The 142380-nt window shown below is 46.8% G+C and overlaps 4 protein-coding genes across 6 annotated transcripts; 1 reads left to right on the top strand and 3 right to left on the bottom strand.

Annotated features, from left to right (window-relative positions):
* Window positions 1-2367: 2367 nt before the first annotated feature.
* Rac1 (Rac family small GTPase 1) lies at window positions 2368-23772 on the top strand. Of its 2 annotated transcripts, XM_051205426.1 has the most exons (7): window positions 2368-2650; window positions 12002-12073; window positions 13754-13871; window positions 19566-19622; window positions 20940-21002; window positions 21676-21835; window positions 22101-23772. In XM_051205426.1, the coding sequence occupies exons 1-7, from the start codon at window positions 2616-2618 to the stop codon at window positions 22229-22231; spliced, it is 636 nt and encodes a 211-aa protein (XP_051061383.1). In that variant the 5' UTR covers window positions 2368-2615; the 3' UTR covers window positions 22232-23772. The 2 variants fall into 2 exon arrangements, with proteins under 2 accessions (XP_051061383.1, XP_051061384.1); XM_051205427.1 differs by lacking the exon at window positions 19566-19622 and having other exon boundaries at window positions 2373-2650.
* A 2770-nt stretch (window positions 23773-26542) lies between these two features.
* Daglb (diacylglycerol lipase beta) lies at window positions 26543-61361 on the bottom strand. 2 transcript variants are annotated; one of them, XM_051205219.1, is made up of 15 exons: window positions 61212-61356; window positions 58999-59150; window positions 51842-52013; window positions 50527-50785; window positions 46898-47020; window positions 44411-44538; window positions 41044-41170; window positions 40141-40224; window positions 37371-37448; window positions 32659-32739; window positions 32444-32571; window positions 29424-29492; window positions 29267-29339; window positions 27531-27778; window positions 26543-27435 (listed from the first exon to the last, which is right to left on the bottom strand). In XM_051205219.1, the coding sequence occupies exons 1-15, from the start codon at window positions 61304-61306 to the stop codon at window positions 27237-27239; spliced, it is 2016 nt and encodes a 671-aa protein (XP_051061176.1). In that variant the 5' UTR covers window positions 61307-61356; the 3' UTR covers window positions 26543-27236. The 2 variants fall into 2 exon arrangements, with proteins under 2 accessions (XP_051061176.1, XP_051061177.1); XM_051205220.1 differs by lacking the exon at window positions 51842-52013 and having other exon boundaries at window positions 61212-61361.
* Window positions 61362-71467: 10106 nt separating this feature from the next.
* On the bottom strand, window positions 71468-86585 carry Kdelr2 (KDEL endoplasmic reticulum protein retention receptor 2). The gene is made up of 5 exons (XM_051205153.1): window positions 86352-86585; window positions 78110-78210; window positions 73757-73915; window positions 72097-72349; window positions 71468-71769 (listed from the first exon to the last, which is right to left on the bottom strand). The coding sequence occupies exons 1-5, from the start codon at window positions 86440-86442 to the stop codon at window positions 71735-71737; spliced, it is 639 nt and encodes a 212-aa protein (XP_051061110.1). The 5' UTR covers window positions 86443-86585; the 3' UTR covers window positions 71468-71734.
* A 12645-nt stretch (window positions 86586-99230) lies between these two features.
* On the bottom strand, window positions 99231-134786 carry Grid2ip (Grid2 interacting protein). Its single transcript, XM_051205317.1, has 22 exons — window positions 134391-134786; window positions 129899-130053; window positions 119651-119899; window positions 119411-119496; window positions 118075-118144; window positions 117070-117164; window positions 116646-116829; window positions 114856-115010; window positions 112412-112552; window positions 111645-111742; window positions 111342-111459; window positions 108256-108611; window positions 107281-107697; window positions 104596-104683; window positions 103871-103948; window positions 103214-103410; window positions 102658-102813; window positions 102437-102523; window positions 101800-101929; window positions 101584-101702; window positions 99665-99829; window positions 99231-99461 (listed from the first exon to the last, which is right to left on the bottom strand). Exons 1-22 carry the CDS (start codon window positions 134784-134786, stop codon window positions 99390-99392), a joined length of 3612 nt encoding a protein of 1203 aa, XP_051061274.1. The 3' UTR covers window positions 99231-99389.
* Between the last annotated feature and the right edge of the window lie 7594 nt (window positions 134787-142380).

Here is a 142380-nt window from a genome sequence, read left to right as displayed (position 1 = left end):
TGTTTGAGACAAGGGCTCACTATGTAGACCAGACTGGCCTTGAACTCATAGAGATTTGCCTGGCTCTGCCTCTCAAGTGCTGGAATTAAAAGTGTAAACCACCACATCCAGCCTAAGAATTTTTCTTTTAAAAAATTGCATTTTATGATGGTCAGTGGTGGTGTTTGCCTTTAATCCCAGTGCTCAGGAGGCAGAGATTAGCAGAGCTCTGTGAGTTTGAGACCAGCTTGGTTTATAGTGTGAATTCCAGAACAGCCAAGGCAACACAGAGAAACCCTGTCTCAAAAACAAAACAAACAAAAACAATAAAATTATTTTACTTTCTGAATATGTCTATATGTGTGGGCATGTGCCACAGTATGCATGTGTGCCTGAGTGTGTGTGTGTGTGTGTGTGTGTGTGTGTGTTTACCCACAAAGGTCAGAGGGCAACTGTGTGGAATCAGTTCTCTCCTTCTACCTTTACTTGGGCTCCAGGGATGGAACTCATGCCACCAAACTTGCATCATTAGACGACACATCTTTACCTACTGAGCCATCTTGCTGGTCTTTCCCGAGGAATTTTGAAGGCATTGTCCCTCAAGTGTAACTGCTGAGAAACTCAAAGCCATCCTGATTTCCTGTTTCCCTAAGACTTTGTTTTCTCTTGGGAAACCAAAAGGATCTTATCTGTTCACATTGTTCTGAAGTTTTACAAGTATTTATCGTGAGCTCTTTCCCTGTGGGCTCTTTCCATCTGTAAATGGCTTATCCTCCAGGTCTGGGAAGTCCCCTGGAATAGTTCCATAGATGCTTTCCTTATTTGTTTTCCCTTTGTTCTTTACTTTCTATTGTTAGGATATGAGGATGGTGGGACTCCCTGGTCTGGTTTTCTTTTTTTAAAAAAAGAGAAAGAAAAAGATTTTTAGATCATGTGTATGTGCTCACATGCACACCCACGTGAGTGCAGGTGTCTGAGGAGGCCAAAGGTGTTGGATTAACCTGGAGCTGGATTTACAGGTGGCTGTAAGCCATGTGACATAAGTGCTGGGAACAGTTTGTGCTCTTAGGCTCAGTGAGTAGGGCACTTCCCATGTAAGTGTGGAGAACAGAATGTGTGAGGACCAGAGTTCTAATCCAGAACCTCTGTGTATATCGGGAGGGCATGGTGACTCATGTGTAATTCCAGTGCACAGGTGGTAAAGATGGGATCTCCACAGGATGCTGGTTGGCCAAACTAACAGGAGCTGGAGAGTTTCAGGTTCCGTGAGAGATCCTGCTTCAACATATAAGGTGCAGAGCAATTGACAATACATTTGATGTCAACCTTGGCCCTCTATACACATCTGTACCCACAAGTATGACTATTCACACACACATGCCCACACATGAAAATGTGCACACTCACACCCCCTACATACATACACCAAAATTATCTTTAATGTTTCTGTCTTCTAATAGGCTACCTTATTTTGAATGACTTATAGTCTTACCCTGTTATATCCTGTTTACTATTTTATTTTAATAACATGGTACATGGGTCTTTTCTTCCCCCTTCCTTTTAGTTTTATGTTTATTTAGTGCCCCCCTCCCACATTAAGACAGAGTCTCACTGTAGCTCAGGTTGGCTTTGGTCTCTCTGTGTAGCCAGAGGATGAACTTCGGATCCTTCTGCTGCCACCTGTCCAGAGCTATGACTGCAGGGTATGCTTTATCACATCTGTTTCACATTATGGTGGGGATCAAACCCATGGGTTTGTGCATGCTAGGCATACACTACCCAGTGAACGACATATCCCGCTTCTCGTTGACACATGTAGCCCAGACTGGGTCTTAAACTCCACAAGTACTTGAGGTTGATTACCACTTCAGGATTCTACTGCGCCCACCTCGAAAGTGCTGGGATTACAGGTGTGCTACCAGAGGTTTGTGATGTGCTAGGGATGGAACCCCAGGTTGTACGTGCTGGCAGGCATTCTAACTGGGGTATATCTCACAGGATCTCATTGTAGCGCAAGCTATATAGACTTTTCTAGAAGGATCTTATGCCGCAGCATATTGTAGTTATCGCATAACAAGGGGGAGGGGGATCTCAAGAATCTTCCCATGGCGTTGGCGGGAGTGGAGGCGAGAGAATGGGCTCTACCAGGGACCCGAACTGCTAACTCGAGAATCCAAACACCTTACTAAACTTGGTCACGCCCGGGATGCATTAGCGTGCCAAGATGGCGGACGCCCCGCCTCGCGGCTCTTCGAGGCGCGTTCGCGGACTGGAGCCGAGTGCTTCCGAGCTTTCCCGAGCGTTCCCGAAAGCCAGTGGAACCCAGGAACGGCGCGGGCGGGAGCGGCCCCGCCCGGAGCCTGGGAGCTGCGTCGACGGCACCGAGGGGGAGGGGAGGCCGGATGTGAGTGGAGCGGCCATTTCCTGTTTCTCTGCAGTTTTCCTCTGCTTTGGGTGGTGGCTGCTGCTGTGCTTCGCCTTCCAGTCCGCTGAGGGCCAGGCGGCGTGGACAGCGGTCCCGGCACTCGGCGCCCGGCCGCCCGCAGCCTCGCACCCTCTCGCCCCGCGCTCCCCGAGCCCGCCGCTTCCCGCCTCAGTGACCGGCCGCCGCCGCTGCGGCCCACAGAGCGGCCCAGATGCAGGCCATCAAGTGTGTGGTGGTGGGAGACGGGTGAGTGCGCGACCGTGGCTACGGGGCTACGGAGGGGGTGTCGTACGCGGCGCCATCGGGGGCGGGCGGCACTCGGGTTCCCCAGGCCTGAAAAGCCTCGGGCTGGCGTAGAGCGCGCGCCCGTCTTTCTGGGGGCGCGGACCTCCCACCCTCCCAGGCCTGGTTCCGGCTTCTGGTTGGGGGAGGGCCTGGGCGAGCGGGCCGGAGGGAAAAGTGAACTCCACCCTCCTGCTTTCTTCCTGGGCCGGACACCGCCCGTCGCCCTGCTCTCGTTGGCACGTAGACGAGACTGGTTTGAAAATTTTGCTTTTTTTTTTGTGTGTGTGTATTGTTTTTGGCAAAAGGAAGTCTAGTTTCTTCATTAACTCAGGATTCTCCCGAGAACTGGGATAGGTAACGGCCTCCAAGTCGGTCTTACTCGATGCATGTTTGCACCGGTCACTTGGGTGACCTGGAAGTTAGGAACGGACTCGGTTGCTTCGACTTTGCAGGGTTTTATAAAAAATACTAATTTTCACACTTTTCGCCAAGAAAGTTAGTGGAATGCTAGCTGAAGGAGTGAGTGATGAAGACAGTCCATTGAACGTTGTTTAAAACTGAGCCCCTTGGAAGGCATTAGATATGGACGTAGCAGATCCAGCTCCCTGTTACTCGAGGCAATTCTTTTCATGACTGTTGGTGATGGTTTCAGGCCCTTGAGGGAGACAAGACTGGTCTTATGCAGTTCTCCCCCAACCCCCCTTCGGTAGAAACAAGAATCTCAGTGTAATCGGAGCAAAATCGCGTCTCAGCGTTGCTTGTGTAGGTTCGTGTTAACGAGGAAGCTCGGAGATTTGCTACTACCAGTTTCCTCAAACGCAAAATGCAACTGGTACATTTTCAAGTTCAGTATAATGCATTGCAAACTTAGTTAATGTCTTCCTCGAATGCAGCGAACACCGATTTTCCAAAATCTCAGTCCCTGGATTCATGATCGATTTTCTAGATCGTTTTTTGCATTAACTCTACATTAGACATTTGGGATTGTTCCTGTAACTCATTCAGCCAAACGGTCAGACAACCTTTTTTTTGGGGGGGGGGAGTTACATGTCTGTGGGATTTTTCACAAACAGGAAGTCTTAGGGACATGGTTCAGTGTATATAATATGCAACTACACATTGGGATAGGACTGTGTATGCTGCTTTTCTCTTGCCTCTTAAAGGAAAGTTTTGTTTAGTCACTTGGGATAGTTTGATAATGGCAGAGTTGAAGCGAAGTTTGGAGCCAGGGTCTTTCTGTGTCTTGGTCCTCGATGATGATGCTCCTGCGACAGCCTTGGAAGTGTTGGGTTTACAGGTGTGAGCCATGAGGTCTGCTTTAAGTGAAGGTTTGGTTTTTATTTTTTGGTTTTTGTTGTTTTGTATTGTGAATGGACTAAACATAGTACTTTTCCTGGGGAATGTTTGAAAGTTATCTGAACTTGTAAAAGTTAAAAATGCTTTTGCAAACTGGGAAGTCCTACCACATTTACTAGCTTTTCATAAGTTAAATTGTCACCAGAATCCTTGGTCATCCAAAGCTTGGGGACCATAGAGGAAAAAGGGAGATTTAAAAAACCAGAGGTCAGGGACACTAGACGGAAACAGTATTTTCAGGACTACACTTGTGAACTCAACAGCAGCTGTACAGAATCCTAGCCCAGGGCGGAGAGGGCCTAAGCTGTGTAGGAATGGACCCTTGATGGCTTCTGGGGGTGGGAGAGTTGGTTTTCTTTATGGGTGTGGCTCTTGGTAGATCCACCTAGCTCCAGTGGATGGCCCCACACTCATGAATATATAGACATCACAAATTGGACTAGGTGTGTTTTTAAGAGGGGGATGTGAAGCTGGGAGGAGGGAGAAGGAGGAGTGGGGACAAATATGATCAAAATATATTGGAAGACATTCTCAAAGAAGCTACTTTTAAGACTGAAATACACATTCAACAGGTATGCTGATGATTAAGTTTATTTGATACTAACAGATATGTTGTAGGTCTGCTTTCTCTCCTGTGCTAGAGTTGGAATTTAGGGCCTTATGCTCCTTGGCAAGTGCTGGACAGCTGAGATGCATCTTGGCCAGTTACTGGCTTTAGAAACAAAGTCAAATACTTGCAGAATGCCTGCTGTGGGACTGGTTCTTCCTTGCATTCCCACTACTTTCTTTTGCTTATTTTTAATTTTTTTATGTGTATGGATGTCTTGTCTGCGTGTACATCTGTGCCATCTGTTTGTGCCAACAGAGGACCCCCTGAAACTGGAGATACTGACAGTTGTGAACCTCTGTGGGGTGCTAGGAATCTAACCCAGATCATCTTGAAGAACAGCCAGTGCACTTAACTGCTGAGTCTCTCCAGACCCCCATTAATTTAACTTCTGGAATAACCCTCAGCCTGTCATTCTTCTATCAAGAGAGATGTCTGTAGGGAAAGTTAAGCAAGACTAAACAAGATGCTGAATATTAAGAGGCTCTTGAGTCCCTGGTCCTTGTGGAGTGCTTGGAACTGCTGGTTACCATTGTTGCTGTGTCTGTGTGTGTATGTTCCAGTGCCTAATTTCTTGTGTGTTAGACAAGTACTCACTGATCTACTCTCACTAGCCCCATTCTTAATACCATTGTTTTAGGGTTGTTGTGTTAGTTTTTACTATAAGGGTCAGTGAAGAATGTTAGAAATGTAGTTCCTGGTCTTGAATTTTTCAGTCTACTTTAAAAAAAAAAAAAAGCCTTCATTGTTTTTATATTTACTTGTATGTGTGTAGAAGGCAGCTTGTTGCCATGGCGAGCAAGCTAATGAAGGTCATAGAAAAACCTGAAGGAATTGGCACTCTCCTGCCCTTGTGGGTCCCAGGGATTGAACTCAGGTAGTCAGGCTTACCTTTACCTGTTGAGACATCTTCCTACCCCCAGTATACTTTTTTAAAAATAGAGTTTCTCAATGTTTATCTGAATGCTGGATTAAAGTTGTGTATTACTACAGGTAACTGTACTTTAAAAATAGTAAATATGTATGATTGTTTTGCTTGCATGTATGTGTCTGGTGTCCAAGGAGGCCAGAAAGAGGGTGTTGGATCCCCTGGAACTGGAGTGACAGATTGTTGAGTCGACATGTGGGTGCTGGGGAATTGAATTTGAGTTCTCTGCTGCAAGAGCAGCCAGTGCGCCTAACCATTGAGTGTCTCTTCAAACCTTCTTGGGATAGAGGTGTGTGTGTGTGTGTGTGTGTGTGTGTGTGTGTGTGTGTGTGTGTGTGTGTGTGTGTTCGTGCATGTATTGTTGTGTTTTGTTTTTTTGAGACAGGGTTTCTCTGTAGCTTTGGAGCCTACCCTGGAACTCACTTTGTAGACCAGGGCCTCAGACTCAAAGACATCTGCCTGCCTCTGCCTCCTGAGTGCTGGAATTAAAGGTGTGCACCACCGTTGCCTGGCTTTCTCAGTGTGCTTTTATATACTGTATTTGACAGAGATATTGTTGGGGCTAAGTGACAGAAGGGAAATGTACATTTACCAGAAGATTGAAATTTACACTTTTAATGTATAGCAAACATTGGTTTAGAACATTGGTTCTCAGCCTGTGGGTTGTGACTCCCTTGGAGTTACATACCAAGATATTTACATTACAATTCAAACTAGCAAAATTACAATTATGAAGTAGCAACAAAATAATTGTATGGTTACCATAACATGAGGAACTGGATTAAAAGGTTAGGAAGGTTGAAAAGCACTGGTTTAGAAGTATAAATACATAGCTTTTCATGACAGTAATTTTTTTTTTTTGCTTTTCATCAAATAAGCTATGCTTGAGATATAGTTGGAATGCCTTTTATTCTGAAAAATTTAAAGCAGTCAAGCCTAATGACATATATAGTATAATAAATTTTACAGGGCTAAAAATCTCTTAATGTGCCTTTTAATATAAGGAGTGATGACAAACTGGGGTCATACAAATTGGGGACTTTCTTACTTAAAAGTTCTTTTGAGGAATTACATTTACAAATTCTGTTATGACCATATATGCTCCTGGTGGGTTAGTCTCTGTTCGGTAGTTAATTGGCAGTGGATATTAAAATGTGAGAGATTTAAAGCTTATTATCAGGTGGTTTCTGAAAACAACTTGTGTGTTTCTCTTGGTGTTAGTGTGGCATGTGCTGAGCCCTACTGAGCCAGCCTAGGTTCTTACTCTTTCGCATGCACCCACCTTTTTTCTGTGCTCTGGTGCTGTGAACTAAACCCAGGGCCTCACATTTGGTGGGTGAGTGTTCTACTCCATTAAATCCTCACCCACCCCTAGCCTCTAGCTTTGTTCTGCCTTCACCTCTTAAGTGTGGGGCTTGCAGAGATGTGCCATCACAACTACCTCAGTGGTTTTTAATAGCACTGGTTTAGTTGTGGCTGACCGAAAGCTGACACTCGAATGTCTTGAAGTTTCCTTCTTATCTACATCTGGACTTGGGTCCAGTTCAGTGTCTAACTTAGCCATTGCTGTCCAGGAACTTTGCTAGTTCAGCCTCCTATGATGTCATCCTTACAGGAATGGACACATTTTACTCTGCTTCCATTGAACAGTGATGGTGTGACTGTGAATTTGCTTAAGCTTCTCTTGAGTTTTTGTTTTCTTGTGATGTGGACTTCTGTGTTTATTTTGGCCTATTATGAAGGTACTTGAATTCCACACTGGCTTCCAAATTTTTGTTTTATTATTATTTTATATACATGAGTGTTTTGCCTACATGTATGTTTATGTACCGAGTCCTTAGTGTCCTTGGAAGCCAGAAGAGTGCTTTGGGTCCCCTGGAACTGGAGTTAAAGACTGTTGAGAGCCACCATATGGGTGCTGTCAATTGAACCTGAGCTCTGCTCTTAATCTCTGAAGCATCTCTAGCCTTTCATAAAAATAACTTTTAAAAAAACTTTGTTCTTCTCTTCACTGCACTCTCATTTGCTACTCCCTTGATTGGATGATTTCAGAATTGAGAGGGGTGTTCTAGAGTAAAGCCTCCTGGAAGCCTCATCTCTAGTATGTGTAGTACCTTCAGTCTTCAGTGTTTGAGAAACTTTGTACAGTCTTAATTTGTAGTCTTTACTGGTGTTAATGACTATCTTTATACCCATTGGTTATGATGTTTCTGGCTCATAAACTTGAGAGTTCTGAATTGGAGAACTCTTTTCCTGGTACTGAACTATTCTTACTGATTCATCTATTTTTCTGAACATAGACTTGTTGTTCTTCACGTGTATTTGTGGAAGGAATATTGTTAAAGAGTCACTGTTCCTTCTCAGAGAAGTTTCGGACCTTAGTTGAAGATCTTTGAGTCACTTGGGAAATATGAGAGAGGAGATCATGTGCATATTTTGGCTATGCACATACACACGTCTACATGGAGGGAGAGACATCGTTCTCAATCATCTGCCATTTCATTTTTTACTTTAAAACGTGTGTGTGTGTGTGTGTGTGTCCGTGTGTCCACAGAGGCCAGGGGATGGTATTGAATACTCTGAAGGCAGAGTTACGGAGGTTGTGAGCTGCCTGATCTGGGACCTGGGTCCTGAAGTTGAGACCTCTGGAATAGCAACAAGCTCTCTTAATCTCAGAGCCATCTCTCCAGCTCCTATCTTAGTTTTGAAACAGGGTCTCATACAGCCCAGAGTAGCCTCCAAACTCCTCTGTACCCAAGGCTAGACAAAACTATGGATCCTCCTGCCCCCTTTCTAAGAGTTAGACAAGTATTCATCACCATACCCTGCCTGCCCTTAAGATTGACTTTTTGGTCCACCCTATCTCTGTGCTTTTAGACAGTGTAACCTGGTCTGCATTTGATTTACAGTTGTTACTGGATGAGTCTAGTTTTTTGGTCTTAGGAATATTCTGTCATACAAGGCCATGCAAAAAGTTCTTTATTCTTTTTAGATCTACACCCCATTCCTCGGTGCTGGGCATGGTATTCAGGGAATTGTGTATGCTAGGTAAGCCTCTACCACTGTGCAACAGCCAATGGAGATTTCTTGTTTTTTCTCTTGGACAGGGTTTTGCTAAGTAATCCATGCAGGATTTGAACTTGAAGCAACCCTTCTCTTTAAGACTCCCAAGTGCCACGATACACAGCCAGTTTTCTTACATACTTTTAAAGGTTTTTTGTGTAGTAAGAGTGTCGGGGTGTATGCATGCATACATGCAGATGCCTGCAGAAGAGTTATAAGTGTTGAGAGCTCTCTGTGTATGTTGGAAATCCAACTCAAGCAGCAAGTGCTCTTAAACACCAGCCCAGCCATCTTGCCAACCTCTCTATGTTCCCCCCACCCCCCGGGTTTTCTAGGCAGGGATTCTCTGTGTAGCCTTAGTTGTCCTGGAACTCATTCTGTAGACCCGGTCTAGAACTCACAAGAGTTCACCTGCCTCCTGAGTGCTGGGATTAAAGGCATGCGCCACTACAGCCCAGCTACATGCTTTCCAATCTGAGGAAGTTGTAAATGCTTTCAGGTTATTGATTTGTGCTTTAAGGTTTGGTTTGTAGGTTTCAGAAAATAACAATAAAGCTGATCAAAGCAGAGGGGGCATGAAATACAAAGTTCTCTTGACAGGAAAATGAAGACTTGAATAGGAACGGAAATCATGTGTGGACTTCACTCTTAGCCCTTTCTGCAGGATGGGACAGGAAGTACAGATAGTTAAAGAAATAGTAATGTCATGTACATGGAAGAGCTAATATAGAATGGACAGGAGTTTCTTACAGTAGATCAAGGCTCATTTCCTAGAGTTTAAAGACTAAAGGAAGTTAAATATACAAATGTAGAAAATTCCAAAGCAGATAGAAACTTCCAGAAATTCTGCTGCAGTGTCAGTCATGGCTGTGACCAAATACGGCTTCCATTCTCCGTGTGAACATATTCTTGACGTTCCTTCCTGTAGTTCAGATGCATGCTAGGCCAACTGAGCTGCAGTACCAACCCTATAGTCAAGTTTTTATAGAACATAAAGTGTAGTTAGTAATGATTAATAATTACATTTCCAGCCCTGTATGGTGGCACACAACTGTAACCCCAGCACCGAGGAGGCAGAGGTAAATGGGTCAAAGGATCATGTTGGACACAAATTCAAAACTAACCTGGTATAGTTAGTTCAAAGCCATCAGGGTTGTGTAGTGAGACCACTTCAGAAGGTACTTGCTGACAAGCTTGACAACCTGAGCTCCATCCCTGGGGTACACATGGTAGGAGGGGAGGACCTATTTATTCCCTTAAAGCAGTGGTTCTCAACCTTCCTAATGCTGTGACACTTTAATATAGTTCCTTGTGTTTGGTGACCCCCCCAACAATAAAATTAATTTCCTTGCTACTTCATAACTGTAATTTTGCCACTGTTGTACTTTGTAATGTAAATGTTTTCTGATGATCTTAGGCAACCCCTGTAAAAGGGTCATTCGACCCCTAGGTTGAGGACGACTACAATAACTTTTTTTTATCTCCTGCATGCTGTGACATGTGCCACACACACACATTCTTATAAACAACAACAACAAAATTCTCAATACCAGATATTGCAGTCTCTTCCAGTTGGGCCTTTCAAAGATGAAGGATTCTCTAGATGGAGTGTACAGATCGGGTATAAGGCTTGCCTAGAATGCTGGGGAAGGATGGTGGTATGAGGAAGGTGAAGTGTTGGGGAATGAATACAGAATTTCTGTGTACTAGGTAAGCATTCTACTGCTGAGATTTTAATTATTACATATATTATTTGTACTAAGAGCCTTCATTGACACTTCATGTATGTGTGGAATGCACTTTGATCATCTTCTACCCTCTTCCACCATCCTGTTTTTGTTGGTTTGTTTGAAGTAGGTTCTCACTAAGTAGCCCTAGCTAGAGTGGAACTCATTTTGTTTGAGCCCCCCCTCTCCTGGCTGTCCCATGAGTCTTATTTCCTGCAGTATCTCAGCACCTAGGATCTTCCTTTGTTGCCGTACATTGGTATTGAATTAATGCTCACTGTAGTTGAGTGCATCTGCTTATGAGCAAGAGCAGAGGCAGAAAGGGAAGTTGGAATGTGCCAGAAACTTCACCTGAATCTCTGCTCTAGGCCTTTCCACATCTTAGGCTCTTGCTCATACAGGTTTGTTTTGACATTCTAAGACTTTCACAAGATAAATGATGAATCATTTCTGTTTAGAAAGCCGTTAGGGATTGGAAGTTACCTGCTGGTGATGTAATGTTTGACAGTAAGGTCTTTAGGGTGGGGAGTTCCAACTTCATTAAGGCCCTTATAATGTTACAAGTCAAGCAAGTATTGGCAAGACTGAGTGGTTGAGCTTCTGTCCTTGTGGAGCCTTTATCCTCAAAGAATGGAAGGCAAGTGCAAAGCTTGCCTTCTGGATAGTGAACTGCAGTTTACAGTGGCCTGCATTGAGCTGCAGACTCTTCCAAATCAACATCAGTATGTTTATCACCCTGACCTTAGTAAACCATCAGAAGACAGCAGCCAGCTTGGCTCATTACAGAGCTGTTTGGACTGAGCCTTCAAGATGTTCTTGGAGTTGATTGTGGACTATGGTGAAACGTAGGAATTTTATCTTATTTATTTTTTTGTAAATGGTGCGGCAACCTTCATTTTTAGTAATAGTCTCAAAAAATATTTCAGGTGGTTGGGAGCTTTTCAGACAGTACCATAACGTCTGCCTGAGGGTTCACTAGTGATAGCAGTAGCTGTCTATCCCCTTACTGTTACTTACTTCTGCATGTTTCTCTTTTGCTCTCTCTTTGCAGCTGTTTGAGAAGTTTGTGTCCTTCATTAACATGTTTAGGATATATGATGTTAGCTCCTTTCAGAGCTTGTGAAGATTGAGGGTGAGAGGTGATGTGCATATATGAGTGAGAGCCCTGTGGCTGCTTAACTGGCTGTGCTGTTAGGGACAGGCTCTGGGGGGGGGAGGGGCATGGGAGTTGGAGAGCTTTGCCACTTAGAGGCAGCCTTAGTCAGTACTTGAGAAATAACAGTGCAGGTTACAAAGGCAGCCATGTTCACATATTAGTAATCGACTGTGAGTGGAAGATGTTCCTGGGGGGGGGGGTGGAGGGAACTTTATGTCAAGTGCTTCTCTGAGTCTTGTCCTTAATACAGACTTCCTGACTGCTTCTCCAGATGCCACATAGAAAGGGAGGTTGCTCAGTCAATTTTTCTGAGAAATACAAAGATTTGGTTTTGTTTTTAAGATAAAACATATATACAAAGTGTTAAATGATAGAAAACTCATTTGTTTATGCTTATGGATGTGGTGTAGCTATTTTCTAGATTATAGCAGGATTGTGTTCACATTGACTAAACAGCACTTTTCTCTCCCTTCAGAGCTGTTGGTAAAACCTGCCTGCTGATCAGTTACACAACCAATGCATTTCCTGGAGAGTACATCCCCACTGTGTGAGTATCCTCCTCAGATTGGGAACCAATCTGATATCTTTTTCTATTAATCTATAAAGCCCTTGTCAGTACATACATGAATGAATAGTGTTTCTTCTCAAATGTTGACTAGAATCTGATTGTTAAGTATTTAGAGCTTCAAAAAAAAAAAAAAAATGAGTTGTTTAATGTATGATTTCTTTATATGAGGCTCATGAGGGAATGTATAGTTTCCTGATTGATTTTTTTTTTAGACATTTAGAAGACAGAATTACACTATGAAGTGCATGGGCTGAGGGATGTAAAGAAAGCCAGAGCCTGTCCATAGCAGTTCGGTTTCTGATAACCTGGCTCTGTGGGAACTGGAGCATGGAGTATTATAGGTTTAATTGGCCTTTCTGGCAAGTCATCATTTGGTTCCATGTCACTGTTACAGGGCTGTAGAGGTGAAACGTGGGGGTGGGGAAGAGTTGGATTCTAGGGAGCCAAGTCTTTATGGGTAGCCCAGTTGAGTGGGAAGAAAAAGTGCTTTTCTCATGATAGTTCTGATGCTTCAGAGCTCTGTCCTCTCATTTGTATCCAGTGCAGCCCTGAAGGCTCAGACCCTATGGGAACCACTAGGGTTTTACTGTATGACCCAGGCTGGCTTTGAACTCTTGATTATCTTGTTTCCCCTGTGTACTTTATAAAGGCAGCTTTGGTCAGTACAGTCTGTAAATCACATTAGTTTAAACTTTGCTTTTATACTTAACAGTCCCTGTTTTTAAGTACTACATGTAATAAGAATAAGCCCCTTTAGCCTTAAAATTGATGCATTAAGATATTTGTCTTGGTGCTGGAGAAAAGACTCGGTGGCTAAGAGCACTGGCTGTTCTCTTAGGATCTGGATTTGATTCCCAGTATCCACATGGCAGCTCCAGTTTTAGGGGGTATGAATTCTGAATTCCATGGGTACCAGTCATACATGTGCTGTACATACATACATACATGCCAGCAAAACTAATAAAGACTGTCTTGTTTTAAATTGCAATTGTAAAGTTGTTTTTGTTTTTTAGATGGGGTATTATATAGCTCAGGTTGACCTTAAACTCCTGACCTGATCCTGCTCCAGGCTCTTGAGTTTTTGGGTTTGTTTTGTTTCTGAGTAGTAGTAATCTCCTGCCTTGGTGGATAGACTTCTGGGGTGCCACTTACTGTAATTAACTAATTTGTATGTAGCAATTTCAGGCTAATTTACACACTTAATGTGGTCAGGTGTGCACTCGGCATAGGTGACACTTTAACTGAGGATACTGGTTGAAAGTGAACAAAATATGTCCACAAAAAACTTGACAAGTGGCATTTGGAAGAGGAACTCTTTCATGTTGTCTTTTTTCTCTGCAGAGAAAACCCTTCTGTTTATTAAAGGCAGAGTTCATTTTGAGTTTGTATTTGTTTCCTTGTTAAGTCACTAATCTGTCCTTTGGTTTTTTTTTTTTTTTTTTTTTTTCTCTCTCATCTTTCTGGTTGTGTTTATGATTGATTCCCTGTGTCCTGTTTTTCAACCCACCTCTCCAGGCAGTTTCTCATGCCTCAGGGATGTTTTTGGACTAGTAGCCTCCAGGCCTGCCTCTTCCCTATAGCATACCTCCTTTGGGAAGCCTAGGGACTGTGACTTAGTCTCCGTGTCTGTGACTAACCTTTTCTTGTCCTGTTCTACAGCTTTGACAACTATTCTGCCAATGTTATGGTAGATGGAAAGCCAGTGAATCTGGGCTTATGGGATACAGCTGGACAAGAAGATTATGACAGATTGCGTCCCCTCTCCTATCCACAAACAGTAAGGCTTACAATTGATTTTTACTATGTTTCAGACTGTATAATTCTTCAGTGTTCACCTAATGGGCAGTGCACACAGACCTGCTTGTGTTGCTGTGACTGGGTTCTGTGATCATGTAAGTGAAGGTAAATTAATTAGTTCAGTAGTAAATACCTCCTTAGATGCAAGCCAGAATTTGGGTTTTTGAATATTACCAGTTATTCAGCCTTTTTTACTTTGCAATCTTTTGGTTTTTCGAGATAGGGTTTCTCTGTGGCTTTGGAGCCTGTCCTGGAACTTGCTCTGTAGACCAGGCTGGCCTCCAACTCAGAGATCCACCTGCCTCTGCCTCCCAAGTGCTGTGATTAAAGTCAGGCTTCACCACTCCCCGACAACCACACAGTACAGGTACTGTCTTATATTTGGTTTTGCAGAGTTGTTCCTAACAGCAGTTACTTTGAAAGACGCTTGTTTTGTGATGGTTTTGTTCTGTAAAATGAAATTGAGCAATTAGGTTGGGCATGATGGCTCATACCTGTCACCTTGCACTTGGGAAACTAAGGCAACTTTTGCTACAAGTTTGAGGCCACCTTGACCTATACTTTGAGATTTTTGTCTCCAAAAAAAACAAATTAAGGAGTTATTATTAAGGTTTCTTAAGCTGGGGGTGTTGCTCAGTTGGTAGAATGATTGCCTGGCATTCACAGCCTTGGGTTCCATCCCTGGCACCATATAACTAGACTTAGTGGCTTGTGCCTATAATCTGAAGTAATGATCAAGGTTATTCTTGGTTACATAGTAAGTTCCAGACTGTACTACATGAGACCCTGTCTCAAAAAAAGTATTTCTTTCAACTGAATTAATGAATTTATCTTAGGGTTAATATTTTCCCGCATAAGCACATAGTTCTTGACTTCAGTGCTAAGTCTTTAGTGTAGATGGAGGCTTCAGTTTTGCAAAGTATACCTTTGTGTATAGCCAGGAAAAAGATTTTTTAGGTTAGGTTATCTTCTTTATGAGGTAGCCAAATGACTGATCTTTTACCTGAAGCTAATTAGAGCAGTGGTTGGCAAGAACAGTGGCTACTTGGAAGACAGTGTTATAATGCAGCATTCGTCATTTGCTTATCTTGATGCGTGCTCTTCATTTTAGACTGTGTATCTTAGGGCCAGGGTAGAGCATTTGCCTGTCTGCAAACCAGCTCAGGGAGGTAAGGAAAGAAGAGTGTATCTTAGAACAGTTTTGGTGATAAAGTGACAAGCCTTAAAGTCAGCAGAAGGACTGTGTTAGATTCAGGGCCTGTACTTTGTACCTACCTGTGCATTCTCAGCAATTTCTTCATCTCTGGCCTCTGCCTGCTTGTCACCAGTATAAGATGAGTTAGTGTCTCAGACCAGGTGTGTTGGTTCAAGCTTATAATCTCAGGACTTTGGAGACAAGGCAGACAGATGTCTGTGAGTTCGAGGATAGCCTATATTGTACAACCTTGTTTCAGAAAAAAACAACAAAATAATACATGTTGTGTGCACACCGGTTCTGGCACAGGCCATACCCACTAGTGCCCACTTGCTCCTCCCACATTACAGATTTGATAAGCAGAGGCTCCTCTAACTAGACTTTGTTTGGATGAGCATTCCTTGTGTTCTCTTTATGCCCCTCATTGTTTACTGGGGAGGTGGGGGGGGGTCTGGCCTGGGATTGGAGGCATCTTAGAGAAAGGTAGTCTTTGAAACCTGCCTGGGCAGCTGTAACCTACTTAGCCCTTACTTTGGAGTGTCATGAATTAGTTCCAGTCTACACCTTTGTGTTTTTAAATGAACTTCCTGTTTAGTTGGTGATCGTTTTATGTGTCAGAGGATACTTTTTTCTCAGTGGAAGTGTTGTCCAGATACTGTAGTTTTGAACTGTAGGCTTCTGTTAATTGGGTTGTAGATGAATTTTAGTTAATAGTGCTAAATAAAGACCAAAATGTAAGAAGGAATTGGGTGGGTTTGGTGTGTGTGTGTTTTTTTTTTTTTTTTTTTTTTTTTTTCAGTTAATCCTGTGCTAAAAATTAACTGTGATTAAGTATTTAAAATCAGTTCACAATCATGAGATGATTGCAGTCTTCAGTCTTGAGAAATGCTTTACATCTAATGGATGCTGAATAATTCCAGATTTTAAGTGGATTTGAAAACACAGAAATTGGTATATATTCAGCCCAGTGGATGTGTCTGGAAGGGTGTGGCATCATTTCTGAGAAATGAGAGCCACCCTGTTGTGACTCAATGGGTACAGAATAGGGTGAGGCCTTTCTGTCTAAGGGAGTCATTCTTAGCAAGTCAAAGGTGACTTGGCAAGAATCAGACTGTGTGCTGAGTATCACAGATGAGTGAGGTGGTCTCTTTCCAGAGTGAATGAGCCATAACGGTGTGTGTGAGGCCTGACTCAAAGTGGGTATTATAAACTTACTGTGTCTTATCTGTGAAGAACAGGTGGACGGTTTCCTTCTATAAGGACTGAGTAGCAAGAAAGGAGCAAGACAAGAGTCTGCTGATGTGCCATGTTCCAGTGTAGGTGGTGAGGTGGGGGTCCATAGGAGCAAAGAGGAAAGAGCACTTTCTTTAGCTGAACACTTCCTGCTAGGGCTCTCTGTGATGGGGAAGTTATGCTCAAATGCCAGTGCCCAGAAGTCCACCTTGCTGTGGGCTACACTGTCATACTATGAGCAGACGTGGGATTTCCTGGCTGGTTTTTACTCCATCTCTGCTGACTAGTACAAGGTCCTGGCTCTTTGAACTATAAGCCATTTATGTGACTCATGAAAAAACTTCTCACATATTCTTCTCAAGAGCCAAGGAGAAGACTCTTGTTTGGAGCACACCAAAAAAGAGATGTTAGCACTTCCTGTGGCCATTGATATTTTGAGACAGTATGTAGCCTAGTATGTGTCCTAGGGTGGTCTGCAACTTAGAGTGATATTTTAAAATTTGTTTGTTTTTGTGTGTATGAATATTTGCTTACATGTTTGGATGTGTACCATGTGCATGCCTGATGTCTACAGGGGCCAGATCAAATCCTTTTGAACTGGAGTTAGGGATAGTTATAAACTGCCACATGGGTGCTGGGAATCAAACCTGGGTCCTATAGAAGAGCAGCCAGTTTTTGCATTCACAGAACAAAGCCATCATCTCTAGTCCCTGGGATTACAGTTCTGAGTGCCCACACCTGGTTGCAGCTTTGATTTGCTTTCTTATTTTCATTATCACCACCATCATCATCATTAGCTTTGTTTTTCTAGATAGGGTTTCTCTCTGTAGCTCTGACTACCCCAGAACTTGCTTTATAGGCCAAGCTGGCCTTGAACTCAGAAATCCACCTGCCCCTACCTCCTGAGCTGAGTGTTATATACCACCACTGCCTGATGCAGTTTTGATTTTCAAAGGGTTGGTTTAGCCTTTGTTAAGATGACTATTAGATGTCTAGTTCTCCAGCCAGAGGTCACTAGAAACTACTTGCAATTAGCCAGAATAGGGTGTGCTGCTCTTTGCCGTGAGGGAAACACATTGGGGGTATGTAGGACTCAGTGAAAGGGGTTTGCTCTGGCTGAGTGTGACAGCCTTGTGTTTTAGGAAGTTCTGTCCAGAGGGTGGCAAGATGCAGTGGGGCTGACACTGCTACTGTTCTGTGCCTCTCAAAGTTGGTGACCTCAGCATGCTCACAGGGAGGCCTGGGCGCTTGTGAGAATTTTTAGGGACACCTCCACCCAAGTGAAGCTGTCAGCATCTGGCCAGCTTCTAGGTGTGAGGGGCTGCAGACTTTTTCCAGGGTCTATTTTCTTGGGAATGCCTGTCCAACTTTTTTTTAGATTTGCTTTTTCTCCGCTGTGTATGTAAGCCTTGGTTATTTTCCCTGTGTGTGAAATCCCTATATTAAATAGGAAAAGAACAGAAAGAAAAATGCAGATATGAACTTGAACTACAGAGAGAAAGTGTTTGGGGGAGAGTAGAATAAAAACCACCATAGTTCTGTGGTGGGGAGGTTTCAGCCACCTTTTACTCTGCCCTGTCTCATTCTAAAAGCTGGCTCATACTAGGGACGGTATAACTGTCAGGCAAAGGTGTGGCAAGTAGGACCACTCTAGCTGTAGTTGGTGTGTGTGTCTGTGTCTTTTGTGTTGCAGAGGTTAACCTCAGGTCTTGTCCCTTAAGAACCACCCTGTGCTTTTTGAGACATGGTCTCACTGGGTGCTGGGCTTACCCCAGGTGTCCTCATCCTATGCAGCAAGCATGTTACTAACTGAACTGTCTCTTTCAGCTCTGGCTGTACTTTTGACTGGTGCTGGAGAAGCAGTTGGTGACATGGGAGACTCACATTTACTAAAGGCATGCTAGGAACCTGGTGCAATTAACAAGTATCCTGGTGATCTGAGGAAAGTTGTAAAGTCCCCAGGAAAGATGGGTCAGTGACCATGAAAAAGGAGAGATGGGTGCTGTCACAGGGATGGGGAGGAGGGCCAGGGACACCACCAGTAAGTAGCGTAACCCATTGTGCCCCGTTACCAGGAAAGCAAGGCTGGAAGGGATGATGGTAGGAGAAAAGTGTTGGACAATGATGACCTTAATGAAAGCTGTGATTAGGCCAAGGGGAGGGGCCAAAAGAACAAGAACTGGAAGAGGCAGATGGCATAATGCATGCAATTGGAAGTGTGGTTGGTCCACTTGTGTGTGCTTCCCCACTATCTGGAAGGTGCTGAAGCGCCAAGGAGGGTGGAGGGAATGAGGCCAGAGGTGCTCCAGCTGTTTTCTGACCTGTCCTGATGACTGTCATGGCCACAATGAAACAATATGTGTTTTTGTTTTGTTCTGTTTTGTGTGGGGCACATTGTGTCAGTTTCTTAAGGGCACCTTTGGAAATAGCCCACAGATGGAAACCTGGAGTCCATGGAAATTATACTCTTTGAATTGTAAATACAAAGCTTGAGTGAGGTGAAATGAAAATAATTGCCTTGCTTGTCTTTATAAGAATTTTTGGGATTTTCAATATTGGGAGAGTAAGTGGGTCCATTTTTACTGAGGATAAAAACAAATGGAAAATATTATGATGGAAATGGAAAAGATTGTCACTTATAAAATTGCCTTCAAGCGGTGGTCTCTTTGATTCTGATGCAAAGGGACCTGAGTTTGAATAACACTTCATTTGAGTAAGTAACTGAAGTCTGAATCCACACTGCTCCAGAACTGGGGCAGGTGGCTGATGTCCCAGGTTGGCTCCTCTGGCTCTGTCTGGAAAGCCTCACTGTGCCTATAGCAAGTGCATCATCAATCTTTGAGGGTTCCTTTGGCCTTTCTCTGGGAACTGCGGCAGAGTTCTTGAAGATCTTGTCACTAATGGGTGCCATCAACAGGCCTTTTTATGTTAAGGGACACCTGAACACTTTGAGCTCTGTGGGATGTGTTAAATTCTGGCAAGTATACCACAGTGGGAGTGCTTTGGTGGCAGGCCCAGTGTTCCCTTGACTTCCTTGTTGATCTGTGGAGGGGACAGCCCTTTGGCTCCAGGCTTCATGGAGTAAAGATTTTGTGGCTCTTGGTTTCTAAGAGGTATTAAGTCCTTGTACACCTTTGGATTCCTCAGGAGGGCTGAGACAACTTCTGATGAAGATTAACAGGTTATATTGACTTTTATATTTCTTAGTTTATACTGAACTCAAGCAAAGTTCTCCTGCATTACTAGGTTGGAGACACAAGTGGTAAAGATAGGACCTCCAGGGGCAGAGACAAGCCGATTGCCGTATGTAAGACTTTCAGTCGACTTCAGCCTCAAGCTTTGTCTCTTCTCTCATCTCCCTTAGTCTCCCAAGACTACTGTTGAGCCTCGAGTTCCTTGAGTGTTTTCTATCCAATTCACTCAAGGAAAGGTTTCACTTGATGAAATAAGCCTTCACTGGAGCCTGACTGTTGACTACCAGTTGATTGAAGTGGTCCATGAACTGCTTGCTTCCCTCCTCCCATGTGAAAGAAGGGGCTTCGGGAAGCCCCTGGGATGGTAGGAAGCGCAGGTGTGGAGGGTCCACTGGTGGTTTTGTGCTGAGCCAGACTAACCTCACTCCCAGGGCCTTTTCTCTTACTCTGGTGTTCTGTGTGGTGGGCTGCAGGAATGGCTGTGCAGTGCTGGTGAGCTAACCCAACTGTGCTTTGAGAGGGTTTGGAATCAACTTGGATGCTGGGAGGCCTTGGTGATTCTCTGATAGGCTTGTGCATGCGCCAGCATTGAAGTAAACAATGTCATTTATAAAAAAGCTGTTGTGTGGGATGTTTCTTTCCTTTTCAGGTAAGAGATAACAGCTGGATGGTTTAAGGTGCTAGGTTGGGAACCGTATGCATTTCACAAAATATCATAATTGCATTTTCTAGGACTGTGTACTGATAAGCCTAGCATTTTAGAAACTCTTGGCATTATTTTATACAGGCAAATATCTGAATTTTATTTCACGTGCAATACCAGATAGGAAGAAAAACTCAGGTTTTATAGGCAGCAGTTTCCTTTGCATTCTTTGGGGGGCACAGCTGCCCGGGGGCAAGTTTTCCAGAGGCCCCTGAGTGTGCTTGGAAGCTGTGACAGTGCTGGGATGTGGTTGATGCTTGTCATTGGCAGAAGTCACACTGAGTTTCCTCCCTGCTGGAGAGCTGGGAAGGTTTGTGTTTAATGTGCACTTAGTGAAAAGTGCATCTTGGTAGATGATGTATTTAAAACCAACTCTATATCCATGAGCCCGAGACACGGTTTTTCAGAAGAGTTTCTGTGTTGATAACGGTAATTCGGTTCCCAGTTGGGCATGATTGGAAAGTGGCCTTCTAGGAGTGTGATTTGATAACTCTTGAACCTCAAATGGCTTCCAGCAGTTTTCTCCAGAAGGCTGCTTATCTGGCTTGGTAATGGTTTGGGGGTCATCTGGCTAACTGGGGTGGGGTGTGGGTAAGTGGGCAGTAGTGAGGACCTAGCTGCCGGGTGCAGGAGGCGTGAAGTGCCTCTGACAGGTCATTGAAGCAGAGCTCTCGGGCAGTTTAAGGTTGTCCTCTACATGTTGCCTGTGTTTCCTTTCTGTAGGACGTGTTCTTAATTTGCTTTTCCCTTGTGAGTCCTGCATCATTTGAAAATGTCCGTGCAAAGGTAAGTGCCACTTACAGAGTGCTTGTTGCATAATGTCAGTCTCAGAAATATTAAAAAGTAAAATTAATGCCATTAGCTGCTGGGAACTTTTAAATTGTTTAACTTGACTTTAGTAACTGTACTGAAGGAGTGGGTCATTTTTAAGTTCATGGCTTTAGATTGTGGGTGTGTAGAACTTAATTTCTTTGGGAAGTAAGCTCTTGTCACAGTTGTGCCAAGCACTTCAGGATTGAGCTAGTGGCTATTTCTTTCTGCCCCAGCGTCTTGCACCAACTTAGTGAGAAGGGTGAGGGTTGATGTAGAGCTGGGGCCATGGTGGGAACAATGGAGCTGTCTGGCTTCTGTGTTCTCCCCCTTGAGCTGATGGTGGATTTTCTAGGATGATCCTATAAATTAGATTTCTTTTCCAAAAACAGAAGTGATTTCCTTTGGGGGTGCTTTTTCATACTGCCTTTTTGTCCTGGTTCTTGACAGGTGGGGTCTGTTGTATTGTCCTCTTTTGGGGGCCTTGGTTAGCCAGGGTACACATGGTTCTTTAAGGCTCAAGTAGAAGGCAGGAATCTCTGTGGGGGCAGCAGTGCCTAGAGGTTTGGTACTCACTGCATATAAGCTGGGTGAAGGAAGACTGTACAGGAGGGGAGTAGCATGGCCTTCTTTCTTTCTTCTCATCTAGTGGTATCCTGAAGTGCGACACCACTGTCCCAACACTCCCATCATCCTAGTGGGGACGAAGCTTGATCTCAGGGATGATAAGGATACGATTGAGAAGCTGAAGGAGAAGAAGCTGACTCCTATCACCTACCCGCAGGGGCTAGCCATGGCAAAAGAGATCGGTATGAAACCCTCATTTCTTGTTTCTGCTTTGCAGTCCTGAGGACAACCGGCTAGAGTCCGTCCGAGAAAGGAAAGTGCTCCTACTTAGGGGTCTCTTTGCTTCAGGCACTCAGCCAAGCCAGGCCTTTGCTGGCCTTTGTGTTGATGTGGGAGTTGGCTGCTGAGCCATGCTTAGTCCAGGGGAACTATTCTGATTTTAAGTCCCATGGCAAGTCATTGCCCCTGGAGTAGCTATCAATGCCTGTGGCTGTCTTTCTTTTCTAGGCGCTGTCAAATACCTGGAGTGCTCAGCACTCACACAGCGAGGCCTCAAGACAGTGTTTGATGAAGCTATCCGAGCAGTTCTCTGTCCACCTCCTGTCAAGAAGAGGAAGAGAAAATGCCTGTTGTTGTAAATGTCTGAGCCCCTCATTCTTGGTCCTGTCCCTGGAACCTTTGTACGCTTTGCTCAAAAACGGTGGAGCCTTCGCATTTGATGCCAAGTTTTTGTTACAGATTAATTTTTCCATAAAACCATTTTGAACCAATGAACCAGTCAATAATTTTAAGGTTCTGTTTTAAATGTAAGAATTCCAACTTATGGTCTATTAAAATTCAGCCCTAAATGACAAGCCTTCTTAAAGCCTTATTTTTCAAATCCCCTATTCTTGCTCAGATTAAGAATTGCCAAAATATCTTCTGAACTAAGTTGCGTTGTGCTGAGAACACTTACGCACTAAACTGTCGAGACTTTTGTTTTTAAGAAGACTGCAGCTTCTGGAGTCGGGGTGCAGACCCTTCTCTAGTTTCCAGACGGTGTGACGCAGCAGCACAGCCTCCTTAACGACACGTTGCCATGTAACGCACCTGTAACTTATCAGCCCATGTTCATTACGTAACTTTGTACTGTACGTCACAGTGAGTGAGTGTAACAGCTCAGCCCTTTGATTTCATAGTGAGTTTTCTGAAATTCCAGTTGACTAGCTTTTGCAGACTTTGAACAGAACTCTGGTTCCTGGGTTGCCTCTAATGAAGTATTCTGTTCCTAGTCTTGGGTGTGCTGGGTGGAGTGTGTGAAACACGACATGATCAAAGGATTAAGACAGTATTTTGACTAATATGAAGTAGAGGTTACTTTACACTACATTGTACATGGAGTAATTCAACTGAATAAAATTGTCACGGGTAAAGATTTTAACGGTTAATTTCTGTCAGATACAGTAGGTGACAAATGGCCGGTCTTATCAGTGTCTCTCGAGCCTTTCCTTTCCCCTACACTGCCGTCCCTCCCCAGATGGGGGAAATCCATATTTAAACTGGCCACCCCCACCCCATGGTTGCTAACTTAGCAAGTGCTTTTCTTTAGAACCCCCTTCTTAACGAGCAATATGTCTGACCTGTACTATAAGATCTTTCTGATAATGCATTTGAAGTTTTTTTTTTTTTTTTTTTTTTTTTTTTTTCCTTTTTGGTAGCTTAGTAGAAGTGTATTCCTGTTTTCACTTTACTTTATTCAAAGCTAATAAGTGCTTTCCTTAGTTTTCTAGTAACTAGGTGTAAAAATCATGTGTTGCAGCTTTACAGTTTTTAAACTATTTTAGATAATTCTAAAACTATGAATCTTCTAAACATCACTGTCTTGCCAGAGTACCAACACTGTCATGTGACTAATGCTGCCCCTCTAGACCTCACCCATGTGGACACACTTCCTGTGGTGGCTCTGCCTAGAGATGTTCCTTTGGGTCTGTGAGGTTCTGTCAACTGCTAGTGCTAACGTAACGCTGTTCTGTACAACCTGACTCACTGGCAAGAACAGTGTTGGGCCTTCCAACCACTAGAACAAACTTTTTTCAATTGACAGTTGCAGAATTGTGGAGTGTTTTTACATTGATCTTTTGCTAATGCGGTTAGCAGTATGTTTTGCATGTATGACTTAATAAATCCTTGAATCATACAACTGGTCATGCTTGTGTTTTTGGAACTTGACAAACAAGCTCTTGGCGTGTTTGCCTCACTTTAAAATCCTGAATTGTTGGAGATGTGCTTCTCACGCTGGAGGGGTAGAGGGAGGGAGTGCCACCTTCAGGGAAAAGGGTAGGTGAGGCCACAGCCACACAGGGCAGCAGGGTGGTGTTCGTGTTCAGTCTTGTTGAGGTGCTCATGTGAAGATGCCCACAGTGGGGTGTGTTTGCATAAGCACGTGCCAGAACTGAGTGCTAAAGATGGGGAAGCTGAGCTGCGGGCTTGGCAGGACAAGACCACATCTTGATCCTTGGGGAACCTGAATGTGCTTTGTTAATGCAGCCGGTTAGAATTGGTGTTCATTGATTATTCTTGCACTTTGAATCTTTAAAAGTTACATTACTTGTGTATGTGGGTGTGAATGTGGCACAACACATGAGATCGGAGGGTTGCCTTTAGGAGTTTGTGCTTTTTACAACCAGGGATTGAACGCAGGCTGTCAGGCTTGGGGGCCGGTGCCCTTACCTGTGCCCTTACCTACTAAGCCATGTCACTGACCCCAAACCAACCTATCTTCTTCTTGAGACAGGCTCATTATGAAGTGTTGGCTGCCCTCTAGCTCCTGCTGCCCCTGCCTTCCTGGTACTGCAACTATAAAGGAATGTGCCACCACACCCAGCTCCAATCTTTTCTTTTAACCATAAACAGCAGTAAAGACCTCTTATAAGAACACGAGCCCTGCCTGACCCATTCCAGAGGTAGTTCTTCCCGCCTCCTTTTGAAGATTTTGGAGTGTTTTGCTCAATGTATGTCTGTGTACAGTGCTCACAGAGGTCAGAAGAGGACTTTAGATATCCTGGGGCTGAAGATAAAAGTGGCTGTGAGCTACCATGTGGGTGCTGGGGAACCAGACCTGAGTGCCCTGTAAGAAAAGTGCTTTTAACTGATGAGCCAGTTCTCCAGGCCCCCAGTCTAAATTTTTTCTTCTTCCCTGAGACTGGGTTTTTCTGTTTAACAGCCCTGGCTGTTCTAGAACTTGCATTATGGACCAGGCTGGCCTAGAACTCAGAGATCTGCTTATCTCTATCCTCCTGAGTGCTGGGATTAAAGGTGTGTATCACCATGTCTGGCTGTTTCTCCAGTCTAAATTTTGATGTTCACCTTTACCACAATGTCCAGCCACAGCTCTTGATTCAACAAGGAAGGATGTGAGAGACGATGCCTTCCCAGTAGCACCCCAACACCCACCTCCATTCTCTCCACACATCTGGTGTCCAGCAGACACGATTTTATATGCACATAAGCTTCAAGTTGTAGCCAGTGATAATGGAACTTGGCTGCTCCTGTACTTCTGGTTTCCTTAGGATAATGCTTTAATTGTTCTTTGTATTTGAGAAGAGTTAACTAAACTTCTAGGCATACTGAAATCCAAAATTCAAAGTGTGCGAGCGTGCGTGTGCGCACATCTGTAGAAACCAGCCTCAGCAGTCTTAGTGATTCTCCAATTCTCTTTTTCTTCTTTTGGAAGACAGGCTCTCTCTCTCTCTCTCTCTCTCTCTCTCTCTCTCTCTCTCTCTCTCTCTCTCTCTCTCTTCCCCCTCTCTCCCCCTCTCCACCTCTCCCTCCTGTGCAGTTCACTGGTTGGCTAGACAAGCTGGTCAGTATGCTCTAGAACCTTCCTATCTACCTCTCCAGCACAATTTCAACTTTCGTCCTCACACCTACCTAACAAGATTTGACCAAGTCATCTCTAGCTAGCCCTCTTGTTGAATCTTAAGATACTCTGTTTTTTGATCAGATTGCAGGATCATCTGGCCATCAAATCTTTATGTCCTACACAACTCCACAGTTTACTTATCCTAATTTCATCTCTGAGGGCTTTCATTTTAACAGCCATTCTACTGGATACTTCACTGAGTCTAAAATTCCCTTCAGGGTTTTTTTTTTTTTTTTTTTTTTTTTTTTTTTTGTTTGTTTGTTTGTTTGTTTGTTTTTTGAGATGGGATATATATCTCTGGCTATCCTAGAATGCACACTGTTGACCAGGCTGGCCTCACATAGATCTGCCTGCCTGTGCCTTCCAAGTGCTGGGATTAAAAGTGTGTGCCACTATGCCCAGCCCCTTCAGATTTCTGACCCAAGTTACTTTTGGGTTTTTCTTCCTTTTTTTTTTTTTTTTTAATACTCTTACTTTTTGAGACAGAGTCTCACTATGGTCCTGGGTGATCTTGACCAGGCTATCCTTGAACTTGGAGAATGGTCTGCTTCTGCTCTGCAGTGCTGGGATTAAAGGCATGGTGCCACCATACCTGACATGTGTACTTATATTTTATACATCTTGTGAGTTTCCCCTTTTGTCTTTAGCCTCCTTTTGGGGTTTTGTTTAGAGATAGCATCTGGAGTTAGCACATGATAGCCTAGGTCTTTTTAAGTAGCTGAGTGTGACCTCCAGTTCCTGGTCCTTTGCCCCCATCTGAGTGCTGGGAATTTATCAGCTTCAAGTCACCACCACACTTTTGTCTTGTGCTTGGTGGACTCTTTGTATTTGGAATATGTGCAGTCCTCAGTAGCCAGAGTAACAAGACAACTTGGTTTTCAATAAAAAGGCAAAAATCCCTCATTGCCACCTGGGTTACAGTGGTGCATGCTTCTAATCCCAGCACCAAGAGGCTGGGCTGATGCAGGGAGGGGATTAGTACATTGGAGTAGCTACTTAGCAAGTTCTTGTCCCCCGGTAATACAGGCCTTCCCATACAATCAGTGACGGTGTATCAATTACTTTATTTTAAAAAATTCCCTCTGAGCCCAACACCTGGCTTCAGAGCTAGAATAATGTGAGAATTAAGCACACATCAAAGTTGAGCAATTGGTTCATGTTGTATAAATGAGGAGCTGTAATGCTGGGCTCAGAGGAAGCTCTCTGGCTGCCCTTAGTGCCACATGAAGAATGCTGGTAAGAATATAAAGTGCACACTTACTATCTTAAGTTCAGACTCACGTAAACAGCAGGATGGGATCCTAGTGAGGGTGGGGATGCTAGAGATCCACTGAGGGTCTTCAGATGTGGAGGGGCCAGAGGAGGCTTGCTCCACAAGCTGTCCCAGAAGTCCCAACACCCGCACAGTTCCAACTCCTGATCCTGTTAATACTATGGTTGAAAATGGTTCTATAGGCCGGTGGCAGTGGCGCACACCTTTAATCCCAGGCAGTTGGAGCTCTTGAATTAGAGGCCAGCCTGGTCTACATTGAATTCCAGGACAGCCAGTGCTACACAGAGAAAAACTGTCTCCGGAGGAGGAAAGTTTCTATAAATTGTACGGTCATATTGATGCCTGTTCTCCTTGGACCCATCAGCCTTCCCTTGATGGGTGCCACCACACCAGCCTCACAGAAGCCATTCACATTCAGGAAGAAAAAAGGCCTAAGCCCATTGTGACGGGCAGTGTCCAGTAGAGGGGGTTAAGACACAGCTGCATGAGAGCCACCTTGCCCTGGGCAGGAGACACAGGCTGTTCTGTCGGCAACCACTCTGTCCAGGGCCTGATTTAGGATGTCAGGTAAGTGGTCAGTCAGCATCTTTGGGCCTATCAGGATCTTGCCAAATTCTGCTTCATGTGCCCACCTAGCCCTGTACCGGGCAGCGGAACAGCAGCCAAACCTTGAACAGAAGAGAACATCAGCTAGTGAAGCTACAGGTGGGTCAGGCTCCTGGTCACCCTCCGGGGACGGGCACATGCCTCCCTCTGCACTTACCTCCCCGAGCCACTCTCTTCTTCCAGGTGGATGATCCTGCCAGGTGGGTACAGAGGTGGGTACTTGCTGGGAGAGTCTAGTAGGGAGTCGCTGGAGCTGTAGCCCGGGGAGCATCGTGTCAGCAGGCTCTGTTCCCCAAGAAGAGGCTGAGACAGGGCTCTCTGGTTGCCCTCATCCAGTTCAGTAGGGGAGTTGTCAGGGCTTCCTCCAAACAGTCCATACCAACAGCCGTGCAGCAAGATCTTGTACTGAAAGGTAAGACCCAAGGCCAAGATTGGTCCTGTGCTGGGTGGTAGCCCTCAGGGCTCAGCCTGCCATGGGTCATGAGTGGGGCTTGTGGTGCCATGAAGCCACCATAGATAAAAACCAAGTCATGTATGCGTTTTGGAAAAAAAAAAATTTTTTTTTTAATGCAGGAGATTAATTCCAGAACTAAGCCCTATATGTGGTAAACCCATACTCTACTACAGAGCTAGCCACACCCTTGGGTGCTACTTTCTAAAAAATGATTAGGAAGAAAGTCCTGGGCTGGGCAGTGGTGGAGCATGCCATTACTCCCAACGCTCGGGAGGCAGGAGGCTGTATGTGAGTTTGAGGCCAGCCTGGTCTACAGAGTGAGTTCCAGGACAGTCAGGACTGTTATACAGAAAAAACCCTGCCACAAAAAACCAAAAAGACAATACAACAAAACACAACAACAACAACAAAACTTGTCTGATAAGTGAGTATTTAAAAAGTTAACAAGTGAAAGCTCCTGCGGTCCCATACTCACAGTAGACCACACCTGGCATATATTTTTTTGAATATTGTCAAAATTCCCATTGATACATACCTATTCTTTAATATTGTTTTTTAATCATTTATTTTGTGTGTTCCCGTGGTGGTGTGTGTGTGCGTAGGACAAACTGGGAACTGGCTCTCTGCTCTACCCCCTGGGTTCCAGGGACTGTACTCAGACTGGGCTTGGTGCCACAGGGCACACCCCTGCTAAACAGTCTCGCTAGCTCTCCCTTCCTTTTTTAAACTTAACCCAATAGCAGGCAACAAAACGAGGGCCTCAAGCATCCTGGGGACTATTCTACCACTGGGCTCTGACCCCGCCCCCTTCCTTTTGGCCTCACATTTTTGGCAGTCACACCTCAGTCTCCCAGCTGCTGGATTATAGGCCAGCACCACTACACCCCCTCATAGAGATCAGCTCCTATTGGCTAATACACTTCCTCTTTTCCTGGGTGTGTTGGTTTCAACCTAGAGCCTCTTGAACACTAGGCATGTGCTCTACCACTGAGCTACACTCTCAAGTGGCTGCTATTAAAATTTCCCTATTCGCATTTAATTATTTGTGTGTGAAGACGAGGACTGACTGGAGGGAGATCCTTCCCTCCCACTGTGAGGACTGAATGCAGGTCAGAAAGTTTGGCAGCAAGCATCTTTCCCCACAGAGCCATCTTGCCAGCTCTCTAGAACCTCTTGGAGCATGGGTGGCTCAGCCTTCCTGGAAGCCTGGGAGCAATGGAACCAAAAGCTCGGGGAAGATAAAGTAACAGCAGCTCGGGCAGCAGCGCTTCCTAACTGGCACCCTGTGACTCTGCATCTCACACAGAATCCCAGAGTGTCCACAGGGCAGTAGGAGAAGATGCTAGCATAAATATGCTGGGCCTAGAGTCTGTGGCTGCAAGCCCCTCTGCCTGCCTCCACATGGACCCTCCTGCACTTGACCCAGGCTGAGAGGTTACCTTCGGCTTGTTGCAGTTAGCAATCACTCGAAGGATCCTTCTCTTCAGATCCTCCATGTTGGTCACGCTTAACCTGGTTTGTAAAAAGCACACTGATATCAGTACCTGGTGTTGCCAACTACCCAGACCCCATGGACCAACTTCGAGGGACACTGACCTGGGAATCACATCCATTCCTAGGATAAGGGACACAATGAAGTCCTTGGAGTATTCATAAAGGGATTTGCTGAAATTTCAAACAAGATGCAAGCTAAGTTAGTCTAGGTTCCGTTACTTTGGGAGGCTTCAGAGTGAGAAAAAAACAGCTGCCAGGGCAGACATTCTGCATCCTCTAAAGGACAGAAGTGACATGGGGACTCCAGGGCAAAGTCAAAGCCACAGGAGACATGCAGAAAGACACTACAGCTATACCATCATATGGCCCCTTTGATCCAGCAGACCCAGAAGGCACAATCTGGGAGGTGCCCTGGCAATGTATGAGCAGGCAGAAGCAAAAGTCTAGCCCCTGAACGGTTTACCTGCAAAGACAAACTGGCCTGTGCAGTGGCACAGACTGCAATTCCAGCCACTCGGGAGGATAAGGCAAGTAGACTGATCTACCAGGGACAGACTGAATTCAAGGCCAGCCTGCAATCCCATCTAGCACATAAGCAGGAGAGGGGGAAGGACTGAGAATTAGGGCTAGCCTGGGCTAGCTACACAGTTAAGACCTTATCTAGAAATCACTAAAAAGTAAATATGCAAATAAATCATAAAGATGAAAAATCGCCTAAATAAATGCCTACTTCTTGTGTGAAAGGACTTTTCCTTTTTTCTTTTTTTTTTTTTTTTGAACAGAAAATAGCACAAGTACTGGTTTAAGGAATTATCTTTAGAACTATGATGATGGCCTCTTAATAAATTAGAAAAGTTAAATAACAGCAAAAGCAGTCCCTAAGTGAAGCTCATAGTGTATTTTCCAAACTGAGCAGTATTCTGTTCTGGGGCACAGAACCCTGGGAGGCTGGGGCTAGCCTGGGCTACACAATGAAATCCAGGCCAGGCTCAGCTACACTGTGATGTGAGACTGTCTCAAAACCCACAGTATTTCTGTTTTTCTGGCATGAACTCTACCTGACCAGAGGCAATACTTGGCCAGTTCTTTGTGTTATTTTCAGCTAATTAGAGCAGGAGGAACGGAAACCCACTTTCCGTCCCCTCTCCTCTGATAAAGTCCATCCGAGGAAATGACTGTTACTGCTAACACTAAGGAAGGAGATGGTGACATAGGCTGGCTGTGAGTGTGGCCACTGTGAAGTATATACAGTGCTAACACCATCCTCTCAGAATCACACCTACTCCTCAGTGACCGTTTGCTAAGTGTGGTGGTGCTCACACACCTTTAATCCCAGCACTCAGGAGGCAGAGGCAGGCTGATGTCTATGAGTTCAAGTTCAAGCAAGGACTACACAGTGAGACCCTGTGTCAAAAACCCTGGTCTGTTTTCTCTATTTTTCAGATTTTCTGATGGATATATAGAGTTTTTGTTGTTGTTTTTACCTTTTATTTTTTAATCATTAATTGTAGTCTTTTTTTTGTTATAGCACAAATTTCTTTAATAATCAAGGCAACAGTTTACATAGCATAATTCAGTCAACATGCTCAACTAGCAATGTTTTCCAGCTCATAAAAGTAAATGTCCTTAGCTGGGCGTTGGTGGTGCATGCCTTTGAACCCAGCACTCAGGAGGCAGAGGCAGGTGGATCTCTGTGAATTCGAGGCCAGGCTGGGCTATAGAACTAGTTCCAGGACAAGATCCAAAGCAAAACAGAGAAACCCTGTCTCGAAAAACTAACCAACCAACCAAACAAACAAAAACCAAAGTCCTGTTTGTTCAACCCCAGAGAATGTGCACCGTCCAGGAGAAGCCCAGACACATGACGGATGCTAGGTGACAGTGACGTGTCACTGGAGGCTCATCAAGGACAGTGCACAGCTGGGGTCAGGTGAGGTGGCAGGCGGCGGGGGGCTCACATGGTGGGGACAGAGGATATGGGAACTCTGTTACAAAGGGACTCAAGCCTGATGATCTGATTTCAATCCCTGGGATTGATGCCTCCAAACTCCTCCATATGTGCTGTATCGTGGCACCAACAGGCCCACACATATACATACATGCATGCTCACACAGAAGAATGCAATTAAAACTAAAAAAAACCATTTGCAGTTAGAAAAATGCTCAGTAGTTAAAAGTGTTTACTGCTCTTCCAGAGGAGCCAGCAACCACTCTGGGTGGCTCACAAGCACCTATAGCTCCAGCTGCGGGGGAACAGATGCTCTTGTCTAGCTTCCATAGACACCTGCACATGTGTGGCAGACACTCACACAGACATACCAATACATAAAATGTAGTTTGAAGTTTTTTTTTTTTTTTTTTTAAGTGGTTTTGGGAATTGAACCCAGGGCTTCACACGTGGTAGACAAGTGCTCTTGGTAGATCAGTCCTAAAATAATTGTCTTTAAAAGCCAACTTTAGGGACTGAAGAGATGCCTCAACAGTTAAAAGCACAGGCTGCTACTCCAGCTCCAGGGTGTCCCAGTGCCTCTGTCCTCTAGGACAGACACATAGGTAATTATAGAAAGATATTTTAAAAACCAACTAAACAACAACAAACCCTTAGAATTCTATCATTTAGCCAGGTTTATAATCCCAGCTACTATGGAGGCTGAAGCATGAGGATTGGATCAATGTCTCCCTCAGCTTCATAGCAAGTTTCGGGCCAGCCTGGGCTATTTAGGAAATTAGATGTATTGGCCAGCCATCTCTAAGGACTACAGTTCCCCTGCCTCTGCCTCTTAAGTGCGTCCATCATGGGCATGCCCTACCATGTTCAATTTACATAGTCTTCCTTCAACAACATAGTATTTCTTTTCCCTTTTGACACAAGGCTTCATGTAGCTCAGGTGGCCTCGTCCACTACGAAACCAAAGGGAACCTAACCTTGTACTCCTTCTCTAGTGCTGGGATGACAGGCATGGGCTACCCGAGGCTTCATGTATTCGAGGTGAGCTACCAACTGGGCCATATCGACACACTACACAGTGTTTCAAAACAAACTTCTGAGAAGGGGAGATAAGGAAATTATGTAAATGAAAGGGCCGTGGCTTGACTTGTCCTGCAGGAGAGTGACACCTTACCTCAGGAGCCCCCTGGGCGGGGAGAAAGCATAAGCACGGACTTGTGGGTAGGCCCTTCGAAGCATAATGGCTAACAAGGCTGCAGCTCCAGCTCCTAGGCTGTGCCCTACCAGAACGAGCCGATATTCCTAGGGGACAGAGGGCAGAGGGAATTAAGGCCCAGAAGAACAGATTGAATATGACAAGAACAGAAAATAGAAAATGAGCAATCTCACCGGAGCAATACTGAAGGCTTGGCTCAGAATCCCATCATTGACCAGTCTGCGGTAAACATATCTGGCTGCTTGAGCAATTCCCTGGAGGAATAGACGGGGTGAGGTCAGAAGGCTCAGAAGTCTGTCTCCAGCCTCATTGTTCACCAATACACTCTTGGCCTGTGGTCCAGAGGCTGGCTGCCATGAAGTGGGTGCTAATATGTATCTAAGTAAGTCACTGTCACCAGGAATATCCATTTTTGCAGCAGGCCTATCTGGGTAGTTCTGTGTACTAGTCCATAGCTGCACTATACATGACTGAATCAATCATCTAAGGACCAAGGATTGAAACTAGGGGCCCTAGCATATGCTGGGCAAGCAACCTACCACTGAATTATACCAGACCCTTTAGAACTTATTTTTATGGTCTGGAGAAATGGACCAATGATTCAAAGTGCTTCTATCAGAGGACCAGAGTTCAGTGCCTAGCACCCACATTAGGAAGCTCACAGGCACCTGTAAGTCCAGTGTCAAGGGATCTGTTGCTCTCTTCTGGTCTCCATGGGCACGTGTGCACTGATACACACACCATAACTATTTTTCTAAAAAATTAATATTTTTTGAGATGGTCTTTAAGTTGCCTAATCTGGCTCTCAATTTGATATTAGCCAGCTAGTCCTTGCACTGTGTGTGTGTGTGTGTGTGTGTGTGTGTGTGTGTGTGTGTGCAATTTCCACCAGAAGTGGGGTTACATAACCAGCTTCTTACATGGCTGCTGGGGATCCAAAACTGGGTCCTTATGCTTGGATGCCAAGCTCTTCACACTGAGCCATCCACCCTCCCAGTCCCAAGCCTTGCACTTTTGATCCCCCTGCCTCAGCCTCCCAAGTGCTGTGCCACCATGCCCGGATGACGTTAAAGGTACTAAAACACACCATTTGTGGACAGCCACATTCAAACAGTGGATAAAGGTGCCTGCTGCTGAGACAACATGAATTTGATTTTTGAGACCTGTTGTTTGAAATGTTTTTCACTTTTTGCTTTTTGGCTCAAGTAAATCACATATGGAGGCTTATTCTTACTTATGAATGCCCAGCCTTAGCTTGGCTTGTTTCTAGCCAGTTTTTCTTAAGTTAACCTGCTTACCTTTTCCCTCTGAACTTTTATCTTTCTTACTTCTGGATATCTTCTTTCCTTCTTACTCCATGGCTGTCTGTCTGTCTGTCTGTCTTTCTGTCCGTCTGTCTGTCTGGGTGGTTGGGTGACTGTCTGGCTGGGTGGCTGTCTGTCTGTCTGTCTGGGTGGTTGGGTGACTGTCTGGCTGGGTGGCTGTCTGTCTGTCTGTCTATCTTTCTGTCCGTCTGTCTGGCTGGGTGGTTGGGTGGTTGGGTGACTCTCTGGCTGGCTGGGTGGCTGTCTGGCTGGGTGGTTGGTTGTCTGTCTGTCTTTCTGTCTGGCTGGCTGTCTGGGTGGCTGTCCCTGATGTCCTCCTCTTCTTCTCTTGCTGCTCCTCCTCTTTTCCTCACTTCTCTTTCTATTTACTCTCTCTGCCTGCCAGCCCCGCCTATCCTTGCTCCTGCCTTGCTATTGGCTGTCCAGCGCTTTATTAGAGTATCAGGTGTTTTAGACAGGCACAGTAACACAGCTTCACAGAGTTAAACAAGTGCTGCAAAACAAAAGTCACACACCTTAAAACAATATTCTCCCACAGAGACCCAAGTGGTGGAAGGAGAGAACTGACTATCAGTTATTCTGTGGCATGCATGTCAGGGCACACACGCACATGCACACGCGCACACACACAGTTCTGAGTTGTAAGAGGTGAATCCCCTCTTCAAATCGAAAGCAGAGGAAGGTGAGAAAACTATTAGTGTTTTGAGCTTTTCAAGCTACAGCTGCGAGGTGAAGAGAACATTGAGAGTGGGGTACACTCATGGGTTATGTGGTAATGAAAGGACCCCAAACAGTGGTCCAGAGGCTCTGGTTTTTGAGGCTTACTCTTTTTTACAGACATTGTGAGCTGCTATGTGGGTGCTGGGAATCGAACCCAGGTCTTCTGGAAGAGAAGCTAGTGTTCATAACCACTGAGCTGTCTCTTCAGCCCTGTGGTTTACTTCTGTGTTGGAAGAGCAGATGCTGCAATGTATGCTCCACCACATGAGGTTGATGTTTTGTAGGAGAACCAAAGAGAAGTGTTTCCAGAGGGTTCTCTTAAAATCTGGTTGCCCATTTTAACAGCAAACAACATGCTCTTGGTAGTGTTGACAAAGATTTGGAAGAATGTTAAGAAACCACTTAGGAGGCTGGAGAGGTGGCTCAGTGGTTAAGAGCATTTACTGCTCTCACAGACAGAAGCAGTTTCAGTTTCCAATTCCCATAACAGGTGAGTCACACCTGCCTGTAGCTCCAATTCCAAGGGATCTGATGCCCTCTTCTGGCCTCAGTGGTTACTGCAACCATATGGTGCCCATACAGACAAGCAGGTGTGTGTGCACAGAGAAATAAAAATACTTTTTAAAAAGACACTATTTTGAGAATTACAATAAGACTGAAATGAGTTATGATTTCAGAGTGGAGAAAGGGAAGATTTCCTTATTTATTTATTTATTTACTTATTTATGGGAGACCTGCATATGTAGTTCAAGCCAGCCTCAAACTCTCCACATGTAGCCAAGCCTTACACTTCCAAGTCTCCTGTTTCTTCTACCTCCTGAGTATTGAGATTATAGGAATGCCCCAGTTCACGTGACGTTGGACACTGAACCTAGGGCTTCATGCATGCTAAGCAAACACTCTACTCACTGAGTCACACCCCAGCCCCCTCTTAGAAGTATTTGGTGACCATAAATAGTTGCTAACACAATTGTTCAAAACAACATACCATTAATGGGCACAGCTCTGAAGAAGGCCACCCTTTTTTCATATCATGTGTGTGTGTATTAGTGTTCGTGTATATGAGTGTAGACTCACACTGCCATGCAAGTCTGAGGACACCCTAGGGTCTTGGTCCTTGCCTCTTACTTTGAAACTGGATTTCTTGTTGTTTGCCTCTGTCTATACTGGGCTAGCTGGCCCTACAGCTTCTGGGGATTCCCCTGTCTCCATCTTCCCAGAGTGGAGACTACAGATGCCCACTCACTGTTTAAACTAGGCTGGCCGGCCAGCACAGCCCAGAATCAGCCTGCTTCCACCCACCCAGTGATGACATTACAGATGCACAATGTCCAGCTTTTGTATATGAGTGCTAGATATCCAATGCCCTATTCAACTAAACTGATTTAAACACCCATCTAGGTTTAGGGAAACTCTACCTCAAAAAATACAGTAGAAAGCAATTGGAAAAGGCAGTCAACATCATATGACCTTCATATTCATATGCACATATACACACATGCGTGTGAACCTACACACAGATAGGAACACACACACACACACACACACACACACACACACACACATACGATGAATACCAGAAGAAGCAACCTCACAAGGAGAGAGGGTAAAATAGAGGCTATTAGAGCTGGGAACAGGGCCATTAGTGTGTAATAAGCTCACAGTCAACATCAGGGTCCATCTAAAACTAGGATATAAATAGAAACACTGTACAAACACATGATGGCACTGAATTGAAACATCACAAATGGTTAAAATGATAAATGTTATACATCCATCCATCATCCACATATCCATCTACCATCCTTTCATCCATTCATTGCCTATCCATCCACCCACCCATCCATCATCCACACATCCATCCCCCATGCTTTCTTTCATCCATTCACCCACCCATACACCCATCCATCCATCTATCCATCTATCCTTTCAGCATCCATGCATCTATCTTCCAATCCATCATATGTCTTTTGGTTTGTTGAGAGAAAGTCTCACTACATAGTTCACTATGGCGTGGACCTTGCTGTGTAGACAAAATGAGCCTGAAACTCATGATCCTCCCACCTAAGAGTTTCCACATCTGGATTACTATACTCATTTTACAATGTTTAGAAACCATTTCACACACACCCTGTTTGAGGTGGGGTTTTCCTCCTCCAAGGAGGAACTCTGCCCCACTCACTCCCACAGAACAGGAAGAGAGAAACAGAGAACTAGGCTTTGGCCACATCCACAGAGAACTTGTGGGAAGTGAGCTGTCCAGCCTATGCCGCCCACAAGGCCGGAACTCTCGCTCTGCTGCTCTGCTTTGGACTAAGCATTTTCACTAAGATATTAAACTTTAATTACAGGGGGAGAGTGACTGGGGATATAGCTCAGTTAACAGAATGTTTGTCTAGTGTGTATCAAGCTCTGGATTTGCTCCCTAACCTGTAAAACCAGTGGAGGCAAGAGGATCACAAAGTTCAAAGTTATCCTTAGCTACAAAGTGAGTTAGTTATAGGCCAGCCTGGTCTACATAGGACTCTTGCCTAAAACAATGGGAAGGAGGCTAGGGCCAGGTGGTGGCAGTGCACATTTTTATTCCCAGCACTTGGGAGGTAGAGGTAGGTAGATCTCTGTGAATTTGAATTTGAGGCCAACCTGGTCTAAAGAGTGAGTTCCAGGTCAGCCAGGATTGTTACACAGAGAAACTGTCTTGAAAAACCAGGGTGGGAGGAGACGGAAGGAAAGAAGGGAAGGAAGGTCAGCCCACCTAATGTCTTTGATCTCATAGTCCATCTCTGGCTTCAGCCACATCACTCCATCTCTTTAAATGTTCCCTCTCAACACAAACATACCTTGTGGGCCACACAGTCCTGCAGCTCAATATCCAGCTCGAGGTTCTCGCTCTCTGCAGACAGGTCAGTCAGGACATCCTGTGAGCAGGGACACAGCAATGTCAGCCTGTGGAGCTGCACAGTGGGTGAAGGCCGCACGTGTGGGGATGGAGGGCTGTGAGACTGCTGAGGGAGATGTGCCCAGCCTCCGCAGGAAACACAGCTGAGGCAGGGAGCTGGCTGGGTACCAGACAGGAATGGCAGTGATGGAAGGGACATCTAGAAACACCTTTGTCTTGTGCACAGCAATCTAAGGGTCTTCCCAGCCCAGAGCACAAATTGGGGTTTGAACAGAGCCTTGTTTTTGTCCTCTGGAACCCACATTCAATGGCTCACCAAACAATAACAAAGATGCTGATAGGAGAGAGAGGATGAGTGGCTGGGCTGAACCTGAAAGAAAGCAGAATGACCGTCCTCTTGGGAGGACAAGCACCAACCTGAGCTCCATGAAATTTTGTATCTGCTTGTGACAGGGTCTCACTATGTAGCCCAGGCTAGCTTTGAATTCTCCTTGCCTCTGCCTCCCAAACTATTTTGGTGTCTGTTTCTAACAGGGTCTCACCATGTAGCCCAGGATAGCTTTGAATTCCTCCTGCTCCTACCTCCCATGCTGGGATTGCAGGCATGTACCTCCCTGCCCGGTTTACTCCTACTTGATAAAAAGTCCCTCGGGCAATCCACTGAGGACACCTGGCACACTTAGGGTGGTGTACAGGCTGGGCTAGGAAAAGGTGGCCAGGCAGGTCACAGAGCATCCACCAGACTGACAGGGAACAAACACTCTGAGGAAAGCAGTGTGCACTGGAGGTTTCTAGAGAAGGAAGAGAAAAGCTGAGGCCTGTGAACAATATAAAGGACAGACTGGAGCAGCCTATGTTGGGTATTTGCTTTTATTCCAGTTTTTGGAGACACTTGGGAGCTACACAGGAAAGAAAATGGATTGACTAGGATGATGAGAACCTAGATAGGGACCGAGATGATGGGAAACACCTGGTCAGAACAAGGGCTGGGAAAGGATATCGCCAGAGAGCCTGAGGCTGTGTGATCTAGAATGATCGACTGAGCAAGGAGTGATGGATAATACTAAGGATTGAACTCCCGCCTTCTGCATGGTATGTTAAGTGCTCTACCTAGACTCATACCCACAGCCTCTGAAAGGGAGATGCTAAGCATCTTCTATATGCCCAGGCATCTTTCTTAGATCAGGTCTCACTATGTAGCCCTGGCTGGCCTGCAACTCACTGTGTAGACCAGGCTGACCTCTAACCCTCAGAGATCTGCCTACTCTGCCTCCCAAGGGCTAGAATTAAAGATGTGATACTATCATGTCCACCCCACCCCTGGCCCTCTTTACTATAATATTTTTATGTGTATGCATGTTTGTTCACATGTATGTCTTTGTATCACATGTATGCCTGATACCCAGAGACCAGGAAAGGGTGCCAGATCCCCTGGAAACAGAATCACAGATGGCTGTGAGCTGCTACATATGCGCTAGGAATCGAACTTAGATCCTCCCAAAGAGCAGCCAGTGCTCACCTATCCCTGGGTCATCTCTCCAGGCCTGTTTTATTTTGACATAGGCTCTAGGTTGCTCGGGTTGGCCCTAACTTAAAATTCAAAATGTCTGGATTCTAGGCCGGTCCTGCATGCTCAGCAGTAACACTTCCTCAGAACCAGGAAGTGAGAGTGAGGGGGAGACCAGAAAGCAGATGCTGAAAGGGGAAAGAGAGCGGGACGAGAAGTGGGGGCCAAAGGAGACTGGGGGTGGGCAAGGGGCTCACTGCACCGAGAAGAGCCAGCACAGGGCGACTGGAGGACGGGAGGGCCTGCAGAGAACCCCTACAGGAACTTGGTAGTACGTGACTGTTTGTTTTTGTCTTCTCAATCTGTGTGTATGTGTGCACGTGCACACTCGTGTATGGATGCAGGTGCTTGTGTGCCGTGGTCCAGGTATGGCGGCTGGATCAGAGAGCCACCTGATGTCAGCCTTCACCTCTACCTCGCTTGAGGCAGGGTCTCTTGTCGGTCACTGTAGGCCCCTGAGATTCCAGAGATTCTTCTGTTTGCTTTTCCCATTTTGCTGTGGGAGGCGCTGCAGCCACTAGCTTTTACTTGGCCCTCACCCTCCCCTCAGAGCACTTTGCCACCAAGCATTCTCCTAAGCTCTTTTTTTTGTTTGTTTGTTTGTTTGCTTCTGTTTTGTTTTTAATTCAGTCTTACTGTGTAGCCCAAGCAGGACTCAAACTTGCAATCCTTCTGCCTCAGACTTCAGAGAAGTGGGGTTACGGGAGTGTACCACCATACATGGCTCAGTGTGTCTTCTGATGATAGACTGTTCTTGCCATCCCATCTGGCTCAGGTGCAGAAATTAGAAGGAGGGCTAGCTAGGCTTGGGGCTCATCTAGGCACATCTAAGGAGGGTCAGTAGGAGGTGACCCAAGCAGGGACCCTCCAGCCTGTCTTAGAACATGTTGGCACCTCTGCTACCAACAGCTGGTCGCTAAGTGGGAACCACCTCCCATGTTTCATCAAGTTAGTGTTTTACAACCCATGTTTGCTTCCTGTCTTCAGTGCTTGGTTGCCTCACACAGTGGCACTTTCTGTCCCTAACGAAAATTTCCTCTGCTCTGAGCACCCCACCTGTGGCTCGATCTCTGGTCCACCTATGGCTCACTTTCTGCTCTCACCCAGTGTCCATATCTGAATCTGTCAGGCGCGGCAGCCTTACCTGGAGAGACATGGTTCCTCTCACAGCAACCACAACGGCCTCCTTCCTGTGATCCAGAACCACTATGAAGGGCAGCTCATATACCTGGAAGAGAAGAAGCCAGCACAGGCCTGACCCACAGGGACACAGAGCATCACCAACTACAAAGAAACCTGAGTTTCTGTAACCCAGTCATCCTCTATCCTCCTGTCTCAGCCTCCTAAGTGCTGGGACTACAGACACACACCAACACACTTGGCAACTTCAGGAATTTTTTGTTTTGTTTTGTTTTCTTTAAATTATATTTATTCATTTATTTTATGTGAAGAGGGTTTTGTGTGTGTGTGTATGCTCCAGTGTAACTTCTATGAAGAATAATCCATTCCAGACCTTGTGGTGCAGGCTTGTAATCCCAGCTGCTTAAGAAGCTGAGGCTGAGGCAAAAGGACAACAAATTCAAAGCCTACTCGGTCACAGACTAAGTTCTGTGCCAGCATGGGCAACTTAATGAGAGCACCTCAAAATAAAATGTAAAAAGAACAGGGTGGAGGTGGCGCACACCTTTAATCCCAGCCCTTGGGAGACAGGGGTGGGTGGATCTCTGTGAGTTCGAGGCCAGCCTGGTCTACAGAGTGAGACTCAGGACAGCTAGGACAGTTACACAGAGTAATCCTGTCTCCAAAAAAAAAAAAAAAAAAAAAAAAAAAAAAAAAAAAAGAAGGCTGGGGATTAGTTCAGTGACTGAGATACTCACTGATGAGCCTGATAACCCGAGTTCAATACCCACGACCCATATGCATACATGCATGTGTATACACACTCTCTCTCTCTCCCTCCCTCCCTCCCTCTCTCTCTCTCTCTCTCACCACTAGATCTCAAATGACTCTAGAACCACATCTAGACACACCCTGTTTGAGACAATACCTTATCATGAAAGCTTATATGAATGAAGTCCCTGTACTGCAGCCCGGTTGTCTTCAGGATGGAAGCAAAATGGCAGTTGTGCTGGTCCCCTTCAACTGCATCATACTCTGTCTCTCTGTTTCTGCAACTAAAGGGAAGACAAAGAGGTGATTGGAAGTCTGAGCCCCTGACCAAGCATAATCCCCACTATAGGATTAGCTAGAAAACTCAGGAAGGGAGGGCCGACCACATCTAAGACATTCTAACAGAATAGTTTCTCTTGAGCAGCAGGGGATGGAATCCATGGTCCTGCAGATGGGCAAACACTTTTTCACTGAGCTACATTTTTAACATTCATTCATTCATTCATTCATTCATTCATTCATATATCTGTGTGTGTTTGCACACTCATGTGCATACCCATGTATCCATGGAGACCAGAGGAGGACATGGGGTCTCACAGTCTGTCATTCTGCATTAATTCTTGAGACATGGTGCTCATTAAACTGGAACTAGGCTGGAAGCCAGCAAGCCCCAGCTTGGGAGAAACAGGCAGTCTGAATAAGCCTTTTTATGTGGGTGCTGGGGCTTTGAACTCAAGGCCTCATGCTTGAGTAGCAAGCACTTTACTGACGGAGCCAACTTTCCAGCCCCATTACCAGTCTAACATACAAGGATGCGAAGGGACTTTGGAAGCACTGGGGACTGAGAACAAACTGCCCTGTGGTTGGGTTTGAGAGCTTGCAGAGGGCCAAAGTGACAGATATATGATATAGGAGAGGTCATGCAAAATTTCTGTGGCCAGGGAAATGGCTCAGCAGGTAAAGGCACTTGCTGCCAAGCCTAATGACCAGAGTTCGATTCCTGGGATGGGATCTACATGGTAGAAGGAGAGAATAAACTCCTGAAAGTTGTCCTCTGCTCTGACATCCATGCACACACAGGTGCACAAAAAACAAACAACATGTAATTTAATTTTTTTTCTTGAATTGTCAAACCGTCCATCAGGAAGTCGTGCAGGCTGCAGCACCCTAGAGGGATGGACAGACACGCCTAGCACTCAGATCTTGGTTTCTAATTAGGATCTCCACCTTGCAAGGTGAAGGGCAGAAACCACTCCAGGGCAAGCACAAGATCCAGTTTCAGTTCCTTTCATCAGGAACCTTCCATCAAAGCCAAGATGGCTCAGTGGGTAAAGGTGCTTGCTGAGTAATTTCACATGAGTTCAATCCCAGAACCCATGGTGAGGGAGTGAACCAACTCCTAAATGCTGACTTTTGACCTCCACATGTATGCTGTGGCATACACGTACCCATACACATCTCAGGCACATGTTAATGATAAATAAAATTTGAAAAATTCCATCAGAAGGGCAGGAAGAGTGCCTATGATCTTAGCACTTGGGAGGCAGGAGGAGCAGGAGGTCCAAGGCCATCCTTGGCTACATGAGATCCCATCTCAAAACCACCAAAAAACAAAACGAGTAACTAGGAAATGCTCAGAAAGTGACAGGGACCCATCAAAAAGACACAGGAACTAGCCTGTACAGTCAAGTCGGGGCATGTGAACACCAAATACTAATTATAGAAATGACAGCAATGAACCATGACTGTGAACGAAGCAGGAAGAAGCATGTGTCAGAACAGACACCAAGGAGCAGGCAATCAAAGCTTGCTGTATAGCAGAAGACGGGGTGACTTGGGAAAAACAGCACGTTTTCTCCCACACTGGTTATGACTGACTCACAGAAGAACAGAGGGATGCTAAATCTGGACTTGGTAGCTGAGGACTCAGCTTAATGTGAGGATGCTTTCCTAGCATGTACAAGGCCCTGGGTTCTATCAGCTAGGGAAAAAAAAAAAAGTAGGGCTGGTGAGGTGGTCTAATGGGTAAAGAGTGCTTGCTGTGCAAGTAAGAGGATCAGAGTTTAAATCCACAGAACCCATGCAGTATTCCAGGTGTGGCTGTGAAAGTGCCTGTAACCCAGCACTGTGAGGTGATGGGGTGGAGACAGGAGGATGGCTGTGGCTACTAGCCACCAGCTTAGCTTCAGGTTCAGGGAGAGACCCTGCCCCAAGAGAATAAAATGGAGAGAAGTACAGCAAGACATTGACCCACACACGTGTGTGCACATACATACACATTTGGATATGCATACACCATTCTCATCTATTACATACATATACATTATTGGGATGAGAAGAATTCAAATACAAGTTACCAGTTAGTTCATAATCAATGATAAAATGCTTGAATTTTATAATTTTACTACAATGAGGAAATTAGCCAAGTTGTTAACAAAGAACATGAGATGCCCACTCAACCGGAAAGGGACTTGCCTCCAAGCCTGATGATCTGAGTTTGATTCCCAGGGCCCGCACAGTGGGTGATAACATATTCCTCTTTAAAATCCCTCTTGCCTTTGGAGATTGAACATTTTCCAGACCTTATAATCAAGTTAATAATATGCCCTGAAAAGCCAGGCATGGTAGCGTACGCCATTAATCCCAGCACTCGGGAGGCAGAGGCAGGTGGATCTCTGTTGAGTTCGAGGCCAGCCTAATCTACAGAGTTGAGTTCCAGGACAGCTAGAACTACAGAGAGAAACCCTATCTCAAATAAAACAACTAATAAAATAATAATAATAATAATAAACCCTGAGATCACTTAAAACCGTGTTCTCAACCTGCTGACCTACAGTGTACCCCACCTTCTTAAGTTTAACCTGCCCTTAAGAGAACTGACCTTACCATGCCTTGTATTTCCCATGCAATCAGCTTCTACAACCTAAGCTAAATGCGTAGCTCCACTCTTGAGCTTTTTACTCTCCCGTGTTGGCCCAGAACAATGTAGGGATGTGTGTGCTGTAGTAGTCACTTGCTGAAGCAGCCACCAGGTTTGAGAGTGACCGTAAACAATGACTATACCATAAATGTCGGAAGCAACATGTAGATATAGGTTGACAACAACTGTATGTGGTTCTGAGTGCTGTTCTGGGTCAGTAAAGTTTTTTTTTTTTAAAAATGTGCAACTGCCAGGTATGGCAGCCCACGCCTTTAATCCCAGCAATTGGGAGGCAGAGCCAGTCATCTTGGTGAGTTTGAGGCCAGCCTGGTCTATGTAATGAGTTTCTTTCAGCCAGCCAGAGGCAGCATAGTGAGACTTTCTCTCAAAATAATAATAATAATAATAATAATAATAATAATTTAGAGATAAAGCATGATATCTTAGGACACAGGACATGGTGAGTCACAGCTCTAGACAGATTCTAGACGAAGGACTTAAGACACTTTTGTTCTATTCTTGAGTGCTTTCAAAATGTAGATTTTTTTTGTTTTCTTTTAGAGAAAAAAAAATTTCTATGAAAGGAACACACTAGCCAACCTACCAGTCGCCACCAATCCTGCACAGCCCCGTGAACGGGTTTCTATAGATGTAGAGGGGCCATCCATAGGCAGCCGCTGCAAATGGCATGAAGTGATGGCAATTTTCCACTTCTGCATCCAAGTCAGCTTCCTGAGAGAAGGGGGAAAAAAGCCTTGTGTGAGACAGCCATGGAAAAGATGGACACAAAGACATATGTGTGCACTCAGTGTGGGCATACGTGTCCCACAGCACGAGTCTCAGGTGCCTGCCCCGCCTTCCACCCTGCCGGAACCATGTTTGCTGGATCTCCCCAGCTGGTTGGTCCTTCAGCCCCTAAGGGTCTCCTGTCTCCAGCTCACATCTTGCTGTGGGGACCCCAGGATTACAGAGCACTCCATACTGTGTCCTGCTTTATGTGAATACTGGAAATCTGAACTTGGGCCCCCACTCTTGCAAAGCAAGCGCTCAGCCCATTGAGCCTCTCCCACCCCCACACTAAGACCTTAAACCTGAACTCCAACTTCTAACCCTTCCTGCTCTTTTACTCCTTGACTCTCAAAAGAGTCCTTTTCTCCTACATGTATTTGTGGGGTACTTGCATGTATGTGTGTTCACTAGGTTGTGGGCACTTGTGCGTGCATCTGTGTGCACGTGGAGGTTCAAGGTTCACACTGAGAACCTGCTTCGCTCTCCCACCTTACTCACCCAGGCAGGGGCTCTGACTCAAACCCAGAGCTCACCGATTTGAGTAGTCTCCCTAGCCAGCTTGCCTCAAAGACACCCCACCTCTGTCTTCACCTTCCAATGCTAGAATTACAGATAGACCACCACACCCACCCAGCTTTCATGGGTTCTGGGGGCCCAAACTCCAGCTCTGACACATGTGTGGCAAGTGCTTAACAACCTAGCTGTGTCTCCAGCATCTTGTAGGGAAAAACTGGTATTTGGGGTTTGGTTTGGTTTGAAGACAGGGTATCTGTGTACCCCTGGTTGCCCTGTCCTGGAAATTGCTATGTAGACTAGGCTAGCCTAGAACTCACAGAGATATACCCCTACTTCCTGAGTGCTAGGTTCAAACACCTAGCACTTGTTTCTTGAGACAAGGATTCTGTATGTATCCCTGGCTGGCCTGGAACTCGATATATCGACCAGGCTGGTCTTGGAACTCTCAGATCCACCTGCTTCTAAAAAGGTGGATTTTTAAGTAGCCACCTGTGAATTCTCCAGAAGTTCGGTGAGGGAGGAAGACAAGGCTCCCTGGTGCGTTCTGACTCCTGCAGGAGCTTCCTGCCTGGAGTCCTTCATGGCTTTCCACCCTGGACATCAGTGCTGTCAACAACAGGGAGAGGCGCCTCACTGGGGAGGGCTCTGAGGTCTCACAAGACTCACATCATTCCCAGTAGCTCTCTTTACCCCATGGTTGTCTCAGGATGTGAGCTCTCAGCTACTACTCCAGCACCATGCCTGCCTGCCTGCCTGCCTGTTGCTGACAGTCATGAGCTCTAGACCAGTAGAATTGTAAGCCCCAAATAAATGATTTCCTTCATTGCCTTGGCCCTAGCATATTATCACAGCAATAGAGAAGTAACTAAGACATGGATTCCTGTCTGGATGACTCCATGGCTTTCGACCCCAACAACATGGGTGCAGTTACTGCCTGGCTGCCATGGCAGAGGCAGAGGGGACACATATGGTTTCTCTGTGTTCTGTGCTATTTTTCTGTTTTTGTTTGTTTGTTTTTGAGGATCTGGAGACATGGCTCAAGGGTAGTACATCTGCCTAGTATGTACAAGACTCTGGGTTCCACACCCAGCAATGAAAGAAGGGAGGGAGGAAGCCGGGGGTGTGGGGTGGGGGGAGGAAGAGAGACAGAGAGAGGGGCTAGAGAGGGAAGGAAAGAAAAGGTTGAGTTTTGTCCCTTCTACTTCGTAGCCTGGGGTAACCTGGAACCCACAATCCCCCTGCCTCTGCCCCTTATTCTGGAACAGTAGGTACACACTGCCCAACTTGGCATGACTTTCCTTTTAGAAACAAAAAAGACCTACGACAGGAAAATATTCAATAAGCAAAGCTTGAACTGTTTCTGCTTCCTAGACCTAGAGAAGAAAACACACTCTGGAGCGACTCAGGCCCCATCCTGGGAGGAATTCTTCCAGAACAAAGAACCAAATGTTGAATTTCTCACAGTGCCACCTGGACAATAAGCAGAGGTGGGCTTCCTGTACCAGGTATCTAGGTGAGAAAGTTGGGTTTCAGGACAAAGGCTACTGAAACCGTTCTTGGCTACTTCTCTTGTCTCTTCTCCCGTCTGTCTCTGTCTCCCTCTCATTACCCTCCCTTTCCCTCTCCTCTTCTTACACAGGGTCTGTTTCTAGCCTGGGACTCACTATGTAGCCCAGGTCAGTCTCCTACTCACAATCTTCCTCATGAGTATCCCATGCCCAGCTATAACTGTATGACCCTGAAGACCTATACAGGAGCACAAATGTTAGGTGTTTTTTGTCATTACCTGAGACTGCCCTGGAAAGTGGGTGATGACCTCCTGAGGCTCCAGGCTGTTGTTGATACTATCCTGTTGTTGGTGGAGAAGGGTGAAGCCTGCTGCAATATCACTGGGCACCAGGTCTGTGTCCTGGGTGGGGAAGCACAATGGCCTGCCGTAAAACCCATCAGACTGCCCAGAAACCCCTTAGCATTCCAGTTGAATAGAGTTCACTGGCAGGTATGCAAGTACACAGATGCGTTACACAGAGAAAGGTATTTGTTTTTTGTTTTGTTTTGTTTTGTTTGTCTGAGACAGTCTCTTGTAGCTTAGGATGGCCTCCAGCTCACTAAGTAGTTAAAGATAACCTGGAATTCCAGATCCTCCTGCCTCTACTTCCCAAGTATAAGCATGTAGCACCATAACCAGCTTAGAGAAGTATTTAAAGGGACTTTTGCGTGTGTGTGTGTGTGTGTGTGTGTGTGTGTGTGTGTGTGTGTGTGTGTGTGCGTGCGTGCGTGCGTGCGTGCGTGCGCAAGCGCACTAATGCATACCACATGAGTTTAGGAGCCCTCAGAGGCGAGAAGTGCTGGATCCCCTGGACCTGTAATCACAGGCATTTGTGAGCTAACTAATGTGTGTGCTGGGAACCAAATTCAGGTCCTCTGGAAGAGCAGGAGCTTTTAACCACTGGGCCATCTCTCCATCCCCTTGAAGATATCCTTTAAAGAGCATTTTCCTTTGTAGGATTCCTTTTAGATGTGAACTTAGCATTTCTTCCTATCTTGTCCTCAGACAAATCCACTAGATTTTTTTTTTTTAAAGTTTTTCAGACAGGGTTTCTCTATGTAGACCTGGCTGTCCTGGAACTCACTCTAGACCAGGCTGGCCTCGAACTCACAAAGATCCTCCTGCCTCTGTCTCTCCAGTGTTGGGATTAAAGACATGCACAACCACTGACTGGCTGCTAGATTGATCTTTTTATTAAAATTTCATTTTAAGTGACTTAACTATTTCTGTTTTTAAAAAATTCTGTGTCTGTGTGCAAGTACACACACACACCAGAATACATGTGTGACAGTCACAAGACAACTCTCATGGGTTGGTTCTCTCCTCCTAACTTGTTTTGAGGCAAGGTCTCTCTTTCTATACTTGCTGAACTGTGGACTCCAGGCTGGCTAGCCTGTGAGCTTCCATTTTACCATAGGCATGCTGGGATTAAAAGTGTAAGCTGATGTGAAGTTTGCATTAATACATACTCTGTGGCAGTGAACATATGATTACTGGGTATATTGTGCTGAGAAAGAAATCAAAAACCAGTAAAACACTAGTGAGACTTCTCGTGTGAACAAATATGGATGTCAGAAATCCTCTACCAGCTGGGCCTGGTGGCACATGCCTGGAATTGTAGGACCCAGACAGCTGAGGCACGAGGATGGCAAAGTCAGGACCAGCCTGAGCTATACAACGAGTCCTTCTGTCAAAAAAAAAAAAAAGGAGAGAGGGAGAAACAGCAAATCAGCAGGCCACAAGATGAATAGGTCAGTGGTAAAGGCACTTGCTATTGAGCCTGACAACCTGAGTTTGATGCCCAGAACACAGACTGGAAGGAGAGAACTAAACTCCTGCAAGTTGTCCTTTGGCCTACAAATATGCCATACATGCATGGACATATACAAAATAAATGTAATTAAAAACAAAAGAAGCTAAAAGAAATTCCCCACTAGCAGCAGGTACTTCTAGCCCACAGGAAGGACAGCTGGGCTTCTTTTAGACAAAGAGGTCTATGATGCATGAATCCTTGATTTCATCTGCAGCCCTACATAAAACCTGTATTGCAGGCAGGTGGTGGCAGCGCATGATTTTAATCCCAGTACTGGGGAGGCAGAGGCAGGTGGATCTCCAAGTTTGAGGCAGCCTGATCTACAGCCAGGGCTGTACAGGGAAACCCTGTCTCAAAACAAAACAAACGGAAAAAAACATCTTGGTGGAGCACACCTATTATCTCCACATCAGGAAACAGAGGCAGAAGGACCAGGAGTTCAAGGTCATCCTCAGCTATATAAAGAGTTAAAAGTCAGCCTCAGCTACAGGAGACTGGGAGTGACTGGATACCTCTCTTCTCCTAGATACCTTGAGATTGGGTTGAAGCACACCTGTAAGATTTAGAAGGATGGTTGGAAAGATAGCTCATAGAAGACTGGAGTTCAGTTCCCAGCACCTCTATCAGGTAATCTCCCAACTCCATGTAACTCTAGCTCCAAGGGAGCCGATACTCTCTTCTGGACTCCTTGGGGTACCTGCACTCGTAAAGCAGATACAAATAACAGAAATAAAAACAAGTTTAAAAAAATTGTATAGGCCTCACAGTGGTGGCGCACACCTTTAGTCCCAGCACTTGGGAGGCAGAGACAGACGGATCTCTGTCAGTTCAAGGCCAGCCTGGTCTACAGAGCAAGTTCCAGGACAGGCTCCAAAGCAATACAGAGAAACCCTGTCTCGAGGGGAAAAAAAGTTTTACACAGCACACCTCTTGCATCTCCATATGAAGGCCACTGCTGTGTAGCCTGCTATCATGTCACAATGTTAGCTCTCAACAGTTACAAGTCAGAGCAAGAAAGAGAGACAGGAAGGTGCATAGGATGTGGAAAGGAATCTTTTCTTTTACTTGGTTTCAGTACCAAAAATAACAGTAGTTACAACACATCATTACACAAACACATAGAGGTGCAAGAAAAAATGAGCATGTCCAAGTCCTTGGGCAGCTCATCCTGGAACAGTGATTCCCTTTGCACTTCAGTCACTAGTCATGGAGAGCAGTGAGGAATATTTAAATTACTTTTTACATTTTTGTATGTGTGTGCATATGTAGAGGTTAGAGAACAATTTGCAGGAGACAGTTCTCTCCTACTTATGAGGGTCCTGGGGACTGAACTCAGGTCATCAATCTTGGCAGCAATCATCCTTACCTGCTGAGCCATCTTGCTGAGCTGAGGACTTCCTTTCTGATACTCCCCTTACTCCCCTGCCTGTACAAGTCTACCCGCTGACTGAGCTGGACAGAAGAGGCATAAAAAGACACCTAGCAGATTCTTTCCTAATGTACACGTTCTGTTATTTAGTTCCTTGAAAACGATGCACAGGCTGGACTGTAATGGACCATTGTCAATGAAAGGACACACCGAGCCATCAAGAAAGGGGTTGAGGGCTGGGCTGGGGCTCAGCTAGCACACAGCACATGCCTAAATACATGCAGCCTTGGGTTCCATCCTTAGCACCAAACAAACCGGGAGTAGCGGCACATGCCTGTAATCCCAGCACCAAAGAGGTAGTTGAAGGAGGATCGGAAGGCTCAAGTTCATGCTTGGCTACACAGGCAATTTCGGGCCAGCCTGGGTTACAGGAGACCCCCATCTCAACAAAGCGAAACAAACAAGGAGCAGAAAAGACATGGCCATCCTTACAGTTAATTGCTGCCTGCCAAGCCCACCCAGGCAGTGTACTCCGTCCTGAACCTCATGCACGCCCAAGGCGTCCAAGTCCTCAAAGCCACTTTATCATGGTGGCTCAGGTGGCTTTGTGCAGGATGCTCATCTTCCCACAGAAGCACCGACAGAAACAGGAGAAAGAGACCACAGCACATCCCTTCTGCTTACAGAGAAGTAGGTTGAGAAAAGGTCGGCCGCACTGGAGAAAGCGACTCTGGCGTTGTCATCCTGTCCCACGCAGCAGCAGCAGAACATTACTCTGGTCTCCCACACACTCCTGGCGGCTGTCTTCAGGCCGGTCAGTAACTGGCTTGAGTTGTTACTATCCAGGTGTTCGGGACAGCCCGGGGGATGTGGAGTCATCTTCCCACCCAGCGGATCAAAGACAAAGATGATGGTGACCATGGTGGCAGCCATGACAATCCAACTGCAAAAATTAAGGCATGGGAAAGGCTTGGTGGCTGAGAAGGCTGGGTGACCTGAGCCCCTCCACACACAAGCCCTACACCTTGATGCTGTACTGCTGAAGGAAAGGCAGCTCTCTAAGAACCTGGCTAAGGTTAGCACTTTTCTTCTAGAAAGTTCCCTCCAAGGGTCAGTGAGACGACTCAGGAGGTAAAAGTGTTTTTGGCTAAGCCTGGGCACCTGAATTTGGTCTCCAGGGTCTACATGACAGAAGGAGAAAAATCAACTCTTGCAGGTTATTCTCTAACCTCCAACATGTGTCATGTCATGCACACACATACACATACACACATATGACTAACTACATAAATAATTATTTTAAAAAAGTTCCTCACGAGTCCATAGCTAACCCAAGTCCCATGAAGACCAGAGAGTTCTGAGGGGAATGCCCAGAAAACAAAGGGTTGAGTGTGGGCAGCATTGTAGCCTGAATGTAGAAATCACTAGAACTAGTTCCCCAGGAACCCCTGACCATGACCCAGCTACCCCTCAGTGCCCTGAGGTTCTTCATAGTAAAACAAAAGGAATATCTACATTATTGAACACTCCGATGGGTGGCCCTCTGCCCCACACTTAACTATTTCCTTTAGGTGGATCTTTCTCTCTGAACCTGGGGCTCATGTTTTCTGGGCTTGGCTGGAAGCCCCAGTGATCTTCCTGTCCCCACTGTCCTTGGAGTTGGGGTTAAAGGTGTACATGGGAGGCCTAGTTGATATGGATGCTAAGAACTGAACTCATGTCCTCACAATAGCTTGACAAGTGCTCTTAATCACTGAGTAATCTCTCCAGTCCCTCTTTCTTCTTATGAGAGCGGGAACTTGCAGAGAAGTGAGGAGTGGAAAGAAAGTGAACACACACAAACTGGAAGATGAGTTGTTTCTCAAAGACCAAACAACATCCCTACATCCTCAAGACTCAGAAAGATGCCACTCTATGTTAAAAAGTCCACAGGATGTCAGGGTGTTATACTGCTCAGAAACACACCTGAGGACAAGCCACAAAAAGAGGAAGGCCTCACCTGACAATGACGGTGGTGATGATGCCAATCAAAACTGTCTTGTCACATTGGATACCTTTTGCCACCCAGAAGGCCCCCAGAGAAGCCCAGACCATCTCTGGCAGGAAGAGCGCCAGACGGACATAAAGCAGCTTAGCCATAGACTTCCGAGGTCCAGGGTTACAAATGGTTCCTGAAACACAGAAAAGAATGAACTGCTCACGAGCCTCCTAAGATGCAGAGCTGTCTGTCCACAAGACTACAGCTACCAGGGAGCTGGAGAGATGGCTCAGCTGATAGAAGTGCCTGCCAGAGAAATGTGAAGACCAGTTTAGATCCCCAGGGTCCAGAGAAAGCAGTGGTGTGTGTCTGTAACCCAAGGGCTGGTGGGAGTGGAGATGGGTGGATCCTTGGAGCCCACTGACTAACCAGCCTAGCTGAATGAATGAGCTGTAGGTTCACTGAGACCCAGTCTCATCAGGTAGTGTGGGGAGTGACTGGAGACTTCCATGTGATACTCATATGCATGTGTACCTGTAAATACTCTCTCTCGCTCTTCCTCTCTCTCCAGCTACAGGGGCTGGAAAGACTGCTCAGCAGTTAAGATTATGGACTGCTCTTGCAAAGGACCTGAAGTTGGTTCTCAGCACTTACATCAGGCAGCTCACAACCCCATATAAACAACTCCAGCCCCAGGGGATCTGACCCCTCTAGCCTCCATAGGAACCTGCACTCACACATACCACACACAGCCACATACACATAATTTAAACATAAAATACATCTTAGAATACAGCTACAGAACATCTCTGCATTTTGCTGTACCCACCATTGGACTCCTCCTTATACTTTGTGACATGTGCCCAAATTAGAAAGTAAGTGACAATGCCTTTAATCCCAGCACTTGGGAGGAAGAGGCGAGTGGATCTCTGTGAGTTCAAGGCCAGCTGGTATATAGAGTGAGTTCCAGAACAATCAGAGGTGTTACACAGAGAAACCCTGTCTCGAAAAAAACACCAAAAGGGGGGGGGGCAAAACAGAGTTAAAACTGTTTCTGGGCTCTAACTAGGAAGGACTACATAATTACTGCCCAAACTGGAATACTTCTGAGAACCAAAGTTACTACGGGTAATTACACTGGAGTAAATAACAGGCATGCAGGAGGACTGTCCCAGCGAGAACAGGAGACAATCACCCAGACTCTGAGAGCCAGGAAAATAAGCTTCCCATCTAGTGAACACCTTGCCAAACAATACCCCTAAATACTCCAATATCAATTATTCTCTAATTCTCACAAATTATAGGCAAGTGATTATCTCATCTTACAAATGAAGAAACTGAGGTTTGACAGATGTGGTGTGTCTGTGTGTGTGTGTAGTATATATGTGTGTTGTGTTTGTGTTGTGTGTGTGTGGTGTATAATGATATGGGGTGTGAGGTATACATGTGGTGGTGGGGGTATATGTGTGTGTGCTGTGTGTCTCTATGTGTGTGGTGTATATGTGTGTTGTATGCATTGTATGTGTGTTGTGTGTGTATGTGTATGTGTATGTCTGTGTGTGTGTGTGTGTGTGTGTGTGTGTCTCCATTATCTCCCATGGAAGCCAGACAGGAACGTTAGGTACTTTTATTACTCACTCTTCACCTTGTTTCTAAGAAGGTCTTATTTTATTTTTAATTATGTGTGTCTGTATGGGAGGGATGGCATGTGAGTACAGGTACTCATGAGGAAGTTAGGGGCTTTGGAGTCCCTTGACCTGGAGCTGCAGGCAGCTATTGAGCTGCCCAGTGTAAGAGCTGGGAATTGAACTTGGATCCTCTGCAAGACAGTGCCAGCATCTTAGCCTCTGGGCCATTTCTCCAGCCCTTCCAAGCTTTAGTTTCTGAGAAGAGTCTTTCACTTCTTATCAGTTCTCTAGGTTGGTTGGCCAATGAGCTCCAGGTACCTGTCTATCTCTACTCTTTCAGCACTGGCTTACAGACACGTGATGGAAACAAAAACACTGGGTTAAAAGGTTGTGCTGGAGACGGCTCACTGGTGAAGAGCACTTGCACTTCCAGACAACCTGAGTTTGGTTCCCAGTGCCACCTCACATCCACACTGAACTCCAGCTCCAGGGGATCCAGTTGCCCTTTCTGCCCTCTGCAGGTACTCCCACAGATGTAGGGTTCCCCCATACAGACACATATACATAATTAAAAATTAAAAATAAATCTTTAGTGCTGGACATGATAGCACAAACCTTTAATTCCTGAATTTGAATATCAGAGGCAGGCAGGCTGTAAGTTCAACCTGGACTACACAGAAAGTTTCATGCCAGCTGGGGTTACATGGAGAGACCTGTCTCAAACAATCACAAAATAATTTAAAAAAAAAATCAAAACTTTTTTAAAATTAGGCACTCTCAAGCCTCCTGCTTGGCATTTACAGGGTAACTGATTTTTAAAGTTTTATTTACATGTATTTATTGTGTATGAGCACATGTGAGCCACAGCACAAAAGAGGAGGTGAGGGGACACCTGTGCAGGTCAGTTTCCTCCTTTCATCACGAGGTGACCAAACTCAGGTCACCAGGCTTGGCAAAGCAGCACCTTTCCTCCTGAGCCATCTGGTTGGCTGGGACAGTGCTCCTCTCCCTCTCTGAGGAACAAAGGAAGCCTGTTACCATGTAACACTGCCGAGAACCTAGAAAAACAGGAACCTAGACCTCCCCTGTGCTGGTAGGATACTAAATATGGACACATTCTAACATGGTCAGCAGCGTCAGTGACTGGGACTTCCACACAAAAGCTTTGACATGACATTTCACAAATACACGGATTGACAAAAAAGGAAAGAGATAAAACGCATGTAACTTCCCAGAAAATGACTGAGCTATTGAAAGAAGCTGCACTTACCTAGAGAAACATTGTTTTAAATTCTTTGACAATTTCATGTATAAGTAGGGTACATTTTGGCCATTACCCCTCCCTTGTCCTCCCACTCCTTCGGGACCTCTTCTTCCTAAGAAGCCCCCCTCCTAGTTTTATATCTTTTGCTTGTTTGTGACTCACTGAGTTTAATTAGGGTGGCTGCCTATGCACAGGCAGGGAGTTATTCTCTGGCAATTTATCAGTGGCTACATCACCAAAGAAAAATGATGCGCCCTCCCTCAGCAATCATTAACTGTCAGTGGTCCCTGAGCTAGAAGTGGAGGCCTCACGAGTCCCTCCCCACCCTGTGACAGAATGGCCTCATCTGGTTCAGCTTTTAGAAAAACACATTTTTTTTTTGACAAGGTTTCACTGTGTAGATCAGGCTGGCCTCAAACTCACAAGAGATCTGCCAGTCTCTGCCTCCAGAGTGCTAGGATTAAAGGTGTGCACCACCAAACCTAGCTGGAAAAACATTTTTATTTTCACATTTACTTTTTTTTTCTAAAGATAAATAGACTGGTAGGCACCTGGTTACCTTGGCAGTTATTCTAATTTGATGACCCTAACCTTCAGAGACAATGCTGTATTGGGCTGTCCTCAACAAAGACCTCCTGAAGTGACCTAAGGGCCCTCATTGAGTGGGACATGCATAAGAGCAACAAGGAAAAAAAATCTATGCCACAGATTTATGAATGATAGACCCCTTAGCCACTGTAGATACCTTCTCTGACATAGAAGTTGAGCTATGTGTTCTAAAGACGCAAACAGAGAGATAGATATAGGACCCTACCCAGACATGGCAGATGGCAGTCCTCATGTGGAAAGGGTTCTATTAAAACACAGCAGCCTTGGGCTAGTAGTAGTAGTGCATGCCTTCAATCCCAGCACTCAGGAGGCAGAAAAGGGGAATCTCTGTGAGTTTGAGGCCAGCTTGGTCTACAAAATGTGTTCCAGGACAGCTAGGGCTGATACACAGAGAAACCCTGTCTCAAAAAACCATAATCAAAAAGCAAAACACAGCAGCCTTGAGTGCAGACCATCCCCAACTAACCCAATATAGTAGCCACTGTAGGGTTTCATGGGGGAAAGTTCTGGAGCTGCAAGCCCTTGAGCCTAGCTCTAGATCAGGAAGCTGAAGCAGGAATCTCACCATGATTTTGCCTAGCATGGGCTACACTGTAATATCCTGAAAAGGCAAAGACATCACAGCAAAAGCAAAACTATCCTTAACTATGCTGCACATAACTATGACTATGAAAAAGAATCATCTTGGTTCTTCTTTCCACAAACCATACTACAAGGATAATCATAAACACTTCTGGGCGTGTATGCAAATATACAGGTAAAAACCTGATACACATGCATCCCCACAGGTTTGTTAAATACATTCCCAATAACAAATCAACAAACCAAACTGCCTATTCATTTCCACCTCCTAATGCAAAGATGTCCTTTTTTTGTTTTGTTTTGTTTTTCAAGACAGGGTTTCTCTGTGTGCTCTAGCTGTCCTGGAACTCACTCTATAGACCAGGCTGGCCTTGAACTCATAGAGATCCACCTGCCTCTGGTTCCAAAGTGCTAGGATTAAAAGCATGAGCCAATACTGCCTGGCACAATGTCCTTATTTTAATGTGTGTGTGTGTGTGTGTGTGTGTGTGTGTGTGTTTGTGTGTGGTTGAGTCTTAAAATTTTAAAATAAAAAAACTTCTTTTACCCTTCAGGCATTTTGCCTATTTTTCTATTGATGCAGGGTCCTTCCTTTAGTTCTTACTAAAGGAAGTTGCTGAGTCTGGTGGCCATACCTGTGACCCCTGAGGTAGGCAGACAAAGACAAGAGAAATGTCCACTATATTTCCAGGACAGTCAGGGCTACTGTGTAGGACTTTGACCAGGCAAGAAAAGACCTAGGGCTCTGATCAGGTGGAAGGGGTTTGCCTCATATGCATGAGGCCCTAGGTCAATCCCTACTGATGCAAAAAAAAGAAAAAGACTCATCTACCTACCTACCTACCTACCTACCTACCTACCTACCTACATCTATCTATCTATCTATCTATCTATCTATCTATCTATCTATCTATCCATCCATCCATGTCTGTATCAAGGAAATTGCCCCCTTTTTCCATGTGCTCCTCACACTTTTTAAATTTTTCTACATACACACACACACACACACACACAGAGAGAGAGAGAGAGAGAGAGAGAGAGAGAGAGAGAGAGAGAGAGACAGTCTTATTATGTAGCCCTGGCTGGTCTGACATTTGCTAGTTAGACCAGGGTGGTCTCAAACTCAAGAGAGTCATCTGCCTCTATGTCCCTGAGTGCTAGCTTTAAAAACTCCTTTAAGGAGTTTTTTCTTTAAATATTCATTTATGTGTGTGCTGGACATGTGTACTATCACAGGTTTGTGGAAGTCAGAGGACAGCTTGTGGGAGTAGATTCTCTCCTTCCACTGTGTGGGTTATAGGACATGAACCTAGTCATCAGCTGGGACTGCAAGCACCTTTAACCACTGGGCCATCTTGTTAGCCAAAAATCTTACCAATTACACTGATTTTATTTATTTATGGTTTTGAGGCAGAATTTTATTATATAGGTCTGGTCTCAAACTTACAGCAATCCTATGCTTCTGGCTCTTAAGTGCTTAGACTACAGGCATGGGTCAGCATGTTGGCTAACACACTTAGCAAAATACGTCATTCATAACCAGATAGCAATAAAAGTAACTATTTGGGGTGGTGGTGGTACTAAGGCTACTGAGCTTCTCCCCAGTTCTGAATTAAACATTTTGTTGTTTTTCAAGACAAGAGCTTCTCTGTGTGGCCCTGGCTGTCCTGGGACTCGATCTGTAGACAGAGGCTTCAAACGAAGAGCTCCACCTGCCTCTGCCTCCCAAGAGCTCAGATTCATGGTGTGTACCACCCAGGCCCAGCTAAACCCTTTAAAATTTCATTTTTATTCTTATGTTTGTTCCTCTTCTCTGTGGGCATGCATGCCAGTGGAGGCCAGTAGATAACATGAGAGCCCCAGGAACTAGGGTTGCAGGTGGTTAGGAGCCACCTCATGTAAGTGCTAGAAAATCTTCTATAAGAGCAGTAAGCACTGAGCCATCTCTCCAGCCCCTTCAAAAAACTGAGAAAGACAGACAGAATATGTGCACGTGTCACAACACACATATGGAGGTCAGAGGACACCTTTTGGAAGTCAGTTCTTCCCTTCTATGATGTGGGACCCAGAGATGGAACTCAGGCCATCAGACTTGGCAGCAAGCGCCTTTACCTGCTGAGCCATCTCACTGCCCCTACTTCTGTTTTGCAGACAGGATCAGGGGTCTAAAGACTAAGGTAAGCTTTGAATTTATCCTCACTCTGCCTCAGTGCCCTGAGAACCTGCAGTCACAGGTCTGCACTGCTCATTTAATATGTTTTCATAAAATACTGTTTGGGGTTCTGGTGAGAACAGCTCAGGTCATCAGTGACAGAAAATCCAATTCAACCTGGTTGAATGGGAAGGCCCTGTATTGACTAACATTGGTCATACAGGGGTAGGACAGACATTGGGGTTCTCCAAGACAATTGCGTCTGTCTATCTGCCTATCTTAGCCATGAGGGGAGATAGCCCCACCCAGAAGAAAAGCAAAATCATGCCTCGATTGTTGTCAGAACCTTAGGAGGAGTAAACTTTGCCCTAGGAAAGGAATTTTAACAACACCCTACCTCAAAGAATAAGGTGGAGAGTGATTCAGGGAGGCAGCCAATGGCATCAACCTCTGGCTTTCACACACGCATGCAGATGCCTACACAAACATGCATGTACACCACACACACACAGACAAGAAAATGTTTTGATGTCAACTGTAAAGATAGTTTTCAACTATGGAAATGAGAAACTTAGTGTGGGGTTGGGGAGATGGCTCAGTGGTGAAGAGCACCTGCTGTTCCTGTCTGTGGAGGGCCTGTGCCCGGTTCCCACCACCTGTGCCCGGTTCCCACCACCTGTGCCCGGTTCCCACCACCTGTGTGGAGTGCTTCCTACCATCTGCAACTCCAGGTCCAGCAATCCAATCCAATGCCCCATTTCTGACCACAGTAGGCACTACCAAGCATGTGTTCATTCATACATATATATACCCACACTTTAGGAGGAAAAAAAGAACCACTGAATACACTCTAAATGGGCGAACTGGGTGGTATGCAAATGGTATTGCAGTGCGGCTGTTAAGATAAAAACCAGGCTTCACACAGGAAAAAGTGGCTCTTTACCTCTCATGCTGACACACACCATAGCCAACACGGTGCATATGATAACTGCCAGGAGAACAAGGAGAACAATCAGGTAAGTGCTGAGCAAGATTCCACCAGGACAGTCCAGCTTCCTTCTATGCACAAGATACAAAGTCAGACAGGCAATCCACCTGTGGACAAAGACAAAAGTGGTTTCATAAAATAATGGTATGAGGAAATAAAGGGAGTAATAGTCTCCAAGACAAGGCTAAGGTTCAATGTGGAATTTTCATCAATAAAAAAGTCTACCCAGAGACAGGCTATTGGGACATGTATTGGGCATAGTGGTGCTGGCCTGTAATCCCAGCACCCGAGAGGCAGAGGCAGGAGGATCATAAATTAGATGCCAGCCTGAGCCTGGGCTATGTATGAGTTCCAGGACACTGCACAAGGAGCCCCCACTTAAAAAAACAAAACAGGCTGGGGCAATAGCTCAATCAGTAGGGTGTTTACCTGGTATGCAGGAGCTCTTAAGTTTTAGAGCCAGTGCTATATAAACCAAGTGTGCATACCTGTAATCCCAGTGCTGGGGTGGTAGAGGCAGGAGGATGAGACATTGAAGCACCCCTCCCCCATAGTGGAGCTTGAAGCAAGCAAGAGATGTAGGAGACCCTATTGCAAAACAAAGCCTAGGCAAGCATATATAAGGGTTCTGCAGGGAAAATACCTGTCATGATTTAGAATCATGTAAGCAGTAAACCAACACACTACCCGTTTGCTGAACTATTCCCAGGAGGATTTGTACATTTGTGGTATACAAGTGTAACCTACTGCTATTCAAAACCATGCAAGCATGAAGCAAATTGTGAAAATAACTGATAAATTCAAAAGGGGGGGATTCCTGTGGGCTCCTGATTACATTTTGTAATTATGTGGTGATCAGTAAAGATAGCATGGACCTGTAGAAAATACCAATGGCTCTAATTCACCCTAGGACAGCACCACTTAGCAAGAATGTCCATTTTGTTGTTGTTGTTGTTTATTACTACATTTACTCATTTATTTGGAGAGGAGTATGTCATGGCACGGCATGCTTGAAGAGGAAGGTCCGAGGACCACTTGAAGGAGTCAGTTTTCTTCTTCCACCATGTGGGTCCTGGAGATAAAACTCAGATCACTGGGCTTGGCGGCAAGCACCTTTACCCACTGAACTATCTTGTTGCCCAAGATTGTCCTATTAAAGATTTAAACTTCAAAGCCCGTAGAGGTGTTATTTGAGGTGATGGGGATTTAGTCTGGTTGTAAAGCATGCATGAGACTCTGGGCTCAAGTACTAGAGGGGAAAAAAAAAAATGAAGGCTGGTATAGATAGCTCTTCTTTTTTCTGTTTTTCGAGATAGGGTCTTGTGCAGCCGTATCCAAGGATGAATTCAACCCTTGCTGCCACACACACACACACACCAACCAGTCCTGATATTATGGGTGTGCGCTGCCACCACCAGTTTTGTGTGGTGCTGGGGATCCAGGCAAGGGCCTCATGCATGCTTGGTGAGCACTCTACCAAAATGAGTTACACCCCAAGCCCCGAGATAACTTTTTCTGTCAGTCTTGCAGACACCAGGGCACCGTGTCAGGAAATAATGGCAAAAACGATCTAAGAAAAACCCAGCTGAGAAGCAGAAAGTTCCTAGAAAGAGCTTTTGTGCTCCCATTCCTTTCCCCCTTGACAATGCTTTTTCCTAAGAACGCTTTTCCTCTTTTCCTCGTTGCCAGGCATGCCAGGAGCTGACTTCACACACTAGTGCTGTTTCCCACCGCGCATAGCTGTGTTTTGCAAAACCAACCTAGTACATTGGTGTCTGTGAATTGCTCTAAAATTGCAATTGCCTAAATTTTTCTTTTTGCAGAAACAGGTACTTTGCTACCCGCCCAGCAAAGGAGACCGGAGTGATGCAGAGTTCCAGAACTGGGCTCCACAAAGGAGAGACCTGGAGGCTACAGCTTTTGGATGCTCAGGCTTCCCTCACGCTCCCAGTGCCAGGGCTTCGCGCCGCACCCTAAGCGCTCGTGCCCTGCGGCACTGAAGGTCCGGGATACCTGTCAAATACACAAAGCGACTGCATCTACGTTCTAGGGTGCAGAGGGACGGTGCTTGGCAGGCACGGCTGCCGCTAAGCTCAGAAGAAGGGCGACTTTTGTCGCCTTCTCCAGCCACAGCGCGCCCTCCCCGCCCGCACGGCGGCCTCACTTACGACAGCACACGCAGGAACAGCTCGAAAGACCCGGGGAACACCAGGTCGTCGCTGGCCAGGGACCAGCGCCGGCCGAACAGCACCATCCCCGGCATGGTGCACCACCCACTGCGCCGCCTTAGTGGCGCGCACCCTTCTGACTCCGCGGGGGGGAACTGGACCCCAGATGCGCGCAGGCGCTCGCTTAAGTAAGGGCTCGCGCATGCGCTCACTGGCCCGAGGCCTGAGCACGCGCATTGATTGACAAGCGCGCTGTGGTCTCTGCCGACTTCTCAGATCCGCTGGCCGGAAGTTAGCTGCTGGCTATCGACTGCGAGCCAGAGGTGTGTGAAGTCCATTCCGATGTGGTCATTTCTGTTTAATAGAGAAGGATACGAAAGACCTGGAAAGAATGCGCTCCCCGCAGAGCCACTGCCACTCATGGCGAGGCTAGGACTTCCACTTGGGTCTCTTCCAAGCTTGGAAGGACTTTGCTGTCGTTTGTGGTCACTTAGGACTCCAGACTCACAGAATTCAAGTATGAAACACCACCCAGCAGTTGGCGAGATAAGGTTTGACTCCTTTTCGCACTTCCACGACTCTCCCTTCTCTGCTACATACTGTGATCTAACATAACCACTTTCACCTCTTCTGGCTGGTTTTCCCCAGTCCCCAGGGTGACCTAGGTGACTGGTCAGATCTAATACAAATTATGCCTAAGACTTGCAAGGCTGCTCTTGGGCATAAAATACATCTTAACTCCACTCAGAGATCTTTCTCGCGAAGTCTTACATCAAAAGCTTGTGATTCGTGTCTGTGTTCCCAGTCTTTCATCTGCTGTCCCCCACCCTCACATCAGGTCCATTTTAGTTCACAAATTATTTTGTGCCGGTGGTGTGCGTGTGCATGTTTTTACATGTGTGTATGGGAGGGGGCATGTGTGAGTAGATGCGCGTGCACATGTGCTCATGCATGTGGCGAGCTGAGGTTGATATCAAGAATCATACCCAATCGATCTTCCATTTGTTCACCGAGGCAAGGTTTCTCAATCAAATTCAGAGCTTGCTGATTGATATGTCTAGTCTTGCTAGCCAGCTTACTGTGGCGATCTGATTTCTCCTTCCCAAGCTGTAATTACAGGTGTGCTGCCACGTCCATTCTGCATTTTCTTGTGTTTCCGGGGATCTGAATTTTAGTTCTCACCATAGTTCAGCATTTTAACTCCTGAACCATTTCCTTAGCCCCTTACCACAAATTTTAACATTTTCTGTTTCTTCTAATGGAGATGGTACTTTTGTTTGGGGGGGGTGGCTGGGTGGGGGGAGAGCTGTCAAGACAAGGTCTCTTTGTGTTACAGCTCTGGCTGTCCTGGAATTTGTTCTGTAGACCAGGTTGGCCTCACTGAGATCCACCTACCTCTAACTCCCAAATGCTGGGATTGAGGTGTGTGCCACCACCACCCTGGAGATGGTACTCTTACAGGTGTTTCTTTTTTTCTTTTGTTTCCCCCCCACACACACCCCTTTTTTAAATTTTGATTCTGGGGTATAAATTTAGGCCTCATTTGCTAGGCCTGCACTTTACCACTGGATACCGCTTCCACACCTACAGCCATCTGTGTCTCTTCATTCAGGTCTCACTCAGGTGTTGTCATTATTTCATCACAGCCGTCTGTGAGGCCCTTATCTAATAGCACAGCTTGGGCTCCCTTTTCTAACTGTAGTTTCCTTATTGTTCTGACTGTTTCCCTAGCCCAAGTGTGGCTGCTGACTGGCAGACTGATTAATTAAAAGATGGGGAGATTAATTTTAAGATCTGGAATTGAGGCAGGGGAGATTAATTTTAAGATCTGGACTTCAGATTAATTGAGAAGATAGATTTGTCAAAATGTCCATCCTGAGGCTGGGGGTGTAACTTAGTTGGCAGAGTGCTTGCCTAGTGTGCAAAGACATTGGTTTCCAAACGGATATGGTGGGACATGCCTGTGATCCCAGTTATTGGAAGGTGGAGACAAGAGGTTCAGAAATTCAAGGTCATTCTCAGCTACATAGTAAATTCAAGGCTCGCCTGGGCCACTTGAGACTCTGCCTCAGAAATCTAAAGACAAAGTCCATTTGGAGAGAAACAAATTTAGGATGTACTTTCTGTAGGCAGTGATGGGTTCCCAAGCTGGCCTTGATGAGGAGCTCATTCCTAGGAAGCATCTGATAGCATTGGTGTTCCTATTCCTTTCCCCCTTGAGGATGTTTTTCCTGAGAATAAACCTCATCCATAGGCACGCCAGGACTGACTTCATACAATGGTGCCACTTCCCAGTGGGCCCACATTTTGCAATACAAGTTTATCTCATCTGCTTCTCTTGAAATCCAGTCACTGCTGGCTGCTATCAAGCTGCTTTTCAGTTCTGCAGATCTTAAGAGGGAACATCATTTCCTCACACTGTTCTTGTTATTGTAGTTTGCCCAGAGTTCCTCACATGTCATACAACAGAAAGGCCAGGGGGAAGGGGGAGAGCTGTCACTAAACCTTCTTGCTGATAGACAAAGAAAAGAACATATACTTACCTGATTATTTCAGATAACAAGGGCAGGGTGAAGTGAAGTTAACTAGAGAGTTATGCAGCTCTATCTCTACTTTTTTTTTTTTTTTTTTTTTTTTTTTTTTTGGAGACAGGGTTTCTCTCTGTAGTCCTGGCTATCCTGGAACTCACTCTGTAAGCCAGGCTGGCCTCAAATTCAGAGATCCTCTTGCCTCGGCCATCCAAGTGCTAGGATTAAAGATGTGTACCACCACCTCCTGGCTGCCCACCTACTTTTAAAAGCTAGGTTTATTAGATGGTGGGACAGACTTAGTAGACTTCCTGTGGAGCAGATGGGAGGAGGGGGCAATGGAGGGAGCAGGAGGAGAGGAGGGAGGGAGAACTGGGATTGGAATGTAAAAAATAAATTAGTAAAAAAAAACCATAGGTTTATTTTTGTGTCTCATTATATATGTACATATGCCTGCAGAGGCTGAAAGAGGAAAGGGCATTAGATCCCCTGGAGCTGGAGTTACAGGTGGTTGTGAACCACCAGATGAAGGTGCTGGGAATGGAACCCAGGTCCTCTGCAAGAGCAGTACATGCTGTTAGCCACTGAGCCATCTCTCCAGCCCTATACAATTACAGTGCAGGCGGAGAACATGTCTGCTATCTATAAAAGCTGACTATAAAAACTAGCAAGTACCTTTTCCTCCCCCAGCAGGCTGTCTTTCCCAGACTTCAGCGGGGGTTGGTCTCACTCATTTGGCCCTTCCTGGGTAAGGACTCTGTTTTAGATTCGCTTGAACACACCTGGCATCTGGCTGAGACATCCCATGCTAAGCTGTCCTGTCTAGATATAAACTATCTTGTTCTGGGACACTCCAAAAGTTTTGTAGATCTCAGGTGAGTAGTCTGGAGAAGGTTGGCTACCAGAGTCCTGCCGGTTGTTTCTGGGAGAATGATCTTTCCCTCTGGTGTCTTTTTCTTCTTTACCATGGAGTCTGAGGCAGTACTGAGGCATGGTATGTTGTCAGAATATCAATAGACCCCACTAGTCTTAGGGCTGTTTGTCCGGCAGCCAGGTCAGCAGCCTACCAGTGGAGGACAGGTTTGTAGGGAAAGCCCAATAGCCTCTAGGAGGACTAAGATCGTTTTTCTTTTTTTTCGAGACAGGGTTGTTCTGTAGCTTTGGAGGCTGTCCTGGAACTGGCTCTGTTGACCAGGCTGGCTGGGACTAAAGGCATGTGCCACTACTGCCCAGCTAAGGACTAAGATTTTTTAATGACCTTTTTCTTTATAGAGCATAGAATGGACATGGCTGGTAGTAAAAGCATACTGACTGATGGCCTATGTATATGGTGGTAGACTTTCCTTTCCCCATCTGAGAGCCTGAGTCAGATCAATCAGTTCTGCTCTCTGGCTGGGGTACCGGGCTTGGACCCAAATTGTTTTGGTTTAACTGACTAGGGCAGTCATCTTTCATCTCCTGACAGATGAGAATGGACAAACACCTGCATCATCAGGCAGGCGGGTAGCAGAACTGATGGTGGTGGGTTTCTCAAACCAGAATGGGAAGGGGTAGGCCTGGTACTGGGTCACACAGTCATTAGACAGCCAGTATTCTGGCACTCCTTGGAGGAAGGCCACAACCACATTATGGGGTGCTGTGAGTACAAGATCTTGACCCAGAGTTAACTTACTTCCTTTTTTCCATATAACTAGCAGTAGCTACCACAGCTCTTAGACAGGTGGGCCACCTTGTGGCTATAGGGTCCAGTCTGGACAGATATGTCATAGGGCATTTCTGTGGCCCCTTTTGTCTTTTGTTTAGTCTCATTTCAGATTAGGGGCTCAGTGTCCTGGCCCCATTGTGCTGATTGATACATAGAGGCCTGACTATTTCCATAAACTCTGGTATCCAGAGGCAGGAATATCTAGCTGCACTAGGAGCCTTCCAATCTGTCTCTGAGCGTTTGGATGGCAGCAATTCTCCTCCTTTTGCCTCACCTCAACTGGTAGCCAAGATATATAGCTTCCGATGTACAAAGTTGGGCTTTCTTAGCCAACATTCTGTAGTCTATAACCCCTGCAGCCACCTCTCAGTGGCCCTTTTACAATCTATTTTCCTGGGAAGCCTAACAGAAGGGCAGGAGGTCAGCATTTAGTGTCTCATCAAACAGGGTTGGCAGATTTTAAAATCTTTGGGCAACCTGGTCCATGTAAGTTACCTGCTGTTGCTTCCTACTGGGTCTGCCCAAAGATGGGCTGACTCTAGTGAGAGGCTGAAGAATGCACCTTTCAGGTCCAAGATGGTATGCACCTGTTTCTCTGGAAGACCCAGGCTCATGAGAATCAGAGGTCCCAGGTTGCTCCACTTGAAGGAGAGGCATATTCCAGGGTGACTGGCAGAGCATCAGGAAGACTGTCCCTTCAAGCTAGGCAATATGGACTGTAAGTCCCACTTTTATTTCCAGGATCATTGGGCATTGTTCAGTCTGGATGGAGGTAGCTGAACTGGTTAGCTGAACAATTAAAGGAGCTTGGTGTTGGGCCAGTCCTGGGTGGTTCGTTTCTTCTGACAGAGGGTAAGACAACAAAATTTTGCTGGATTCATTTGTTTAACGGTGCCTCATCATCAGAGAAGGTTGAAGGTGACTTTCAGCTTATGCAAAAGGTCCTGTCCCAGTCAGTTCTCTGTTATTAAAAACAGCCTTTGAGCTACCTCCAGTAACTGGGATCTGCTTAACTTTTGTACCCTTTTTTTTTCTTTTTTTTTTTTAATCTAGGGCCCACTGGGTGACAAAGGAAATCTTTTTAACAGCTGTCTTTAATCGTTCTAAAATGGACCTAGTGAGATTGCTTAGTCTCCAGGGGAAAATTTGTTGTGTCTTGTTCTGTCCATTTAAAAGTGTTTTTTGTTTGTTTGGTTTGGTTTGGTTTTTGTCTTTTTAAACAATGGTGGGTTTTACAGATCACTGGTGGAAAAAGAGACATACATTATGAAAGAGAAAGGAGTAGAACTGTCTCTTTTCCTTTGGGCTCAGCCCAGGGGAACTCTTCTCCTTCCCTGGGACTGCTTAGAGCAGGCACAGAGGGAGGGATCTCACCTGGGGCAAATATTTTCCCTCTGTGTGTGCATTCTATGTAGATGACAGGGGGCCCTGGACAAGAAGCCAGACCTCTCCCCACATCCACACAGGGACCAACCCTGACTGAGCAGGAGGCAAGCAACAAAACAAGCAACTGTTCCTATTCCTAGAGTGAGAGGTGGAGGTTTTTTTTTTTTTTTTTTTTTTTTTTTTTTTGGTGGTGGTGTTATTTTTGTTTTTGTTTTTTATGGTTTCTCTGGGTGACCTGGCAGAGCCAAAATGATTCCTGTCCCCAACAGGATGGGGCACAGGTCTTAAGCCAGGAGGTCCTTACACCAGAGAAAGCCACTGGTCAATACAGGAGAACAGGACTGACAGGAACACATTAGCAAGACCCACAGAGACACAGAGAGACACAGTAAAAACAACCAGGGTGACCACCACACATTAGTACACCTGAACAAAGGGATCTAGAAACATTTCACATGGATCCCAGACACCGGATTAGCAATTGTGTCCAACCTCTTCTATGTATGAGTCCTAACAAAAGGCTCCTTAACCAGACTTGTCTCTGGAGGTGACAGACTAAGCAACTTTCTAATATGTTTCCTTTTAGGGTGGAAGTCATTGGGCAGTGACAGAACAAAGGGAGACCTGGGTACCTGGAATCTCAGGTTGTGCACCCTCTAGAAACTGATTCACCTAGAGGCTCTGAGACTTGCCAACCCTCTCTCCCCTGCCTTAGCCTCTGGAGTAGCTAGGATGACAATCTTGTACCAGTATACCTGGCCTCACTCGGGCTTTTAAATCGATGGGATAAGAAATTGAAATTATAATCCAGGCCTTTAATCCCAGCACTTGGGAGGCATGGACAGGCAGATTTCTACGAATTCCAGACAAGTTTGGCATACAGATGGAGTTCTAGGCCATCTAGAGATACATAGAGATCCTGCCTCAAAATAAAACAAAAAAAAAAAAAAGAGGAAATTATACAGGAGAAACATGTACACAACAAGATTCCACACTACAAAGGTTAGTTAGTTTAGACAGGAGAGCTATAGGATTCAGAGCTCAGTCTGCACGGGAATACTAAAACTGGCCACTAGGGGGCAGAAAAACAAATCCTCACGTGAAGTTCCCACTATTCGTGAAACCTTAGGGATGGTTTGGGAAGGTCCCTAAGAGTCCATTTCTATATATATATATTCCTTTTCAAAGCTTTATTTTTTGGGAGGATGGAGAGATGGCTTAGCAATAGAGAGTGCTACTGTTTTTTAAGAGATTCTGAGTTCAATTCCCAGCACTCACATCAGTTGCTCACAGCCCCAGTAACTCTAGCTCCAAAGGTTATTTTATGCCTCTGGCCTCTTCAGACACCCACATATATTCACACACCTATACACATGATTTTAACTATTTTGTCTATTATTGTGTGTTAGGGGTATTGTCTGTTTGTACGTACTGCATGTGCATGGAGGTCAGAGGACAATTTGTGGAATTTGATTCTCTCCTTCCACCTCTACACACACAAGTCACAGGTATGGAACTCAAGCCACCAAACTTAATGCAACAAATCCCTCTGCCCACTGAGCCATCTCACAGTCATATACACCTGTTTCTGACAAGGATTTTGAACCTTCTAGCAAAACTAACAGTTGTCATCTGGGCCAGAGAGACCCCTGGCAATGCCAATTCCCAAGAAGTTTTGAGGGCAGTTGTCCCTAAAGAATAAAGGGGGAAGGGAATCTGGCAGGACATTTCTTTTATGTGTGTGTGTGTGTGTGTGTCTGTGTATTTTTATTTGCTTATTTTTATTACATGTACAGTGTTCTGTGTGCATATTTGCCTGCACGCCAGAACAGGGCACCAGATCTCATTATAGATGATTGTAAGCCTCCATGTGGTTGCTGGGAATTGAACTCAGGACCTCTGGAAGAGCAGTCAGTGCTCTTAACCTCTGAGCCATCTCTCCAGCCCCAGGGCATTTCTTAAGAATACCAAACTCCCAAGGGTGGTGGTGGTGGTGGTGGTGGTGGTGGTGGTGGTGCCCACCTTTAATCCCAGCACTCAAAAGGCAGAGATAGGTGGGTCTCTATGAGTTTGAGGCCAGCCTGGTCTACAGAGTGAGTTCCAAACAGGCTCCAAAGCTAGAGAAACCTTGTCTCAAAGAAAAACAAACAAAACAAAAAAGAATACCAAGCTCAGCTGGACAATGGTGGTGCATGCTGTTTAAGGCCAGCCTGGTCTACAGAGGGAGTTCCAGGACAGCCAGGGCTACACAGAGAAACCTGTCTCAAAAGCAAAAGCAACCACAATAAAAAGAATATGAAGCTCTGCATAAGCTTCACCAACAGGGTCCCTCCAAACATTCTTGGAGATGGAAGGACAGGCCCACACCATGGCACTTCCGTGGAAGTTAGAGGAAAACTCTATCATGTGGTAGGTTCCAGGGGTTGAATCCAGGTTGCCAGGTGTGGCTGCAAGCTCTTTTCTCCACTAAGCCCCTCGCTGGCCTAGGGGGTCATTTAAACCGATGAAATCCTGCAGATGGAGTTTTTCTACAGAACTAAACAAAATTGAGATTCATAGTAAAGCCCATGCCTTGAATTAATTGCAAGACTCCTCAAAAACCTGAGTCCAAAGTTTTACACTTTTCCTATGTGGGGGTCCTGATAAGCATTATTTTAAATTAAAAATGGTCAAAAACCAAAACTTTTATATTGGGCTGGGGATGGTGGCACATGCCTTTAATCCCAGGACTTGAAAGGCAGAGGCAGGCAGATCTTTGTGAGTTCACTCAGCCTGTCTAATGAGACCCTGTCTCAACAAAATCCCATAAATCTCAGTGAGAACATGTTAACTGATAAACTTTATTCTGGAAGCAAAGTTAACTAGGAAACCATGCTACAATATGCCACACAAGGTCAGACCTCATGAGGCCACTAACATGAGTCATGTGCCCTGATACAGGTGCTTGTCTCAGCAAGATGTCACCCTAGCAGACCATCAATACATAGTAGGTAACACCACAGCCAATTTTATTCCACTTGGGTAGCTTGAGCAAAGTGCTGGTGACCTGAGGCCTCAGGTCCTTGATCTGTGCAGTATGCCCAAGCCCAGCCAGTGTCTCATTTACATGTGAAATCCAGGTGTGAGCTCCCCAACACCATCCCTCCAGTGTGGACAGACAGATGAACTCAGTTCCCACTCATCCCTCACAGAACCGTGATGAAAGCAGGTCCAAGAAACTGCAAGACTAAGATGCTGGGAAAAAAGGATGTGTAAGGCGAAAACACAGGCACAAGAGCAAAGTCAAATGTAGGCAAGCCTACAATTGCACTTCCAACTTAGGTGTAGAAACCCCTAGCAAGTAAAGACACAACCCTCCCAAGTTCTCTTCCTCCACAAGATACTTTAATTGTAGGAAGCAAAGCTACTCCATTTTTGTAGTCAACACATTATTTAATACTTCTAATGTTTATAGTGCATCAAATAAAGCCACACATTCAAGTGAGTAAAAAACAAAACAAAAAAACCATGAGAGACCCTACTTTTCCCATAAAACACAGGGAGATGTCCAGATTATTAGTTTTTATATGTGTGAGGATGTATACTTCATGTATGTGCCCTTGGTGCCTAGACAACAGTGTTGGATCCCCCCAGAATAGGAGTTATAGGTGGTTGTGAACTACCATGTGGAAGCTGGGAATTGAATTCTGCAAGGACAGCAAGTACTTAACCATAAAGCCATCTCTCAAGTCCTTCTAGAGCTGTGTGCAGCCCTATCCAGCTTTTGCTGCATCTTAACAGAGTTTTCAGAAGCCTGATTCATAGAAAAGACCATACATTTTGTTTAATAAAATGTTTATTTAGGATGTTAACACAAGATAGATCATGCAAGAGCCCAGTTTAAAAAAAAGAAAAAAAAAAAAAAAAAAAAAAAAAAAAAAAAAAAAAAAAACCTAAAAAGGAATGATAATTGGTGTTGCCAATTAAAAAGATTGTCAATCATTTTATCACCAAAAGCGCTATGAAAAAAAAACATTTGAATCTGACATGGTTGTAGTGATCCTTGGAATTTGTGACTAAAAGTGACAGGTAGCCATTTGTGTTTCATTTCTCAAAAGAGTCAGTCCTCTGTCCAAAATAGCCTTCACACCCACCCTCTCCACATTCAGAAGGCAGGAGGCTCAGAGCCTCCAGGTGTGGGGGGCTCTCGACACCCTATGGAGAAACTCAAGGTGCCACATCTCAGCAGGGATGAAAGGAGAGAGCATTTATTTGGTGAGCATAGGCTGACACTGTTTCCAGTGGGAAGCTCAAGTTTTGATAATGAAAACTGTAGGACTTGCCAGCCAACCTCCCGGACCTGAAGTGTAGTGTTTTGACGTCTGGGGAAGGATTTCCAGGGCAATGAGGACTGGTTTGTGCAGAAACACCAAATGGAACACAGCATCTCAGATTTCAGACAAACATAACTCATCTTTTGGCAAAAAAATGAAATAAAATAAATAGCATGGAAATTTGACAGTTGTTTGAATAATCTACCAAGTGTTGAGGAGTATGATTTCATTGTAGACACAAAGAATCGACCATCTCAACGAATTTTCAAAAAAAAAGGCTTGTACTTATTCTGTACAAAATTGTCACTTTTGGAACTGCCCCAATTCATCTACACATTGAATTTATTAACACAGCATTAAGTTTCTTTGTGTAAAAAACTCTTTGTACATAGTAATAAAAAAGATAAGGCAGGATGCAGTGGACTGAGCCTCCTGGTCCCTTCCTCCGCATCCCCGCAGAGCCACCAGGGAGCTGCTGCGACAGAAGGAGCCATCTCTGCTTCTCCGCACTGAGCATCCCGCACCTGCGCTGTGGTGAGAATCCTGTCCGAGCACCCTGAAGGACAGAGGCTGCTTGATGGTCTTTGGCACTTACGCTGGCAGACTGAGCTTCTTTCCCTTGAGTACTAGGATTTGGTGGGAAAAGAACAGAAACAAGACATCACTAGGTGGACAGGTTCAGTTTCTTTTTCCCTGGTCTCATACACAGGCCCAAGTACAAGGAAATAACAGCAATAGAAAAAAACAAAACAAAATCAAAAACAACAAAAACCAAACAAAACCACTCAGGAGGCAGAAACAGGTGGATCTCTGTGAGTTGGATGTCAGCCTGGTCTACAGAGCAAGTTCTAGGACAATCAGGGCTACACGGAGAAACCCTGTCTCAAGTGAGCTGGGCAAGCAAGCCCTTGACAGAATCTGCAACAATGAACCTAAGGCCGGACATGACGTACCTTTTGTAATGTATAAGTAAAAGAAGTCGCAGTAGAGAATAGTCTGGACAACACCAGCTACCACAGCAATGAGGTCAAAGAAGCCCTCAAAGTAGAAGCGCCAGATCCAGTTGACTAGGTACAGAGCACGGTAGAGACCCAGGAAGAAGAGGTAGTGGGTGGTGATGGTCTCAGCCTCGCCGGTCTTGCTGATCATAAAGAGCTGTGGGAGGATGGCCACTGACTCCAGGTAGATGGAGAAGGTCCATAAGATCTGAAAGACAGGAGGCTGGTGTCAGCTGGGAGCAGCAAGCACCCACCACATACAACACACATGGCAAAGGCCATACAAGAGGCTGGATGAGCTGCCAACAATGAGCTGGGTAAGGGAATTGTCACATCTTGTCTACCATGAACCCATATGGAAGGTGTTCCTGTGTGGGCTCATCCCACTCCAGATCCAGTCCCCAACCCACCCTGTTTTCTGCCACTGTTTCTGCTGATTCACTACCAACTGACCATATTTTCCCACTATAAATGGCTCTGCCTTACAACTCTTCAACTTTCTAAGAGTATGAAAGCAATACACACTCAACAGAAACCATACTTAAATCTGGGCTGGTGGGATGTACTGATGCTGGGCAGCAGAGGAACTACAGATCCCAGTCAGCCAGTGAATCACCTGTACTGACAGGAAACAATAGCCTACAATGTGTTGGGTTGGTATGCTAGCTACAGTAAATGTTTTCCCTTTGCTTTTTGGCTTTTCAAGATAGGGTTTCTCTGTGTAACAGCCCTAGCTTGTCCTGGAACTCACTCTGTAGACCAGGCTAGACTTGAACTCAGAGATTTACCTGCCTCTGCTGTTAGTATTCAGTTATTGGTACTGGCCTGTCCTTGGGATTCTGACAGGACATGCCCTCAGCTGCAGCCACTTAGAGCACCACCTGTACACATTCACTAAGTTCCCTTTTAAAAGGGCCCTGCCCACCTCCCATCCCTCTTTTTCTCCCCTCCCAACCCCATTTCTCTCTCACTACTCTTGTCCCTAGGGACTGGTCTTTGCTCTTCCTCTGCTCCTTTTTCTGCCCCTTCTCTCTCCTCTTCCAATAAACCTCCTATGTGAGTCCTGTTGTATGGTGTGACTTCTCTTCGAGGTATTTTCCCAGTATTTTGTTTTGTATTTTTGAGACAGGGTTTCTCTGTGGCTATGGAGCCTGTACTGGAACTCACTCTGTAGACCAGGCTGGCCTCAAACTCACAGAGATCAGCCTGCCTCTGCCACCAGAGTGCTGGGACTAAAGGAGCGTGCCACCAATGCCTGGCTTTCTCAGAATGTTTTTTCAACTAGCAATGCATTTGTCAAATGCTGACTCCCCTGTCAGAAGTCAAGGAACTCCTGTATTTTGTGTGTGTGTGTGTGTGTGTGTGTGTATACACGAGTGCCAGGTGTGTGCACAGGTGCTAGTGTTGGGGGACACCTTCGTTGTCATTCCTTAGGTGCCATCTACCTCTTTTTCTGAGATAGGGTCTCTCACTAGCCTAGTAAGTAAGCTGGGTGGTTTAATTCTGATATACCAGTCTATTTACAACAGTGTATATTGTACCAGAAGTCTGCCAAACAGCAAAATTTCTGTTAACAGGGAACCAGATGTGAGCACTAAATAATCCCTTCACCAACCTCAAGAGGAGAGAAGTCATGATTGACTAGAAATGAGAGGCCTCCCACAGGAACCACCAGAAACTCCACTCGAAAGGTATCATGATTTCCATCATAGGTGGCCTTAAATTTCATGTAGATCAGGTACACCGTGGCATAGGAGCAGGCAATGTAGATAAGCTAGGCAGAGGAGAGATACCAGGTTAGGAGCACATTGCAACTAAACACTATTGTACCACAAGATAGTCAGCTTTAAACTCTCTGACTCACTTCTGGCTGGTGTGTACTCCTGAGTGACACAGCCACCACAAGGAGGACACAGGACAGTTCTACCACCCAAATCTTACCCTTGCCTCTTTATAGTTAAGCCCCCTCCAGTCTCCAGTTTTGCTTTTTCTAGAATGTCACCTGAGTGAAGTCAAACAACACATTGCTTTTTGCATCTGGCTTCTTCAGATGACACAATGTGTCTTGAGAGTCAATCAAAGTTGCTACATACTATTTCCCCTTTTTTCTTTTAATTTTTTCTTTTGTCTTCTGTGCATTGTTGTTTTTGCTTGTATGTATGTCTGTGTGAGGGTGTCAGATCTTAGAGTCAGACAATTGTGAGCTGCCATGTGGGTACTGGGAATTGAACCCAAGTCCTCTGGAAGATCAGTCAGTGCTCTTAACCACTGAGCCATCTCTCCAGCCTCAATTTTCCCTTTTTAGAGATCAAAAAAGAATTTTTATTTATGTATATGTATGTGTGCACACGTACTCATAGAGACCAGAAGAGGGCATCAAATCCCATGAAGCCGAGTTACAGTCTATTGTAAACCTGTTGTAAGAAGCCAAATGTAGGTGCTGGGACTTTAACTCTAGACCTCACAATTGAGCAGCAAGCACTTTTATCCACTGAGTCATATCTCTGGCCCATTTCCTCCTTTGTGCTGAGCAGAGGCCTAATGTACAGGTGTATCACAACTTGCTTACTCAGCAGTTAAAGGAGAGGTGTCCTGTTTTCAGTTGGAAGATGGTGATTAGCTGCTATGAACATGTGTTACAGACTTTGTGTGAATGTAAGTTTCATTTTTCTTGCATTTATACCTAGGAGTAGGTTGCTGGATCAAATGTTAAGCATGTGTTTTGAAACTCTAAGAAACTCCAGAGAAACAGGCTTTAATCTCATCTTACCCTATGACAGCAGCTATAGAGGAAAAAGAATGCAAAGTTCACTGCAACTCTGGACCAAGGACTTCCATCCAACACTTCTTTGGCCAGCTATTTTGTAAAGATAAGATAAGCACTGTGATCCAGGTTAAACTTTTGCCACAGTGGCTTTATTAAACTGCACTGTTTTGTTTAGAGTCAGAAAGATGGTTCAGTGAGTAAAGGCACTAGGGCCCAAGCCCAATGATGGAGTTCAATGTCCAGGACATAATGTGTTAAAAGGAGAACCAACTCCGTAAAGGCATCCTGACCCCACACTTGAGGAGAGCCATGTGTGCACCCACACATGTACACTCACAGATATACACAAAATAAACGAACATAAAAACACAAAACACTGTGTTACTTTAACAATAAATATTCAGATTGTTGCTATGAAATGCAGTCTGGTATTGTAACAAAGCAAAGTCAAAAGTTAGCTTTGTTTAAAATTATTACTATTTTAAGATTGTATTTTGTAAGTGTTTTGCCTGCATGTATATACGTACATCACATGCCTATCTGGTGCTCTCCACAGGCAGAAGGGATTGAAGTCCCCGGAACTGGAGTTATAGGTGTAGGTTCCCTGCAAGGGCAACAAGTGATCTAAGACTGAGCCATCTCTCCAGCCCTTAGTATTATTTTTAAAAAATATTTTATTTTTAATTATTACATGTCTGTGGGTTTGTGCACTTGAGTGTGGTAGCTGCAGAGTAGAAGGTATTGGATTCCCTGGAACTGGAGTTATAGACAACATGATGTGGGTGCTAGGAATTGAACTTGTGTCCTCTGTACAAGTTGAGGAACTGGTTGAGAGCACTGGCTGCTCTTGCAGAGGCCCTGGGTTCAATTCCCGGCACCTACATGGTAGCTTACCACTGCCTGTAACTCCAGATTCAGGGATCCAATGTCCTCTTCTAACTTCATGGGCACTAGGCACACATGCCGTACACATACATAAATACAGGCAAAACAACATACATATAAAATAATAAAATAAATAAATCTAAAGTTTTTAAAATCAGTATGAACTTAACATCTTAATTGACGAGCCATCTTTCCAGCTCCAAAATTTATTTTATTCTTGATTTATGTGTAAATGTATGTGCACATGTCTGTATGTCTACAAAGGCCAGAAAAGGGAGTCAGATCCCCTGGAGCTAGAATCACAGGCTGCTATGTGTGCTGGGTACTAAATGCCTGTCCTCTGTAAGAGAAGCAAATGCTCTTTGAGCTATCTCCCCAGTCCCCTGGAAGCTAGTTTGTAACACACTTCTGCCTCCAAGACAGCAATTTTGGGCACACAGAAACAGAGCTGTTCAAGGGCTCACAATTGAGTCCTGTGTTCTTCCATCTTTAAAAGGTCACCCAGCCACAAGGAAAAGCCTCATATTCTGAAATTATATCAATTTGTAAACTGCAGACACTAGGGCCTAAGAAGCAAATGTAGATTTCAATCATGAATAGAGATCGCCTGGGATAGAACAACTTTAAAATTTTAAATAGGAAAACACTGGAGCAAATAACTTAATGGGGAAATAGGGTAATCACCAAGCCCGTACATAGTTTTAAAACCCACAGTGACACTAAAAAGTCCTTCATTATGCATTTATGTATGTAAATTGTTGGTTTTAACCCTACACATGCATTAATAAAAACGCACATGCCAGTACACCCACATTGCACCCCTTCTGAACCATACCTAGTCTAGGCTTACTATAGCCAGGGGATTCCCAGGGCTCTGCCTGTGACCCACAGCTGGGCTCTGGCTCTACAAGCAAGCAAGCAAGCAGGATTGTGCTGAAAGTTGGGACTCAGTAGGAAGAGAGGATTCTGACTCTCCCATCCCCAGTACCTGCAGTTTTATCTTACTCAGACAGTAAGCAGAACCCTAGTCACTCTGTATATATACATTCATCCAGGTTTGTGTAGGACAGAAGTCAACCTTGAGTGTCTTTGAGTTATTTTTATTTATGTGTATGTCTGTTGAAGTATATGGCATGTATAGGGATGCATGGCAGAAGCCACAGGAAAGCCAGATCCCCTGGAGTTTCTTGATATGGGTGCCAGGAACCAAACTAATTTTCTCTGCAAGAACAGTATGTGTTCTTAACTGCTGAATCATCACTCCAGCTACAGTTTTTGAGACAAAGGGCTCAGCAATCAGGCTAGGTTGGCAGGACTCTGAGCCCTGGGGATCTTCCTGTATCTACCTCCCTAGAGCAGGGAATACAAGTAAGTGCCACCACACCCAACTTACATGGGTGCTGAGGATCAAACCAAGGTCCTCTTGCTGACATGGAAGCCATGTCCCTAGCCCAACCTAGCCACTTTTAAGGCAGCCAAATATTTCCTGATTACTAGAGTCCAGAATAAAATGATTATAGGTGACTCATACTTGCCCTTTTTTCCTAAAATGTTTAAACATTTACTTATTTGATATATGTGTTTGTGTATGTGTATGGTAGTTAAGGGATAACTTGTGGGAGCTGGTTCTCTTCTTCCACCACCTGAATCCCCAGGATTGAAATCAAGTTGTCAGGCTTGGTGGCAAGCCTCCTTACCCACTGAGCCACCTCACTGGCTCTCAAATTTGTTTTTTGCTTGTTTTTTTTTTTTTTTTTTTAAGCAAAGATCATAAACCCAAATACAACATGCCTACTTTAACCTATACTCATCAAGATGCTTCCAAACAGTGTTGTGTAGGTTTACCATGCTCTAAAGTACTTGTAGAATGAGGCCCCCAAGTCAATTCCCAGCACTGCAAAAAAACAAGAAAGCAGAGGGGAGCTGGTTGGGAAGAGAAAGGGGATTAGCAGAAGAGGGACAAGAGAGTGCAATGAGGTGACTATGACTGAAAGTTCAAATCTCTATAGAGACAAACATGCAGACACAGCAGCCAGATGGCTCAGTAGGTAAAAGCCCTTGCCAATTGAGCCTGACAACTTGAGTTGGGTAAAAAGAGAGAACTTATTCCCAAAAGAATCCTCTGGCCACCACACGGCATGTGCTTGCCTCATTAATATATACACACATTGAAGATGAAACATTTTTAAAAGAATAGCGTATCTAGCTGTTTTTCTTAGAGATTTTAAATTAAAAAAAAAAAAAAAAAAAAAGCTAATCGTTCCCATAGGTGTGTACATGGTGGATAAATGCACTGGAGCTGATATTCTACCATACCTTCATAGATGTATTATATAGTGAAATGAATGAAGTAAAAAGATCCAGGTAACGCGTTGTGAAGACCAATGCAAACAGAAGCTGGCTTTTCCCAGAAATGCCTAAAGAAACAAAAAGTGAGAGTTAGAACAGCCCTGGGGAAGAACTTTGGCTCCTGAGATCATCCTGGGCAGCAAGTGCACAGACAGGGAAAAGGTACTTGAGGTCAAAGGCCCAGGCCTGGGGACAACTGATTAAACTACAGAAAATATAGCACCCCCTTTCGGCTCTCTTAACTGGTCTTGCTATGGTAGATGAATCTAGAAAAGTGACTTTGTTACACTACCACCAATACACGAGATGTGTGCCCTCCAAGGACTGAGGTCAGTTTACCACTTGCTATGAGCATCATACCATCTTTACCTTCATATGCTTAATACCCAAGGCTGGCTGTGCAGGCACATGCCTGAATTCCCAACACCTGAGAAGGAGAAGCAGGAAGAGTAAATTCCAGGCCTGCCTGAACTATACAGGGAACCTTGTCTGGAAACAATACCAAGTAAAAACTATTAACACAGTGTAACTAATAACACAGTGTCACACCTTGACACTGTGTTTCCAACTGCACAGCAGGGCAGCTACCGCTCATATGGGGAAGACCAGAACACAGTGCACATGACCTTTCAGACATCTACATCTGCCCACATGGCTGTATGAATTTCAAGATGTTGCAGACTGAGCAATTTGACAACTGGATAGTGGCTGATAACAGGATCTGACCTCGTTGGCAGTACACATTCCACCCACTGTACAGCACTCCTGCGGAACATGGTAAGGGCACTCTTCTCTGACATTCTCAGGTCATTTCCAGCTTACGGAAACTACAGCCTGGATGTAAGAACTTTCTCATGAGTGAGGAGCTCATTCACAAATAAATATAAAGGAGGAAGGTGACTCTGCTTGCATGCAAGGGTCTAGGGCAGAGCTGGGCAGCCAATCTGCTGCTCACTTCTTGCCTCAGAAATGAGGACTTTTTTCTATCAAAGATTAATGTTCCAGAGGAGAAATGTCAAAGCAGATGCTAAACACTAGGGTGAGAAGGACAGGAGCCACAGACAGGTCCTAAGGGATGTTTAGTGAAGTCTTGAGAATTCTCCAGTTCATTTGCTATATGGTTCTTTCCAGTATTTTCAATAAAGCAGGACACAGACAGGCAGTTTGCCAAAAAAGGGTTTATTCCAATGGGACTTTGGCACCAGGTACATCCTTATTGTTTCAACATTCCTACACTAAAAGCCAAGAGTGGTAGCTTACCACTGTCCTTTGAGACTCAACTAAACCATCACCTCTACTTAAGAGACACCCTGCCTTAGGGCTGCTGATTCATCCCGCAGGCACTTCATGCCAGCTGCTACCCTGGATTCTCTATGGGCACTATACATACACCGTGGGGCTGGCTCAGCAGATGAAACCACTTGTCATGCAAGTAAGAGGACTCCCGGAACCCATGTAAAGCAGCCAGGCACAGCAGCAGGCAGTTGTGATCACGGCATTGGGAAGTAGAAACAGGAGAACCCTGGAGGCTCATGGACCAGCTAGCCTGATTTATGAAATGGAAACAATAAACAGACAGTGGCTCACACAAGGTGGAAGGCAAGGACACCTGAGCTTGTCCTCTGGCCTCACACACTCACACACAACTCTAAATGATCTGGTTCCCATACCCACCAAAACCCCCAATAGACACAGGACTCTCTTGTGGAAGTTGTGCCTCATTCCACTTAGTATTTCCTATGCTGGGCACTACACAAGACATGTAGTCGGGTCCAAAAAAACACATGCTTAAAGGAAATGGAATTCATTTCTTCTTCATGTCCTGGTGCAGTCTCACTAGGTGCTATTTTGGATGAAACTTTCAGAGACTCTGAGTCCTACTGTGTTTCTATGACAGTAAACAGATACTGTGTTCTGGGCTCTGCCTAACTGACTACAAACTGGAGAGTGAGATTCTCTGAATGAATACTTGGCAAAGGAGAAGTCAGGTGGTATGTGTGATGGCGTGGAATCCACAAAGGAACTACCATCTGGGAATCCTGGATGCTTACAGGATGCAGCAACCATTCTCCCTGACCTGGAGCTTGACTAGCATGTAGCAGCTTTTCTCTTTACCACTGAGACGGTGCCTTATCTCACAGAAGGAAGCAATCTCCAGTTAAAGACAGGAGGGGGTGGGCAAGAATCAGCTGGAGGGGTAGGGGTGGCACAGATTGGCTACTACCTTATCTGTCTATTGATGGATCTGCAGTGCTGGATGTCAGTCCTTTGGTCTGTATGTCTGCCTGCAGTTCCCAGGGCCTCATGTTAGGCAAGCCCTTTACTACTGAGCCACAATGTCCGGCAATACCAACCTGATCTTGATTCCAAGGCAATCATGATGTAATAAGTGCTCAGAGAGCACTACTGTCAACACTTCCGTCCAACACCCTGGTACCCAATGCACCTAACAGCTACACTTAAGAGCAGACTTCAAATTAGTACTGCTCATTCTTGTCTTCCCCACAGAGCTCAGTAAGGTTCATCAAAGCTCACAGGACTTTAATTACAGCCAATGTTCAAAGTTGGGTTTCTGCCATTCCTACTGGTTAATAGAACAGACGCCTTATTCAAACAAAGGAGATTCTAATAATAGCAGGGATGCCACCAAGCACTGTGGGTCAGGCCACCCAGAAAGGCTGCAATCCTAGGATTCTCTCAAAGGATCTGGGTATTCTAGATTTAAACACACACACACACACACACACACACACACACACACACACACACTCACTCACTTACTTGGTGGGGACAAATAGCCCAAGCTGACTTTGAATCTGCTATGGGTTAAAGCCAGCCTTGAGCTCCTCATTCTCTTGCCTCCAACTTTCCAAGTGTTAGAATTATAAATGCACAATGTCACACCCAGCATGGACATTTAAAAAAAAAAAAAAAAAAAAAAAAAAAAAACTCATGGCCTTTCCCAGGACTCCACAACTCAATACTTGAGAACAGCCTCACAGCCGAGCATAGCAGAACCCACAATCCCAGCTTATCTGTAATCAGGAAGCTGAGGCAGGAAGATCAGAGTTCAAAGCCAGTCTGGGCTACATGTCAGGCTCTTCTTGTCTCAAAAAACCCACCAAGGGCATGGAATGTAGCTCAATGGCAGAGTATCTAGCATGCCCAAGGCTCTAGGTTACATTCTCAGCAGGAAGGGAGGTGCTTTTAGAACCAGAGGGTCTAGGTTCAAACTCGGTTGATATTTAAGGCTGGACCTATTTATGCCACCCTAATTCTATTTTCTGTGCTGTCAAACACAGATTATACTAACTTGTTGGGAATGCTGAAAAGATGGAGGAAAGTGCTTTATAGTGTACATGTCGTTGCAAATACCTGAAAAACAACAGTTAATGTAAAAAAAATACATACCAATTATTTTAAAACTTTTCAAATGGGCTAAAATATACAATATGTAGAATGACTATAAGGTCTCTCTCTCTCTCCCTCTTTCTCTCTCTCTTTGAGACAGGGTTTCTCTGTGTAGCTTTGTAGAGCAGGCTGGCCTTGAACTCACAGAGATCCATCTGCCTCTGCCTCCTGACTGCTGGGATTAAAGGCATTCACCACCACCACCGGCTAGGTTTTCTCTCTTTTAAAAGATTTATCTTTCTTACTTTTAATTATGCGAGTCTTTGTCTGTGGGTTAAGTGCATATGAGTGCAAGTGCCTGAACAGGCCAGCAGAGGGCAAACCCAAGCCCTCTGCAAGAGCAGCAGGTGCTCTTAACTACTGAGCCACCTCTCCAGCCCTTATAGTCCTCTCTCCATTCATGTTTGTATGTGTACCACATCCATTTCTACCCTAAACTGTTGTTTGAAGTCTTACCTTGGAATCATCTTTTCCTTCTAAGAACACACATGTCTGATTCCATCCTATTTAATGTCTTCACAATGTTCAGTGTGGACATAACAAGATTTATGAGACCACTGAACATTTGAATTATGTGGCTCAGTGAGTGCTTGACTGGAAAGCACAAAGCCCAGCACTCCATAAGCTGGGCATGACAGCACACACTTGTGATCCCTACTCTGAGGTAGAAGCAGGAAAGTAAGAAGCCTTTACCCTCCTTGTTGGGAAGTCACAGGAGGTATCCTTGGGGGGGGGGGGTCTCTTCTTCCACTTCACACTCATAGAAGTTATTGCCCTTATGACTTGACAACCATGTCTGTACCTCTTCACACATGATTTACCATCTCGCTTGACCTGCACCTATCTTCATGCAATGCTAAGGCTGTAACCCAGGCCCCACTACAGCATCCTTTTTATTCTTTCAAGATTCTTTGCAGCCAAAGATGGCTTTGAAGTTCTGGTCGGCCTATGTCTATTTCCAGAATGCTGGAATTATTGCACACACTGCCACACCCAGTTTATAAAATGCAGGGATGGAACCAAAGGTTCTGTCATTGCAGCCTTACAATGGAAACTGTTGCCACCTGCTGCTGTCTCAGTGTTGTGTACACAGAAGGTGGTCAATCAATGCATGACATGATTACTAAGAGACTAGCCCTCAAAGCAACAGAGGAAACAGCTCCACGAGGAAGCCAGGAATGTGATGCAAAAGCTTCAAATACTCATTGTCAACAACAAAAATAACCGTAGAGCACTTGACCAGCATGCACAAGGTCATGAGGTCCTAAATTCAATCTCCAATACCAGCAAAAAAAAAAAAAAAAAGTGTTTTCCATTTGCTTCAAATAAACCATTCAGTCGCAGTTGCTCTTGTCAAATCTGATAGGTTGAAAAGTTTACAACCAGCACAATGGCTAGGAGGAAAGGGGGCAGGCTGGAGGTCACCACCCATCTCAGGACTCCACCAGTCACTTATTCAGTGCTCAACACTGACAGTGATTATCAGCTTATAGGGAAAGTTAGATAGAAAGCACTTCATCTAAAAACACAGCTTTGGGATGTGCTTGCTTGACTTCAGCGAGGCCCCAGGTTCATACTCTAGCAGCATAAATAAGTAAATACATAAGGTACTATAGATAAGGGCTTAGGACAAAAAAATGACAACCTGATAGACAACTTGACCATCATGGTGGCTGGCAGTTTGGGAACACGAGACACCCTCCACACTTCATCTGATGTAATGACAACAGATGCAGCCACAGCATTTACATTCATGCAAGATCAGCTCACTACCCCCAATACAGAACAGGTCCTTAGAGGCTTAGGGGTGATGCACACCTGCAATCCTAGCTCCTGGAAGGCTGAAGCAGGAGGATTCCAAGTTTGAGGCAACACTGAATACTCAAAAAACAAAATGTCCCACTTCCTAGCTGCCTCATCCTCCCCTTAGGGAAAAATGTCCTGTGGGCTAGGAGTTGCTGGAGTGTTCAGCACTGGTGTTGAAATCCTAAAATGAGCTCTGACTTACAAGCTGAGAACCACCACCTGGATGGACATGGCTTGGGTTCCAGATATTTGAGAAACTCTGATCAAGTTCTTCCTCTCTCAAAAGTCGCTAAACAACTTTTATAACTTAGCCTGGAAAAACAGCAGCTAGGACAAGTCAGTGTTTAATTCAAAACAAATCATCTTGGTGAGTTTCCTTTTTGAGAGGCCAGAAAATTTTATATGCCAGAATGAAGAGGACCCTGAGTCAAGAGTGAGTTTAATAATGTCCATGGGATACTTGGGAAACACTCCTGAACTGAGCTTACCCACTTACCTCCCATCTTGGCACTTCAACTGGAATACTTCCTTCTCCTTAATGCTCTAATCTCCCATGAAAACAATGAATATTAAATAGCACTCCTTTCCTTTTCCTTGTTACTCAAGGTTCCTTTAAAAATTCTACTTATGGGGTGGGAGAGACAGCTCAATGGCTAAGAGTACTTGCTGCTCTTGCAGAGAACCTAGGTTTGTTTTTCAACAACCACACAGTGGCTTATAACTGCCTGTAACTTTAGTTCCAGAGGATCTGACACCTTCTACTGGTCTCCTGTGGGCTTCTGCACACTTGTGGTGAACACGCACACACACATATGCACATAAAAAAAATGAGTAATTAAAAAAATCATGTATTTCTGGGGGTTGGAGAGATGGGTCACCCATTAAGAGGATGTACTATTTTTGGAAAGGACCTGAGCTCAGTTCTCAGCACATTAGGCAGCTCAAAACTGCCTGTAACTCCATCTCCAGTGGAGATGATGTCTTCTCTTGGCCTCCATAGGAACCAACACTCATACAATTAAAAATAAATCTCTACTTGGCAGAAGAACATAAGGAATGAAGAAACTTATAGATTTTGAAAGAAAGCTAAAGACTAAAAGTAGTGTCCAATGCAACGACAAAAAAACAAAAACAAACAAACAAAAAACCACCTAAACCAAAGGCATCAAATATACAAACTAAAACCATGTGGGACAAAGCAAATGTTAATTTGAAATCCCAACTTATGAATTCCTGGTTATGTTTCAATCTTGGCTTCATTAAAACTGTGCTTACCTCCCTAAGACCTGCCCACATGGTGATTTTAAGTACTGCCTGAGATGAGCTACATAAAACACTGAGCTGGCTACCGAATGCATACCTACTGCAATTGTAGCCATTAATTTGCTGTCACACAAATCACACAACTGAGCTTCTCAGGTCACCTCCAAGTCAGACACGATGTTTTCAGTATAGGACTTTGGAACATTCACTTTGACTGAGCAAAGGTCTTTTTTGGCTGTGCTCACTTCCTGGATCTCAACTATGTTCCAGGGAGAGAGAAGAGACCTTCAGACAGCAGAGTCAAAGGGGAGTGTTAACTTTAGATGCGGAGGTGTTTACTAATAAACCAGATAGGTGGCATCTCAACCACCCAGGTCCTTTAGGACTCCTCCTATCTTCTGCTGTCTCTGAAAAAAAAAAATAAATTTTGAGTTCACAAAGTTATTTTATTGGTAGCCATAGCATTGGGTTTAAGAATAAATTTTGGAGCCAGGCATTGGTAGTGTATGCCTTTGATCCCAGCACTCAGGAAGCAGAGACAGGCAGATCTCTGTGAGTTCGAGGCCAGCCTGGTCTACAGAGCTAGTTCCAGGACAGGCTCCAAAGCTACACAGAGAAACCCTGTCTCGAAAAACCAAAAATAAAAAAGAATGTATTTTGGGTTTTGGGGAATAATTTGTTTTTGGAGACAGGGTCTCATATAGTCCATGCTGATTTTGAATTACTGCTCATCAGGTTTCAACCTCTCAAATGTTTGGATTACAAGCAAGCACCATCACATTCTCCAAGATATTATCTAAACCTTAGAAGATTCTTAAGATTTAATGAAATGCAGAAATTCACAGCTATTGTGTGGGTAAAGTTCATTCTAGTGCCTCTCTGCAATACCCAAATGAAATATGCATGCACTTCGAGGGAGGAACAGGGCCAACTCACTGGTGACGTGGAGCCAGGAAACTAGATGAGGGCATAGAGGAGACCTCAGTGGTACCCAGCGCTTGCAGCTTAAGAGAACCAGGTATTAGAGGGCCACACTTAGGAATGAAAAAAGGAGCTCGATTCTCAAAGTGGCATGAAACTGTGCCGAGTAATTCACTCACTTACAAACACATCTTTTTTTTATGATGGGTGAGATCCTGAACCCTAAGACTTTTGTGCAGCCCACTTAACTGTACGCACAGGCCTGACCTGACACCATCCTGCCTCCCCACCCCACCTCCTGCTCCAGTCCTTGACAAGAACAGGATGAAGAGCAGGATGCCCTCTTCCTCCAGCCAGCCCCACCTTCGCGGGTGGCCTGGTTGCCACGTCAGGCCCTGCTCTCCCCCCCCCCCCCGTTCCTACCCATCCTCCTCGATCAAGTTTCTCATTGATTGCTGGGCACTCAGAGGCGCCCCCCAAAAGCCCAAGGAGAGGGACACGCCTACTAGAACCCCTCACACCTGGTCCTAAACTTTTCAGACCCAGCAGGACCCCGGGGCAGTTGCGCTAGCGCTCTGCACCCGGACGGATCAAGTTCGCGGGCGGACCAAGTGCAGATCGGGGCCCAGAGCTGCTACGGAGACGCCAACCCCTGTGCACACCCGGAGGGGTTTCAATGCCCGCAGGGCCGCCTGAGGTGGGTGTGTCTGGCCGTCGCGGGCCCCGCGCAAGGCTCAGAGAGACCGAGGGCCGAACGGGTCCTTCCGTGCGGTCCTGCCCCTCGCGCCTCGCCCCGGCGACCGCTCACCCGCACAGGAGCGCGTCTTCCAGATCTTCAGCAGTAGGATGACGATGGCCGCCAGGTGGGACAGGTCCCCAGTCAATCGGAAGATGTTCATGGTGGCGGCGGTCGGCGCGGCGCAGCGGCCCCGGGGCTCGGCAGCGACTCAGGACGCGGCGACAGCCCCTGAGAGAGGAAGCGGCGAAAGATGGCGGGAGCGGGCGCGACGTGGCCAGGGACGTGGCCGAACTGCCGTCGCGCGCGCGGGGCAGCCTGGGAGAGCGGGCGACCGCTGGAGCCACGCCCCCTATCACGCCCCTTAAAGGCCCCGCGGCCGTGAGCAACTGGACCCTACATCCCGCGTGGGCTGCCAACTGAGGACCCAGAGTGCTCCGCAATTTCCGTCTCCAGGGTTTCCGCCTGGGTGCCAGCGATTTCCTTTTTTAAGTTTTGGAATGACACTCCATTGTGAGTATTGTCTTCTTTTTTTCCTACCCTACTAAGACTGCAGGGGTATCACTCTTAGGGGCATTTGTGAGGGTGATAAGCACTATTAAAATCTCTGCGGTCAAGAACGCGTGCTTCTCTTGTAGAGGACCCAAGTTCAATTCGCAGCACCTACATCAGGCGGCTTACAATGCCTGTAACACTAGTTCCAGGGGATTTGAGGCTTCTGGTTTTTGAGGGCACCTGCATTGACGTGCATATATCCACACACAAACTAGCACACACATTTTAAATAATAAAAATAAATCACAAAACTTTAAAAGTCTTAATTTTTATTAAAAATTACATTAGGAGCTAGGTGGTACTGGCGCATGTCTGTAATACTGGCACTTAGGAGGCAGAGATAGGCAGATCTCTGTGAGTTTGAGGCCAGCATAAGCTACAGAGTGAGTTTCAGGGCAGTCAGAGCTACACAGAGGAAACCCTGTCTCTAACTACGCCCACTCCCCAAATCAACCAATTGCACAGGGCTAGAGAGATGGCTCAGCGGTTGAGAGCACTTGCTGTTCTTCTAGAAGACCTGAGTTTGATTCCCAGCCCCCACAACCGAAGGCTCACAACACAACATCATGTAACTTCATCACTAGGAAATCTGACACTTCTGACCTTTGAGGGCCCTTTCACTAATACACACACAGACACACACACACACACACACACACACACACACTTGAAATAATAAAAATAAATCTTTAAAAGTACATTTATTTGTGGATGTTTGTGGGGACATCCAATCAGATACAGTTCTCTCCTTCCAATGCTTGGATCCCTGGGATTAAGTCAAGTTGCCTGACTTATTGACAAGCTCCTTTAACCACTGAGAAATCCCACTACTTCGTTTCTGTCTTCTTCCTCCTCTCCCTTGTCTTTCTTTTTGCTTTTATGTGTGTGTGCACATGTGTGTGTTATGAAGCCATATATTGACATCTAGGGCTTTCTAGATCACTTTACAACTTATATATTGAAGCAGAACCCAGAGCTTGCTGATTTGGCTAGTCCAGCCAGCCAGCTTGCTGAGGGGATCCCTTATCTCCACCTCCAAAGCTCCACCACACCTGCCGCCTGCCTAGCATTTATGGGGGTGCTGTTTCTCAGAGACTTTCTTGTCTTTGGCAATCTTTCTGGATTTACAGTGTTTCTTGTTTGTCATTTAAGAAGAAATTTGAAGAGTTCAATTAAGGGGCTGGGGATATGGGGTTGGAGAGATAACGTAGTCAGTGAAGTGCTTGGTGCTTGCTACACACACACACACACACACACACACACACACACACACACACACACACAAATCCAGCCCAGGATTAGCCATCTCCCCAGTCTCACTGTTAATGTTAACAATTAGTTCAATTAGTTCTTGTAAGTCATTGTCAGTACTCCTGGTTATTTTCCTGTAAATAAGCAATGATGTTGGGGAATGGGGCAGTTTGAGTCCTGAAAAGGCATGTACATCCCTGGCTACCTTGAATGAAACAACTGTCACTCAGCCAGACAGTGGTGGCACACAACTTTGATCCCAGCACTTGGGAGGCAGAGGTAGGCAGATCTCTGTGAGTTTGAGGCCAACCTGGTCTATACAGTGAGTGCCAAGACAGCTTGTTACACAGAGATTTCCTGTTTCAAATCCCACACCCACACACACAAAGAAACCTACGTAATGATGGTGTGTGTGTGTGTGTGTGTGTGTGTGTGTGTGATGACTTGCGGGGAAGTATGTGCCATCATATGTAAAGGACTGAGGACAATTTGCAATTTATTCTTTCCTTTCATTATGTGGGTTCTGATGATTCAATTCAGGTCATTTGGCTTGGCCACAAGCACCCTTACTCCACTAAGCCACCCTGCTGCCCCAGTGATGGCTGTTGATTGTTCCTATGCCTGAAGGAACAGCTTCAGCAAGAACTGTTTCAAAGGTGACTGGACCTTTTGTTACCAGTAGTTCATTTGAATTCTAGATGATCCTGTAACTATTTCCACTGAGGTACTTCCTTAATAGTTTCCCAAAAGGACTGCTGGTACAGCTAAACAGGCAATGCAGTGATTGGTGCTTGTCAGGTTTGCTGTGATTGGTAGAAATTCCCTGGCTCACTTAGCGAGGCATCATTCCATGGGTGATCTTTTCATTTTCTGCCTGTTTTGTTTTAACAATTTTTTTAAAAAACATTTTACATGAATGAATGTTTGCCTCCATGTATTCATGCAGTGCTCTCAGTGGCCAGAAGAGGGCGTTCTTCAGCAAATGCAACCTGCAAATTGAAAATGCTTTATCAAAGCTTTGCTTTGGATACATAGTGTCAAACTGAAGTATAGAAAGGAGTTAGTCATAGGCTCACTGGGCTTTTTTTTTTTTTTTTTTGAGACAGGGTGTCAAGTCACCCAGGTTGGCATCAAACTTAAAATGAAGCCCAAGATGACCTTGAGTGTTGGGATAACAGGCATGTACCCACACCTGGCTTCTGTGGTTTGTGGATGGAACCCAGGGCTTCTTGAATGGTAGGTAAGCAATCTACCAAGTGAGCTGCATTGCTAGCTCCTGGTTGTTTTCTTGAGCAACTCAGTAGCCCTTGTTTTCGTGTTACTTTGGTTTGGTCAACCAGGAAATTATTGAGCACCTGCTGCATGGAGAGGCTGGCACAGCTGTACCATCGGGAGGAACCTCTGCATCAGGTAAGACAGCTGGTGGCTGAACCCTGGGCCTGTGCAGATTTGCCAAGGGAGGGCAGGCAGCAGCTGGTTTAAAGGTCATGGTAGATAAGGAGAACAGGTTCTCAAGGCTTCCTTCCTATGTGGGCAAGTGGTAGGCTTAGAAATGTGCAGAGAAACCAGTCTGTGAGAAACCAGGTGAGTAGAGGACACTGGTGACAGGCAGAGACAGTGGCTTAGGAAGGTCTGGTGCTGAGGGACAGGAGAGGGCATCAACCCCTAGGATCTAGGATTTTAGGGGCAACAGAGAGAAGGGGCAGAAAGAGCCAGGGGACAGTGACCTATGGCCACTGATGGATGGAGAGGCCTGGGAGCCTAGGAAGTTAGGTGCATGGTAATTAGCTTTTAGGGCCCTCAAGATGGCTCAGCAGGTAACAGTGCTTGCCACCAAGTCTGACATCTTGAATCTGATCCCCAAGACCTACACGATGAAGGGAGAAAACTGACTCCTGCAAGATGTCCTCCACAATATACTCTCAAACACAACACATACACACACACACACACACACACACACACACACACACACACACACTTTTGTGCACATACATACATATATGCACACAAACATAAAGATTTTTAAAGGGAGAAGGGGACAGCAAGATGACTCCTCTCAAGCCTGATGAACTGACTCCAGTTCTCTAGACCCACATGGTCAAAGGAGATACACCTGATCCCACAAGTTGCTTTTTGACAGTCACGTAAGTGGCATGCTGTAGGGCCTTGCATGGACCCATGAGGCACCTTTAGCTAGCCTGAAACTGCTGGCCAGAACTTCTTGCCCCAAAACTGTTATTGGTACTCTTCCCATTTTGATAACACACATCTCGTGATAACACACACCTAGTGGGGAGGAGCTAAGCCTAAAAATCCTGTTATTTTCCACTGTGCTATAAGTCAGTATTTAAGACCGTTCCCTCTCCTCAATAAACAGCATTCGGTGGTCCAACATTGCCATTGCATGAGTGACCCGCTGTCTTGTCTCTTTATTTCAATCTCTAGGCCTTCACCCAATTCGTGGAATAGATCATAGTTTCTCTCTCTCTCTCTCTCTCTCTCTCTCTCTCTCTCTCTCTCTCTCTCTCACACACACACACACACACACACACATACAAATAAATGTAGTATAACTTACTTTTTAAAAAAAATAGCTCTGACTAGGAAGAGAAGAGGGCAGGATCACAAGACATGTGATGAGCTGGAGATAGGGCAGACACAGAAAATTGTAGACTGTGTGCTGTGGTGTGTGTGTGTGTGTGTGTGTGTGTGTGTGTGTGTGTGTGTGTGTGTGTGTGTGTAAGGACCTTACCCCTGCCTGACAGAATGTAGTCACTGTGAAGCATCCTTTACCAAGAGACTTCTGAGACTTCCTCTGGGCTAGAATTATTCACATTGTCCTCGGTAACCACCCTGCTCCAGCTAAACAACTCCTAACCTCTGTGAGCCCAGCTGTGCCTGCTTGCAAAGATGATGCAGTCCAGCTGGACTTGCTGACTGTTGACATTCCCTGTAGAAGGACAGCGTAAATGTGGGGGTGTAGACCCTCACCGTCGTCCATCCAGCTGCTCCTCCAAGCCAGTTTTGTGCAGTTTTCTCATAATTGTGCAGTGGCCTGGTGGCGGATAGTCTCAGGAGGTCCTAGAATACATGCTGGGAAGGAGGCTCCCTCTCTATGGAAGCCATCATTCTTGCTGGGTGAAGACATTCCAGTACAGCTGCTCTGGGGTTCCCTACACTCCTGCCAGTAACTCCTAAGCCAATAAACTCATTGGTCCTGCAGGGGAACTTGGGTGGAATCATACTTTTGTTTGACATCAAGACCTTTGAAGGACAGGGTAGACACGGTGTATCCCCCCCCTCAGGAGAAAATTCTGACAATACTAGTTCATAAAGGTACTGTGATGGACTCAATTGGGTTCCCCTCAAATTCAGAGGTTGAGGCCCCAACCTGCACTATCAGAGGTTGTGAGTGTATTTGTAGACAAGCCCTTAAAGAGGTCATTAAAAGCAGAGGCAGAGGATTCAGAGTTAGAGAGCAGCTGCTGTTGCATATTTAGACCCTTTCTCAAAAAGAAAAAAAAAAAAAAGTAGAGAACATTAATGTTAAATGAGGTTGTATGGATGGGTCCCAACTCAACAGGACTGGTATCTTTATAAAAAAGAGGGAGCCAGGTGTGGTAGCACCTGCCTGTATTCCCGGCCCCTGCTAGGCAGAGGCAAGAAGACTGCAAGATGTCTGGCCTACACAGAGACTGCCTCAAACGGGGGAGGTGCTGGGGATGTAACTTATTAGCAACAAATTTGCCTAGGACCCCTACTGAGGGGCCCAGGGCCTGGCTCAGTGATAGAGCAGTGGTCCAGGGCTCACAGGTTCTGGGCTCCAGCCCCAGATTTGAAAAACCTAAACGAAATAAGAGACCTGAGAAAGGCACCATGGTCCATGTGCACCGAGAGGAATCACATAAGACATTGAGAGATGGTGACCACGTGACAAGGCCAAGAGAAACCAGCCTCCTGACACCTCAAGTTTGGACTTGAAATAGCTGTGTTAATCCCTGGAATCCACATAGTGAAAGGAGAGGACTAACTCCTGAGACAGGTCTTCAGACTTCCACAAGCTATGGCAGACACCCCCCATCCCTCCCACCTCCACCCCCACCCCCCCACCCCACCCTACCCCCCCACCCCCCCACCCCCCACCCCCCCACCCCCCGCCTGCACTGATTAGTTGTTTTTTTGTTTTGTTTTTTGTTTTTGCCAACTCATCCCAAGTTGGAGTCATATGGGAAGAGGAAACAAAGGAAATTGCTCTCATCAGATTGGCCTGTGGGCAAGTCTCTGGGGCATTTTCTTGGTGGGGTGCATAAGAAAGGTAGCTGAGTAAGCCAGAGGAACCAAGCCAGCTAACCAGTCTTCTCCCATGGTTTCTGTTTCAGTTCCTGCCTCTGGGTTTCTCTGCCTTACTTAAGTTCCTGCCTCGACTTCCCTCAACGACGGATTGTAACTCACAAGTTGTTTTCTCACCAGCTTTATCATAGTGGTAGAAACTGGGACACCCTTCCCCCAGTAAATAGGTAAACATAAAATAAAACATCTTAAAGATAGATAAAGAAATCTCCACACACAGGAGTTTAGGGATCCAGAAAGTTCCAGCAACTTTTGTGAGTTTCAGACTTTTATTTGTAAAAAGGAGATCACAAAATCCACCTTGGAGGGTTGTGAAAGGAAACTGAAATGAACCATGTAAACACGTGAAGCACACTACTTATAAACATCACCTGGTGTCACTATTGGGAAAAGCCACACGGGACTAGGCTATGTCACTGCTGTTGCTGAGGAGTAAGTTTGTTTCAGGAGCACAAGTGCCAGCCTGCACCCACACTTTATCATCTGGGGGAGGAACCAGCAGGGGGCATATACTGGTTCACACATGGGGTTGTGCACTGGTTCTGGGGCAGAACCTCCATAAAACAGGAGAAATTAAACTGTGAGATACTGACCCATAAGGTGTCTACACCCAGCATTGTATGTGGCACCTGTCCAAAGTATTGGCAGATATATTTATGAATGAAGAGACCATGTTGGAAACACGGAAGATCCACAGCCAGCCTTGGTCAAGAAATTAACATTTTACAGTAGGAGGGGGGCTGTGGTGGCTTTGGAACTGTTAAAGCCAGATGTGTACTTTAGGCATAGTTGGATCCAGGGCAAAGACATATACACAGCAACCTTTTCTTGTCTTTTGGACTGAGACCGAGGCACCCCACCCCATGAAGGTTCCCACCCTTTGTACATACACCACATCCAGAGAAACAGAAGCTTCCCCCTTTCAAGCCATCTGGATTTGAGTCTTGAACTGATCCTGAGTTACTTTCTGTACCTGCTCAGCTCTCTGGCCAGGAGTAAGGGGGCAATAATATTCCAAAAGAATACAGGGGGGCTTTTTCACACAGATGAGTAGTTGCTAGGCAGGCACAGCTTACTGCTGCCCACTGGAGTATCTGTAGGGGAAACTTCTCACAGGTGACCTAGAGGTCACCTAGTGACACTCTGGAGCAATGCTTGATCCAGGCATGCTTGGGGCCATATAGAATTTTTAAATTTTGTTTTTTTCATTGTTTTAAATATTTTAACAATTAATTGGTTTGTTTATTTGTGTGTGTGTGTGTGTACTAATGGGCTGTGTGTGTGCATAGAGGTCATAAGACAAGTTTCAGGAGTCAGTTTTCTCCCTTCCATCATGTGGGTCCCAGGGATCAAACTCAGATCCCCAGCCTTGGCAACATGCGCCTTTACCCACTAAGCCACCTTCCTGGCCCTGTTGTTTTGAGATAAGGTCTCAGATGTAGCCTAGGCTCACCTCATATTATGTAGCTAAGAATAACCTTGAAACTCCTGCCTGTACCTCTGAGAGTCAGGATCAGTGGTGTGTATGAACACACCTGGCTGCCACTTGAGACGTTAAGGGGTCTGCAATCTGCTTGGTCAAGGGGCCACACAGTAGATTTCAAAAATGTCCTGATTCTCCCATATCCTGAATTCACACCTCATGCAATGTGGCTATTGCAGCATCTGCCTGCCTGAATTCAAGGCCAGCCTGGGCTACCCTGTCTCAAAATATAAATCAAGATAAACAGTTTGTTTTTCTCCCTCTTGAATCTGAATTGCTCTTGTCCCTGGCATTGACAATGAGCAGGATAGAAGAGCTGGTTGCCTGTTCTGAGGCAACTCAAGAGGCTTGTGTGCATTGATTTATTGATTGAGAGAAGGTCTCATGTCACTCAGGCTAGCACTCAGGCTAGCACTAATGACATTGAACTCCGATCCTCCTGCCTCCACCTGCTCAGTGCTGGGATTACAGGCATGCACCACTACACCCCATTTATACAGTGTCAGGAATCGAACCCAGGGCTTGAAGCATGCTAGGCAAGCACTCTACCCATTGAGCTATAGCCCCAGCCCTGACTTTCTAGGCTTTTGCTTGTTTGTTCTCTTTGGCTCTTGCCTCACTTATGAAAGTGATCCCAGACTTTGGGCAGAGGAGGAGCCACCACTTGAGGCTGTCCTTGCTTTCTCTGTCAAAGCTCCATGAGTGGGAGAGAATCCTGTACTACTGCCAAAGCCACTTACCTGGCTCACACCAATTGCAGAGGTGTGAGGGTGTCCACTGAGCCTGGCTCAGGTCAGCATGGCCCAAATGACCCAGACCTTGATCACTAAGTGGGTTGTCATTTTAAAGCATTGTGAGTTAAGGTCTTTCATTCCAACCTCTTGGGGCCTAAGGCAGGAGGATCCCACGTTCTAGGCCTGCTTGAATTATAAATGAAAGAATTCAAGACCAGCCTGGGTAACTTAGCAAGACTCTGTCTCAAAATTTAAAATTTGAAAGAAGGTGGGGATAGAGGTTAATGGTAGAACACTTGCCTACAATCCACCAATAAGAGGCTGGGGCTTGGCCCAGCAGCAGAATGCTTGCTTGTCCAGAATCCCCCAGTGACAGTTCCATCCCCAGAATACACGTGGTGGAATAAGAGAACTAGCTTCCTCAGGTTACCCTCTGACCTGCACATGCCTCCATAGTGGACACTCCCTAATAAATAAATAAATGGATGCGAAAAATTAAAATAGAATCCCTTAGTGAGGAAGGAGCTGTGGGAGCGCACAGCTCAGCAGCCGAGCACCTGCCTATCATGTCCATTGGGAAAACGTAGAGGAAAACAAGGTTAAGGCCAGTTTGTTACACAGCGTTGACACAGCAAACTGATAAGGAGAACCCCTAGCTAGTGGTTGGCTTGTCAAACTGCCATCCAGTGGCTGGATCTTCAGGCAAGGGGCTTGTGCTTCTAACTTCAGGAAAGTGCTACGGAGTTCTGCCTGGGCCTGGAGATCTTGCCTGGTGTTGTCTCTAATCTGTGGATCTCACAGAGATTTTAATTTAATTTTTTTCCTTTTTTGCCGTTCTGGAGACTGAACATTGGAGCCTCATGCATTCTCTGTAAGCACTCTGCCACTAACTACATCTCTAGTCTCCTCTTCCTCCTATTTAGCATTTATTTCAAGGATAGAGTCTCAATAAGTTACCAAGGCAGGCCTTGAACTTTCTATCATCCTGCCTACTCTTCTGAATAAACTGTGGCGATTGCTACCTCTTCTTCTTCTCCTCCTCCTCCCTTTGAGACACGGTTTCTCTGTGTAGCCCTGGCTGTCTTGGATTTCACTATGTAGACCACACTGGCCTTGAACTCAGGGATCTGCTTGCCTCTACCTCCTGAGTGCTGGGACTAAAGGTGTGAGCCACCACACCCGGCATAAGCTGTGCTTTCCAATCGTGGCTCCACCAGAGATTTTAAAAAATGTATTATAGTTTATTTATTTGTACACATATACCTATGTGTACATGCAAAGAGGCCAGAGGACACTTTTTTTCTTTCTTTCTACCCCATATACGCACTGGAGATTTGAACTCAAGTTGTCAGGTTTAGTGGAAAACTCCTGACTGACAATATGGGTCAAAACTTTTAAATTCAGGTTTATTTATTTAATTGTATGTGTATGGATGCTTTATCTGCGTGAATGTATATGCATGCTTGGTGCCTGGGGAGGTCAGAAAATAGACACCATGTGGTGGTGAGATTGGAAACCCATCATCTGCAAAAGCAACAAGTGCTCTAAGCTGAGCCAACTTTCCAGTCCCCCAACAAGGCTTCTTTCTAAAAACAAATGCTTTTGTAAGTGTATGGATGTTTCCCCTGCTTGTATGTCTATGAACCACATGTGTGCAGTGCCTGTAGGAGCCAAAAGAGGGAGTCAGATATCCTCGAACTGGAGCTACAGGCCTTTGGTTGTGAGCCCCCAGGTGAGTGCAGGGAATTGAATCTAGGTCCTCTGGAAGAGCCGCCAGTGCCCGAAACCACGAAGCCCTGCTCCAGCAGCCAAATAAGGGTTATTGGCACCCTTTCCCATGGACACAGGTACCAGGCACTGTGTATGAGTTTTGTGGCTAGGGCGAAGTGTATGCTGACTAGCCAGTTTCCTCCTTGACACATAATGTCTTGTTTTGATGGGATGGATGAGCATAAGAAAGGAACAAGGAGAGAGCACATGCTCAGAGTCAAGCACTATGGAAAGCTCTCAAGTACCAAATGTGGGCTGGGGATCTGCTCAGTGGGTAGAGTGCTTGCCTAGCATATAAGGCTCTGAGTCTCACCCCAGCACTGTCTAAACCAGTTGTAGTGGTGCATGCCTGTAATCCCAGCACCGAGGAGGTGGAGGCAGGAGGATCATCTTTTACATAGTCTGAGAGCAGCCTCAGTATTCTGTCTCAGAGAAAAGAAAAACAAAAGGTTCCAAGTCCTGTCTGTTGGATGTTTGATTTTTATGGGAGGAAAAGTATCTGAGGGTCTGGAGAAATGGCTCAGTAGTTAGAAGCACCCAGCTTACACTCACCAACTCCAGCTACCGGACATCTGATTCCCTCTTCTAGCCTTGAAAGACACCAAACTCACATGGACAAACCCACCCATGGATGTACACATACATATAATTAATTTTTAAAATCCAAGATACAGAATGAAAACCATTCACACTTTTCCTGGAAAAAGTCAAGTGAGGAGGTGGGGTTGGTAATTCATGCCTGATATTCTCAGTAAGCAGGAGGCTGAGGCAGGGGACTGACACAAATTTGAGGCTTGCCTGGGCTACAGAGACTCTGTCTCAACAAAATAAATGATATAAATTAAAATAAGGGCAAACTGGGCTTTGTGGCACATGCCTATAATCCCAGCAACTGGGAGCAAGAGCCAGGAGGGTTCAGAGTTCAAGGCCAGCTTGGGCTACACGAGACACCATCTCTAAATAAATAAACAAATAAATATAACAAGGGCTGGAGGTGTAGCACAGTGGTAGAACCTAGTGCACACAGGGCCTGGGGTTTGAGTCCCAGCAATATAAAATAGATTTAATTTAAAAATGTTAAGAATGGCCCTGAGTAAAGGCACATGCAGCCAGGTCTGCAAGTTGTCCTCTGACTTCTACACTGTGGCACACACTCGAGCAAACACATACAGAGTAAACACATTTAGGAGAGAGAAAGACCCAAAGAGAACCGAAAGCAGGGGAGAGATGCCTATTGTATCTTATTGTAGGAATCTGGGGCCCAGAACACCGAAACAAACGAAGGGAATTCTGTTCATTATCGCACACCACAGGCTCCAGGCAACACCTCTCTATTCCAGACTTACACAATGCAGTCTTGAGGATCCTGTATGTACGTCCCAGGCTGTGTCATCTGACCCCAAACCTGCCCTGCTCATACAACCTGTTCCAGGGAATGTCATCACTATCCAGGTGAAAAGCTCTGCAGTCGGTCACTAAACTGGTGTCATTACCCCATCTAGCCATTTCCACGTCCTCTCTGCCCTAACCTTCTGGATTTCCATTCTACTCCCAACTGCTCCACCTGGAGTCTGACCACTTTTAAATAAGATCTGAGCTGGTGTGATTGAAACTTCAATTCTCAGGGCCACCAAGATGGCTCAGTGGGTAAGGCTGCTTGCTGCCAAACCTAATAACCTGAGTTCAATATCCAGGACCCACACGGTGGAAGGAGAGAGCCAACTCACACAAGTTGCATCTGACCTCCACCTCCTCTGTACACACCCCTCCCGCTCAAACTTTATACAGAATTAAAACCCCACATCTCTCAGTTTTGCCTGCACCAGGAGGAACAAGCCTGCCATTCTTGGAGGCCAAGGCTGAAGGCTTAGGGGTTCAAGGCCTACTTGGGCTATAGGGTGAGGTCAAGGTCAGACTGGGCAACTAAGACACATCCCAAAAGTAGAGAGAGGGCTGGGGTGTTGCTCAACGGCAGAGTGCTTACCTAGTGTGCTCAAGGGCCCTGGTTCATTCCCTTGACAATATAATGCCAGCACTGGAGAGGCCTAGGCAGAGTATAGTGGTGAGTTGGAGGCCAGCCTGAGCTACATAGTGAATTGGAAGGCCAGTCTGTAATATAGTGAATCCGAGAGAGAGATAGAGAATAAGAATATGGAACATGGTGGCACATGCCTATAATCCAAACACTTGGGAGGTAGAGGCAGGAGGATCAGAAGTTCAAGGTTACCCTTAACTACATAGTGAGTTTGAGGCCAGCCTGAGCTATACAAGGCCCTGTCTCTCTAAAATAAAATAAAATAAATTCATAAAGAAAATAAAGCTTAGATTCAGTGGCCTAATAACAGTTGCTCTCCCTCCAGTCTGTCTCAGTACCCCAATCTGTTCTCTCTCCTGTCCCATGCTGTGACACAAACACCTGCAGCCTCTACAAACCCTGTTTCACAGTCTTCATCTTGCCTGGCCTTCTTCCTCCAGCATCCATGGAGGCTGTTATCTTGCAGGCTTTCTGGTAAGGGCTTAGCGGAGTCATCCCAAAGTGTCCATCTCTGGTCTGGAGCCCACTTCAGCAGATTCAGAAAGTAACCCTGTACATCCCTAGCAGCGCTCCCCACCAAGCCACAGACAACTGCTCCAGGCCACTGGCCACTTGGCAATCCACCCTTAGGTGGGACATCCCCTGACACACAGCAGCATTTTATTCACCATTGTGGGCATCGAGGCAAGGTGTGGGCCATGGGAAGCCAAGCAGGCTGTCTGGAAGATGGAGGAAGATGGGCAGAAGAGTGCCAAGTGGAGCTCAGCAGCTGAGGTAGCCGGAGATACGTGGCTGGGAACCCCACCAAGCCCTTCCTGCAGCCAAGCTGCATGATCAAATACCCTGGACCCTGTGGCATCCCTCAGGGGTTGCAGCCTCCAGCATCAGCCTCTGTGCTCAGACTGCAGAAAATGCTTTAGTGGCAGCTATCACCAGGCCAGGGGTGAAACCATCCCGGAGCTGCGTGGGCCATCCCCTGCCTGCAGGTCGCTGAGTGCTCTCTGGAGATAGGGAGAAGTGGTCAGTGGTCCCAGAATTGATGACACCCTTCCCGACTCTTCCTGGCACACAGATGACTAGTGCTGAGGCTTGTGGCCCCATCCCACCAGGGACTGGATATGCTACTCACTGATACCCTTTCCCAGAGGGACTTGGGGCGGATGTCTCCTAGCCCACCTCCATTCTAGGGCCACCCCTGGCTCACCTCAAATTTGCTCATGAATTCTGAAAAGATTCCAAAGAAGGCCTCTGAGGTAGTGGCCTTGGAGTCCTCTCCGAAGAAGGCCAGTGTCTTTCCTAGCTCTTCCATGGCCTCCCGCTGCAGCCCGTCCAGTACCCGCAGAGCTGGTTGTGCCGTTTCTAGAAAGGACTACGGGGGTCATTGGTTAAGGAAACAGCCACTGGGTGCTCTACCCTTTTCGGCTGGAATGTGACCCCAGATAGCCCTAGCTGCTCCACTCCCTCTCTGCTCTGATAGACTCTTCCTTCCTTCCTTCCTTCCTGCAGGCAGAGAACTGTGCCCCACCCCGCACCTACCCAGCTACAGGTTCCAGGCCACCAGCCCTTAACTTCATGCCGAATTAATTTACATTATGTACAGCCTTAGACAATCCTCGCTCTCTCCGCAAGGGGGTGCTATCGTCTTAGCGAATTCTGCTTAGTATCTTATATACTTCTTAGTATCCTTTTGTTATTATTTGTTTTGTTTTTAGACAGGATCTCATTATGTAGACCAGGCTGGCCATAACTCCAGCTCCCTCTACCTCAGCATCCTGAGTGCTGGGATTCCAGGTTTGAGCCCCAGTATGCTGGGTTCACTGGCTACCTCTCAGACCACTCATTTTGGACTGACCCTGACTGCCTGACACTTGGTTTCTGTGTTTATTTGAGATAGGATCTCTTGTAATCCAGGCTGGCTGGGAACTAGCCAAAAATCTGAGGATAACTTTGAAGTCCTGATCCTCCTGCCTCTACCTCTGAGTACGTGTGTGCAATACCATGGCAGGCCTTTTCTCTTTTTCTTTTTACCCTCTTTTTTCCTTCCTTCTTTCCTTACTCTCTTTGCTTTCTTTCTTTAAACAGTTCAAATGCCCATTGTTTCTGTCCTCTAAAGGTAAGCTTATTCCCCGCTATGGCCCTCCACAATTTAAGACAGTATCTGGTACATTGTAAGAAAGTCCTGGGAAAAGACCCCGGGGCCCTAATTCAAAGTTCAGTGGGAGGGCAGTTAGTTATTTAGTGTGTAGAAGGTTCTGAACTCAATCTCCCCATCGCCTTTCTCATCTTGCTTTTGGCTTATAGGGCCTGACTGCCCAAGCTTCTCCTTGTCTCTTGTGACAAGTCCCCACCATTCTTGAGGACAGATAGTTGTCAACATGTCAAAGACTATAGCAATTATGGGTGGGCCTGGTCACCCCAGATATTGGGAGAATGAGGCCAGAGAAGGTAAGTCCAAGGCCTGCCTGGGCTATAGAGTGAGTCTGAGGCCAGCTCCGACAGCTCAGAGAGACTCAGCCTCAAAAGGTAAAGAGGGGCAGACTGGATCTAAAGCTCAGCTCAGTGGTAGAGTTTTTGCCTAGCTATGTCCATTGTCCTGGTTTCAATTTCCAGCACAGGAAAAAAAAAAGCAGATAAATTGTTAGAGAGAGAGAGAGAGAGAGAGAGAGAGAGAGAGAGAGAAGTGTAGATGTAGCTCAGTGGTAGAGCCTCTGCCTAGAATCCCACAGGGAGGGGCTGAGGACAAGGCTTGGCAGTATCATACTTGTTGGAAATCCTCCAGTGCTGGGCTGGCTGTGTGGCTCAGCAGTAGAACATATGCCTGTATACCCAAGGCCTTGGATTCAATCCCCAGTATCACACACACACACACACACACACACACACACACACACACACACACACTTGCACACGCACACACAGGGACTCCATCTTAGCTACTGAGCTTTGGCATAAGCAGGTGAACGCTACATAACCAAGGATGGCACTTTTCAAAGGATCCCTGGGTACACACAGCCTCTGCCTGGAATTTCTGCAAAGGTCTACACTGACCACTAGAGCCATAGTCAGCTTTATCTAACCATCCCAGAGTCCAGTCTGGTGTTGGAATGTGTGATTAGAGGATACAGCCATGACCACAGCAAACCTGTCCTCACTGGAGGGGGACATGCTCTGGCAGGCCACCTGAATCTCACTAACAGTGCCGTGGAGGTCTGCCAGGTCACCAGTCAGGGCTCGTTGGTTCACTGCAAGTAAGGAAAGGTGCAAAGTCTTATGCAGGCTGCATCCCCAGCTCAGGGCAGCAGCATGCACCTGCCTCCCTCACCCATGAACCCAGCCTACCTTTAGCAGCCAGGGGTACAGTGGGCAGATCCTGGGCAAAGCCGAGGAGCTCAGGGAAGTGCTGGCTTAGCGATTTGGCAAGGATGTGCAGAAAAGTGGATTTCCCATCCACTGTCTTGGTGGAGTTTAGCTGCAAGGGATGCCCAACACAAATGCTCCTCAAAGTCCTGCCCACTGGACTTCTTATCACATGACACCAGGTTTTTCTGTGTTCCTAGAATTCTTAGTTTTTGATACTCTTTCCAATTCCCCTCCCCTTTTCTAGATCCTGGAGCTAAGCTAGAGAAGCCGCCTTCCATGCTCCTACCCTTTGCTTGAGTCACATCTAAGCCTATGTGCAGCAAGTGTGTCTACACACACACACACACACACACACACACACACACACACACACACTCCCAGGGGAAGAACTTCACGGGCATAATGTTTTCTTCTTCTTCCCTGTTAGGACACTTTTTGTTATATGAGTCAGGTTCTTCTTTAGCCCAGGTTAGACTCAAATTCCCGACCCTTGAGCCTCAACCTTCTAAATGCTGGGATTACAGGTGTGGGCCACCACCTTGGCTCCATCATTTTCATAACTTGACATAGGCTTGACCAGGTCTGATAGCCGGAGCAAGTGACTACTGGCCCTCACCTCTGTCAGGAAGTTGATCTTGAAACCGGTAGTCTTGTTGGTCTTGGGCTGTCCATCGTTGAGATAGTTACCCATGGCCAACACAAACTGTGGGGAAAAAAGCAGGGGTGATGGGTCCATAAGCTCGTCCCACCCCTGACCCCATGTTTTTGGTTTCCAGGCCGGGAATCCCAGGAGACTGAAGATCAGATTAAACACCCAGGGATGGGAAGTGGCCTGACCTCCAAGATCTTGGCCAATTTCCGACTGTTTTTGAGTTCCAGGGATGCTTGTCGCAGGCACTCGAGGCTGCCTCGTATCTCCTCTGTCTTCTCCTGTAAGGTGGCCTGGAAGTGTAGACTGCGCAGGCGTGTCTTGTATTCGGGAACCGACAGCATCTGCCGGAAGGTCAGGGCCAGGATTCATCCACCCCCAGCCAGTACCTTCTGCCCAGCCTGGGGAGGGAGTCCTCTGACTACTGAGCTGGAAAATTTAGCTCGACCCCTATGGGATGCTCTCATCCCATTTGCCTTGACCTCCGGTAGGAACCGACCATCAAAGGAATTAAATTGGGGCACGCCTTTAATCCCAGCACTCGGGAGGCAGAGGCAGGCGAATATGTGTGAGTTCGAGGCCAGCCTGATCTACAAAGCTACACAGAGAACCCCTGTATTGAAAAACGAAAAACTATGGACAGTCTTCACGGGACTTGGGACAGAGGCCAATTTCCGACTGCAGAGGGAGCCCAGGGGAAGGGGTCCTTAGCCATGGCGAGGGTCTGGGGTTCGGTCTTAGCACCTGCAGGACAAACTGGTCCGGCTCACTGAGGCGACCAGGAGCCTCGCGGAAAGCCTGGTAGCGCTGCTCCTCATCGGCGTCGGGAGCGAAAAGCAGCAGCTGCGCCAGATGTGCCGGCTCCAGGCGCCTTGGCTCCATGCTCATGAGCACCTGCCGCAGCTCGCCAGGGGTCAGCTTCAGGTGAGCTAGGAGGATGGCTGCGGGCGGGACACCAGGGTGAGAGGGGGCGGGGCCAGGGAAGGGGAGGGGCCCAAAGAAGGGGTGGAGCCTCAAGGAAGGGAGGGGAAGGCTTGATGATTAGGCCTGGCTACTGAAGGAGTATAGTGAGGATAGGGAGGAGGCGCCTGAGAGAAATGCCTAGTGGAGAAGGGAGTAGTATGGGCGTTGCCAGAGACTAGGGGTCTTGGAAGACTACAAGGGGCGAGATCCCCAAAGACAATTATCAGGAAGATGGGCGAGCGGGAAACTAGGGAAGGACGAAGTAGATAATATGATTGGAAGTGGGGCTAGAACTGAGGCCAATAGAGGGTCCCTTAGGAATGCACCTGAGTCCATATAGGGTGACCTATTTATCTGGGTGACAAGTCCCAACCCCCACGTCGGAATTTTGGGTCTCAGCTTTTGTGACCCAGAGGACGGGCCCCTAAGGCTTCTCACAGGTGTTGTAGGCCTTTTTGTGGGACAAGATCTCCACCACTTCCTTCTTCCTGAAGGGCTCGGGGCCGGGCACTGGTTCTGGAAGGGAAACGGGAGAGTTTAATGGGGAACGGGAGACTAGGCTAGGGCTGTGGCAGGGCCAAGGGAGAAATGTGGCCACAACCAGTGGTCAAGGACCCTCTTTCCAGCAGCTCCAGGCATCCAAACTCTCCTCAATTCCTCAGCCTTGGGACCCCTCAGCCCCCACCCCGGTCCAGCCTAAGGCATTTAGCTGACCCCACACTGCAGTCTCCACATATGCCCCTTCCCTGCACCCTTCAGACTGAAGTGAAAGCCAACCCCTTTCTGACTTTGTGATGTGTACAAGAACTGGCTGCGGAAGCGTGCAGTCACACTCGACCACTGCGAGGAGATATCTAGAAAGGACTGGGGGAGAGGGAGCCTGAGAAGGAAAACCATAGATGCTTTCTGCTCACCCTACCCCAGTTTCGTGACTTTCTGCAAACTACCTAGCCTCTCTGGGCTTCCTCATTAAGAAATGAAAGTTTGCAGGATCTAGCTTGCAGGCCTGTCAAAGCATTCAAGCATGCAGAAGGCCTTGAAAGTTTTGAAGATACAATAGCTATCAGTAAGTGCATGCTCTGGGGACTGGGAACTAGAGAATGCCTGGAAGACATCAAGCAGTGTGGTTTGGTGACACGGCCCAGGGCCATCAGGTCACTCACTTGAAGGTTTCTGGGTGCCGAAGTGGAGCTCCAGGTCCAGGTACTTCACCATGTCACTCAGCTTATCATAGTCAGAGTCCTCCCCAAGCTGCAAGGCACCATGGGAAGTTCAGAGCAGGCAGAGCCCAGGCAGCTGGCCTGCCTTTGTCCTCTGAAATCCATCCTAGGATCTCCCAAAGAGACAGGGCCCAAGGAGATTCAAGAGGAAAGCAAGAGCAAGTAGCACTAAATAGAAGCTGGGTGTGGTGGTGCATGCCTTTAACCTCCATTCTCCAGAGGCAGAGGTCTTTGTGAGTTTCAGGGCAGCCTGGTCTTGTCTCAAAAATGAAGGAAGAAAGAAGGAAGGAAGAAAGGAGGAAGAAAGAAAGAAAGAAAGAAAGAAAGGAAATTAGCTGGGGGTGGTGGTTCACACCTTTAACCCCAGCACTTGGGAGGCAGAGGCAGGTGGAGCTCTATGAATTTGAGGCCTGCCTGGCCTACAGAGTGAGTTCCAGGACTGCCAGGACTACACAGAGGGACCCTGCCTTGAATCACCACCCAAAAGAAAGAAAGAAAGAAAGAGAGAGAGAGAGAGAGAGAGAGCCGGAGAGATGGCTCAGCAGTTAAGAGCACTTGCTGCTCTTGCAGAGGACCCAAGTTTAGTTCCCAACATCCACATCAGACAGCTCATAATTACTGGTAACTCCAGTGCCAGGGTACCTGATGCCCTCTTCTGGCCTCTGATGGCACCTGCACTGATGTACACATATCTGCATGCACACATGCATTTTTTTTTTTTAAAGAAAGAAATGCTGCATAATCCAAGTTATAAGCTAAGAAACTGACTGTTTTTCGGATCAACAAAGCAGCCACTCTTGGTATTCCATCCATGAAGAGGGGCTGGGAAAAAAGAGTTGAAGAAGTTGATGACAATTAAGAGGACTAAAGAGACCTAAGGGGTTTGTCCTGTTTTAAAGTCTCCTCTTGTGTGTAGTGGTCTTTTTGCACATATGAACTCATGTGTGTGCATGTGTGTGTAACCCAGTGGGAGATTCTTTATCCTGCCTCACAGAGATTTGCCTGCTCCTGCCTCAGGAGTGCTGGGGTTAATGCACCACCACTTCCAAGCCACTTAAAAAAAAATGAGCGCTGGGAATCTGAACTCAGGTCCTCACAGTTGAGCAGTAAGTGCTCTTACCTACTAAGCTATCTCTTTAGTTTCATCTACCCTGCTCTTTTGAGACCATCTCATCACTAAACTTAGAGCTCTACTGATTGGCTGAATCAGTTGGCCAATGAGCTCCAGGGATTTGTTGGTCTCCACCCTCCTCAGCCCTGGGGATTCAGATGTACACCACCATGTCCAGATTTTCACAGGGAAGGGGGGAGCCGAACTCAGGTCCTGATGCATACGCGGCAGGCACAATGACTGAGCCATCTCGTAGCACTCTCCTACCCTCTTTTTGAGATAGAGACTTGCTATGTCACCCAGACAAACCCTGAACTTATCATCTCCCTTCCTCTGCCTGCTGAGTGCTGGGATGACTGGTTTGTGCCACCACACCCTGCTTGAGGTTCTCCCTTGCAGAGAATGGGTTCACCACAGAGTTGCCTTAGGCAGGATGAACTAGTGCTATGGCAACTGAAGCTGTGATAGGCCAGGGCCTGGAAGCTGGACCAAAGGGATGAGACAGTATGTGCAGGAGGTGACCCCTCCAATGGCCATACGGGGGTTGGATCAGGTGAGGATGAGCGTGGCTGCTGAGGGAAAGATCCTAAAGGAAGACAGACAAGTAGAGAAATGGTCTCAGAATGAGGCTACTGGGCAAGAATGCCTGGCAGGGTGGGTGTTCAGTGTGTTCAGCCTTGGTGACCAGGACAACAACACTGGAGAGCAAGCTTGTGGACTTGTCTCAGGCTTGTAGGAATACGGTCTCCAGGACCCCAAGACGAGAAACTTCCATTCTCTGGGACATGCAGGCCAGGCTGGCCTCAAACTCACTATATAGGCAAGGGTGACCTTGAACTGTTCCTCCTGCCTCAATCCTCCTAAGTTTTGGGATTACAGGCATGCAGTCTGATGCCTGATTCATGTGCTTGGAGTCTCACTTCAGCCTCCTAAGTGCTGGAATGACAGGCATGAGCCACTGTATCCTGCTTCCCCTGGCCATATTTAAAGGAGCAGTTGAGCTCAGCATTTTGGTGGCATTGAGACAGGAGGATCGCCATGAGTAAAAAGGTATAATCTAAGAGAACTAGTCCAGCCTCAAGAGTGGTGTTTTTTTCTTTTTCAGGATGGCAGGGTGTTATTTCCTGAACTCCCCACTGTGCTTTTGGCTTGGGGATATGTTTGTCTTTGGGAAGCCTGTCACTTCTCTGCTCAGGGTGAGAAGGTTCAAGGAATATTCTAGTTGATGTCAGAAGAGGCCAGGAACTGGTGAGATGGCACAGGTGCTTTCACCAGCTTGATGACCTGGATTAAAGCCCTATGGTTTCTGTGATGGGAAGAGGGAACTGACTCCTACATGTTGCCCTTTGACCTCCACACCCATGCCCCCTCCCACACACAAAATAATGTAACAGATGCAATTAAAAAGAAAAAAAAATGAAGGGGAGGAGAGTAGGAGGAGAGGATGGATCTTGCCTTCGATGCTGCTATCCAAACCACTCAGCCAGTTGAGAGCCACTGGCCCTCAGGTCACCTACCTGACCCCAGATAGTGCCTTCTGAGTTCTCCACCTGTTCCCAGCGCAAGCGCTTGACGCTCATGTGGCTGGTCTCGCTTCGGCGGTGGCCCATGCCCCGGGATAGCATGGGGGGTGCGCAGGGCACGGGTGGGGGTAAGGGTGGTGGAGGAGGGGGTGGGACCGGGTGGCTGAGCTGGTTGAGGGGTTTGGTCAGTGACTGAGGAGGACCTCGGGGACCATCGGAGGAGCGAGAGCTGGGTTTGGGGTCGTGGAAAGGCAGGGGTGGTGGGGGTGGTGGGCTGAGAGGGGGCGGGGGAATGTGGTCGGAGATGGAGGAGTAGGTCAGAGAGCTGCCCTCCTCGCTGCTGCTGACACAGTCGCTAGCGCTGCTTCTCTCATTGGTCACAAAGCTGCCCTGGTCATCATGGAAACTCATCTGTCCAGGGGAGAACAAGGTGAGTGGGAAGTCAGGCTGGAGCCCTGCAGACTGGAGCAATTGCATGTGGGTAAAACGGGCAAACAGGCGGAGAGCAGAAGGTAGGGGCCAGGATAGGCAGCCTGCTTGCTGCCTTAGCCTGAAGCCGTGAGTGGGATCGCCTGAGAGTACGTGGGACAGATTGAGACAAAGAGTGGGCTAGCCTGAGACACCAAGTACATGGTGGTAGCCATAGGGAAAGGATGGAATAGCCCAGGGAAAGGTATGGAAGCAAATGGTGGGTTTGACCTGAGGCTGTGAGCTGGGTATCCGAGGATGAGGAACGGGGTAACCTGAGACAAAATACATACAATGGCCTCAGGCAGGGGCAGGATAAGTATAAACGGGATAACTTGGGGTCACTGCAGCTGCAGAAGTGGAATAGGGTAGCCTAGATAGATTCCAGCACAGACTGAGACAGGGGTGACACAGTCTGAGGCAGTCTGCAGTGGAACAGGGGACATTATACCCTCTATAGACCTCCACCCCTCAACTCTCACCCATTCACATCATGCCCACCTCCTCATAGTCATTCTCAGGTGTCAGGAAGTCATCCACAATGGTGACCCGGGGACCCAGCTGCTCACTCAGCACATCCAGGAAGCGATCTGTGTCTCGACTCCGCACGGGGTGTGAGAAGGCGAAGAGCTTCCTACGACTGGGTGGCCGGATGGGGTCTGGGCTTGGGGGGCTGTCGGGGCGGATGGATCCAAGGCCTGGCTGTGGGGAGGGTGCCCTGCTGCTGTCCAAGCTGGCATAGGGGTGGGACTCCGAGCTGCTGGGGGAGGCCAGACTCCCAGAGCACAGCGGATCATAGCAGGGGGTTGGCAGGAGCCGCTCGCTGGGCCAGGAGACTCCAGACAGGGTCCTGGGTCCTTGATTGGTGGTGGAAGGAGAGAAAGCCTATCAGCCAGTACCCAGCATGGGGGGAGGAGTGGGTCAGCTGTCTGTCCTAAGGCATGCCTTCTTTCTCTGGGCTATTGCCTCCCAGGCTGTTCTCCGAGAGTAACTACAGACCATGGCAGGTGGATCAGAGAATGTCTCTTGGCTTCACTTCATGCCCTACTCCAGCTCACCTGGGAACATACCCCAAAGGTCTCACCAAGACCCATGATGGGTCTTTCCACAGGCCTCAGGCAAGAGTCATGAGGCACCACCCCCACCCAGCAAGCCTCAGATGCACAGTAGAATCACTGTTTTTCAATAGTGGAGACCAAGACTATGGCCTTGCACATGCCAGGCAAGTATTCTGTCAGGTATATCGCCAGATCCCCCTTTTCCATTTAAAATGATTATTTATTTATTTATTTAGAAACTGAGTCTCATATAGCTCAGGCTGACCTTGAACTTTCTAGGTAGGGTTGAAGATGACTTTGAACTTCTAATTCTGCTTTCATTTCCTGAGTGCTCCAACACAGAAGTGCTCCCACACCCACTCCATCACTAGTGTGTTCCCACACCCACTCCATCACAGGTGTGCTCCCACACCCACTCCATCACAGGAGTGCTCCCACACCCACTCCATCACAGGTGTGCTCCCCCACACCCACTTCATCACAGATGTGCTCCCACACACCCACTCCTTCACAGGTGTGCTCCCCCACACCCACTCCATCACAGGTGTGCTCCCACACCCACTCCATCACAGGTGTGCTCCCCACACCCACTCCATCACAGCTGTGCTCCCACACCCACTCCATCACAGGTGTGCTCCCCACACCCACTTCATCACAGATGTGCTCCCACACACCCACTCCTTCACAGGTGTGCTCCCCCACACCCACTCCATCACAGGTGTGCTCCCACACCCACTCCATCACAGGTGTGCTCCCCCACCCACTCCATCACAGGAGTGCTCCCACACCCACTCCATCACAGGTGTGCTCCCCCACACCCACTTCATCACAGATGTGCTCCCACACACCCACTCCTTCACAGGTGTGCTCCCCCACACCCACTCCATCACAGGTATGCTCCCACACCCACTCCTTCACAGGTGTGCTCCCCCACACCCACTCCATCACAGGTATGCTCCCACACCCACTCCATCACAGGTGTGCTCCCCCACCCACTCCATCACGGTGTGCTCCCCCACCCACTCCATCACAGGAGTGCTCCCACACCCACTCCATCACAGGTGTGCTCCCACACCCACTCCATCACAGGTGTGCTCCCCCACCCACTCCATCACAGGAGTGCTCCCACACCCACTCCATCACAGGTGTGCTCCCACACACCCACTCCATCACAGGTGTGCTCCCACACCCACTCCATCACAGCTGTGCTCCCACACCCACTCATCAAAGGTGTGCTCCCACACCCACTCCATCACAGGTGTGCTCCCCCACCCACTCATCAAAGGTGTGCTCCCACACCCACTCCATCACAGGTGTGCTCCCCACACCCACTCCATCACAGGTGTGCTCCCCACACCCACTCCATCACAGGTGTGCTCCCCACACCCACTCCTTCACAGGTGTGCTCCCCACACCCACTCCATCACAGGTGTGCTCCCACACCCACTCCATCACAGGTGTGCTCCCCCACCCACTCCATCACAGGTGTGCTCCCACACCCACTCCATCACAGGTGTGCTCCCCCACTCACTCCATCACAGGTGTGCTCCCATACCCACTCCTTCACAGGTATGTTCCCACACCCACTCCATCACAGGTATGCTCCCACACCCACTCCATCACAGGTGTGCTCCCACACCCACTCCATCACAGGTGTGCTCCCACACCCACTCCATCACAGGTGTGCTCCCACACCCACTCCATCACAGGTGTGCTCCCCCACTCACTCCATCACAGGTGTGCTCCCATACCCACTCCATCACAGGTGTGCTCCCACACCCACTCCATCACAGGTGTGCTCCCCACACCCACTCCATCACAGGTGTGCTCCCCACACCCACTCCATCACAGGTGTGCTCCCACACCCACTCCATCACAGGTGTGCTCCCACACCCACTCCATCACAGGTGTGCTCCCCACACCCACTCCATCACTAGTATGCTCCCCACACCCACACTTATGTGGTGCTGGAAATGAACCCCAGGACCTCATGCACACCAAGCAAACACTCTGCCAACTGCACCCCAAGCTCCACTTTCTTAAAGTTTTGAGACAGGGTCTTGATAAGTTGCCTAGACTAGCCCTGAACTCATTCTCTAGCCCAGACAGGCCTTGAACTATGATCCTCCTGCCTCAGCTTCCTGAGTAGCTGAGATGATAGGACTGTTATAGGCATAGCTATTCTTGCTTAGACTGCAGAGAAACTTTCTTCCCAGCTACGCCATTCATGCAGCAACACGTACACTTTATAGTGTATCCAAGAGCCACTTGCTACCTTGAGGACTCATTTGGGAGGACACTCTGCTTTTTCAGAAGACCATATGGGGTGAAGACCATAAAGGACAAATGAGGGACTGGGACAAGCCAACCTTGATGACCCACTGCACGTGCTCAGAAGTCTCTGGGCTTCACTAGGACCCAGCTGCACACCTCTAAGGGGTGTGCCTAGGAGTAGGGATAATACATGACAGCAAGCTAGAAGGACAGAAGCCATACCCCCTCAGGACCAGAGGTTGGCTGAGGCCATACCTGCTGTGCCTACCAGGCTGGGGACTGGCGGAGAGGCCCGGGATTTGGACACCGTCCCTATCTTCCCCTTGAAGCTGCTGTTCAGTCTCGACTCAAGCTCTGCATAGACGGCTGACATCTAGTGGGCAATGGAAATGAGTCCAACCTCCTCCTACTGTTCCTTTGTGGTCTCAACAGAACCACAAATGGACAGCTTGTCCCAGCCTGAAATAGCTGCTGGGAAACTTTGGCCAGGGGGTCTCCACACACTGTCCACCCAGGCCTGTGATCATTGACTACATCTAGAAGGCAGAAAGACCTCACCATTTTGGGGTTAGGGGTCTCCGGAAGGGATGTGCCATCACCAGCCTGACGCTCGCCTGGGATCAGAGGTAGAGGCATCTCAGGGCAATCACCAGGACCTGCCAGAAAGGCGCCATGGAAACCTCATTATCCTCTCTGAGCTCTACAGCTCAGTCCAGACCTGCACAGTCACCACTCATTCTCACTATTCCCCAGGATCCTGATTCCTCATTGTGGTGGTTAATTTTGGTTGTCAGCTCAATCAGAGCTGGAATCATCTGGGTCACACGTTTGATGGTCTGTGAAGGTGCTGCCTGAAGAAGGATTACCCAAGAAATAAAGGCTCTACCCTGGAGTGAGCAGGGTCTTCTTGCACAGCATAGATAGAAAGAGATCTTATGGGAAAGCAGGGTTTTGCCTGCCTGTCTTCCCTCCTTGCTGGTGAGTGCATCTATTCTGCTGTTGCAGTCGTTGCCATCAGAACTCACATTTTTCATGTTCCCAATGCAGGCTGGATTAGTAGTTCTTTGGAACCCTCTGGGCCTTCAGCACTAACTGGGACCTGGACTGAGCAGCTACTGGATGCCCAGCGTCTCCAGCATGCAGATGGCCATTGCTGGTCCACTCAGCCATTTTCATGGAAGCCAATCTAATAAATCCCCTTTGTGATTTATATTCATTTTATGGGTTCTGTCCCACTAGAGAATCTTGACTGATACACTGATCGTTTCACTAACACCAATTTTGGGAGAGGAAAACAGCATCAGTTTTTCTATATGGGGCCTTACCACAGCTGAGGCTGGCCTCTAGGCCCTGGGAACGCAGGCTGCGACGGCACATGGAAGAAACTCTCTGGGAACTCCGTGGTTGAGGCTCTGGCGTGGGCTCTGGTGTAGACTCTGGCTCCAGATCCAGTGAGGATTCAGGTTCTGTGGTGGGACAGACAAGGTTTGGCATGTGACCCTTGTCCTGTCAGCCTCCACAAGCACAGGAGGTGAGGGAAAAAGTCACCACCACTGTATGTGGCCTCTGGGACCTGAGGCCTTCCTTCCTTGTCCCCAGGATAATGCTAGAGTTTTTCTTAGATAGTACTGAAGATGAAACCCAGTACCTTGTGCATGCTTGGCAAGAGCTCTACCACTGAGCCACACCCCAGCCCCTCACTGGGGGATTCTAGGTAGATGCTCTACACTGAAATGCATCTATCCCCAAATCTTTAGAGTAATGCTCAAGCAGATGACCTAAGACCAGAAATCAGGTACCTAGAGCAAGAAAATCACCACTGTGTTTTCCTTTCTACAGGTGATTTTCTTGCTCTAGGTACCTGATTTCTGGTCTTAGGTCATCTGCTTGAGGATTACTCTAAAGAGCTGGGGATCACAGTGGAGGCTGATGCTGTAGCCGGCAGGGCTCTTCTTAGGATGCTATGCTTCTAGGTCCCCAAATACCAACACCCAATAGAACTGGTTAGGACAAACTGAAAATGTTCTGGGCACATGCTGCCCTTCTGGGGACCCTGAGCTTCATGTTACAAGTTCTCAGCCCTCCCCAATTCTCCAAGCTGTAGGGAACAGATACCTTGAAGGATCATCAATAGCAAATCTCAGGGTCTGCGGATGCAGTGTCTGTAGCAGTTAAGGTTGCAGGACACTATGCTCATCCAATATTTACTTGGGTTTGGGGATTCGAACTCGGTCAGTTCTCACACGTGCACAGTTCCCAGGGCAGGAGTTTTAGGCCCACAGGGGACATACTCTAATAGTGTAGGTGGCCGTGGAGCAATGAGGTTGCATGTGGCCCAGCAGACCTCCAATGTGTGCTTGTGCACTGGGGTCTACCAACGTGATCTGGCCATGGGGCCATGATCCAGGTAACAGGTACTGATGAATTTGTAAACAGTGAACAGGACACATGAATTGAAATTTGTTTGCACGTGTATATATGTATATTCATATTTGCATGTGTGTGTATGCATGTGTTCATGCATGTGTGTACGTATGGAAGTCAGAAGTATATCTTCTACCACTCTCCACTTTATATATATGTTAAGGCAGGACCTCTCACTTGAACCCAGAGTTTGTCATTCATTTCACAAATCTAGCTAGCTAGTTTGATTCAGGGGTACCTAGTGCTAGTACTAGCACCTGGTGCTAGTATTACAGGTGGTCAACCTCACCGACCTAGCATTTATATAGGTGCTGGGAATCTGAACTCTCATCCTCCTGCTTGCTCAATAAATGTTTTATCTACTGAGCCATCCCCAGCCTCTTGTTTTGATTCCAAGACAAAATCTCACTATGGGCCTCTGTGGTGGTTTGAATGAAAATGGCCCCCATAGGCTCATGGGGTGTGGTACTATTAGGAGGTGTGGCCTTGTTGGAGTAGGTGGCTTCGTTAGAGGTTGTGTGTCACTGTGGGGTGGGCTTGGGGTTTTAAATGCTCAAGTCAAGCCCAGTGTTACCCTCTCTCCCTGCTGCTTGAAGATCTAGATAGAACTTGTAGCTACCTCTCCAGCACCAAGTCTGTCTGCTTGCCACCATGCTTTCTGCCATGATGGTAATGGACTAAACATCTGAACTGTAAGCCAGCCCCAATTAAATGTTTTCCTTTGTAAGAACTGCTGTGGTCATGGTGCCCCTTCACAGCAATAGAAGTTCTAATAAGACAGCTATATAGTCCCAGGCCGGCCCCAAACTTAAACTCTTCCTGCCTCAGCCTCCCCAAGTGCTGAAGTTACAGGTCTGAGCCACCATGCCTGGCTATGGATTCTTAGTCAAGGACAGGGATATAGCTCAGTGGGCAAGCACTTGCTTAGCATGAGCAAGGCCCTGGGTTCCATCCCTACTGATGTAAAAAGAAAATGTGGCTGAGGTAGCACACACCCAAATCCCATAACATGGAAGATGAAGGCAGGAGAATCAGGAGTTCAAGGCCAGCCTGAGCTACACATGAGTTTGAGGTCAGCCTGACTGTAGAAGACCCTGTTGGAGAGAAGAGAGAGGAGAATGAGAGGAAAAGGAGGAAAAGGTAAAGGAAAGGATGGAGAAATGAGCAGTCTCCAGTTATGCTGTGTTTGCTGCACACAGGACCAGCTGGGCAGGCACAAGCCCCAGTGTTGAGTATGTATTTGCCAGGGCATGTGGGTGTATGTGTGTGAGGGAGGGGCCTAAAGTGGCTGTCAGACCTCTGGGAGGTGAGAACAGGTATCTGCTTATTCACCAGGGATGCTCACCTGTCATGGCCGTGTAGCCCAGGAAGCATGCGATCTTCTCCTGGCACAGCTCCTGCTCCTCATAGGTCAACAGCTGGTAGAGGAACTGCCAGAGCACCTGCTTAGCAGGTGTGTCCAGAACAGGGTACACGTCGACAATGAGGGTATCAATGTTCCTACAGGTGGGGGTACAGAAGCAAGGAGCTCATCACTCAGGGGTGTGGTCCAGATGTGGTTCCAGGCCCTGAGATCCCGCTTATGCCCTGACTGCCACCCTTGAAAGGTGGAGGAAAGCAGCCTCCAGAAACAGTCTGCTCTGACTCAAATCCCAGTGTGGGCTGGGGATGTTAGCTCATTGGCAGAGTACTTACCTAGCATACCCAAGGTTCTGGGTTCAATTCCCACCACCATCATCACACACATAAAAAATGTAATACTCAAATCCCAGCTTTGTCATTTACCAACTAAGTGACTTTTCCCAAGTGACTTAACTTTTTCTCTTTTGCTTGGTCGGTAAAATTGGAAATAAAAATAACATCTACTGGGCTGAGGAGATCACCCAGCTGGCAAAGGCATTTGCTGTCAAACTCACTGGCTCCCGTGGGCACTGTGGCATACATGACCCCCCCCCATATTCAATAAATAAATGTTTTTTTAAGGAAAGGTTGGGGGTGAAGATGAAGGAGCATGTCACAGAAAGTTGTTAGTATTCCTTTTACATGTGATGAAGTTCCAAAGTTCACTATGGTGATGGTTACATATATTTGCAAATATACCGAAACCCCCATACCACTGAACTGTACAGTTCAATCAATGAATTCTGTCTAGAGAGATAGATGGACCAGTGATTAAGAGCATTTGTTTGTGGGGTGGTGGCGGCACATGTCTTTAATCCCAGCACTCAGGAGGCAGAGGTGGGCAGATCTCTCTGGGTTCAAGGACAGCCTGGTCTATAGAAGAGTTCCTAGACAGTATAGGCTACATAGAGAAACCCTGTCTCCAGAAAAAACAAAACAAAACAAAACAAAAAACACTTGTGGATCCAGGTTCCAGTTCTCAGGACCTACCTGGAAGCTCCCAAACACCTGTAACTCCAGTTCCAGGAGATCTGATGCCCTCTTCTGGCCTGCATGGGCATTGCACACGTGTGGTGCACTTACATGCAGGCAAAATACTCATACACAGAATTTTTTAAAATTAAAAACAAATAAATGACTGAATTATATAGCATGTGAATTATGTTGCACTATATATATACATACATATATATATTATTCAAAGGTTAGAATTATGTATACTTTAAACAAAACCAAAAAGAATGGACAGCCTTGCCGTAAGTTGTAACAGACATAGCTCTTGTTTAAAAAAAAAAAAAAAAGATTCCAAGGGCCTTGGTGGGAGCTGGAGTTTTCTTGACTTATGTCTCATTAACTGTTTCTGCCTGCCTCAATTCACAGAAAAGTCTGTATTTGCCCAAGGTGTCAGAGTCCAGATTTATCTGGGCATGTTGGCAATGGCCTTTAGTCTTAGTGCTGAGGAGGTAGAGACAGGCCGATCACTGTGAGTTCCAGCCCAGCTGCTTGATACAAAGCAAGACTGGGTCTCAAAAATAAATAAAGGAATACATTTAAAAGTTGGGGTTTGTTCCAGGGCACTTAAACTCCCTTAATACTAGCCATCGCCTTATTAGAACCTTCTCTCCACTCAAGAAGGGTGAAGAGGCACTGGCAGGAACACTAAACACATGTTTAGGTGGGACTTGGGTGGGGCCCAAACAGGTTAGGTCCCTACCACCACTATGCTCAGGGCACCTGTGCTGGAAGAAACTCTCAAGAGCCCGACAGACTCCATAGCGCTCCGGAGGAGTGAGGAGGTGGTCCAGCTGCTGGCTGAAGGTCCTCCCCTGGACTCGGATACTGGAAGGCAGGATGTCTGCCACCCACTGAAGCGAGGTGAGAGCCGAAGACCGGGTCGGGGAATCCAATGAATCTGAATCTGCAGGGGGGACCACAGGCATGGGGAGATATGGGTGACCCAGAGTCACCAGGTTAAGTGCACTTTCCCAGGCAGCTGGGGTCAGCCGCTTTCTGAGCTGGGGCGTGCAATTGGATAGACCCTTTGTGGAGAGCACTGAACAACATTGAACGCTGCGCATTGGGCTCTATAGCACCCCTGGCGGTGTTCCGGGGAAGCGACCAAAACAGTCCTGGGAAATCTATGACTTGATAGTCTCACCGCTGGCGAAAGGGACCGGTCCTTCCTCTACCACCAGCGTGGGCATTGCGCCACTGCCTTGCAACATGGACACAACCTTGTCGTGGGAGCAGTTCCTGCAAAGGAGATGGCCCAGGAGGGCCTAACAAAGTAAGCTCTGTCCATCATGTAGTGACCACCCAGCAAATTCACTATTCAGGAATAGCCAGGACCCTAACTTTCATATAAGTTACGGTCTTGTGCAGTAGAAGCCCCAGGCATTGGACAGCTTGGCCTGCAGTTGCCCTGGGCTTGGCATTCCTGGTCCTAGAAGGAGCTATTTCCATGACAATCCAGACATTTCCATGACTCCCTTCCAGAGCAAGAAATAATCGGTCTTTTCCATTCTGTGTCCCCAACATGTAGCTGTAATATTTTCAGTTGGAAGGATAAACTAGAGGTTCTGACAAAGTGGGAGGATGTATTCAAATGGAATCCCCACTACTGAGTGAGTGTGGTGGGACACAACTGTAAACCCAACACTTGAGGAGCTGAGGCAGGAGGATTTGCAGAATTTGAAGCTGGTCTGAATTATAAAGCAAGTCCAACTTGCCTGGACAACTAAGCAAGACCTTTTCTAAAAAAAAAAATAAAATAAAAAATAAAAAGGGCTTGCATGGTAGCTCACATCTGCAATCCAGCACTCACTCATTGGAGGCAGGTGGGTTTTCATGAATTCAAGGTAAGTCCAGGCTACATGGGGATACAGCCTGGGATACAGAGTGAGGCACTGTCTTTAAAAAAAAAAAAAAAGGTGTTAACTCTGAGATAGTGTTTGCATAACCAACCAAGTATTTGCATAGTGTTCAATTCCCAGTATGACAGGGGAGAAAAATAGCCTTCAGTGGAAGATGGATTGGCTCAGGAGACACAGGCCATAGGACATATGTCAGAAGGTGATCGGGGTCACTGTTAGTGTCCCAAGAGACAAATGTCTAGGAGGATAGCTTGTCCCCAAGCTCATAAGACACGGAAGGGACTGCTGACCTCATGTCCAGTCCATTAAGGAAGAGGATCCGGTCACCTGACTTGAGGGAGGCATTTTCAGCAGGGCTGCCTGGAGGAGAGAGAAGGTGTATAGTCAGTTGACCACCTCATAGTGGAATTGTATGGGACTCTCCCCTCTCAACCCCACTGTTTGGGCCAGACAACCATTCTTCAGTTTTACAGGTGAGAAGTGAGACTCAGGGCTATCTAGATGGTTTAGGGGGTAGGGAAGCTCATCTGACTACTTGAGTTTGATCCCTGAGACCCACATGGTAAAGAGAACTAACTCCTACAAGTCCTCTAACCGTCACACACACACACTGGATGACACATGTGTGCTCCCATCCCTCCTCCTCCTCAAAATAAATAAGTGTAATTTAAAAAGAAATGAGATTTAGGTACAACTGAGGCCTAGAAAAAGACTCACCTGCAAGTTAGCATTGCATTTCACATGCAGATCAACCAAACCACATCCCCACCCTGAGCAGCTCCTCCAGGGAGTCTCGCTGTCTGGGCCATTGTACACCTGCCTCCCTCAGACAGTCAGAAGGGACAGAAGCCCCTAGACCCAAGAGCCCATTGACACTGTTCAAAACCACTGCGGTGGTTAATATTGTCAACTGGACAGAATCTAGAACCGCTTAGGGCCAGGCCTCCAGGCATACCTGTGAGGTATTATCTAAATTAAGGTTGGCCTCTGAGATATGAGGGAACATCTTCATCATGTTAACCCATGTGGGGAGACCCCTACTAATCATGGTCAGAGATGCTCCCTGAACAGGGAGACCAGACACCTAAAATAGAGAAAGCAAGCCAAGTACTGGCATTTGCCACTCTCTGCCTTTTTTTCTTTCACTTTTATGTGTGTGCATATGGCATGCATGTGTGTGTGTTTTCATGTGTGTGGGTGCATGTAAATGTGGGATGGGTGTGTGTGCATGTGCAGTGCGTATACAGAGGCCAGAGGTTAATGTCATACTCCGCTGATCTTCCCACCTTGTTCACTGAGTTCATCCTGGAGTTCATCCATACAGCTAGCTTGCTAGCCAGTTTGCTCTGGGAGTCCCATCCCTCCTCCCTCCCAAGGTTGGAATTACCGGCAAGTTACCATCCCACCCAAAATTTAGTATGTTTTCTAGGGATCCAAATTTCATTCCCCATGTCTACTCAACAATTGCTCTAACCATCGAACCATCTCCCCAGCCATTACACTCTGGTTCTTAACTTTGGATGCAATTACTAGATAGCATGGATAGCATTACTAGAGAGAGATACAACATGGTTTCTCATCTCATTCCTGATCTTAGCCACTCAGGGTAACCTGTCCATCCCTCACCAGGCAAGACAGATTCAATCCAGACCGGTCCATGGCCGCGCAGAGTGAAGCCGAAACTCTTGTTGCCCTTGTAGACTCGAACAGTCCTGGGGGAAAGAATGAGATGGGGTTGGAGGTGGGTGACCCGCGGATGTCTCATGTCCTTGTCTTCCCAGATACCCACTGTACAATTCTCCGACCCAAGCTCGCGCACGATCGGGCAATGTCCCCTACTGCCACCCGCGCGCGCGCGCTGTATACCTGCGAGGGCCCCCAGAGTTGGTGCGGCCACCCAGCAGCGAGGCCGCCTTGCGCGGGGGTGGCTCATCAGGACGGCGGGGCGGGGCGCTGGCGCGCGTGGACACTAGAAGGCGCTCGGGACGCTCCTCACTGCGGCTCCTGCGCAAACGCTGCGCGCCCTGAGCCCTCCGAGCGCGGCACAGCTTGCCCAACAGACCCTGAGACACCACCTCGTCGAAGCGTGCCCGGTGCTTCTTGGGGATAAAGATCCTGCAAACAAAGGCCACAGAGTCAGGAGCGGTCCCTGACTATATCCCAAAGGCGCCTCCTGGTGGCTCTATGTCCCTTCCCAGGGGTGACCAAGGAAATGATCACTCTCCCCTTCTGTGAGCAGACTTGCATCCTCAGCTGTCACAGACCTGGCCACATGAGAGCTCAGCAGGCAGAAGGGCTTGCTGTTAAGCTGGAAGACCTGAGTTCGATTCTCCTTCACTCACATGGGACACTTAGAGAACTGACTATCCTAGTCTTGGGAAAGCTGCACGGACTGTCCCCAAGATAATAACCTTTGCGGGGCAGTCTTCGAAAGCAGTCTATGGAGGATTCCAGCTCTTGCCTGTCTTCCATCTCTGTACGACCTTTCTCTCCATCCTCTCATGCGTTTGTATCTAGCAGGACAAGCCCCGGCTAATGCTCTCCTTCTCGCCCCTGCTTATTTCTAGGTGATTGCTAGCGAAAACTACATCAGCCATCCGCGAGATGGCTGACTTCCTCCGAGAATCCTCACACTTGCCGTTCTCCTGCTTGCTCCTCTGCCAGCAAGGGTGAAGCAATTACCACCTCCAAGCTCTGCCTGGGCCACACATCCCCCCTTTTATTTATTTTTTTTAAGAATGATTTTTATTATTTTTAAGTGCCAGTTTGTCCCTGCCAGATACTGGGGCTCAACTGGGAAGGCCCCGTGGTGCTCTTCAAGATGTCACCCTGAAGGTGGTAGGAACAGACAGCATCCATGAAGCATCCATACCCTAGGATGAATCCTTGGTGCCTGTAATTCTAGGAGCTTTCCAAAGCCTGAATTTGTAGCTGGGCTGTGGGCCACAGTGATGGGAAAGGACTTGCCACTTGAAAGGGAAGGGTGTGTGTATGTCTGTGAGTGATCCAATCCCATCCACCTCTACATAGCAACTTCAGCTAACACCTTGGTGTACTTAATGATCCACTGCAGAACATTCCAAGTCATACAGAAATCTGTAACTTTCCAGGGTGACATAGCTGGCCTCTGACACAGCTGGAATCAGGGCTCACGACACCAGCATGAGCTTCCTGGCTGTGCCCCAAGGCTCCCTCCCCTCTTCCTTGTACCAGAAGCCAATGCCACAGGCATGGTAGGGAGTCAGGAGGGAAAAGAGCAGGGATGCAATGCCTGGTGGGAAAGAAGGCATGTAGATTCTTCAGGAGGGCTCATGCTAGCCCCACCCCCAGGGAGTTCTGCATCTGCAGGAGACCAGGAGATGTCCTGAGCCTGACACTTCCATCTGCCCTTTGGTTACCCTCCTGACTCATGTCCAGGCAAAGGATGTCCATCTCATACCCTCAACTGCAGCCCCAAGCTCTGCAAGGCATCAGACCCAGATTCTAACCTGAGCATGGGTCAGATGCCAGCTCAATTTGACATCCAACACTGAGTAATCCAGGTCCTGCTTGCCAGGGGCACCGGGATGAATCACAAACTGGGGAGGTGGAAGATCTGGTGGCTAAGCTCTGGGCTTGGCATCCTGGAGCATGGGCCACAGGCCAAGGCTGTCTGCTGAGCCAGACACCCTTCCTGGCTGGTATGAACCTTCCCTGCGTTTCCATCACTGTCTGGCCCAGCCACCCCAGTCCTGGCACTGCTGTAGGTTAATTAAAGCTGGCACAGCCAGATGCAGTGGGGCTGGATTCATTATAGGAACAGATTATTGCCTTTTTGACTGTGACAGCCCAGCAATGGGTCTCCAAGGCTCTTATGCCTTTGCTATACCAACAGGCCTAACTGACTTCCCAGGGTTCTTCCTTGGAGTCACAGTATATAACCTTCCTCTGGGTCAATTCTGCTACCAGAACCTCGCCTAGGATCTCTTGCCTGTGTGTATTCTATCCAAGCCTAGCTTTCTTCATCTAGCACTTGCTCTCCAGCCAGCGAACTGGTGGAGACCGGGTAGGGTCTGCAGAATCTGTAGTTCTCAACATTGGAACTGTCCTGCCTTCCAAACTCAGAAGTTGATGCGATGCGCTATGTTCTCATCCAGAGCACACAACATCCCCATTCTTGGTCCTCTGTCCTACCCCGTGAGCCAATGCAAGGAGGTTGGCTTTTAATCCTAGCCTTTCACTTCATCCTAACTCCTCTGGTTGCGCATGAGTCCTGGGTACCCAACATCTAAACCTAATTGCCCACATAACCACCAGTTTATTCCCATTGTCCCCAGTTTCTGGGCTCCGCCCAGTCTCGATAGGTTGCCCACCCAGGACAGGGAACCCCCCTAGATGTCCCAGCCCCCTCCCCCCACTTCAAGCTGGGTGGATGCCGGGCGCAGGGTTCCCAGAGGCGCAGAAGCTACCTAAAGTGCCGAGAGAAGCCCTGGTCCTTCCCCATCTGGATCCGCGAGGGCGGCGCGGCAGGTGCGCGCCGGGTAGCGGGTGGTGGAGCCCGCGATGACAGAGAGGGCGCCCGCGACTCCACGCGCCTTTGCCGGGAGAGCCTGCGTGGCCCCTCCCGGCCAGTCCCGCATGGTGGCCCGATGCCCGCCCCTTCTTGGTGACTCCGCCCAGCCCCGCCCCGCCTCTCCTCTCCCCGCCCCAGGACCCTTCAACTAGCTGGTGCACCCGAAGGAGAGTATCGGGTGATTCCGGGCTATTAAGTTCTTTCCTTTGGCTCTCTGTCCCTCTCCAGGAGTCTTGCCTGGGACATCAATCTCCCAGTGAGTCCCCCATACAGTGGCTGCAACACTCTGCCACCGCCACCACCTTTTAGAAGAATCCCCTTTTGTAGTGTTTGCACAGGACTGAGGGAGTTGGCCAGTGTGGAAAATGCCCTTCCTACATATCCAGGGGAAGCTAGGGAGGAGGCCTCTGCCAGGGCCAGAGATGGCACTCTAGAGCAGTGGGTGGCCATGCTAGGGCTTATGGATTCGAGAGGAGGTGGAAGAACCCCAGAGATTTTGAGGTCTTGGTATGCCCAGAGAGGGGTGATGCTAGAAGCCAACCCAGGAAAAGGTGTAGGACAAGGGGCTAGATCCCCCCCCCCCCGTACTGAGCTTGAACAAAGGTTTCACACATGATACTCAGGTACAGCTGTGCTACATTCCCAGCACGTTTTTCTTCTTGAGACAGGGTCTCACGAAGTTCCCCAGAATGGTCGTGAACTCACTTTAATATAGACTGGCCTCAAATTCTCCTTCCCTCTCCCTTTGCCTTCCTCTCCCTCTCGTCCTCCCTCTTTCCTTCCCTTCCTCCAGATAAGGTCTTATGTAGCCCAGGACAGACTCAAACTTGCTATGCAATCACAGATAACTTTGAGCCTCTGATCCCGCCCCCACCTTCATCTCCTGGGTGCTAGGGTTAGAAGCATACACCTTCAGGCCTGGTTTTATTCAGGGAATCACAGTGAGGGCTTTGTGTGTGCTAAGTAAGCATACTGCCAGCTGAGCCTCATCCCCACCCCAGACCTTGAAGTTTTGATTCTTCTGCCTCAGCTTCTTGAGTAGATTGGATTAGAGGTCTGTCCCACCACATTTGGCTTCCTGGTTAAATCTGAAAATGCAGAAGTGGACTGTGGATGTGATTCAGTGGTAGAGCACCTGCCTGGAATCCCCCAGTGAGAGGGGCTGGGGTGTGGCTCAGAGGAGAGCTAGAATCTACCATCGAGGAGCCAGTGTATGGCTCCATAGTAGAGGACTTCCCTAGCAAGAACAAAGTCCTATGTTCAATCCCCAGCCACGAAACAAACAAACAAAAAACCCAAAAATATTAACATGGCATGCTGTTCCCCACACCTCAATCCCTCTCCATCCATTTTAAACCACTACACAGTTGTAACCTCTCAGAGCTATTCCTCCCTGGCAGCTGCAGCAGCTGCAGCAGCAGCAGCACCTATGTCTCTTCATGCCACATCTTCCTTTCCCTCCCCCATGCCTGATGACTCTCAGCACAGCTCAAGACAGCAGGGCAGGAGGCGCTCATGGTGCCACTTGTCAGCATCATTGTCCCAGAACCAGTCACCCCCAAAGGCCATAAAAACTGCTCACTGGGCTGGCGACAGAGAAGATGAAAGTGTCTGGCGAATGCTCATGCTGCAGTCTGGTCATGCTGCTTCAGGGCTAGGCCACTACAGTCACAGAGAAGTCCCCAGATAGGGTGGCAGTGGTGCGGCATTTGGCCAGGTGACTCATGACAGCATGGAGTACACATCAGGGAACAGTCCATACGTGGACTGGTCTACCATGCCTGTCTCAGCAAAAGAGCATTATCAAAGACGATTCTGGAACAACCATTCTCAACCAGAGGCAATTTTGTGCACACCTCTACCCACTGAGGCCATTTGGCACTATCTCAAGATATTTTTTGGCTGTCACAAAATGACAGCTGCGAGAAGGATGTGCTGCTGGTGCTAGTGGGTAGAGGCCAAGGCTTCCAAACAGCCCAAGAGCACGGGGCAGCTCCCAGTCACAGAGAAATAGTGAGTCTCACTGAGTCACCTGCCCTTGGGAAAAAGAGACCCTCCAAATGGGAGGTCAACACTAACTGACCACTCACTATGCTGGGCACTTTGACCAAAATCAGCTCATAATTCCCCCAATAACTGTACTATACATACCTTTTTGTTTGTTTGCTTGTTTGTTTGTGGTGTGCATGTGCACCTTATGCATGCTTGCATGAATGTGTGTGCATGCATATGTGAGTGTGCTTGCACTTGGGTGCTTATGCTTGTGGAGGTCTGGCCCAGGCTGATATCCAGGCTCATCCTCCATCCCCCTCCCACCTTGTTCATTAAGGAAGGGTCTCTTAATTGAACTCAGAGCTGATCGATAAGGCTAGTCTTGCTAGCCTGCTTGCTCTGGGGATCCTCATTTCTGTCTTCTGAGGCTGAAATTACAGATGGAAGATTAATGTGGGTTCTGGGAATCTGAACTCTGGTTCTCATGCTCATGCCAAAAGCACTTGAGCCACTGAGCCACTTTCCTAGCCCTCATATATAAATATGTTTATTTTTTATTCTTTTGAGGCAGGGTGTCTGGCTGGACTCAGATTCATAGAGATCCATCTGCTTCTGCCTCCCCAATACTGAGATTAAAGGTGTGTGCTACCATAACTGGGTTTGTTTTATTTCATTTATCTGAGAAAGGGTCTCACTATGTGGCTCTGGCTGACCTGGAACTCGATAGACCTGTCTGCCTCTGCTTGCCAAGTGCTGGGATTAAAGACATGTGCCATCATGCCTGGCTTTATTTTAAGTGTGTGTGTGTGTGTGTGTGTGTGTGTCTATGTGTGTGTGTGGGTGGGTGTGTGTGTGTGAGAGAGAGAGAGAGAGAGACCCTTGCCTGAGTGTGCATGTGAAGGTCAGAGGTCAACATGACATGCCTTTTTCAATTGTTCTCCTTATTTTCTCTCTTTCACTGAACGTGGAGTGAACTGATTAGGCTACGATGACCAGTGGGCCCCAGGGATCCTGTCTCCACCTCCCCAATGCTGGAACTGCAGGCTGTGCCACTGTACCTGGCTCTTACATGGGTGCTGAAGAGCCAAACTCGTGTCCTTGTGTTTTCACAACAAGCGCTTCGCCCATTAAGCTGCTGTCTCTCCCGGGCGATTATAGCATATACAAATTTTGTGTATGTGGTACAGGGGATTATACCGGGTCTTGGGCATCTTAGGAAAAAACTCTACCACCGGACTGCCTGCTGTTTTGTTTTCCTTTCTTTGTAGTTCAGGCTGGCCCTGAACCCCATATATAGACTCAAACTTGCAATCCAACTGCAGGCACCTGAGTTCTAAAAGTGAAACTCCCTGCCCCTTGCTTTTGGCTCCAAGGCATCATGGTGTTGTTGACACTTAACACCAAATAAAAAAGGAAAAGGGGCACAGGTGGTCCCTACTCCACCCTCAGACCTCCAGCTAATCTCCTTTTTTTTAAATTTTTATTTAATTAATTAATTAATTAATTAATTAATTTTATTTTTTGCTTATAGTCAGTGCAACTCACTTGCAGGGTTTCCTACCTAGCATCCTGTGGGGAACACACAGGCTAACCCCTTTTTATCAGTCTATGGAGATCAATTTACTTCCTCAAGGTTATACCATCCTCGAAGAGATCCCAGGGCTCTGTGGAAATTCCAAATTGTACCACCCAGCCATTCCAGATGCTTTATTCTCTACCTACCTCATCCTTCCCTCCCCCAACAGACATATCCCCTGAAACTGCTCTTTCTGTTCCCTCCTGGACACATCACACTTTCCAAACTGCCTGTCCTGTCCTAATTAGAAAGCCATTTTACCACTTAATCAGACTGGGATTCCTTGGGGGACAGACCCAAATTAGGCTTCAAGTGGCAGCAAGAAATGCTATTGTAAGGGAACGTGATGCCTTTGCAAACTGTGGCCACAAACCTGGACACATTCAAGGTCTTCACTGCCCTAAATGATAGCTACTCAGCCTATATTTATGTTAAGTACTTAAAGTGTAAATAATGAGAGCCTGATAAACTGTATATATATTGGACAGTTTCCATTTGGCCCAGATTGGCCTCAAACTTGCTATATAGCCTAGGATGACCTTGAACTTCTGAGCCTTCTCCCTTTACCTCTCTAATGCTGAGATTACAGGCACGCACCACTATCCCTGTTTTGTTTTGTTTTTCTGTGTAGTCTTGGCTGTCCTGGAACTAACTCTGTAATCAGGCTGGCCTCGAACTCACAGAGATCCACCTGTCTCTGCCTCCCCAGTGCTGAGTACTGGGACTAAAGATGGGCACCACCACCATTTGGCCACCATCCCTGGTTTTATGCAGTATTGGGAACTGAACCCAGGACCTTCCTATGTAACCCATGTTGGCCATAAACTTGCAGTCTTTTTGCTTTAGCCTCCCAAGTGTGTGATCACCCAACTTATGAAAAATTCATCCCTATTAAATAGCCACATGTGCTTAGTGGCTTCTGTGGGAGAGGGCTCAGGATCATGGTCTCATCCCACAGTTCTCTCTTCTGCCTGGGCCATTGCAGTCACCCCCAACTCTATCCCCTTAAGATAGGCCACACTTCTGTGTCCCAAGTAGCTTCTAAGCTTCTTGGAAAGATTATTTATTTATTATTTATTTATAGCCAGGGCCTTGATAAATCACCCAGGCTGGCTTTGAACTTTCGATCCTCCAGCTTTAACCTCCCATGTAGCTGAGATTTCAGGTGTGGCTCTAAAGAAAGCTTTACACACACACACACACACACACACACACACACACACACACACACAAAATCAATCATCATCATCATCATCACCACCTACTACTTTTTGTTTATTCAGCTTCTTATTTAAGCCTTGTCTTTCTGCTTTGTGGGCTCCCAGAACCAGGGTAGTGATTACCAATTATCCTTATTCAATGGCAGGCCAGGGTATCCCTGCTCTTTCTTGCCTTCTGGTACTAAATGCTTGGTGTTGAACTCTTCTTAAGGACTGACCTTCATGCCCCCAGAACTCACTTCTGACCCCTCTGAGATCCAACCTTTTGAGGTATAGTGTTGACACCTGCTGAGTCCCTGCCCTGATTGCTGTTAAGTCTGGGTCAGCAATAGGACTGCCCCTGAACTCGGATCTCAGAATTAGCCAAGGAGGTGGTGATGCTTCCTTGTCCTTTCTAAGACCTCTCCAAAAGACTGTACTCAAACCCCCAATACCCCAAAAGCCCAGCACACAGTGGGGACGTTGGCAGCTGGCCAGCTTCAGGGAGAAAGGTGTTCGGAAATGCAGAGCGCTTGGAAGAGTGGTGGTGGGGAGGCGTTGTCTGAAGTCCCCGCTGCCTTGTTACCCTCCTTTCGGAGCCCAGCTGGGCGCCGCCCCCTCCTCCAACAACCTCCCCAATTTTCCTGTCGCACTTGACACCCGCTGGCACACAGACTTTCCATTCATCCTCCCAGCAGCGCCCCAGGGAAGCAGTGGGCCACCGGGCATCCCAGCGTGTCCAGGGGTTCCCGCTTTTTCCAGGCTCTAAATCTAGACCACTGCCTCCCTTCCTGATCTTAGGCTGACATGGGCCTGTCGGTCGCTTGGGGATGAAAAGCAGCTAGCAGAGAGGCAGCCGCCGTTGTCGCTGTCCCGGGAGAGATGCCGGAGACAGAAGCCCCGCAGCACCGAGATGAAACCAGGAAATCTAAGCGATCCCCCAGCTGAGTCTGGCCTGGAGACAAACGCGCCAAGTTCCCCGGGGACAGCCGCGTCCCCCTACAAGCCCAGCCCTTATGGAACTAGGCAGAACCGAGCTCTGCCTATCTGTCACCACCCCAGGAAGTCCTCGGCCCCCTGCATCAGCTCCGCGATAAATTCCGCCCTAGAAATAACTTTTTTTTTTTCTACCCAGAGCTTTTTTCCTTCTTGCCAGCAATTGTCAGTCCCCTTACTCACCCCAGGCAGCTCATGGTGGCCTCTTTCGGTGGCCTCCAATGCGTTTTGCTGCAGAGTCGAAATGCTGAGCCCCGGCTGGTGGGGGCGGGGGGCTGGCCAGCCCAGTTCCTGACATTGGCTAGGCCCAGAGGGAGGGGCAGACCGCGGGGTGAATGGCAGCGAGGGGAGGGGGCAGACTGAGCCCGGGCAGGGGGAGGGTTCGGGGCAATCACTGGCCCCAGAGGCAAGAGGCTGGAGAGAAAGCCAGGCAGGACTCACAACCAGAGTTTGAAAAACCCCAGAGGCTGTCTGATCGAAGTCGTATGTAGGTAGATATGGCCCTCAGTGAAGGAGGCCAGGGATTGGAGGTAGTCCTGGTTCACTCCAAGCCAGGACCCACCAAGAATTTTCTCCAAAACACTTGGAGGGTGAACTGAAGAGACAATAGGGCACAGCTAACTGGGTTCAAGATCCTGTGAGAGCCACTGATTTGCTCTGTGATCCCCCCAGAACCTCAACTTGACTATACAAACAGAGTTAATTTGGCGACAGAGTGTCCTTCAAGGATCTAATGCAGTCCTTGGCACCATCATCACCATCATCACCATCATCATACTGATATCAAAGAGCCCTAGTGTATGGGTTGGGGAGATTCTCGGTGGGTAGGGTGCTTGCCTAGCAAAGCATGAAGACCTAAATTCTGTTCTCAGCACCCACAAAAAAGCCACATGCAAGTGGCTATTGGTAACTTTAGCATTGAGATGGAGGAGGGGCAGACAGGGACCTGGGGCTCCCAGCCTGACCGGCCAGTCTACCCAACATGGAGAGGTTCAGTGACAGGTGTTTTTGTTTTTTAAAGAAAGGGTTTCTCTGTAGTGTTTGAGCCTGTCCTGAAACTCACTCTGTACACTAGGCTGGCCTCAAATTTACAGAGATCTGCCTGCCTCTGCCTCCTGGGTGCTGGGATTAAAGGCTTTCATCACCACCCTGACTCATTGAGGGATCTTGTCTCAATAAATGTCTGGGTATGATGTCTGACAACTTTAATTCCAGAACTCATAAGACAGAGGCAGGCAGATCTTTGTGAGTTTGAGACCAGCCTGGGTTATATAGCAAGGTTGAGGCCATCCAGGGCTACCCAGTATGACCCTGTACACACAGAGACAGACACCACAAAGAGCCTGATGTGGTGGTTCACACCTGTAATTACATCACTTGGGAAGTTGGGGCAGGAGAATGCTGAGTTCAAGGCCAGCCTGGGTGACATCAGGAGATCCTGTCTCAAAAGAAAAGAAGTGGGGGCATCAAGAGGCGGAGAGTGGGCATTGCCTGTAGGGTGGGTGGGTGTCAGGACCCTTACAGAACTGTCTCCTAATGCGCCACTGCTCAGTCACAGTATGGAGCTGGGAGTGTCTGAGCATTTTATGGGAGACTCCTGCCATCTTGGTTTGGGATGGAACCAGCTGTACCTCAGGAGGTGATCCCTCACGGATCAGCATCAGCTGTCCTTTTCACCATTACAAACATAACCTTTGCCATCAGCTCAAGGGCAGGGCCCATGTCCCACTTGGATTGGAAAGACGCCCTCCTTGAATGAAACCCACTTGGTCTTCCCATTTTGACATCAACAGGGGTACCTGAGGTTGTCCAGGACTGGCCCCTGGGCCTCTCTGGGCAGTACCAGAGTAAGAGCCCACACCAGCTCATCCACCCGCTGCTCGGCAGCAAACTGCTTCAGGGCAGCAAACACCTGCTCCTTGGCTGTTGGCTGGTCCCCCAAGATGTCATCTACCTGCAAGGAGAGGATCACAGGTAGAACCTTGGAGAGTCCTCAGTTTACCTCCACAGGATAGCCAGACCAGCAAACACTGCCCATTGGGCCTCATTGTTACCCTCTTGGCTGCCCTTGACACAGATATTAATATCTTCAGTTTTTATCTAAAGAGCTAAGGTCACAGAGGCTGGCAGAGAAAGAACTTTCAGGGAAGTGACTTGTGGAAGGATGGTTCACACAACTGATATGGGCTACAAGGTTATCAAATCGGGATTTGAACCTAGGAGCAGCCATTGTTTGTTTGTTTAAAAAACATTTCTTTGCATTTCTGCATCTGAAGGTCAGAGAGTCAGTTTTCTCCCATTGAGTGAGTTCTAGGCATTGAACTCAGGTCATTAGGGCTTTGGATGAGCGCCTTTACCCGCTGAGCCATTTCATCAGCTGGGGAACAGCCATTCCAAGGAATCTAAGGATCAAAGGACTTAATATAAGGGCTTAAACACGTGCCAGGCCTCACTAATTGCTAGTTACTATTATTATAATACTATGCTGGTGTTCTATTCCGCAGCACTGTTTGCTTAGAGGCCCTACAGAGGATATTCTGATTCCACAAAAGCACTGTAGAAGTTGTGCCCTGCCGTGAATTTTAACTCTCTCTCTCTTTCTCTGAATTTTTTTTGGAGTGTTCTTTCTCTTCATGCACATAACTAACTAATGTTAATAAAGGAACATCTATTCAGAGGGGTATGGGGCCATTGAAACTGGGTGTGCAAATGCACACAGTGTTCCTGGAAAGTAGCTTGTTAACAAATGTAAAGGGCCTTCTCTCTCTCTCTCTCTCTCTCTCTCTCTCTCTCTCTCTCTCTCTCTCTCTCCCCTCTGTCCCTCTCTGACATTAGTTTGTGTTTCTGTCTTGCAGTACTGAGGTAGGAATCCAGGGTTTCTTTGACATTAGACAAGTTCCACTAAACTCCATCCCCATCTCTCTTTGTGTATGGTGTTTACGTGTGTACATATTCATGTGTGTGCACGTCTGTGGGTATGTGGAGGACATTACTGAGCCGGTCCCACTCAGCTAGCTGTCCAGGCTGAGCCTGAATCTCCACTGCAGCCAGGCAGGCCTGGAACTTGTCATCCTCCTGCCTTCTGAGTAGCTGAGATAATAGGCCTGTGCTACCAGATTGAACTGGTTTTCTTTCCTTTTCTTTTTTCTTTTTCCCCCTCCTTCCCTCCCTCCCTCTTTTCCTGTCTTTCTTTTTCTTTTATGGACAGGTTCTTGCTATTGTGGTTCAGGCTGGTCTCAAACTTGGTATCCTCCTGCCTCCACCTCTCAAGTGCCTTAGATCTGGTATGTATCACCCCACCTGGCTAGAGCCCACTCTTTCATTCAGTGACCTGATATCTATGAATTCATTCAAGTAATGTCCTGACAAGACAAAAGTGTGCGATGACCTACCTATGAGTGAAGTTTAATCTTTCTGTCATTAATTTTTATTACTGTGTGTGTGTGTGTGTGTGCGTGCACACACACACACATACATGCATTACCATGCACCACACACATGTGTGGAGGTCAGAGAGAGGACAATTTCTGGACTCCCTCTGCTGTGGATTACAGAGACTGAATTTAGGAATCAGGCTTGCACAGCAAGTGTGTCTTTTCCTGCTGAGCCATTTTGCTGGTCCTGCTACTGAACCTTGGAAATGAACTCATGTCTTACTGCTTTCTTAAAAAAAAAAAAAAAAAAAGGTTTCCCAGGTGGTAGTGACACACACCTTTAATCCCACACTTGGAGGCAGAGCAAAGTGGATTTCTATGAGTTAGAGCCCAGCCTGGTTTACAGAGCAAGTTCCAGGGCAGGCTCCAAAGCAACACAGGGAAACCCTGTCTTAAAAAAAACAAAACAAAACAAAAAAAACAAGACAAAACAAAACAAACGAACAAACAAATAAAAACGGGATTAAAGAGACAATACCATGGTTAAGACTCTGGATGTTCTCCCAGAGGACCTGGGTTGGGTTCTCAGAACCCACCTTAGGCAGCTCATAATCTCTAGTTCTAGGGGATCCAATGTCCTCTTTAGGCTTCTCTGGGTACGGCACAAACATGGTATGCATACACGCAAGCCATTTAACAATGCATTGTTATTGTGTATGTGTGTGCATGCTATGGCTCAAGTCTGGAGTTCAGAGGACAACCTTGTGAGGTTGGTTCTCTCCTTCCACCTTTACATGGGTTCTGGGGATAGAATTCTGGTCCTCAGGCTTGTGTGGCAAGTGCCTTTATATACCGAACTGCTATCTCCAAGGCCCCCAATTGCTTTCTAGGTGGTTCCACTAGTGCATTGCATCAAGCTTTCTAGAGCAGTGACAGCAGAGGATGAGTTAGCATCAGCAGGTGAAATCGAAATCCAGGGATTCTAAGCACAGGCTGCTCCGTGTGTTTGAGTCTCTATCACTTGGAATCTTTGTATGTCACTGTCTATGCCCATCAGCTATTATAGCTCCTCACATGACTCCCGTCCTGCTTCAAGCACAGGTCCTGGGGCACAGCAGGTACTCCGTGCATATTTATATGGTAGAACTAAAGGGTAGCATTCCCTAAAGTCCCCTGCTCACATCCGTTGTCTTCAAAGGGGTTAGGGCAGTCTGTAACACCAGCCACCCTCACTCCCCCAGCCCCTGCACACCTTCAACACTGCAAGGGCTGCAGGTTTGGAATCAAAGCCAGCAATAACAGACAGCCTCATTTCAAAAGAGTGTGTGGCTAGCTGCAAGGATGCTTTATGTAAGAAAGAGGAAAAAATAGCTCCCCCCTGGGGCCCAGGCCACAGACTGGTTTTGGTGTCAGTTATTACCCAGATGTTCCCAACCTACATCTAAGCACAAGGCTCCATCGTGGGACACTAATGGATTTTCTATTAAATATCAGCAACTCAAAGGAGCAAAAACTGGGCCAGGCAGAGTACTGTTGGGAACCTGGGTGGGGGAGCTGGTCATTATAAACTAGGTAGGTCTCCTCGAAGGCCATCTTTTATTGTGATCTACCTACTTTTCCGGAGTGCTTGGTAAGCCCCAAGCAGAATCCACTGCTCCACACACACACTCCCATTGGTCAGACCTTCCCTGATTGCCTGGTAGAGTCCATCCTTACCAGTTCTGCTTCCTGGACAAGTCTATATGTCCACTCTACCTTACCAGGGGATTTCAAGCTGCCTTCCAACTCTGCAGGGATTAGATGGGACAATCAGCTCTCTTCATCCCAGCAAATCATCTGGGACAATAGCAGACATGATTTGTTTTTTGTTCTTCTTCTCTCTCTCTGACTTCAAACACTCTAGATGGGTGGGGATGACCTTGAACTCTCTTTTTTTTAACATTTAAATTTTTATTTTATATGTTAAGGGGGAGGTGCAAGTGGGGACCAGAGGATGACCTACAGGAGTCTCCTCAGCATCCCTCCATACTGCCTCTTTCAACTCCAAAGCTTCACATTGAGATGAGGGGCTCAATCTTATCTCGCACAGTTATCTGGAAAGCTGCCTGGGCCTCTGTAGAGAACTCTGTGGGTGGACAGTAAACTTCTTTAGTTTAGCCAAACCCTAATAGCCAACCCCCCCCACCCACACACCTGCCCAGGGTTTTCCTTCTGAGGACACACTCAGGAGTTCAAATATCCTTGTCAAGAAGTAGAAGCCGAGTTTCCAGGCTCAGCATCTGGGTGAAGTCGAGTGTCTATGTTCCAGAGAATTCCCAGGTCACTCAAAAGTTCACTCTTTGTTTTGTTGGAGCCTGGCCAGATGAGGAATAGGGGCATCTGTCTGTCTGTCTATCTATCTATCTATCTATCTATCTATCTATCATCTATGTATCTATTATCTATCTACCTACCTACCTATCTCTCATACCTAACATCTATCTATCCACCTACATATCATCTACTTACTATCTGCCTAACCTATCATCTACCTACCAATCATTTACCTACCTATCATCTATTTACCTATCTACCTACCTACCTATCAATCATCTATTTATCACCAGTCTCTCTACCCATCTGTTCATATCTATCTATGGACCTGGGTATCCTCTCTCTCTCTCTCTCTCTCTCTCTCTCTCTCTCTCCCTTTCTGTCTCTGTCTCTCTCTCATCTGCCTGTTATCTACCTACTTACCTGTCTAGTTCTCCTCTATCAAACATCTATTCATTTATATATCATCTGTCTATCATTAATCAACGGAGGCACTATGTAGCCCAGTCTGGCCAGAAACTTGCTTTGTAAATCTTCCTCCAGAATTTTGCTCTGCTGGCAACACAGGGTTGTGCCCCGCCCCTTCCTTCTCTGGGCATCCTACCTTGCAGCTGAACTCCTGGGCCTTGCGCCTGCGTTCTCTGTGTACTGCATCTGGTCTGGGGCGGCCAGCCAAACGCAGCAGTTCGCGGCGCAGCGGGAGGCTGCGGCCAAATTGTGGGGATAGCCAGGCTGCTGTCAAGGTTGTGGGACCACCCTCGGGGCCCGGGAGTACACCGAGGCTGGGTGGCACTCGAGGGCAACGCTGTGCCAAGCGCACGAGATGTTCTCTGCTCAGGCCACCCACAGCCAGCCCCTCCACCTCCAGGATCTGGTCACCAGGCCGCAGTCCCCCAGCATGCGCGCTGCTTCCTTCAGCCACCTCCATCACGAAGCAGGGCCCAGAGCCTCCCAGCTGAAAGCCAAAATCCTCAGGCCAACCTTGGTTGGTGGCTGGCATTGCTGCTGTGGCGGTACTGCCGGAGAGAGGAGAGGGAGAAAAGCCCATATGGCTCTCATGGAGGCCTGCCCAGGCCTGAGTCCCTCTACTGGTTTGCTGGACACAGACAGGTGTCATATCTCACATCCCACAGAGACATCGCAGGGGCTGGAGACACATACAGCTTTTAGGAAGAGGGCGAAGACAGCTGGGGTGCGTCCTCAGTGCTCCAGGGGATACCAAGGCTGAGTGGGGGGTGGTCTCTGAAGACATCACCAATCTGCATTACCCTTAGCTGTGGATTGTACAGAGGAAAGTTCTAGCCCTTTGTTATGAAAGACAGATGGTATTTATTTGAAGTCTTAACTTGAGTTTCTTGGTTTGGTTTGAGTTTGTAGCACTGCAGGTTGAAGGCAGGGTCTACCTCTGAGCCACGCCCCCGCTCCTCATTCGGGGATGGCGGGCAAGTGCTCTGCCACTGAGCTTTATCTCCAGCCCTCTTTCTTTTAATTTCCAGACTGGGGTTCATTACGTTGCCCAGGCTGGCCTAGAACTAAAGAACTCTCTAGGCAGGCCCTGAGCTTGCCATTCTGTTGTCTCGACCTCTCAAGTAGCTAAGACTACATGCTACACCACCAAGCACGTTTCTTCTTGTGTTTTGGGGCAGGGCCTGCTTTATTGTCTGCTTTCCGTGAAACGTCCATTTTCCAAGGTCCCTCTTCTTAATTCCTTTCCGTCTGCCAAAACCTTCTTTCTTGATCCCAAGTGAACCACATGCTCTAGAAACCTCAGTGTGGGAGCAGGAGAGGTCCCAATGACTGCACAGCCGGTAACAAGGCTTTAGGAATCACCAGAGCCAGTTCAGTGGTGCGATCTGGCATCCCGGTTACTAGGAAGACTGAGGCAGCAGGATCTCTAGTTCAAAGGCAGCCTTGATAAGTTAGTGAGACTTTGTCTCAAAATAAAAATATTCTCACCCATGCCAAAAAACACACAAACATACATAAAATATTTTTTAAAAATTAAAAATGTTTACATTTTACATAACCATCTAAGTTGTTCAGGCTAGTGTTTTGTTTTGCCTCTTTTTTTTTTTTTTTTAAGAAAGGTCTTGGTTCTCTTCTAAATGTAGAGCAGACTGTCTTTGAACTCACAGCAATCCTCCTGCCTCTGCTTGTAGAGTACTGGGTTTACAGGTGTGAGGCACTAGAAAAGTCTCAAAGTCACTGTGGACCTTACATTCCTGCCTCTATCTCCTCTGATGCAATTATAGGCATGCACCACCATACATACTCCATTTTGTATTACCCTGGAGAGGGACCCCAGGCCTTCATGTATGCTAGGCAAACCCTCCACTAACTAAACTACATTCTTAGTGTAGGGAGGCTGAGTTTTGAGAGCCCTGGACTCAGATGTCCTTTAGTCTTCAGTGGGGTCTTAGAGATCTTCCTCCAGGAGTCATCTCGGGGACTCACTCCGAGGAAACACACTTCCCAAGGAGGCCTGGGAAGTCACTGCTTAGACCCGGAGAGTTGAGGAAGGGAAGGGGACCCAGCTTTCAAATAGCTTCATGAATTATAAGGACATGTCCTTTGAATGACAGGAAGTGAGATGTCCTGTCAACAGTGCACACTGTGAGAATTCTTCACAATGGGCAGAGTGGAACTGTTGCAGCCTGAGGTTGGCATGGATGGTAGTGTCCATTCTGAGCCTACAGGCCAAGAACCCCTAGCCCTCCTCTGCCCAAGGCTGGGTGCGGACTCTCAGGGAGAGTTCCTCTATCTCATAAAACTCCTGTGGTTCACTGGGGACAGGTAAGGTGATGGCATCATGTACCGCAGGAGAGGCTGAGTCTTGGGCTGAGTGTCATCTCAGTTGACAGAGTGCCTGCAAAGCATTAATCAGGCCCTGGGCTCCATCCCCAGTACCTAATAAATCAGGCATAGGAGCACACAGCTACAGTCCTAGCACTTGAGAGGTGGAGGCTGGAGAATCGGAAGTTTTTAAAGTCAGTCTGGGTTACATGAGACCTTATTTCAGATAACAAATGTACATCTGAGGATGAAACTCACTGTATTCTTGCCTAACATGCACATAGCCTTCGGTTTCATCCCCAGCACCATGTAAGGCCTGGTGGCATATGTGTGTGATTCCAAGATGGATAAAAGAGGACCAGAAGTTCAAGGGCATCCTTGGCTATATAACAAGTTTGAAGCTAGCCTTGGTTAGGTGAAATCCAGTGGGGGCAGAGGCAGGGGGACAGGCAGAGACAGGAAATATTGTCTAAATCCCTTCATAACTAATTTCAGCTCAGCATGCTTGAGCAGGCAGAGGCCCCAGCGTTTTGTGTTCCCGACACGGGCAGAAAGAGGGTTTCCATACTTCCCAGCTCACAAAGTAGAGGCTGCAACTTAAGACCGGACAAGCAAGTCCTAACCCAAGGTCAGCCCTGTGGGAGATGGCAGAGTCAGGCCCTTCCACAAGGCTGTTTCCACAGTGCTTGCTTCCACCACCCATCTCTGCTTCAGTAGAGGTGGCACATGCCTATAATCCTGGCACTTAGGAGGCTGAGGAAGGAGGATCATGAGCTCAAGGCCTACCTGGGCTAGAGGTGAGCTCATCTCAGAAAAACAAAGGGCTAACTCAGAACTGAATTTAGAGCAATGGCCCACAGTCTTCTTCCAAACACACTCATTCTGGGCAGCTAGGTAGTAGGAATAGCTAATGAAGCCCCTTATCCCTCTCTGACCAACCCAGAGAGTCTGCCAGGATCAAGGAGGCTGTCAGCAAGACTGGTGAGGCAGCCCAGCGGGTACAGGCACTTGCTGCTAAGCCTGAGGACTGGAGTTCCATCTCTGGACTTGCAGGTGGAAGGGTGGAACCAGCTCTCTCATGCTGTCCTCTAACCTCTATACATATACAGCGGCATGTGTATCATCCCCCAACCCCTCCACCCCAGCAACACAAACTAAATAAGTTGAAGCAAGTTCCCAGGACTTCGGAACCATGTCAGACTTTCTGATGTGTCTCCATCCACTGGAAACTAATCACACTCTCCTCATTCCCATGCTGCCTCACTCCCAACCCACCCCCACTCACCCACCCCAGAATGCAGAATCCCAAAAGCTGACAGGGTTATCTCATGGCATGAATTAAAGTCATGTTGGGGGCTCCCAACATAGATTATTGGGTGCCATATTCACTCCCCACCCCCACATTCACTTACTCACCTGCTACTCTGAGGACTGTGGTGGTCAGGGGACAAGGCTGAGCATTTGTAGAGCATCTAGGGACACCAGGTTTCTGTCGGCTTTGTGTTGCTCAGGCCTTGGCATCGGTTACTGATGTGCCTGAAGGGACAGCTGGAGTTTCGAAGGCAAAGCGATCCTCTGAGTAACCCGAGAGGCTCCCGGTTACCAGGCAGACCAGCAGGATGGCGGGACAGCTTGGCCAGGACCCAGGCTGTACAGAGGGACAAACAGTGGTACTCAGGCAAACATGGAGACCTGCTGGGGTCATCTAACCATGGCCCTGGAAGGTAGGCAGAGGGAATTCCAGTGGGGTTTTGGGGGGACAGAGTGTGGTAGGGGGACACAATCATCAGCTCCATGGGAACTGGTAAGATCCAGTGGGACATAAGATCCAGTCTCCACAGAAAATGTCACAGCAAGAGCCCCACCAGCTAGTGTTATTAACAACAGAAAGTGAGACTCAATCCAGAGAGAAAACAAGTGGGAGCATAGGGATGCAGCTCAGTTGGTAGAATACTCACCTAGAAAAAACAAACAACTTGGGGCTTATGAGATGGTTCAAAGATGAAGGCATCAGCTGCCAAACCTGATGATTTGAGTTCGATCTTCAGCCATGACATGAAGGAGAGAATCAATTCATGCAAGTTATCCTCTGACAGCCACACATGGACATTGGTATATACAAATACACACATATTCTCTCTCTTCCTCTCTCTGTAAAAAACGGAAACCAATTCAGATGTGTCTGCATTGGGGTGCTGACCAACATGGTTTCAGAAGTCGATGGAATCTTTATAGCTAAAGGCAGAATGAAGTGCACATGTCATTGTGTTCTGGTTGTTAGAGATGTTTCCTCCTAGGGTATAGGCTAATGATTCTGATATTACAATGGGCACACACATTGGGATTGAGTGTGTCAGTGAGTGGACTGAATCCTCTAAAACTGTGAGCCCAAATAAATCGTTCTTCCTATGATGGTTTGCGTTAACTGTCAAAGTGACTCTAGAATTATGTGGAAGAAAGGTCTCTGGGCATGCCTGTGATGACTGTGATGATAGAACTCATTGAGGTTCAAAGGCTGCCCACTGTGGGCGGTGCCATTCCCTAGTTGATATGGTGATCTATGTAAGTGGAGAAAGGGGCTAAACAGACTTACGCATTCATGGCTCTTTGCTTCCATATTGTATATGTGATGTGACCAGCTGCTTTAGCCTCCTGCTGCCTCAGCTTCCTCACTATGATAGTGGACTGTGAACAGTGAGCCAAAATAAACCTGTTCTCCCTTAAGCAGCTTCGGTCAGAATATTTTATCACTGTGATCAGAAAAGAAATTAAGACACTTCCCTTAAGTGTTTTTGCCAGGAATTTTGGATGCATCAATGGAAGCAAACTAGCCTATCCACGAAGAAGGTAAAGGACATGTTTATAAATGTGCAGTGAATTCCTTCTAGAGCAGTGGATCCCAACCTTCCTAATGCTGTGACACTTTAATACAGTTCCTCATGTTGTGGTGACCCCAACCATAAAATTATTTTTGTTGATACTTCATAACTGTAATTTTGCTTGTTATGAGTCATAATGTAAATATCTTGTGTTTTCCAATGGCCTTAGGGCAACCTTGTGAAAGGGTCATTTGACCCCCCCAAAGAAGTCATGATCCACAGGTTGATAACCCCTGTCCTAGAGATTACAATATAGAGATGGAGCAGAGGAAATATGGTGGAGAAACCTGGAAATATGGTAATACCTCAGGTTGTTACCAAGATCAATGGGTCCAACACCCACAAATCACATATGTAGTACCTAGTCTTGGGTTTATATAATGACAGTGACATTTTGCTACTTTTTCCTAAACCCATAACCACACCAAGTGTGGGTAAACATCATGGGACTCCATTTTGAATTACCATCCAGTGGTAATTCACAATACTTGTTTCTTTAATACTTTGAAAAAATATTTTATTATGTCTTTAAGTGTGGGGGGGGCAGGTTGTGTGAGCACAGGTGCACATAGAGATCAGAAGACAGTATCAACTCATCAAACCCTCAGGAGCTGGAGTTACAGGCAGTTTTGAGCCGCTGAACATGGTGGTTGCTGGGAAATGAACTCTGGTCCTCTGCAAGAGAAGCAATCGCTCTTAACCACTGAATCATCTCTGTCCAGTCCCTTTAGTGTTTTATTTCCTCATGCTTTTTCACATTTATTTATTTACTTACTTACTATGTGTGTATGTGAGTGTGCATGCTCGTGTGTGTGTGTGTGTGTGTGTGTGTGTGTGTGTGTGTGTGTGTGTGTGTGTGTGTGTGTGTACGTCAGAGACAACATGCAGGAGATGGTTCTTCCCTTTCACCAGATGGATTCCAGGGACAGAACTCAGGTTGTCAGGCTCAGTGCCTTTACCTGATAAGCCATGTTGCCAGCCTTCATTCCCTTTTTAATGCATGTTGTCATAGTTGGTTTTAGTTACTCATTGAACACACCTGGGAAGAGGGAGCCTCAGTTGAACTAAGCTGAAGAATGGCCTCCATCAGATGTCAGGTGGGCATTTCTTTACCTGCTGGTTAATGTAGGAGGGTCTAACCCACTTTGGGTGGCACCATCCTAGACTCATGGGCCTGGGATGTGTAACAAAAGCAGCTGAATGTGATCCTGGAAGCAAGCCAGCAAACAGCCTTCCTCCCTGGTCTCTGCTTCACTGCTCCCTCCAGGTTCCTGCCCTGAGTTCCTGCCCTGATGTCCCCCAGTGACAGATTATGACCTGCAGTTGCATCATGAGATAAACCACTTTCTCCTCAAGCTGTTTTTGGCCATGGTGCTTATCATAGCAACAGAAAGCAAACTAGGACACATATGTATGTAGGCATGTGTTTATTCATGTGTGTACAGGTACAAGTAGGTGTGTGTGTGTGTGTGTGTGTGTGTGTGTGTGTGTGTGGGTAGGACATGGACAATCCTGGCTGTCATTCTTATAAATGTCTTCTGCCTCCATTGAGGCAAGCTCTCATTAGTTTGGAACTCACAGAGTATGCTAGGCTGGCTAGCCAGCAAGTCTCAGGGACCACCCCCCATTTCTGCCTCCTCAGCACTGGGATTACAGACAACGCTACCACATCTGGCAGTGAGTACCGGGAATAAAATTCAGGTCCCTGTGCTTAAGAGGCAAGCACTTTATGAACAGAGCTTTTTTCCCTCAGGCTTTAAAAAAAATTAAAACATTGTCTTGCTGAGTGTCTCAGGCCCACAATCCTTTTGTCTCAGCTTCCTCTGCTCTAGGATCTCAGGTATAGCCTACAAAGCTGAGGTGATACTTGAAAACTATGCAGATCATCAAATATAAGGGAATCCTAAGAAACTGCCCCAGATTCAAGAACCCCAAAGGTCTAGGTGTCTTGGAGAGGACATTAGAATGGCAGCAGGGGATATCTGAGGAACTCTGTGATAGCTTGACATCCTATGACAAAATGCCTTAGAGAAAATGATTTAAAGCCAGGAAGACTTACTTTGGCTTGCAGTTGGAGAGGCTTCAGTCTGGCCCCGTTGTTCATAGCTGGCGTAGAGACAACATGGCAGGAGAGGCGTGTGATATAGGATAGACTGTGACCTAGAATTGTAAGCCAATAAATCCTTTCCTAATTCAAGTTGCTTTGGGTCAGAGTGCTTTATCACGACTATGGAGAGGAAATTAGAAGAACACACTTCAGTAGATTAATCCATCAACCATCTCAGTACCTTGATTCAGCCATCACCTCTCAATAGTGCCAGCAGGTGGGGACCACACCTTCAATCCATGAGCCTTTGTGGGCATTTTCTATCCAATCTTTACTCTTTAATTTTCAAAGTTCATTCTTTAAAAAATAATTTACAAAATTACTCTTTAAATTACAAAATTTAAACTCTGAATTGGTTGAAACTAATAAGTCAATTTGGATTCATTGGTTGTGTCAAAATGTCCTCTAATAACATAAGACAACAACCATGAGGGGAATAGAATGTGGGTTATAGAGGCACTTTTTAATGAAGCTAAATGTATTTAAAAATTAAAAGTTTGTTTTGGGGGCCCGAGTAATGGCTCAGCAGTTAAGAGTATATACTGGTCTTGCAGAACACTGGAATTTATTTCCTAACACCCATATTGGATGGCTCATAACTACCTAGTACCTCGGGACCCAATAACCCTCTTCTGGCATCCACAGCACCTGCACCTGCACACCCACAGAGAAACACACACAATTTAAAATAAAACAATTACTATTGTTATTGTTATTATTTGTTTTTTTCAGGTTGGGGTTCTCTGTGTAACAGTTCTGGCTGTCCTGTAACTCAGAACAAGCTGGCCTCGAACTCACAGAGATCCACCTGCCTT

Source organism: Phodopus roborovskii, unplaced genomic scaffold (assembly GCF_943737965.1).
Source record: "Phodopus roborovskii unplaced genomic scaffold, PHOROB, whole genome shotgun sequence".
In the NCBI taxonomy this organism is placed as follows: Eukaryota; Metazoa; Chordata; class Mammalia; order Rodentia; family Cricetidae; genus Phodopus; species Phodopus roborovskii.
The sequence above is the reverse complement of the archived record's forward strand: the minus strand, read 5'-3'. Positions and strand labels throughout refer to the sequence as shown.

What these genes read in the sequence shown, in the direction of transcription:
- Grid2ip (XM_051205317.1), bottom strand. Translation starts at nt 134,786, where the DNA reads ATGCCAGCCACCAACCAAGGTTGGCCTGAGGATTTTGGCTTTCAGCTG. An exon ending in CAGCCTGGTAGGCACAGCAG is followed by an intron (nt 108,612 to 111,341) that starts GTATGGCCTCAG and finishes CCACCAATCAAG; the next exon opens with GACCCAGGACCCTGTCTGGA. An exon ending in CGGCACCCAGAAACCTTCAA is followed by an intron (nt 103,949 to 104,595) that starts GTGAGTGACCTG and finishes TTTCCCTTCCAG; the next exon opens with AACCAGTGCCCGGCCCCGAG.
- Daglb (XM_051205219.1), bottom strand. Translation starts at nt 61,306, where the DNA reads ATGCCGGGGATGGTGCTGTTCGGCCGGCGCTGGTCCCTGGCCAGCGAC. An exon ending in CCGCCCAGGGGGCTCCTGAG is followed by an intron (nt 29,493 to 32,443) that starts GTAAGGTGTCAC and finishes TTGAAATTTCAG; the next exon opens with CAAATCCCTTTATGAATACT. An exon ending in GAAGAGAGTGGCTCGGGGAG is followed by an intron (nt 27,436 to 27,530) that starts GTAAGTGCAGAG and finishes CTTCTGTTCAAG; the next exon opens with GTTTGGCTGCTGTTCCGCTG.
- Rac1 (XM_051205426.1), top strand. Translation starts at nt 2,616, where the DNA reads ATGCAGGCCATCAAGTGTGTGGTGGTGGGAGACGG. An exon ending in TGTGTGGTGGTGGGAGACGG is followed by an intron (nt 2,651 to 12,001) that starts GTGAGTGCGCGA and finishes CTCTCCCTTCAG; the next exon opens with AGCTGTTGGTAAAACCTGCC. An exon ending in GGAGAGTACATCCCCACTGT is followed by an intron (nt 12,074 to 13,753) that starts GTGAGTATCCTC and finishes CCTGTTCTACAG; the next exon opens with CTTTGACAACTATTCTGCCA.
- Kdelr2 (XM_051205153.1), bottom strand. Translation starts at nt 86,442, where the DNA reads ATGAACATCTTCCGATTGACTGGGGACCTGTCCCACCTGGCGGCCATC. An exon ending in TATATAATACATCTATGAAG is followed by an intron (nt 73,916 to 78,109) that starts GTATGGTAGAAT and finishes TCCTCTGCCTAG; the next exon opens with CTTATCTACATTGCCTGCTC. An exon ending in ATGACTTCTCTCCTCTTGAG is followed by an intron (nt 72,350 to 73,756) that starts GTTGGTGAAGGG and finishes CCTGTCTTTCAG; the next exon opens with ATCTTATGGACCTTCTCCAT.